Raw genomic sequence first — 140333 nt, 5'->3', positions numbered from 1 at the left:
TTTGGTTCCAAGTTCCAGCGTTTGAGGCCTTATCTGCTGGAAGGACACTTACTGACCTCCCAGGCAACTCCTGGGGGGTACACTGGGGCCCAAAGCAGGGAAGTCACCTGCAGACCATCACTTAGCACCCCAAAGCTGTCAAGTTCACCAGTTGCTCCTCCCACTGCCCAGGGCCCTGCTGCCACAGTCTTGCATTCACAATCACACCGTCATGGAGGCCTGCACACAGGGATTGTGAAACTTCCTGCATAGCTGTGTCCTCACTGTTGCTGATGCAAACCCTGGAGGAAGTGCCCAGCCGCACTGGTCCCTCCCCCACGGGACTCCTGGACAGCCTTCTGGAGCCTCGCCCACCAGGATCCCACGGAGTCTGCCCTGACCAACCAGGAAGAGCAGGCCACTTGCTGCTGATATTAATTAATTATTTTTTTTAAAAAGACTTTACTTATTCATCATAGACATAGAGAGAGGCAGAGACATAGGCAGAGGGAGAAGCAGGCTCCATGCCGGGAGCCCAACATGGGATTCGATCTCAGGTCTCCAGGATCATGCCCTGGGCCAAAGGCAGGTGCGCTAAACCGGGGAGCCACCCAGGGATCCCCTGCTGCTATTAAAACAAAGTAGTGCAGGCAGCCCTGGTGGCTCAGTGGTTTAGCGCCACCCTCAAGCCAGGGCCTCCTGATCCTGGAGACCTGGGATCGAGTCCCACATCAGGCTCCCTGCATGGAGCCTGCTTCTCCCTCTGCCTGTGTCTCTGCCTCTCTCTCTCTCTCCCCCTGTGTCTCTCATAAATAAATAAATTCTTAAAAAAAAAAAAACCCAAAAACTCAGTAGTGGTGCGAGGCACTCAAAGGCGATCTGTTATGTTCCTAACACCTCAAACCAGGTGATGTCTCTCTACTACAAGAATGCAGGAGGATGGGTCACAGAAGTTAGCATGGTATGGGATCCTATACCATCCCCACCCGGCTAGTCTACAACCACCAGGAGCTGACCTGTAGGCTAAGTCAGCTTTGCTCCAGGAGAACTAGGATGAGGTCTGAGCTGGGATCAAGCTCTGGGAGTGGAGCATGGATCCTTCCCACCTCCTCTCCCAGAGTTCCAGAATTCCCAAACAACTCTGGTCTCGGGAACACTCTCTCCGTTCTGGAGTGGACGTGTGTTTACTACATGCCGCAATACTGTCCCTTTCTTTATCTGGACTTCCGCATTCCAGCCTCTGCTCTGGGAATCTTCTTTTAGAGCCGAGTGAGTAGGGAAAAGCTTGCCAAGCTGATGTAACGTAGCATCCCAGAATCCACGACAGGCCTGTCTTCTCCCACAGAAGTATGTGCTGGGTACCAGGCCAGCAGGTGGCCCCATTCCAGACTCCTCCGGGACCAGGCTGGTGGATGCCTCCACACCGCTCAGCAGATTGCTTCCACGCCTCGGCCTAGGGGGGCTGCCACTGCTGTCACCAGACCCCAGGCAGCAGGAGGATGGAAGGAAGAATATGGAGAGCAAACTATCTTCTCAGGGAAACCACAGGCCAGACATTACACAGATCATCCATACCCCTTCTACCCCAATCCTCAGAAGCAGTCACATGACCAAGGGGGGGAGGTGAATGTCTTTAACTGGGCCATCACATGCCCAGATAAAATGCAGAGTGTTCTTTCACTAGGGACTGGGGAAGCAGAGTAGCTAACAGCCTCCAGCATTATGCCAGAAGGTTGTTTTCTGAAGCAAAAAAGCAATTTTTTCCATCTTCCATTCTCCTGGAATGCACAACTATAGCCACAGTCAGCTCTTATACTAGCATTTTTTTTCTTCCTATCCAAATGGGGGCAAAATTGCTTTCGTTGGAAAAAAAACAAAACCAAAACACCAAAAAGCAAACACAAAGCAAGTAACAAGCAGTCATCTGCAAAGCTTATGCCCTGAGCTTCTTAGAAGAAAACCTCCCCTTGATCAGCAAATCCCTGCACCAGCTCTTTGCTAAGGCAGCAGACGAAGGGGTTCACAGGGGTGATAATGGGGTGTTGGAAAAAGCAGCCCCGTTGTTGAGGTCTGCATAGGGTTCAGGTACGTGATGAGGCAGCTCCCGTGGCTGACAGAGACCCCCAGGATGAGGGAGCAGCAGGCCAAGGAGGAGCCCTGAGGAAGGCAGGAACAGCAGGAACGCTCAGGATGCCACTGTTGGACACACTGGCCAAGGCCACAGAGACAACAAGGGTGCGCTCGGCCACCAGGAAGGGCTCCAGCTGCAGGGGCCTGGTTGCCAGCAGGGGGAGCCCACCGACACAGCCCACGGAGCCTGGTGGGCAGGTATGCATCCTGGGAGGAGGACACCTGCATTGTTTTTAAAAGATTTTATTTATTTATGAGAGAAACACACACACACAGAGAAAGAGAGAGAGAGAGACAAAAACAGAGACATAGGCAGAGGGAGAAGCAGGCTTCATGCAGGGAACTCAATGTGGGACTTGATCCTGGATCCTGGGATCATGCCCTGAGCCAAAGGCAGACACTGAGCCACCCAGGCATCCCAGACCACCTGCATTTGATCCTGGCTCTCTGGCCTGGCCCTGCATCTTCATTCATTGTATATTCATTATATATTACATTTATTATATACAGGTTCATTATGTACTTCATTCACTGTATGCAGACCATATCCTGCCTTGACAGAGTGGGCTGTGCAAGGGGGCTGGGGTATCATCTTTTTAAAAAAATATTTTATTTACTTGGCAGAGAGAGAGAGAGAGAGAGAGCACAAGCAGAGGGAGCAGCAGGCAGAGGGAGAGGGAGAAGTAAACTCCCCACTGAGCAGGGAGCCCAATGTGAGGCTGGATCCTAGGACCCTGGGATCATGACCTGAGCTGAAGGCAGATGCTTAACCCATTGAGCACCCCCAGGGCTCCTGAGGTATGATACGACATCTGGGAAGGCAGGTCTTCCTGCCCACGGGTCATGTCCCTATGCTTTAATAAAACCACTTTTTTTTGCACCAAAAATAATAATGATGATAATAAAATAAATAAGAAATATATATGCATATATATGTCATTTAAAAAACACTCAGAACTGATAATATCTTTACTAGTTCCCTCATTAGTTAATTAGTTAAATATAATCTTTTGACACATTACCTTTCTTTTTTAATTTTTTTTTAATTTTTATTTATTTATTTATGATAGTCACAGAGAGAGAGAGAGAGGCAGAGACACAGGCAGAGGGAGAAGCAGGCTCCATGCACCGGGAGCCCGATGCGGGATTCGATCCCGGGTCTCCAGGATCGCGCCCTAGGCCAAAGGCAGGCGCCAAACCGCTGCGCCACCCAGGGATCCCTTTTTTTTTTTTTATTTATTCATGAGAGACACAGAGAGAGAGAGGCAGAGACACAGGCAGAGGGACAAGCAGGCTCCATGCAGGAGCCTGATGCGGGACTCAATCCCAGGTCTCCAGGATCATGCCCTGGACTGGAGTCGGCACTAAACCACTGAGCCACCCGGGCTGCCCAACACATTTCCTTTCTAAATCATATGGACACTAGGATTTCACACTTCAAAAAAGATCATCCTCTAAGCCTTAGAAACATGGATTAGCCTTTGTTAAAATAAACGGATACCCTGGACAGCTCGGGTGGCTCAGTGGTTTAGCGCTGCCTTCAGCCCAGGGCCTGATCCTGGGGACCCGGAATCAAGTCCCATGTCAAGCTTCCTGCATGGACCCTGCTCCTCCCTCTGCCTGTGTCTCTGCCTCTGTGTGTGTGTGTGTGTGTTTCATGAATAAATAAATAAAATTTAGAAAAATAAATAAACGGATACCCTGCGTCACAAGGGGACTTGATGAGAAGCCTTGAAAGGAAAGTTGGTTTGTTGCTGGAGTGCTCAGAGGACATAATTGCTGATATGGCCCTTGGTCTCTGGGTGAGGATGTGCAGGTAAACAAATGTGTATGCCCTAGGGTCTGGGGAAGCAATGAATGAGGATCTGTGATATTGTGATTTATAATAAGAGAGGGCCCATGCTCTAACTCCCTCAGCTGGCTTAGCAACAAAAAAAACAAAAGCCCATATCAGTGGAGCCCAACAGACATTCTATAAATGCCATATTCCAGACCTTTTACAAAGCATCAAGCTGTCTTATCCAAAATGTAGCTCACTCTTGATTCCGGCCTCCAGTAAAAAGTGCCCTGGTTTTACTGTCGAGTGGAGATATGATCTCTGCAGAATTAACTCATCTAGCTAGGGTTTTTTAAAGATTTTATTTATTTATTTGAAAGAGGGAGGATGAGGAGTGGGAGGGATAGAAGGAGATGCAGACTCCCTGCTGGACTTGATGGTGGGGGGGGGGTCTCAATCCTAGGACCCTAGGATCACCTGAGCTGAAGGTAGACGCTTAACCACTGAGCCACTCAGGTGCCCTTCCATCCAGTTACTTTTAAGAGCAATTCTACTGGTCAAAGTTAGTCTGAAAACCTACTAGGACCAGTGTCAGCTGTCCTGATAACAATCCCATGCCCCCACATATCTGAAACCACTCAAGAAAGTTAATGAACACAACCCAGGGCACGTGAGAATCCCCTGCTACAGCTGAGCACAGTGAGGTGCCAGTCACATAGTTAGTGGTCGCTGAAAATCATAAACAACGTTATATACATTTATTTTTTATTTAAGTCATCTCTACACCCAACGTAGGGCTCAACTCAGAACCCCAAGATCAAGAGTCCTAGGCCTTTCTGACTGAGCCTGCCAGGAGCCCCGTACATGATATTATCTGAAGTCGAATTGCCCAGCAGTCAATCAGAGCAAAAAATAATAAAATAAAATAAATAATAAAGTAAGATAAATGTAATTTAATTTAAAAAGAAAGGAAAACAAACCCCCCTGAACTCCCGAGGATAGTGGCCACCAAATTCAGGATTGAAGCCAGGGAGGCACGCCCCTGGCTGGATTTTGCCCGGCTGACCGTGACCTCCGCCGAGGGGCCGCCCGCGGCTGCAGAGGGCCCGTGCCGCCAGCAGAGGGCGCTCCGACACAGCAGGTGCGCGCCCGGCCAGCCTCGCGGTAGAGCGGAAGCCAGGTGAGCTGGGCCGGTCAACTTGCAAATGACTCACCACTGAGTAACCCTGTGTCAGCTCCTGGAAATCATCTGCAAGCAACTAGCTGGCCGTGAGCAAGGTAGCAAAATTCCTGTAAGATGATAAAACCCTAAGAAATGCAAGTGAAAGACTGCCATTGTTCTCTTGGACAAAGCTGAGGGTGGTCATATGTCTTAGGATCCTGGGCGGTGGCCAGGAGACACTTTTAATCAGCAAACCATTTATGGAAGTGATTCTTAACAAGGATTCAACTCTGAGTAAGGTAATTGGTATTTTCAATGCTACTGGATAACGTGGTTATTTAAAGGAAGGGTGAGCAATTAACTTCCTTAAAGAGTAACAGAAGGAGGGAAGTTGGCAGGGAGACCCAAGGAGAGGAAGAGAGCACCAGCTGGGCAGGTGGCCCTTCTGTCCACTAGTCGGTGGCAGCACCAACGGCACACAATGCCATCTTGAGACTCATCACCTAGGAGCTACTAGGGGCAAAGGAGTAGGCTGCGTCCCCCTGGATGGTTTTCCCCACATACACACAATCCCATCTGGAGTCGGGAAGAAGGTAGCAGCTGTCTGTGCTGAGACAACCCCTCAAGGAAGCAAGACATGTGGCCCACTGTCACCATGATCCCTCTGTGCTCACCTGAGCAAAGCGCCCGACACACTGCAGGCGTGCATGGGAATATTTGGCACATGGTCCTGTTGGGTCATTTGCAACTGGATTCCTTTCACCTGGGGGTTCCATGAAGCATGGGGACACATGACCACAGACCAGGGGGATCTCAATAGATTTTCCCAAATGCTGACAGGTGGATATGAAGTCCTCCTCCTCCGCACACACCGGGAAACGTGTTGCCCAATGTTAAGTGGTTGTGAAGACAGTGGGGCATGTTCCTCTTGTTCCTGGCTTCGATTTAGTTTCTGGTGTATTATGTACTGGAATACATATTCGCATAATTACTCCCTGAGATCCTGAATTTTAGGCTAAGATATCTATCTAATATTTTATTTATTATTTTTTAAAGATTTTATTTATTTATTCATGAGAGACAGAGGCAGAGACATAGGCAGAGGGAGAAGCAGGCTCCCTTTGAGGAGCCCCGTGTGGGACTCGATCTCAGGACCCCAGGATCGTGCCCTGAGCCAAAGGCAGACACTCAACCATTGAGCCACCCCAGTGTCCCTATCTATCTAATATTTTAAAGAACCATCACATTCTATTTCATTGTGTGCCAACAAGTATAGATATTAAAATTTACCAAATGCCTCTTGAGCATATCTGGGGATGATAATAGGTTTTTTTTTTTCCTGCTTATCCCTGTTAAGATGATGAATGAATGATTTCCTAATCTGGGTCATCCTTGAATCCCCACTTAGTCAAGACATATTTTCGTTCCTTTGTTTTAACATGCTGCCGGGTATCCTCTATATCCCAAACCACAATCTCCTGGAGCACAGCACTGCGGTCAAAACCTTTGATGCTGATCTAATTTTTTTTTTCCCTTCCAAGTCAACTTGATTTATTTATTGCTCAGATGTCTAAATAATTGTTTTCCTCTTTACTTTTTTTTAAAGATTTTATTTATTTGACAGAAGCAGAGAGAAAGAGCACAAGCAGGGAGAGCGGCAGGCAGAGGCAGAGGGAGAGGGAGACTCCCTGATGAGCAGGGAGCCTGATGTAGGACTCAATCCCAGGACCCCGGAATCGCGACCTGAGCCAAAGGCAGATGTTTAACCACTGAGACCCCCAGGTGCCCCTGTGATACTATGATCTTGAATAAGAAGTCTGCATTCAGTTGAGCCCTTCCTCTTGCATTTTAGGGTTCATCCGGATGCTTGGTTTCTTCATTTTCCTGAGGATGATGTCCATAGATATTTCCCTCTGCCATATTTGTTGTTCTGGCATTTCGTTTGTATGTTGTTGTTGTTTTTTTTTTAAAGATTTTTATTTATTTATTCATGAGAGAGACAGAAATGCAGGCAGAGGGAGGAGCAGGCTCCACGCAGGGACCCCGAAGCGAGACTCGATCCCAGGTCTCCAGGATCCCACCCCGGGCTGAAGGCGGCGCTAAACCGCTGAGCCACCAGGGCTGCCCTCTTTGGTGTTAAGGAAGGAATTATGGAGATTCAAAACCAGATCCTTCTTGCCTCTGTGCATTTGTTGTTCCCTGAACATGTACTCAGGATGCCCAGGCATGCATGCATTCATTCCCTCATTCATTCTTGGAGTACTCATACCCCCTGCCGAAGGCGGAGACTTCACAGGTGCGCGTTGGGTTCCACCCACAAGACGCAAGGCAAACTCAGGAGATCCAAGAAGGAGCTGGCAGTGTGGAGCAGATGCCACTCTGCGCGGGAACACAACACGATTACTCATCTTTCTCATCAAATCAGACTCAGGAATATAAACAGTTGGCACGGATAACTCTCGCCACGTTCCACTCTTTCTAGGGCTTTTGTCAAGAGCCTTCTGGACCTCTGGGTCTGGAGTCAGCCCATGAAGGCAGACCACAGCTCTCCCCACATCAGGACCTGGGTGGTTCTGCCGCTGTGCTCCTGCACAAGGTCCAGAACACAGGAGGTTTCCGGAAAAGTCTACTGAGTTAGTAAATCCACTGTGGAAAATAAGCTCTTTGGTTCTGTTCTTTTTTTAAAGATTTTATTTATTTATTCATGAGAGACACAGAGACACAGGCAGAGGGAGAAGCAGGCTCTCCACAGGGAGCCCGATGCAGGACTTGATCCTGGGACCCCCGGACTACAACCTGAGCTGAAGGTAGATGCTCAACCACTGAGCCACCTAGTTGCCCTGGTTTTGTTCTTCTTCTTTTTTTTTAAATTTTTTTATTTTATTTACTTATTCATGAGAGAGAGAGAGAGAGGCAGAGACACAGGCAGAAGCAGGCTCCATGCAGGAAGACCAATGTGGGACTCGAGCCCTGGTCTCTGGGGTCATGCCCTGGGCTGAAGTCAGCGCTAAACTGCTGAGCCACCCCGGCTGCCCTCCTGGTTTTGTTCTAAAGCAAAGTTTCTCAGCCTCAGCATGACTAGACTTTGGAGCTGAGTCATTCTCAATGGGTCCTGGGGGGCTGTCCTGCATGCAGGGTGCCAAGTAGCACCCTCCCCCTCCCTTAATGAGACAACCAAAACCGTCTCCAGGCATTGAAATCGTTGAGGGGACGGGTGTATTCATCATCTCCTTCTATTCTGTGTTGTTGATGCTTTGACACGTTGAGGTCTGGCTGACACTGGAGGGACCCACCACCCTTTTCAGGTCTAGCTAATTCCTAGAAGGAGCAAACAACTGGCCCTTGAGTGTGCCTTTCCTATGAAGACCACCCCTTTATTTCACGCCAGGTCCCTCTTCTCTGTCCTAATCCAGGGGGGCAGGTACCAGACAACCAGGGACATCCCCTGATGGCCAAGAGCGCATCCTATATCTATCCACCCTACCTTACCCTGCTCCTTCCCACGGTAACCCACTGTCAGGCTCTTGCCCATGGTTTGCCCTCCCTCCATGTCCTGTATGACTCTGGTTTTTCCCCACCTGGCGTGGCGTGCCCTCTCCTCCTGGGATCTGGGGGTGTAACTGTGTCTTTCTTACCACCAGCAGTTCTGACAGATGTCAGAACAGGGGATCCCCATACCAACAACCAGACACCAATGTCCAGGGATCCAGGTAGGTTCTGACCCTCTGTACCTGGAGACAGCATCCGACCCTATGAATTAAGGCTTGTCCCACAAGACCCACCCCGTCCTCACTTCAGATGCCAGCCAAAAGTCCCAATTTGCCATCTGCATTTCTGACCAAGTGGCTATAAGTCAGGGTTTCTCACACCCCCTCCTCAGGTTTGACAATTTGCTGGCACAGCTTGTAGAACTCAGGAAAGTGCTTTGCTGAAAACTAGTTTATTATCAGAAAATACAACTTAGAGCTGAACAGAAGAGACGCACAGGGGCACCTGGCTGGCTCAGCCAGTACAGCGTGTGACAGTTGATCTCAGGGTGGTGAGTTCAAGTGCCACATCAGGTGTAGGGTTTACTTAAAAAAGAAAAATGAATAAAATACAAACTACTAGAAGGACCATTGTGCCCAGATTCTAACATCTCTATAAAAAAAGCGATGCATAGAGCAAGGTATGCAGGCTGCCCCCAGACACAGCTTCATGCCCTCGGCGGGTGTGTCGCCCTCCTGTTGCCTTGATGGGCTTGCTTACCCAGAAATTCACCAAACTCCATCATTCAGGGGTTTTATGGAGATTTCATGATATAGGCACAATTGATTGAATCCCTGGCCACCGTGATTGACTCAGCCTTCAGCACCCCCCCTCTGTGCCTTGCACTGAAGGCTCCCATCCTCCAACCACACCTGGGTCTGGGTGGCAGCCAGCTGCCCTGCTGAAGCCACGTAGGGGCCACCAGTCAGCCCGCTGGCACACAAGACGCCATTCTGCAGAGTCCAAGGCTGTTAGTCCAAGGAGATAAGTGCCAGGAACTGCCCACAAAGACCAAATATTAAAACAAATAATGCCCCTACCCCCCATCACTCAGGAAGTTACAACAGTTTTGGAAGGTGAGTCAGGAACCAAGACAAATACTACTTATAAACTACATTTTCAATGGCAAACAATCATCCCAATCTGCTGGCCTCACCGTACCTGAAGAATAATGAAACCTCTCTCTCTCTCTCTTTTTTAAAGATTTTATTTATGTATTTGAGAGAGAGGGAGGGAGAGAGAGAAAGAGAGCACAAGTGGGGGGAGGGGCTGAGGGAGAAGCAGACTCCCTGCTGAACATGGGGCTCGATCCCAGCACCCTGGGATCACACCCTGAGCTGAAGGCAGAAATTTGACTGAGCCACCCAGGTGCTCCACTAACTGGGATTTATTTTTTTTATTTTATTTTTGTTTTAAAGATTTAAAAAAAAAAAAAAAGATTTATTTATTTATGATAGACATAGAAAGAGAGAGAGGCAGAGACACAGGAGGAGGGAGAAGCAGGCTGTGAGCCGGGAGCCCCACGTGGGACTCCATCCGGGGACTCCAGGATCGCGCCCTGGGCCAAAGGCAGGCGCTAAACCTCTGAGCCACCCAGGGATCCCCCACTAACTGGGATTTAAATAAAAACTTGAAAAGAATAGAGGTTGGGGCATCTGGGTGGCTCACTATGTCAAGTGTCCACCTTGGGCTCAGGTCTTGATTCTAGGGCCTGGGATTGAGCCCCACATGGGGCTCCCTGCTCAGTGGGGGGCCTGCTTCTCCCTCTGCCTCTGCCTCTACCCCTCCCCCTGCTTGTGCTCTCTCACTCTCTCACTTTTGCCCTCTTGCTCTGTCAAATAAGTCTTTTTAAAAATCCCAGTTAACAGTGTTATATTAGTTTCAGATGTACAATATAGAGACACTTCCATACAACACCTGGTGCTCATCAGGACAAGTGCTTCCTTTATCCCCATCACCTGCTTCCCCCCTCCCCTCAGCGTTCTCTACAGTTAAGAGTTTCTTGGTTTGTCTCTTTTTTCCCTTTGCTCATTTGTTTTATGAATGAAGTCATATGTAAAGCCTCTATTTTTTATTTGTTTGTTTTATTATTAGGGAGTTTATTTTGGAGAGAGAGGGAGTGCAGCAGGGAGGGGCAGAAGGAGAGAACTCCAAGAGACTCCCCGCTGAGCACCCTAAGATCACAACCTGAGCCAAAACCGAGAGTTAAACTCTTTTTTTTTAAAGATTTTATTTATTTATTCATGAGAGACACAGAGAGAGAGGCAGAGACACAGGCAGAAGGAGAAGCAGGCTCCACGCAAGAAACTTGTTGTGGGACTCCATCCCGGGACTCCAGGATCATGCCCTGGGCTGAAGGCAGCGCTAAACTGCTGACCCACTCAGGCGTCCCAAGAGTCAGACTCTTAACCAACTGAGTCCCAAAACCTCTTTTATTTTATTTTAAAGACTTATTTATTTATTCATGAGAAAAAGGCAGAGACACAGGCAGAGGGAGAAGCAGACTCCCTGCAGGGAACCCAAAGCAGGACTTGATCCCAGAACTCTGGGATCATGACCTGAGCTGAAGGTAGATGCTCAACTGCTGAGCCATCAGGCATCCCAAAAACCTCTATTTTAAAGTGGGGCAAAACCATACCCAGTTGAGTATCATTGTTCTAAATTCATCTGTTTATTAAATAAAGATCATTTATTTTATGCACAGAATAACTATGCAAGCAGGAATAACATTATTTCAAGTTCTAAAATAAAATAATCTCTGCAATATTTTTTTTTAAGTGTTATTCATTTAAGTAATCTCTATACCCAGCGTGGAGCTTGAACTCAGAACTCTGAGAGATCAAGAGTGATGATGCTCTTCCGACTGAGCCAGCCAGGTACCCCAAGGCTAGTTTAAGCGTGTAAGCTTTTTTTAAAAAAGTCATCTCTATGTTTGATGGAGGCTCAAGCTTGTGACCCTGAGAGCTCCACAGAGCCAGCCAGAAACCCCTGAGATGATTCAAACAGGTTTCCCCAAGATGAGCCACTTTGGCATGTGGTCTATTTGGAGCTGAAGCCAATCCAGACCCTGCAGGCTCAAGAGAAACTTGGCCCTCCCTTAACTCCCTAGAAGACTCTACATTGGGGGTCTTTTCCAGAATTAGAGCTACTCCCTGAGATAAGTTTTATCTGAGCGCCCCGTCTGTACAGCAGGGCAAACATTGACTTACCAAATCCGTGTTCTTGCCCTGCTCCCCTCTGAAGCCCCAGCCCCCATCCCACTGCTTAGCTCAGGCTGGCACCGGTGCCTCGTCTATACCTTTCTGTCTCAGAACCTCTCGTGTCTGTGAGGATCCTGTATGTACAAAATTAAATTTGATTTTCTCCTGTGAATCTGTGTCATGTCAGCCTGATTTTTTTTAACTTTTGTGATACAGAGAGAGAGGGGCAGAGGGAGAAGCAGGCTCCATGCGCCAGGAGCCTGGTGTGGGATTCGATCCTAGGTCCCCAGGATCATGCCCTAGGCCAAAGGCAAGCACTAAACCGCTGCGCCACCCAGGGATCCCTGTCAGTCTGATTCTTAAGCCAGCCATTGAAGGGTAGAGAATTTTTTTCCTCCCCAACATTCTACACAGGTTAAGATACTTAAAACTGCAGGCACCTGGGTGACTCAGCTGGTTAAGTATCTGCCTTCAGGTCAAGTCATGATCTTAGGGTTCTGGGATCAAGTCCCATGTCCGGCTCCCTGCAGGAAGCCTGCTTCTCCCTTTGTCCTTCCTCCTCTGTGCTCTCTCTTTTTAAAAAATATTTATTTATTTATTTATTTATTTATTTATTTATTTATTTATTTATTTATTTATGAGAGACACACACAGAGAGGCAGAGACATAGGCAGAGGGAGAAGCAGGCTCCCTGCAGGGGGCCCGATGTGGGACTCGATCTCAGGACCCTGGGATCATATCCTGAACCAAAGGCAGAAGCTTAACCACTGAGCTACCCAGGTGTCCCAAATTTTTAAAAATCTTAAAAATAAATAAATAAATAAAACTGAAGTATACTTTTTTAAAATTTATTTTTATGATAGTCACAGAGAGAGAGAGAGAGGCAGAGACACAGGCAGAGGGAGAAGCAGGCTCCATGCACCGGGAGCCTGATGTGGGATTCGATCCCGGGTCTCCAGGATCGCGCCCTGGGCCAAAGGCAGGCGCTAAACCGCTGCGCCACCCAGGGATCCCTCTCCTTTTTGTTTTGGCTTTTTTTCTTTTAGAAAGAACCTCAAGCAGGCACCCCACCCCACCCCCACCCCGGCCGCAGAGCTCAGAGACCATACAACCTGGGTTCTCGGGGCTTGGTCTCATGACACTGAGATCATAACCTCAGCTGAAATCAAGAGTCAGACGCTCAACCGCTGAGCCACCCAGGCGCCCCTAAACTGGAGTATATTTGACATTCGTTAGTTTAGTTTCAAGTATATGACACAGTCCACAAGTTTATACATTATGCTGCACTCACCACAAGGGTAGCTACCATCTGTAATTATCACAACTTTGTTTAGCAAACACACTTTTAAAAATTTTTTTTTCCTTTTTAAAGATTTTATTTATTTATTCATGAGAGACAGAGAGAAAGGCAGAGACACAGGCAGAGGGAGAAGCAGGCTCCATGCAGGGAGCCCGAGGCGGGACTCGATCCCGGGTCTCCAGGATCAGGCCCTGGGCTGAAGGCAGCGCTAAACCACGGAGCCACAGGGGGGCTGCCCCACACTTTCCTTTAATAAACTTGGTTCACAGCTTCTGATGGGCAGAATATTTCGCATAGAACATTTCAACAAATATAACTGTCCGCTACTAACAGTCACAGTCTCGAGGTTTCAAGTTTATGATCCTCCGGATTATTCTTTTAAAAATCTGTGAATGTTATTAACGTATTGTTTTTTATGATGGCAAGTTATGGAATAAATGTAATTTTGACTCTAATGTTAAGACATTTGGTATGTCAATGTTTGCTAAGTTTTTTTGGAGCCATTTACAGAAAGGTTAATGACTAATGCAGTTATGGCAGTTCACTCACTCCTGTCAACATTCTTTTTTTTAAAGATTTTATTTATTCATGAGAGACACACAGAGAGAGGCAGTGACACAGGCAGAGGGAGAAGTAGGCTCCCCATGGGGAGCCTGATGTGGACTCGATCCCAGGATCCCAGGATCACGCCCTGAGCTGAAGGCAGATGCTCAACCACTGAGCCACCCAGGCACCCCTAAAAGTAAAATCTTTAACAAAAAAAAAGAGGCACCTGGGTGGCTTAGTCAGTTAAGCATCTACCCTCAGCTCAGGTCATGATCCCGGGGTCCTGGGACTGAGCCCCATGTTGGGCTCCCTGCTCATTGGGGGAATCTGTTTTTCCCTTTCCCACCCCTGCTCGTGTGTGTTGTCTTTCTGAAATACATAAATAAATAAATAAAATCTTTAGAAAAATAAAATTAAATAAAAATGTAAAAAAAAGATTGATGGCTTTTCTCAGTAGCTACATGTTGAAGCTTAGGGCCTCTGGTTTCTGTAATAATTTTGATAAAGGGTAGGGCTTATCATCCTTCTTTATTACTTACACAGAATTAATAAGCCCTGAGGGGACAACCAGAAACATGCTTCTGATAGAGACTATCCTTGCCTGGCATGTGTCCTAGTCATCAAGCCTGAGGAACCATAATAGGTAACATTTATTGAGCACTGACTGTTTTAGGAGTTGATCCAAATCCTTTCCACGCATTAAATAATTTAATCTGAGGTATGTGTTATCACAGAGGGCTGAAGTAATCTGCCAGTCAGCTGTTGCTGTGCAACAAATTTCTCAGAATTGGAATAGCTTAAACAATAATGATTTCTTACTTCCCACGGTTGCCGGGGTTGGCTGGGCTCTCAGCTGGGTGGTTCTCTGGCTCTGAGTGGTGCTGACTAGAGGCCCTCATGAAGCTCCTTCAGGTGCTGGCTAAGTTGAGCTGGAAAAGCCAAGGTGGTATCACTCAAGTGCCTGGAGCCTTAGTCTAGGCTAAGACTAGACTTAGCTCCTGTCCCCAAAGGAGTGACAGGAGCACGGGGTTCTTCCTCTCATATGCTCATCAGAGTCTAGCCCAAGGCTTCTTAACTGGTGGCTGGCTTCCAACACAATTAGAAGCTGCAAAGTCTCTTACTGCCGAGGCTGGGAAGTCACGCAGTGCCACTCCCAGCATGTGCTCTTGGCCCAGGAAGTCATAGGACCACATAGATTCAAGGGGACAAGCAACATGATTCCACATGGATTTGGGAGGAATTGTCTGCAACCATCTTTGCAGAAAGTGTATCACAGGCATTTCACCTTTAAATGGTAGATCCAGGATTTGAAGCTTGGCTGTCTTGCCCAGTGCCCTAGCTCAGAACCATGATGCTATTCAGCCTCTCCTTGCACACTTCCAAAGACACATGCAAGGGAAGCTCAGAAGCAGAGCTACCTCCTCTGAAGTTCTGAATAAAGTCTTGTATGTTATGGTTAATTTTGTGTCAATTTGACTGGACCAAGAAGTACCCAGATAATTTGGTCAGGCAGTATTCCAGGCATATTTCTGGGTGAGATTGACATTTGAATCGGTACACTGAGTTGAGCAGATTGCCCTCCAGAATATGGGTGGGCCTTGTCCAATCAGTTGAAGACTGGATAGAACAAAAAATTCTTTCTGCCTGACTGCCTTTGAGCTGGGAAATTTGCTTTTGTTTCCTGACTTTGGCTCTTTCTGGGTCTTGAGTCTGTCAGCCTTCAGACCAGAACTACACCACTGGCTCTCCTGGGTCTCCAGTTTGCTCAATGCAGATCTTGGGACATGTCAGCTTCCATAATTTTATATATATATATATATATATATATATATATATATATATATATATCACAAATACCCATGCTTGTCATCATCCTATCAGCTATGACCACTGGATGAGCAACTCTTCCAAGTGGAGGAGGCCAAACTTCCAAGTGGATTCATCTGCTTCCCATAAAACTGTAGCTCAAACCCCCTGGATGTATTCATTTGCTTCCCAGAATATCCCCAGATGAGCCCTGCCTCCTCCTAAAGTGTGTGTCTGCTTGCCTCCATAACAACCATTTAATAATTCCAAGAATAGCTCCTTTCTTTTAACCTTTTTACTATGTTCCAGGCATTCTTCCAAATCCTGTGAGAGACTGAGCTCCTAACTCTGAATGGGAAGCATGACCACAGCCCTGTCTGAGGCCGCATCCGCTGGTGAGCCTCAGAGATTGGAGGGATTGGTAGCTCACTCCTCAAGGGCATGTTTGTCAAGGTCTGGGATTTTATAATTCTTACGGACTCATGAGTTATCTTGTCCCTGTTTCGTGGACACTGGTGGAAGACTCGCACTTCTGAGTCACAAAGGATGTATTCTCCTGGTACAGCAGCCAGTAGGGAGAGCATGCCTGTGTGGTTCCTTGGGTCGCTCATGTCCCACCTAGGCAGCGCAGAGGTTTGCAGCGGTGTGCGTTAAAGCTGAAGAATGCTAGCTGCCAGGTCTGCCTCTTGCAGAGCAAGCCTGTGCTCTTTGTCCAGGAAAGGAGGCAGCCCCTCACCCACCGAGGTTGTTTGTGGCAAACTGAGCCCTGAGAAATGGCCAGATGGACAGTGGAGGGCCTCGCCTCTCCCCGTGACATTGCCCCTCCGGGCGACATTGCCACATAGACATTGCCCTAAATATCCTGCTGGATGGCTGTGCGACCTTGTGGTGAATGGTTACCTCTCGGTCATCAAAACACTGAGTCAGCATTACCTGAAGCGAGTGGATCCCTCAGATTACCTCGCCCACAATCTCAGGAAGGAGGTATCCTTACGGAGTGAATCTGTAGTCCTAATCTTCATCCCCTCTAATGAGAGTATCTGCCTTTGAGTGTGTGTCCCTGTCCCTCTACAGACCGCTCCCAACCAACTCCCTGAGCATCTTTCAGATGTTCCTCCCTTAAACTCCACTGGTTCTCAGGCCCCACTCTCCTCTGACCACACCTTTCATTTTACTCATTTTATTTTTTCAAGATTGTATTTATTTGCGGTGCTTGGGTGGCTGAGATAGTTAAGCATCTGCCTTCAGTTCAGGTCATGATCCCGGGGTCCTGGGATTGGGTCCCACATGGGGCTCCCTGATCAACGGGGAGTCTGCTTCTCTCTCTCCCTCTGCCCCTCCCCCTGCTCATGCTGTCTTGCTTTCTCTCAAATAAATAAATAAAATCTTTTTAAAAACAAATAAATATTTTATTTGAGTGAGACATAGACAGAACAAGCAGGCGGAGTAGCAGAGGGAGAGGGAGAAGCAGACTCCCCACTGAGCAGGGAGCCCCATGTGGGATTTGATCCCAGGACCCTGGGATCATGACCTGAGCCGAAGGCAAATGCTCAACTGTCTCAGCCACCTGAGCACCAACAGGAGCCAACAGGTGCTCCTGTTTTATTTATTTTTTTAAGATTTTATTTATTTATTTATTTTAAGATTTTATTTATTTTTTTTTTTAAGATTTTATTTATTCATTCATGACAGCCACAGAGAAGCAGAGACATAGGCAGACAGAGAAGCAGGCTTCATGCAGGAAGCCTGATGAGGGACTTGATCCGGGATCTCCAGGATCACACCCTGGGCTGAAGGCAGAGGCTCAACCGCTGAGCCAGCCAGGCGTCCCAAGATTTTTTTTTAAGTCCTTTCTACACCCAACATGGGGCTTCAACTCAAACCCAGAGGACCAAGTGTCATATGCTCTGCCAACTGAGGCAGCTAGGCGCCCCCATTTTGCTCATTTTAGAACAAGCAAACACACTCCCACCCTCCCACTCCCCACCCCACATTTTAACTTGCTGTTCCCACTCCCAGGAATGTTCTGCTTTAAGGCATTCAAGCCCCAGGCAGAGAGGCCTTCTCTGATCACCTAACCTGGAAGGGACCTACTCGCTCGTATCACGGGCTGTTTTATTTTTCTCCTGACATCGTACAACATGTCTGATTCCCGGCGTGGTCAGAGATCAGTTCCCCCTGAAGAACAGCAGCCCCATGAGGACCTCGTGGCCTCACCTGCAGTGCGTGGAATGGGCACAGGGCACTCACTCTGCTGACACCGCCGGGTGGGCGTCGCCCTGGTCAGTACCCTGACCTCCACGCCCCTGAAGCCACCCAGTGACCACACCGGCATCTTACCCCGGGCCCTTGCCCACTCTGGTCTCCCTCACTTCACTTCTTGTCTTTACTGCAGCCACTTTGCTGGCTGTTCCCCCCAGCAAGACGGTTTTAAGCACAGAAATCAGATTATGTCATTTGCAGTTTTAAAAGCCTCTAATTGCTTCCTTTTTGACTTTGAAGAAGAGCCAGCATCTTTATCATGCCCTAAACTACCTTCCAGAATGGGGCTCCTTCTCATCTCACCACTTCATTTCCTGCCTGCTGGCTGGCCATCTCTGCCCCACACTGCATTAGCCTCAAAGCTCTCTTCCAAACACTGTGATTACACACCTTTTATGCAGAATCCTTAAGCTGATTCCTCCCCATGGTCAAAATATCCAGACTCCTTTTCTACTCTCTACGTGGCTGGCTTCTCCTAATAGCTCTGTTCCAGCTCAGACGTCACCAGCTCGGATGTGGTCTTTCCTACCAGGTAAGACCCAACGGGGTTCCCCAACTTTCACATTGGAAAGGATCTGATCCATGTCTCTGTGTCTGTATTGTCTGCCTCTCCCCAGGGGACATGCCCTGGATGGGGCACGTCTGTCTTATCCACGGCTATATGCCCCGTCCTACGTGGCCAACACATTCTTGCTGAAGGAAAGAATAAAAAAGAACCTTTGTCATCTTCATCAATATCTAAGATAAATGCATTTTCCCATCGCAGTTCCTAGAGCAAGACCTCAGCATGCAGGAGCCCTCATGGGACCCAGATTCACCCAGTGGCTTTCCAGAAAAGCCCCACCCCAGATTCCTGTCAAAGAATATAGCAGGAGACATCAGGAGGGTGAGAGCCCCCGGGCCAGGCCTGGACTCTCACTCTCCAGCTCTCAGTTTATCTGGGAAATGAGACGTGGTTCTGGAAACCTGCTCGGACCTTCATGCCAGGAGAAGAACTAGATGTGGTGCCAGCCCTGGAGCAGCTCCCAGTCTGCTGGGGCGGCCACCGACTGACTCACAGAACACTGGGTCCCAGCCATAGATGCCAGGATAGAAGCCTGAGTCTAGAGATCACAAACCATCAGGGTCAAATTCTGGCCTTCCTTCCAGCTGCCTGTTTGGGGACATATCAACTGCTACTATTTATCAATCTCTTTACCTCTGCTGTGAGCTAAGTATCTTCTCCCCAGGGGCAAACTAACCCATCTCCTTCCAGAAGCATTCATTCTCCATCATAAGGCTCTCTGTTGGCCAAATTAAAATACGTACCCAGCTTTGACTCAGTAATCGTTTACATGATAAACTGCAAAGTATTTTGTACAAAGGGCAAGATGGTCAACATATGAGAACAGAAGGTTGCAACAATGTGCATGGCGCTGGAGGGCATTATGCAAGGTGAGATAAGCCAGAGAAAGACAAATATCATATGATATCACTTATGTGTGGAATCTAAAAAAGCTGAACTCCTAGAAACTCAGAGTAAGAATGGCGGTTACCAGGGGGTGGGAAAAGTGGGGAGATGCTGGTCAAAAGAGTACAAACTTGCAACTAGCCAATAAACAAGTTCTGGAGATGTAACCCACAGCATCCTGATTATAGTTCACAATGCTGTATTATAAACTTCAGAGTTGCTAAGAGACTAGATCTTAATTTTTCTCACTGTAGTGAAATGGTAAGTGTACGACATGATGGAGATGTTAGCTAATGCTAAGATGACAATATTGCAATATATAAATGTATCAAAATGGGTGATAATATTGCAATATATAAATATATCAGGGGCACCTGAGTGACTCAGTCAGTTAAGCACCGGATTCTTTTTCAAGATTTTATTTATTTATGAGAGACACAGAGAGAGAGGCAGAGACACAGGCAGAGGGAGAAGCAGAGGGAGCCTGCTGTGGGACTTGATCCCAGAACCCTGGGATCACGCCCTGAGCCAAAGGCAGATAGTCAACCACTAAGCCACCCAGGTGCCCCTAAGCATTGGAGTCTTGATCTCTGCTTAGGTCTTGATCTCAGGATTGAGTTCAAGCCCATGATGGGCTCCATACCCAGTGTGGAGCCTACTTAAATTAAAAACAAAAATCAGGGATACCTGGGTGGCTCAGTGGTTGAGCATCTGCCTTTGGCTCAGGGTGTAATCCGGGAGTCCCAGGATTGAGTCCCACATCGGACTCCCTGCATGGAGCCTGCTTCTCCCTCTGCCTGTGTCTCTGTATCTCTCATGAATAAATAAATAAAATCTTTTTTAAAAAGTCAATCAAATTAACACAGTGTATATCTTAAACTTACACAATGTTATATGTCAGTTATATCTCAATGAAAGTAAAATTTTTAAAGTGAAGTAAGTCCCCCATGCAGCCCTGCTTTCCGGTTTCTCAATCCCCCTCCCCACTTACCACTTATCACTTCATTATCTTCTCCAGAAATTCACTGCATATATAAGAATATATTTAATGGTTAGCAAGTAACAAGATGTCACAATATGGAGGCACTGTTCTAAATGCTCTCCTTGATTTGAGCTTCATAATTAATACATGGCTGTTAAATGGGAAATACATTTATGGATTTAAGGAATCCCAATAATGCAAAAAGGTACATATCAAAAGGTCTTATCCATGTCTTCATACCTGAACACTTGCCGGGTGTCCTTCCCTTATAGACCACTCTGATGAGTTTCCTATGCAATCCTCCAGTATTTATGCAAAACCCAGGAGATAGGAAAATATATTCCCATTTTTAAACCTTTCCTCACACAAATGATGACGTAATCCTAGTCTGTTCTTGCTTATCTTACTAGAAAATAGATCCTGGAGATTTTCCTGTGCTCCATCCAATTAAATAACATTCAAGTGAGTCGGGACACCTGGCTGGCTCAGTTGGTAGAACATGTCTCTGATCTCAGGGTCATGAGTTCAAGCTCCATGTTACACATAGAGATTACTTTTTTAAAAATTAAAAAAAAAAAAGTAGAAACAAATTCAACTGAGTAAATTTATTTTTTTTAAGAAGAAGAATTTTTTTTTTTTTTTTAAGAGAAGCAGGCTCCATGCAGGGAGCCCGACATGGGACTTGATCCTGGGATTCGATCCGGGACCCCAGGATCATGACTTGAGCCAAAGGCAGACAGACACTCAACCCCTGAGCCACCAAGGAGTCCCTCAATTGAGCAAACTTAAAGACCAAATTGGCTTTATTCAACTATTCATGAATCAGGCAGCATTCCATGTAGCAAAAAGAAAGGAGCTCCCCTGAGCTGCAGAAAAGGTTTTTAATGGCAGAAAAATAAATTATTAGCAAAGAATGCATTGTTTCAGGCAAGGTTGCCCTCCTGAGGGAACCGAGGGCCCAACCACACTGCTGCTTACCAGATAATTCCAAGTTGACTGGTTAAAAGTCATCTTCTTGCGGGGCTGGAATTGCATTTAGCTTTAGGTGTTAAGTCTTGGTTTGCCAATGTGGAGTTCTAGTAAAAATGGCTCCATTTCTGGGCCTGCTGTCTCCTTAACACCCCCACACCTTTGCAAATTGTTAAATTCTCCTCAGTTAGCCATCAGAGTTTTGTGTTTCCAGACTCCAAAGACACTCAGTATACCTGACATAATTGAAAACCACTTGAGGGTGGAAGGGCAAAGTGGGCCACAGATAGTCTGGGGGCCAGACCCACATGGACAGGACATACATTCACTCAAGGAATGAGAAGGCCTAGGAACATCTGTACAGGGGATCTGGATGGGAGAAGTCATTTATTTTTTTTTATTTATTTTATTTTATTTTATTTTTTTTTGGGAGAAGTCATTTATAATTCAAGTTGCCATCCCCACATTCTTGTCGACAGTACCCTCAGTCTCTGCGTGGGCAGAGACTGGTATTTATTTATGAATAAATAAACAAACAAACAAATAAAGATTTATATTTAGTTATGAATAGTTATGAATAAATAAATAAAACCTTTTATTTATGAATAAAATAAAATTCTAATTAATTAATTATTTATTATTATTTTTTTATACTTGAGAGATACAGAGAGAGAGAGAGGCAGAGACACAGGCAGAGGGAGAAGCAGGCTCCATGCAGGGAACCCTACGTGGGACCCAATCCCAGGTCTCCAGGATCAGGTCCTGGGCCGAAGGCAGCACTAAACCACTGAGCCACCTGGGCTGCCCAAAATCTTTAAAAAATAATAATAATAATCACCTCCCCAAACCATCATGCTGGAGATTCCAATATATGGGAGGAGGGGCACTGACATTCAGTCTAAAGCAACAAAAGTTGTGTTTTAAGATAGCTTAACTGACACTTTCTGTTTTTACACGATGTTCTGTGTCCTGTTTAAGAAATCTGTGTGGGGCGCCTGGGTGGCTCAGTGGTTGAGCATCTGCCTTCAGCTCAGGTCGTGATCCCGGGGTTCTAAGATGGAGTACTGCATCAGGGTCCCCAGAGGAGGCCTGTGTCTCCCTCTGCCTATGTCTCTGCCTCTTCTTGTGTCTCTCATGAATAAATAAATAAAACCTTAAAAAAAAAATCTCTGCCAATCCCAATATCCCAAAGATGCTTTCCAATGTCATATTCTTTTTTTTTAAGTTTATTTATTTATTTATTTATTTATTTATTTATTTAGGTAATCTCCACACCCAATGAGAGGCTCGAACTCACAACATAGAGATTATGAATTGCATGCTTTTTTGACTAGGTTGGCCAGGTGCCCCGCCAATGTCCTCTTACAAAAAAAAAAAAAAAAAAGATTTTATTTATTTATTTGACAGAGAGAGAGAACAACTAGGGGGAGCGGCAGGTAGAGGAAGAGGGGGAAGCAGGCTCCATGCTAAGCTGGATGTGAGGTTTGATTCCAGGACCCCAGGATCATGACCTGAGCCATCCCTCTGGAAATTTATTTGAGGGTATGGCATGGGTGGGGATTCTTTGGGAGGATCAATTCTCCTCTACCCTTCAGAGGATTTTTTTGGCTGGTCTAAGAATCCAACTGATACAAGACAGATTCAGAGGAGAAAATCAAATTTAATTTTGTGCATACAGGATCCCCACCGACACAAGAAGTTCCAAGACAGAAAGGTAAGACAAGGCACCGGTGCCAGCCTGAGCTAAGCAGTGGGATGGGGGCTGGGGCTTCAGAGGGGAGCAGGGCAAGGAGAACACGGATTTGGTAAGTCAATGTTTGCCCCGCTGTACAGACGGGGCGCTCAGATAAAACTTATCTCAGGGAATAGCTCTAATTCTGGAAAAGACCCCCAATGTAGAGTCTTCTAGGGAGTTAAGGGAGAGCCAAGTTTCTCTTGAGCCTGCAGGGTCTGGATTGGCTTCAGCTCCAAATAGTCTACATGCCAAAGTGGCATCTTTTTGGGGAGACTTGGTCTGAATCCATTCAAGGGGCATTGGCTCAGCAAAACTCAAAAAAAAAAAAAAAAAAAAAAAAAAAGAAGAAGCCATGCTTTCTCCACTGCAATGCGGTATGTGTTTGTTCGTAAGCCAAGTGACTTTCTGTGTGTGTCTGTGTTTCATCCATCTGTGAGAATACCACGTTATCGGCCTCCCTCCCACCAGCTCCTCTGTCACTCTAGATTCAGCCGCTTCACCCTCCGGCTCTTCCATCTCCCTCAGGGCATCTGCACCTGCTCTGGAATGGGCTGTCTTCCTCCAATCTTTGGGAGGCAGCTGCCCCTCGTCCTTGAGCACTGAACTCAAGTGTCACCCCCGGCTAAGGTCCTCTGTGACCACTCCACCTAAGACAGACCCTCAACATCCTCCACGTGTCTTATTTTGCTAGGCAGAAACCGCAGGTGACGGTGTTTGCATGTTCACCGTGTCTCCCTCCGATGTGTGCACTGAGCAGTGAGGACCTTGTGTCTTGTTCACTAGCCGAGTCCCCTGTGTTCCTTGGAATAAATGAGAAGGAAAAAGCTCCTCTTCCAAATCCAGGATGAATGCATTCCACCCTTGCAGTCCCCTAGAGGGCGGCCTACGACGGATGCGCCCGCAGGGCCCAGCCCCACAGGCCATCTGGAGTTGTTTTTGTGAGTTTGACTGAACTGCGCCTTTTAACCGCAGATTTAGAGACGACAAAGGTGGAAGCCAAGGTTCGGCCCTCGCTGACCCAAAATGAGATATTTTTATTGACTCCGGGGACCCCATGCTAGGCCCCCTAGGGCATGCAGAGGTTAACTGGGCCAGGTGGCCCCAGCCTCACAGAGCTCTGGCACCCCACAGCCGAGCAGGAACAGGTAGGGCATGCGTCCCATGTCTGCAGGTCACCGACACTGGGATCAATCAGCCCTGGCCTCCAAATCTTCCAACAGTGTGTTTGATCCCCACTATTTTAATCTGAGAAAAGGAGCGCAGTAAGAAAAAGGCTTCTGTATTCATTTATCATCATAAGGCTCCTTGCCTGGCAGATTAAAAATAGCCCGTTAAAATGCATGCGTACTGACGTGTTTTGACTTGGTCACGTATTTACCACAGCAGGGGATTCAGAAAGTACAGAAAAGGGGTAGAGAGTGAAAAATAAGTTTCTCACCCCTGCCCGAGTGCCGGTTGCTTGGTTCTCCTGTCCCTCTGGTCTGACCCGATTTCTTCCGTATCTTTCCAGAACTTTCCACAACATATTTTATACAATATTAGTATATGTTATGTGCTGTGCCATAATTAGCATGTATTAATGTGGAACCATCCTTGTGAGCATTTCACATGCATTGAGTCCTATAATCTACTCTTGGATATAATTTCAAATGATCGGCTAATATGTTTAAAATGGAAAATTTAGGGACTCCTGGGTGGCTCAGTGGTTGAGCGGCTGCCTTTGGGTCAGGTTGTGATCCTGGGGTACTGGGATGGAATCCTCCATCGGGCTCCCCGCAGGGAGCCTGCTTCTCCCTCTACCTATATCTTTGCTTCTCTCTCTGTGTTTCTCATGAATAAATAAATAAAAATAAAATTTATCCATACTCAGGAAGGAGCTCCATTTCCACCCCTGTAGCCCACATCTCACTTTCTGCCCGCTCTTCAGGCCATTGCTTTTAGGGATCTCTTCTGTATCCTCTGGTGTTTAAACAAACATCACCAAATAGATGGACCTATTCTCATTTTTACATATTCGCACACGAAAGGTTAAATTCTCTTATACTGTTCCGTTCTGCATCTTGCCTTCCTCATTAAGTCCATACCCCGGAAAATTTTTTCTTTCTTTCTTTTTTTTTTTTTGGAAAATTTTCCATTTAGGTAAACAGAGCTCTTCTAATTCATTTTTTTAAAGATATACACATTGTTGCATTGTCTGGAGGTACCACCAATCCCCTATAGCTGGGGACTTGATTTATTTCCCATTTGATAAGAACTTTTAGCAGAAGAGTTTTACAAATCAAATAGATTTCCTTCCTCACCACCCCCTCCCAACAAATGCAGCCTACGTCTTAAAAACAGAAGACTCCAGTCTGTTTTACTTAAAGAGGATGAAAGTCACCATCTGTTAATCCAATCTGCATTACAGAGGAAAAGGAAAATCGGTCTCGTGGGCATGACATCTTTCAGATCCCATGAAGGGTAATTTCTGAGGGTCTTCTGCAGGCAGGCACTGGGAGGTCCTGCCTACTGAGGTTCTGGTTTGCAAATGACGTTTCTACTGAATCTAAGAAGCAGAGGAGGAATTTATGGGAAGGACCCTGAGTAAATCGTATCATGCATGGGAAGCCTAGACAATCAGGCTTAGGAATTTGGTGGGAAGCCAAGAACAGATAGCAGAGTGTCCCTAAAGTCATGTGTAACCACAGCGGGCTGGGAGGCTGCCACCGACCACCATCCCCACTGGACATTTCCTCCTCTCCACACTTGCCCAATGAATGATGCCTGCTCCCCTTCCCCCTACACTCTGAATTTCCCTGTCCTTGCCTCTTTTCCTGCCTAATCAGAGTCCCAAAATTAATGATAGAATAGAATCTAGGGGGTGAGGAGAACAGGAGGAAGGCAGGTCTGGCTCCCCTAGGCTTCCTAAAAAATCAGGCATCAGCCCCCACCACTGTACCTACAGTGACGATCTGCTTCCAAAAAAAAGTGGAGGTTTAGATACTGGAAAGCCCTCCAAATATCTGGCATTGTCTATAGTGTTTATATAGGCTGACATCCTTCAAAGAGCACTCTGAGAAGTAGGGGCAGTAGACATCCGTCCTGACACCAGACACCAGGGAAATCCCTTCACAGAGCAGCAGCCTTGGAGGGCTACAGGGGTCTAACAGCTTTGACAACTATAACTTCCTATATATTGAGTGTTTCAGGTTTTTTTTAAAGCACTAATAGATATTCAGTTTTGCCAAATATTCTTTTTGCATGCATGAGATCATTATATGATTTTTTTCCTACTTGGCTCTGCTAATGTGATCCCATTAATGGTTTCTGAATTTTAATCATTTCTTTTTTTTTCTTATGATTTTTTATTTTTATTTATTTGAGAGGGAGTGAGAATGAGAGAGATCACAGATGGAGAGAAAGAGGGAGAAGCAGACTTTCCACTGAGCAGGGAGCAGACACAGGGCTTGATCCCGGGACCCTGAGATCGTGACCTGAGCTGAAGGCAGACACTTCACCGACTGAGCCACCCAGGTGCCCCAATATTAGCCATTTCTTTTTTTTTTTTTTAAGAAATGCTGATACTTTTTAAAAAAATATTTTATTTATTTATTCATGATAGACAGAGAGAGAGAGAGAGAGAGAGAGAGAGAGACAGGCAGAGGGAGAAGCAGGCTCCATGCAGGGAGCCCAACGTGGGACTCGATCCCGGGTCCCGGGGATCACGCCCTGGGCCAAAGGCGGCGCCAAACCACTGGGCCACCCGAGCTGCCCTCTTTTTTTTTTTTTTAAGATTTTATTTATGCATTCCTGAGAGACACAGAGAGAAGCAGAGACACAGACAGAGGGAGAAGCAGGCTCCTCGCAGGGAGCCCCATGTGGGACTCCATCCCAGGACTGGGATCACGCCCTGAGCCAAAGGTAGATGCTCAACCACTGAGCCACCCAGGCATCCCCAATATTAGCCATTTCTATATTCAGCCCTTATATATTGCATTTCTAGGGTAAATTCCACCTGGTCACAATATATTATTTTTGAAAATGCTGCTGGAATCTGTTCATTTAAGCTGGCACACTCCAAAAAACTGGGAGTTCCACTCTGAGCATAAGAAACTAAGGATGAGGGATGCCTGGGTGGCTTAGTAGTTGAGCATCTGCCTTGCCTAGGGTTGTGGTCCTGGGGTCCTGAATGGAGTCCCACATCAGGTTCCTGCAGGGAGCTTACTTCTCTCCCTCTGCCTGTGTCTCTGCCTCTCTGTGTGTGTGTCTCTCATGAATAAATAAATAAAATCTTAAAGAAAAAAGAAAGAAAGAAACTAAGGATGAACTATGATATATGATATATGATATATATATATGATAAATGATAACCATACTGAGTGTCTTGAAATGTGGTCAGTGGGGCTAAAGAACTGTATTGAACATTTTATTGATATTTAATTTAGTCTAAAAACTGATATTTGGGACACCTGGGTGGCTCATGGGTTAAGTGTCTGCCTTTGGCTCAGGTCGTGATCCCAGTGACCGGGATGGAGTCCCACATCAGGCTCCCTGCATAGAGCCTGCTTCTCCCTTTGCCTGTGTCTCTGCCTCTCTCTCTGTGTCTGCCTCTCTCTCTGTGTCTCTCATGAATAAAATCTTAAAAAAAAAAAAAAAAAAAAAAAAGCTGATACTTGATCCAGTTAGATACCTTTTAAGTATGTTTGGACAACTTGGGCATATGGATTTACTTTTATAGCTATTTTATGAATTCCACCTAGATATGAAGCATCTATCTCCCTTGAAACCTTAGCATCCAGGGTGAGAGCGACTTGTGATGGCAGCCACCATGGGCTTGGACAATTTATGAAAACCGAATAGACAGCCTTAAAATAGAATGTGGACCTAAATACCCAGAAACATCCCTCACTTTGTAAGATTTGAAACAAAAATGAATATGAATGGAGTTAATAGTTCTAATGAAGTGGTGGACCCAAGAGCCATATCAGTGCTAGCAAAATGGCAGAATTCATATAGCATCAAAGTTGCCCTGCAAGAGGGGCACCTGGGTGGCTCAGTGGTTGAGCGTCTACCTTTGGTTCAAGTCGTGATCCCGGAGTCCTGGCATCAAGTCCCTCATTGGGCTCCCCCCTCTCTCTGTGTCTCTCATGAATAAATACATAAAGGGCCCTCTATCCCTAAAAAAAAAAAAAGTTATCCTGCAAGAGCTCCCATGCCTAATGTCTAAAGAAAACATGAAACTCCCTCAGCTACCCAAAGGACAGTTACAGCAATTAATCAAAAAAAGAAATCACAGGCTCTTCCCCTTCCCCTCATTAGATTTGAGCAGTCATTTTCCACAGTAGTACATTTTCTAGACACATCTGGTAGATGTCAAGGTACTAGAAAGGACGCTCCCATTCAAATGCAATTTATCTTAAGATACTGTAAATGATACTAATTTTTTTGTCCATTTGAAATTTATAAGTTGTGCTATAACAAAAAAAAAAAGAAAGTAAAAAGAAAATTCAGCGTCTAGATTGAGAAGTGCTCTAAATGCAGAATAGCCCCTGGATTTTTTTTAAAATTTTTTTTTATTTATTTATGATAGTCATACAGAGAGAGAGAGAGAGGCAAAGACATAGGCAGAGGGAGAAGCAGGCTCCATGCACTGGGAGCCTGACGTGGGATTCGATCCCGGGTCTCCAGGATCGCACCCTGGGCCAAAGGCAGGCGCCAAACCGCTGCACCACACAGGGATCCCTGGATTTTTTTTTTTTTTAAGATTTATTTATTTATTCATTCAGAGAGAGCGAGAGAGAGGCAGAGACACAGGCAGAGAGAGAAGCAGGCCCCATGCAGGAAGCCCGATGTGGGACTCAATCCTGGGTCTCCAGGATCACACCCCAGGCTGCGGGCGGCACTAAACCACTGCGTCACCGGGGCTACCCTAGCCCCTGGATTTTGAAGGGAGTACAGGCCAGCATCATCACCATGGTCAACAGCTAGGTCGTATTGGGAAATATTTCCCCAAAAATGATGTAGGGGCAGCTGGGTGGCTCAGTCGGTGAAGTGTGGGACTCTTGATCTCGGGGTTGTGAGTTCTAGCTCCACGTTGGGTATAGAGATTACTAAAAAAAAAAAATATATATATATATATATATTAGTAATATAATATATAAATATATATTAATTAATAAATATATTATATATTTATTATATAAATATACATAAATATAATATATAAATAACATCTCATTAATAATTAGTTAAACAAGTTATTAAAGTTAACCTACTTGTCTCTTTTTACTTTTTTTACTTTTTGTTTTTTTTAAGATTTTATTTATTTGTCATGAGAGACACACAGAGAGGCATAGACACAGGCAGAGGGAGTAACAGGATCCTCGCAGGCAGCTTGATGTGGGACTCGATCTGGGACTCCAGGATCACCCCAGGTCTGAAGGCAGCACTAAACCACTGAGCCACCCAGGCTACCGTCTTTTTACTTTTTAAAATGTAGCTACCAGAATTTTTTTTAAAAGATTTTATTTATTTATTCATGAGAGAGAGAGAGAGAGAGACAGAGACAGAGATATAAGCAGAGGGAGAAGCAGGCTCCTCGAAGGGAGCCAGATGAGGGACTCGATCCCGGATTCTGGGATCACTCCCTGAGCAGAAGGCAGACGCTCAATCGCTGAGGCATGCAGGTGTCCCTTTTTCTTTTTTTCTTTTTTAAAGATTTCATTATTCACTTGAGAGAGAGGAAGCACAAGGCGGGTGGAGGGGCTTTGAGAGAAGGAGAAGCAGGCTCCCCGCAGAGCGGGGAGCCTGATGCAGGACTGGATCCCAGGACCCCAGGATCATGATCTGAGCCGAAGGCAGATGCCCAACCACTGAGCTACCCGGGCGCCCTAGAAATGTTTAAATTACATTTGTGGCTCACATTATATTTCTATTGGATGGTATTTCTCTGAGGAAAGCAGAATTTCATTTGTAGGCTTTGGCACTAGATGGTCTGAGAACCAGAGATGCTGAGAACTCCGGAGTGGTATTTCTGAGCGTGGGTTTCCCGTCATCGAGGCCTGGAGAACATTAGGGACAGTCAGCCTTGAGGATTCCTTTAGGCCAATCCAGTCCAACAAGTGCGGACCTGGCAAAAGTCCATCCTAGTGATACTTGGGTAATTCTATTAACCATACTTCTACTGACACCAACTCTTTAAGGGTTCTCGGACCTATTCCAAAGTGGAAGGGGATCCCCCTCCCAACAGCAAGCAATTCCTGGACACCAGCTACTGTCCAAGAATTCAAATCAATTCTGACATTATTTACCCAGAGAGAGTACCAGATCCCCCCAATTGTTTTTTTTTTTTTTTTTTAAGATTTTATTTATTTCTTCACAGGAGACACAGAGAGAGGCAGAGACATAGATAGAGGGAGAAGCAGGCTCCCTGCGGGGGCGGGGGAACCCCCATGTGGGACTTGATCCCAGGACCCCAGATCATGACCTGAGCCAAAGGCAGATGCTCAACCACGGAGCCACCAAGGTGCCCCAGATCCCAAATTAAAGGTTAGATCCACAAAGACTACCGCCACCGTCACATCACATGCCAGCTGCAAAACCCAACCTGTTGTCTGTGCTTCTGACCAATGGCTATGGATTGGAGGTTCCAACAATATTTTCCTGAGGTTCTTTTTTTTTTTTTTTTTTTTAATTTTTTTAATTTTTATTTATTTATGATAGTCACACACAGAGAGAGAGAGAGAGAGGCAGAGACACAGGCAGAGGGAGAAGCAGGCTCCATGCACCAGGAGCCTGATGTGGGATTCGATCCCGGGTCTCCAGGATCGTGCCCTGGGCCAGAGGCAGGCGCCAAACCGCTGTGCCACCCAGGGATCCCATCCTGAGGTTCTTTTAAATTGCTTGAGCAGCTCACAGAAGTCAGGGGAACACGTAGGTTTAAAGGATATGATAAAGGATATTTATCAGTAGCTAGATGGAAGAGATACATAGGACCAGGTGTGAGGAAAGGGCGCGGGGCTTTCAAGCCACCACTTTATCAAGACATCCCCATGTCACCATCTCGGAAGGTCACCGAAATGAAGCTCTCAGAATCCAGCCAGTCCTCTCAGATTTTGCTGAGGCTTCATTAAATAGGCAGGACTGACTAACTCATTGTTAGCTGATTCCATCTGCAGCTTCTCCCCACGCCAGAGATCAGGGGAGTGAAAGTCCCAACCGTCTAATCACTGGGTTGGTCCTCCTGGCCACCAGCCCCTGCCCTTGGGTGGAGTCCAAAATTCACCTCCTTAACACAACAAAAGACACAATTATCAATCCTTCTCACAGGAAATCCCAAGGGTTTCAGGAGCTGTGATCCCGGAAATGTGGATGATATGAGGAATATATATTTGATCATTGGACTAATTATAGATTTCTTACAAATCATACAGCAATACTCAAACATTCCTTAAAAAGAAAAAAAAAAAGGAAGTTCGGAGTGCTTCCTCTTCCATTTTCTTCTGTTCTATTCTGAATGTTCTGGTTTGTTCCATTGTTCTGGTCTGTTCCATTGTTCTATTTATCTAGATTTGTGCCAACACCACACTCACCCAATTATTTGGCTTCATAAGTAAGTCTTGTTTTTTTTTTTTTTTAAGTTTATTTATGTAAGTAATCTCTACACCCAACGTGGGGCTCAAACTCACAACCCCAGAATCAAGAGTTAAGCGCTCTTCGGACTGAGCCAGCCAGGCACCCCTGCATTCTCATTATTGTGCAACCATCATCACTATACATTTCCAGCACTTTCTCAACAACCCACACTAAAACTCTGTATCACTTAAACACTAGCTCCCATTTCTCCCTGCCACTAGCCCCTAGTAATTACTATTCTACTTTCTGTATCCATAGGTTTTAATATGGGAGGTCTTGCATATAAGTGGAGTCATACAGTATCTGTCCTTTTGTGTCTGGCTTGTTTCATGCAGTATAATGTCCTCCAGGTTCATCTGTGTTGTAAGCATGTGTCAGAATTTCCTTCCTTTAAAACACTGAGTTTTGGAGCACCTGCATGGCTCATTTGGTTAGGTGTCTGCCTTTGGCTCAGGTCATGATCCCAGGTCCTGGGATTAAGTGGAGCATCAGGCTCCCTGCTCATCCGGGAGTATGCTTCTCCCTCTGCCCCTTCTTGTGAGCGTGCTCTTACTCTCTCTCTCTCTGTCAAATAAATAAATAAAATGTTTTAAAAAAGGGATGACTGGGTGGCTCTGTGGATGAGCATCTGCCTTTGACTCAGGGCGTGATCCCAGAGTCTCAAAGTCTCATGTCTTGGGATCAAGTCCCACAGTGGGCTCCCTGCAGGGAGCCTGCTTCTCCCTCTGCCCATGTCTCTGCCTCTGTGTGTGTGTGTGTGTGTCTCTCATGAATAAATAAATAGAATCTTTTTTAAAAATCTAAAAAAACAAAACAAAAACAAAAAACACTGAGTTTTGGAACACCTGGAGCTCAGTCAGTTAAGCACCTGACTCTTGACTTGGGGGTCAATTGAGCCCCACATCGGGCTCCACACTGGGCATGCAGTCTGCTTGAGATTATCTCTCTCTCTCTCTCTCTCTCTCTCTCTCCCCCTCTGCCCTTCCCCACCTCTCTCTCTTAAAAAAAAAAAAAAAAAAACTATTAAAAAAAATCCAATCCCCACTGAGTTCTGGGGAAATACATTACCCAGCAATATGTGACTAGTACAGAGATATGTAGATGCTGATGAGTTGGAGAGGGAATACAGGAAGCAAACATGATAGGTGACAGGACTTGATGGTGTCCTGGATGCAGGACTTGAGACTATCAGTGATGACTTAGCATTCTGGCTTGTGCAACTGGATGAGGGCTGGTGATACTCACTGATGGTGTGTGCTGCATTGGGAATGACAAAGTCCTAGAGCAAAGGTCATCAGTTCATTTGGACTTTTGTGTCATCCAAGTGGAGGCACAGCAAGTGCCTGGATACATACATCTGGAGCTTGGAGGAGAGATCTGGGTTATGGTCTATCCCTGTGAGTCATAGCAGAGGTGACCAGGAGTTTCTCCCAGTTTCTTTCCTCTGTAATAGAAGGTTTATCTCGACATAGAGATATCTCAACATATCTCTCTTCAGTTTTCCCCAACCGAAGACTAGATCCCCCAGTCTCCTTTACAGCTTTGCGTGATCATGCAGCTAAGCTCTGGACAATGGGATGTGTATAATTTCAGGATTACACCATCAAAAAGAAGGAATCATGCCAACCTCTCTCTCTTCCCCTCTTCCTCCTGGAGGCGATGCCAACATAGTGGTATGATCTGGATCACATGCTGGATCCCAGGCAGAAGTCCTGTTGAAGATGACAAAGCAACAAGGGAGAATGGTTCCTTGAGACCGTGGAAGTATCATATCAACCTTGGATTGCTAACTCTTGGACTGCTACAAGGGAGAGAACTGTATCATTACCTTGCCTTGGCCTGCCTTGTCTAATACGGTAGCCATTAGCCACATGGGGCTATGGAACACTGGACATGTGTGGCTAGTGTCACACCTTGAAATTTTTGATGTATTAGATTAAATAAAATATGTTGTTAAAATTAACCGTTTCCAGGATGCCTGGGTAGCTCAGTGGTTGAGCATCTACCTTGGGCTCGGGTGGTGATCCCAGGGTGCTGGGATCAAGTCCCGCATCCAGTTCACCATAGGGAGCCTGCTTCTCTCCCTCTGCCTATGTCTCTGCCTCCCTCTGTGTCTTTCATGAATAAGTATATAAAATCTTTTTTTAATTAACCCTTTCCTTCTACATCATTTTATTTTATTTTATTATTTTTTTAAGATTTTATTTATTTATTCATGAGAGACACGGAGAGAGAGAGGCAGAGACACAAGCAGAGGGAGAAGCAGGTTCCATGCAGGGAGCTGGACGTGGGACTCGATCCCAGGTCTCCAGGATCAGGGCCTGGGCAGCAGGCAGCACCAAACCACTAAGCCACCTGGCTGCCCTCTACATCATTTTTTTTTTTTAATTTTTATTTATTTATGATAGTCACACAGAGAGAGAGAGAGAGGGAGAGGCAGAGACATAGGCAGAAGGAGAAGCAGGCTCCATGCACCGGGAGCCCGACGTGGGATTCGATCCCGGGTCTCCAGGATCACGCCCTGGGCCAAAGGCAGGCGCCAAACCGCTGCGCCACCCAGGGATCCCCCTCTACATCATTTTAATGTGGCTACTAGAAAATTTTAAATTGCACACATGGCTCATATTATTATTATTATTATTATTTTATTGGTCAGCCCTGGTTTCCAGTTACTGATATTTTGCCTTTGCTGATCTAGTATCTTCACTAGTACATGGGTCATTTACCCATTGGTGCCACCCAAAGCCAGGCGTATATGGGATCCCCCGGCAAGAGTGGGTCATGAGAAGAGCAGGGGCTCAAGGAAGAATTTTGAGGAACTCTACTATTCAAAGGACCATGAGCTTGTAAGAGAGTCAGAGAAGGGACCCAATGTAGCAGAAGGAAAACCAGGAGAATGATGTGCCATGTGATCCTAGAGGACAGTGTTTCGGGTTGGAAGAAGTTACCAATAGCATCAGTTACTTGAGAGATCAGAAAGTTAAAAACTGAAAACAAAACAAAACAAAACACAACACAAAATTGTTCAACATGGTAGGGAACTGTATTAGTTTGCTCGGGCTGCCTAAGAAAGCACTATGGACTGGGTGATATAGAAATTTACGGAATTTACAGAAATAAACAGAATTTATTTTCTCATAGTTGTGCAAGTTAGAAACCCCAGATCAGGGATGTCTGGGTGGCTCAGTGGTTGAGAATCTGCCTTTGGCTCAGGGCATGATCCCAGACTCCCAGGACTGAGTCCCACATCGGGCTCTTTGCATGGAGGCTGCTTGTCCCTCTGCCTATGTCTCTGCCTCTCTCTGTCCGTCATGAATAAATAAATAAAATCTTTAAAAAAAAAAAAGAAAAAGAAAAAAGAAAGAAACCCCAGATAAAAGTGTCTTCAGTGTTGTTTTTTTCTGAGGTCCCTCTTGCTTGGCTCATAGACCATCATCTCTTCCCTGTGTCTTCACACGGTCACAGTGTGGCCGTATTAATTCCATTGAACTGTACATTTAAAGATGGTCTAAAAAGGGGCTCCTGGGTGGCTCAGTCAGTTAAGCATCTGCTTTCAGCTCAGGTTGTGATCCTGGGGTCCTGGGATCGAGCCCTGCATTGAGCCCTGCATCAGGCTTCCTGCTCGGCTAAGAGTCTGCTTCTCCCACTCCCTCTGCTTCCCCCCACTTTCATGCTTTGTCACACGTGCATTTGTGTGCTCTCTCTCAAATAAAAATCTTTTTTTAAAATATTTTATTTATTTATGACAGATACAGAGAGAGAGAGAGAGAGGCAGAGACACAGGCAGAGGGAGAAGCAGGCTCCATGTACCGGGAGCCCGATGTGGGATTTGATCCCGGGTCTCCAGGATCACGCCCTGGGCCAAAGGCAGGCGCCAAACCGCTGCGCCACCCAGGGATCCCAAATAAAAATCTTTTTAAAAAAGATGGTTAAACAGTAACAGTTAACAGTATGTTATATGTATTTTTAGGACAATTAAAAATAACTATTATTTCTTGAAAGGTCAGAGAAAAATTCTTTGAGTAAGAGATACAGACTATCCAGAAAGAGGAAGAATAGTAATAGGAATAGCAAGGCTATGAGTAAAAGGATGTATTTAAAAATCACACAGCTAAGAAGGATTGACATGAAGTAATTGCTAGAGGAAGGCAGTCCTGGAAATAGAGTCAGGTCTGTGGTTTTAGGAGATTGAGGGGCTTCCCAGAGGCCGGCTTCTATCATCTCTCAAGTAAAGGAGGCAGGTCATAGGCTGAGAATGGGTTGGGCTAGAGGCAGAAAGTGTGTCTGAGGTGGAAGAGGATAAAAATAGGGCACTTGTCACCATGGAAATGACAATGAGTTGACCAGATGATAGCAGCAGGACTGTGGGCAATGTTGAGAGCAGTGGAGTTCAGCCATCATGTATTCACGGTGGAACCACTCCATCTGTAAGGTGATTTTCTTTGGGAATGCCCAGTTGCTTAGAGACAAGCTCAGGGGGAAAAAATACAAAACAACAACCTGCCTTTTTTCTTCTCCCAGACTGGGGCCAGAGGGCCCCTTACCAGAAGGGCAGGGGTGCCTGAGTAGGGGTTAAGTGTCCCAACTCTTGATTTCAGCACAGGTCATGATCTCAGGATTGTGAGATCCAGCCAGATCTGGGTGGGGCTCTGAGCTCAGTGGGGAGTCTGCTTGAGATTCTCTCTCTCTCTCTCCTCACCTGCATCTCCCCCTTCTCTCTCTCTAAAATAAACAAATAGGGATCCCTGGGTGGCGCAGCGGTGCAATCCTGGAGACCCGGGATCGAGTCCCACGTCGGGCTCCCGGTGCATGGAGCCTGCTTCTCCCTCTGCCTATGTCTCTGCCTCTCTCTCTCTCTCTCTTTCTCTCTCTGTGTGTGACTATCATAAATAAATAAATAAATAAATTTTAAAAAATAATAATAAAATAAAATAAACAAATAGATAAATCTTTTAAAAAGAAGGGGGGGCAGAAAGGCAAAGGAGTGTCAGATGCATAACATGGCAAGAGTGTTATTGAAATGATGGACCATGGAGGAACCCCTGGGTGGCTCAGTCAGTGAAGCATCTCCCTTTGGCTGAGGTCATGATCTCAGGGTCCTGGGATGGAGCCCTGCATCGGGCTCCCTGCCCAGCAGAGTGGGCTTCTCCCTCTTCCTCTGCCCCTCCCCCTGCCTGTGTATGCACCTGCGTGTTCTCTCTCTTTCAAATAAATAAAATCTTAAAGAGAAAGAAAAGAAAGAAAGAAAGAAAGAAAGAAAGAAAGAAAGAAAGAAAGAAAGAAAGAAAGAAAGAAAGAAAATAAATGATGGACCATGCAGTCATACCCAAAGGAAAGAGGATGGGCTGAGGCGGGTTCCTATCAAGTTAAGAAGATATGATAAACTTAGGGATCTTGGGGAGAGGACATCATCCTGGGTTATCCAGGTGGGCCCTAAAGCCAATGGTAAATGTCCTAATATCCTAATAAGAGGGGCGGGAAGATCAGAGACAGAAGAGGAGAAGAGTAGGTGACATAACAACAGAGGGGAGACCCTGGAGTGATGAGGCCACAAGACAAGGAACCCACAGTTACAAAAAGCTGGAAGGAGCAAGGAACCCATTCTAAGAAACTTCAGAGTGAGTAAGGCCACACTGATAATTTGATTTCAGACTTCTGGCCTCCAGGACTGTGAAAGAATAAATTTCTGTGTTCTGAGTCACCAAGATTGTGATGGTTGTTACTGCAGCCCTAGGAATCTAATACAGGTGTATAGTAGTACTGTCACACCTTCCCCTGGGGTCACATTAATTCTCTGATTGTTCTTCAAGAACCTTGATCTTCTAATACCCCATAGGTTCCATTCTGGTTAACCACGTTTATGATGTAATGCTGATAAAACCTGAAAAGCAGGAAGGAGCAGACCGATACGCGGTAGGTCTTATTGAGACAGACACATGCCAGGGCATGGGAGATAAACACCATGAAAATTGGGGAACTCGTCACCTCAAGGAAATTACTGAGAATCAGGTAGTCTGAGGACAGTGGGAATATGCCATCCAGATGAAGTTACTACATCTCATTCGCCACAACAAATGAGATAAAATCTCCAAGAGGAGGTATTCCTTAGCCTGCTTGATGCTCACGTAGAAGGCACTCATAAATACTTGATGAATTAATGCAAATTTCAAATGGACCCGGAGTATGGAAAGATCTGTGTGATATTGATAAAACAGAGTTCCCTAAGACCCTTGTGATTCCTGAGTGGCAACGGTTAGAGGAGAATCTTTTTTATTCAACATAAGCCACTTTCAACCATACCTGAGTTTATGCTAATGAGATGAGTCTTGGTGAGCCCCTGGGTGGCTCAGGACGGTGGGTGGTTGCCAGAGAAATCAATCCCGTGGTTGGAAGGTCGGACTTTTCAGCCTTAGTCCCTGACCTCCTGGTAGGAGATTGAGCTTCATCACCAACAGCCAATGATTTAATCAACCATCCACTATGGGAATTTCCGTAAAAGTGCTTTCTTGAGTTCTGTAAGCCACTCTCTAGCAAATTATGGAACCTTAAAAGGGGGTTATGGGAAACCCTGATTTATGATCAGTTGATCACAAGTATGGAACACCTGGGATTTGATCTGGAATCTGAATGGGGGGGGGTGTCTTGTGGGACTGAAGTTATGACTGCATAACTTCAGGTCAAGAGGGTACCCAGATTCAAACAGAATTAAATCTGTTTTGAAGATTTTTGGGGTGCTTGGCTGGCTCAGTCAGTAGAATATACAACTCTTGATCTTGGGGTTGTGAGTTCAAACCCTGTGTTGTATGTAGAGATTACTTAAAAATATAATTAAAAAAAAATCATTGGGCACTCAGTAGTTGGTGTCTAGAGGGTTATAGATTGGTTGTTGGTGTGAAAAAAAGCCCCACACATTCAGTGTCAGACACAGTGGGAGTGAAAAACAGCCCATAATCTGTATCCAGGTGAACTCCTCCCCAAAAGCCTCTATTATAGAGAATGCTGTTAATCCATCTGGTGGATCAGATGACCTCACTGTGGCTCTCCATCAGCCTCCCCAGTGCTGGCTCGATGGGCTCATGAGCAAAGTCTATACATGGATTTGCCTCACCAAAGTTTAGCCAGCTGTGTCACTGATAAAGGCCTGTCTTGGTGAGCCCCCAGTGTGGTAGGTTTCCTAGGGAGATCAGCCAAATATCTGGTCACCTGAGAATTATGCTGGGCTCCCTCTATCATGAATTGAGCAATGACTTTTTCCTCCCTGGAATAATTAAATCTGGGTTGTTATTTGCTTTCCTTGCCTTACCCACTCCTGCCAACAGCAGCATCTGTGTACCCACTGAATGGCCCTATTCACCGTCATGTTGACCCACACAATATTGCTTCTGATCAAGAAACTCCGTTTATTAGGAAGTCGGTGGGCAGGCCCACGAACTCCATTAGCCCAAAGCAGCGAGCTTCACAGAACAGAGGTACAGCCTGTTTGAGATTGCATTATGGTGCCAGGTTGAAGACAACATCCTTGGTTTTGGGTGCTGCGTAGGGTAAACACTGAACCGGGTTCACATGCTAGGTGCCAGATCACACAGACCCAGGAACCCCAAGGTATCACTTCTCAAGATCACACCCGATGACTCATTCTTTACATTTGTTTCCCCTTTTTGTTACCCTGAACTCTGCTGTTTGGGGATTTTGGCGCCTCAAGGAAAACACTTCCCTCAGAGAGCAAATTGTGTGAGTGAAGGCCACCCCTGGACTATTTGGGGTATCTCAGGAGTGCCACGATGCGGTCAGGCAGAGAGGGTAGTCACCTCTTTGATGACTATGGCAGGAAGCAGGAGAGACAAGCCTCTGCACTGGGGGGCCAAGGAAGTGTGTGAATAGAACCTGGGGACCGCGCTGGAGAACCTCCAACTGGCTCCATGTCCTGACTCAGCAGGCAGGGTGGGATGCCAGGCTCATGGAGACCCCTTCCCCTAAGCAGAGCACAGAGTGGCTGAGAGGGTCTGTGCCTATCCCTTTTGCAAGGGCACAAAAGTGGGCATGCACGCTCCTCATCCCTCTTCCACCCCCCCATACTGCCTAGCTTCCGGCTTCCAGGCCCCCCAGCCCCTCCCACCTCCGTAGGGCACGCAGCCTGGTAGACCCGGCTCACGGACCCCATCAGACCACCCTACTCCGTCGCGACGCGCGCGTCTTCCACCGTAGGGCTGAGGCTCAAAGCCTCCTTAGTTGTCTTCCTGGGAGGCACCCAGCGGCAGCAGCGCCCGGTTAGCTCAGCGTCGCGGAGCATCCGCAGCCGCCACCAGGCCCCGCCCAGAGGCAGCCGAGAGCAAGGCCTCGCCAGGAACGACTGCAGAGCGCGGTGAGTGAGCACGGCCGGCAGGGAGGGACCCAGGCGTCCCGGTCCCCGCCCCTACCCCGGGCAGGCTTCCCGACCTTCACTTCTGCTTGCTTCTTGACGCCGTCGATCAGTTTAGGGCTCCAGAGCGGCCCTGAGAAGGGACCCCGCAGCCCCTCCCTGTTCTGGGCCTCGGGCAGACCCGCTCCTTGGGCCCCTCTCTTCTTGCAGAAACCTGGAATCTGACGCCCCCCTGCCCCCCAGCCCTGTCCTCAGGAGCTTCTGAGCCCCTCCCTCTATCCGGGAGCCAGGAATGCAGGCCAAAAATATCTCTCCGTTCCAGACCGAGGCGGCTCGGCTTGCAATCACATCTGAGCGGATGAAAACCCAGGAGTCTGCGCTTTGATCGCTCTTTGCGCCAAGAGCCTGGGCCCGCAGCCTAGGCGTTATTTGGAACTTGGGAGTCCGTGCCTCCGACTCCCACTGCCCTAGATCCAGGCGTCTAACGACAGCCCTGCCCCTGCCCCTGGCCCCACCGACGGTGACATCTGGGACCTGGGAGTCCTGCCCACCGATCCCTAACACCGCAAATCCCAGTGTAAATGAGGATTTGGGGACCCAAGAGTCCGGGACCTCAGCCCACAAACCTCTTAGAGCCTAGGGATCGGCAGCCTCAACTATTACCCCTTTCCGAGACCCAAGAGACAGAGAGACCTTAGCCCACAGACCCCATTAAACTGAGAGGCCTGGTCTCCCACCCTGCTGCCACCCAGAGGTCCAAGCTTGCATCCATCCTGGAAGAGTGGGGCTGGAGCGGACGGGGAGGGGAGGGGGCCGGAAGGGAGAGGAAGAATTGAGTGAGGTGAGACTGGGGTGGAGACCTGGGCTGGGGGCTCTGTCCTAAACAGATGCTAAACAGACGGGTTGCCGTGGCAACGGCCTTCCTGGGCCTCGCCTGGAGACTGCGCTGGGGCCGAGTCGGGGAGGGCAGCCCCCAGGAGCCCCCACACCGCCAGCTGTTGTGTCTTCCTGTTTTGTCACCACGGCAACAGTGACCTCAGCCTTCCACCCCCACCGCCGGCTGGGCAGAAGAGCCTAGGTCCGTTTCTCCCCGGGAGGGGCGTGGTCATTCATCGGCCCCGCCTCGGGGGTGGGGCTGGGATACCCCTGGTCCAGGGAGTCTCAGCCCGAAACCCCGCGCTCCGGCCGGGTCCCCGGCCCCGCCCCCGCCCCCGCCCCCACCCCAGCCCGCCAACCCCACCCAGTAAGCAAACCCAGTCTGCAGCTGCCGCCTCTGCTCTGCAGCAGCCGCCACAGCCGAAGAGGTGAGGCTGCCTGCGGGGACCCCCCGGCGCGGAAGCTGCAGTCAGGATTCCTGGGCGCAGGGGGAGGAGAGGGGTGGGGTCCCGAATGTCTGAATCTCTAGAAAGACTGGGCATGGATCAGGACTCGGGTTCTGGAGAGGAGAGTGCTTGAGACGTGCACTCATACAGGTCATCCATCTGAAAGAGAAAGGAACGGGGGCCCAGACTCCTGGGTCTGAGGGAGGAGGCGGGACGGGGGGGGTGCTGGACTCCTGGGTCTGAGGGATGAGGCTGGGGGCCTGGACTCCTGGGTCTGAGGGAGGAGGGGCTGGGGGCCCTGACTCCTGGGTCCGAGGGAGGAGGGGCTGGGGTCTGGACTCCCAAGTCTCAGGGAAGAGGGGCTGCGGCCTGGGCTCCTAGATCTGAGAGCCAAGAGGGATGGGGACTCCTATGTGCCCTGGTTGAAGGGGGCTGATACCCAGTATGACAAGGTATCCAGGAGGGGAGGAGTTTGGGTTTGGGAAAGAGAGTACCCTTCCCCGGTCCCTACCCCTCCATTCTGGGGACAAAATTCGAACTCTGGGCCTGGCTGAGACCCAGCATCGTGTTCCCTAAAGCGAGGACGGCTCAGGGAAGCTGATATCCTAAGGCCGAGAGAAGCCAAGGCTGAGGCCAGCGTCCTAGGGTTGCCGGTAGCGGAGGTTGGGGTTTAGGGACGCGATTCTCAGTCTGAGTGATGGGGTGTGGTGTTCGGCCTGGAGGTGGCGAGAGACGATGGGGCGTGGCCGGGGGGGAGCCCTTAGCTGCGCAGGGAAGCCGAAGGGGTGTTTCCTCTCCTTGGCAGTCTTCGGCGGTGCATTCCTGAGTTCTGACCTCAGGCGGCGGCTGGAAGCCGGGCGGGTGGAGCCGGGCCCCTCCCCTCCGGGCGGGCGCAGCGCAGCCCACCTCCTTCCTTGGGGCACTTCTGGAATTGTGACTCGCGTTCTTACCCCTTCGGTGCTCGGGACCGGCAGTACCCGCTTTCTACAGTGTGCGAGTGTAGGCTGGTCCTGACTTCCTCCTAACGGGTTTTCGAAGGGCGTTGGGGGGTGGGGGCGGGAGGCGGCCGACTCCCGCCTCCCCCTCCCAGGTGGCCAGCCGCCGCCGAGACACCTGACTTCCGAGGGGTGGTGGGAGGTGTGGCTACTAGCCTTTGCACTGGATTCCGACACCGTAGTTTCCGGCTTGGGGTGGGGGTGGGGGTGTTCCTCTAGGCAAACCGCGGGAGCCGCTCGCTCTCAGAGACCCTCTTGGGGTACAGGCTCCCAGGCCCCGCTCTAGGGACCCAGAAGCCACATTTTTGAAGGACCTAGAAATTCAGGTCCTCCTAGGTTGCCCCCCCCCCCCCCCCCCGTCTCCTAAATCCACGAGGGGGGCGGGCCATCCCGGAGGTCCCAGCACCGCCTTCCGGACCACATTCCAGATGGCTGGGCCGACTCGAAGCCTTATAAGGCACGGAGACGCCGCGCCGGGCCTGGCCGCCGGCCTCCGCAGCCACCGCCCAGGGCCCTCCCGCCCGCGGCTTTCTCGGGCCGGGGCAGGGTTAAGATCACCCACACCCACGCCGGCCTGCGCGCAGGGCGTGCACTTTCACCAGCTGCCCTCCGTTCCCGCCCCCGCAGCTTGGGGACTGGGGAGGAAGAAGGGGCGGGGCTTCCCTGAGGTCACCTCCCGGACCCCTCTCGACGCGCCGCCAAGTCCCCGCCCTGGCTGGCCCGGCGCCCGGGGCTGCAGGGCCAGGCCGAGCGTCCTGGGCGAGCCCCCGCGGCGGGCGGTTGGTCGCCTGGGTCCCGGGGGGCGGGGCCGGGCTTGGACCCGGCGCTGACTCTCTCCCGCCCTCCTGTGTTCCGACTAGCCTTTTCCCGGTCAGCCTTGCACCACCTCCGGAGCCGGATCTTTCTCCGTCGGGGTTCTCCGCAGAGACCGCTGGTGAGTGAGCCTGGACTCCCGTGCCTGAGGGAGGAGAGGCTGGCGTCGGGACTCCTGGGTCTGAGGGAGGAGGGAGCTTCCCACCTAGACTTTTGGGTCTGGGTGGAGCACCTGGGGGCCTGGACTCCTAGATCCTGAGAGAAGGACCTGGGAGTTTGGTTTCCAAGGAAAGAGACCCAGACACCTTTGTACCTGAGAAAGAAGTGTGTCCAGGAACTGGGCTCCTGTGTCCTCAGGGTCTCTGCAGGGACAGCGGGGCGAGGTTAGAGCCTCTTTTACTGCCCTCCTGTGTGTCTGACCCTGGAAGGAGGAAGTTTTTTTCCCCCCTGTGGCTAACAGGTCTTATGAGCTTTTTAGGAGTGGCAGCTGAGATTAGATGTCCTAGGGAGGATCTGGACACCTGGTCCGGAAGAGGCTGGGCCCTCTATCCCTAAGGGTCTTTAGGACAAGGAGGCAGAAGGTGTAGGTTCTAGAGGATACAGAAGAAAGAAGCTGATTTCCCAGACTACAGGTGTCTGGTGTGCCCAAGGCTGAGGGCCCAGAGTCCTGAGGTCTGAAGCTATGTTAACTGGACGTGAGAGGCGTGGAGATTTCAGTGGAAGGGACTGGGGCACTGGACAGTTAAGAATCTGGAGCGCTGAGTTTCTTGAAAGTCAGGGAATTTGGAGATTGGACTCCATGGTGGGGGGGCACAGGCAGGTGGAAGTTCAGTGTCCCTGGGTGAAGTGCACCAGCCCCAAATCCCAAGTGGGATTCAGATTTGAGGGCGTGGGCTCTTGATCTCTGAGGTTGGGGGTGGGCGTGAGAAGATGGGCTCCTGAGACCTCAGACCCAGTTCCTCAGACCCAGGCTGGGAGGTTGGAAGCTCTGATTACATGTGGGTCCCTGAGAATGTTCACATGTGGAGGTTGGACTCTTGAATGTCTGGAGATTGGAAATGCCTGTGAAAGAAGGAAGATAGGTGCAGAGGCCTGGGTGTCCAAAGGGAGGAGGTGGAGCCCTCTGAAGCAGAGCTCTTATTCTGATGCAGCAGGGTTGGGGAGGTTTTAGAGGGGAGTCTTGATTTGCTGGGTGGCTGAGTCCGTGGGGGAGGGAGGGCAGCTTTGAGTGTCTGGCAGGGAAGAAAGATAGATGGTTTTATAGTCACTGGGTTGCAGAGAGAGGAAAGGAGAGAAGCAGCCTAGACTCTGGGGTTCTGACATGGGAGGTGGAAAACCTGAGTCCAGAGGAAGGAGGGGGCTGGGACCTGGGTGACCACCTCATCCCCATAGGCCCACAACTGTCCCACTTTGAAGACTGAAAAGTTGGCCCCCTGGGTACCTCCCAGCTAGAGTCTGGGTTACTTTGTCCAGGAGGCAGGAAGGGCGGAGAGCCTGGATTCCCACATACGGAGCCCTCTAAGGACACTTCCTTTCCCTTCTTCCCAGCCATGCCTGTGACGGTGACCCGCACGACCATCACAACCACCACGTCGTCATCCTCAGGCCTGGGCTCCCCAACCATCGTGGGGTCCCCTCGGGCGCTGACCCAGCCCCTGGGCCTCCTCCGTCTGCTGCAGCTGCTGTCCACCTGTGTGGCCTTCTCCCTGGTGGCCAGTGTGGGTGCTTGGACCGGGGCCATGGGCAACTGGTCCATGTTCACATGGTGCTTCTGCTTCGCTGTGACCCTCATCATCCTAATAGTCGAGTTAGGTGGCCTCCAGTCCCGCTTCCCCCTGTCCTGGAGAAACTTCCCCATCACCTACGCCTGCTACGCTGCCCTCTTCTGCCTGTCGGCCTCCATCATCTACCCCACCACCTACGTTCAGTTCCTGTCTCATGGCCGCTCCCGGGACCATGCCATCGCCGCCACTGCCTTCTCCTGCATCGCTTGTGTGGCTTATGCCACCGAAGTGGCCTGGACCCGGGCCCGTCCCGGAGAGATCACCGGCTACATGGCCACCGTGCCGGGCCTGCTCAAGGTGCTGGAGACCTTTGTGGCCTGCATCATCTTCGCCTTCATCAGCAACCCCTCCCTGTACCAGCACCAGCCGGCCCTGGAGTGGTGTGTGGCCGTCTACTCCATCTGTTTCATCCTGGCGGCTGTGGCCATCCTACTGAACCTGGGGGACTGCACCAACATGCTGCCCATCTCCTTCCCCAGTTTCCTGTCGGGCCTGGCCCTGCTCTCCGTCCTGCTGTATGCCACGGCTCTGGTCCTCTGGCCGCTCTACCAGTTCAACGAGAAGTATGGTGGCCAGCCCCGTCGGTCGAGGGATGTTAGCTGCGCCGACAGGCACACCTACTACGTGTGTACCTGGGACCGCCGCCTGGCTGTGGCCATCCTGACAGCCATCAACCTGCTGGCTTACGTGGCTGACCTGGTGTACTCGGCCCGCCTGGTTTTTGTTAGGGTTTGAGGCTCCCACAAAGGAGGCTCTCGATTCCCTTTTGTTGGCAGAGGTTTCTTTCCTGAGTTCTTATTTCTTCTTCCTGGCTACCTCTCTCCTACCTCTCTCATTTCCTTCCTGATTCGTCTTGACGCCTTCTGTTTCTTTACTCCACTCTCCTGTTTCCTCTTGCTCCGTCTTTACCTATTTCTGTTCCTTGCTTCTTTTTCTGGTCCTCGTTTGTTTTCTCACCTGCCTGTCTCCTGGCCACCTCTGTCCCAATTTCTCTTTTATGATTTCCTTGGGAGCTCTGAGACTTCTTTCTTCTCTGCCCCTACTCCACTGCCTACCCACACCCCCTGCCTCCGAAGGTGCTGAGCTCCACATCCCACACCCCTTTCTGCAGCTGTTCATACCCTGGGCCTCCCGAGGGGTCTCATTGCCAAAGCATGCAAGCCCGCCCTGCTTGTGCCTTAGCTGGTGTGTACGTGTGTGTTGGGGGGAGGGGATGGATAGCTAGGGATGGGCTCCATTTCTCCTGGTGGAGGGGGGTGTACATTACATGTCCCCTTAAGATTAAAAAAAAAAAAAAATCTGGAGGCCAATGATTTCCAGTGGGCATGAGGCTTAAAGCACAGACCCTGGGTCCTTGGGCCCTATCTTGGCACCCAGCCTCGCCAGAGACTGGCTCCAGGATTTTGGCTAAGCTTACTAAAAATCCATTGCCCAGAGACCATCATAAAGGAAGAAAAGGGTGGATGCTTTCCATCCCAGCTGCTCTCTGGGTTATTGAAAAAGTGGCTGGCAAAGAACTGTATGGGCTTAAGGACAACTGTCTGAAGTATTTATGGGGGGCAGGGATGTGGCTCTTCTGCCTCAGTGTTAAAAACAGCATATACTGCCTTTGCTGGGAGAAGAGGATGGCCACTGCCGGCCTTAAAGGCAACGTCAGCCTGGGTTTGTTTATCTTTTCCTTTTCCGTCATGAGGGCAAAACTTACTGGGTGGCCCTTATCTAAAAGGAGAAGTTTCTTTCTCAATGTCTTTTTCTTGGGGGTGGGTGGGTGGGGATTGCTGTTGCCATAGTCAGAGGAACGAACTGCATTGCTCGAACTGCATTGCTCGAGTGTGGTACACACACACACACATACACACACACGTGTGTTTCTGCATGCTAGTTGCTTCCTGTAGCTGCTTCCTGCTTCTCGGGACTCACATGCATAACATCATATATATAAATGTATAAATATATATTTTATTTTTTTTTAAATTCCCTGGAGCTTTTGGTTCCCATCAATCCCTGCTGGGACTTGTCCATTCCCTCACTCCCACATCCATAATTTTTTTTTTTACATCAATATAAAGATGAAAGAAAAGCTGTGTTTGCTTTATTGCTGGGGAGGGCTCCAGGAGAGGGGGCAAGATCTGGATTCTTGGGTCTGGTGGGAGAGGGGGCCTGGGGCCAAGACCAGTTTGGCCTTTGGATCTCCCAATTTACTCTCACACCAGGAGAACAGAGTTAGGATTAAAATGAATAAGATTTATCCCTCCTTGGAGTCCCAAGAGCACTTCAGAAATACAGTGAATACTGTACAGTGTTTCTATAGAAATACTCTACACTTGAGTGCAACATCTCCTCCCAAAATTAACTTCTCAGGTTCCCCATCTCCATAACAGGCTCTCAGGGTTGAGGACCCAGGCAGTGGTTCTTTGCATCTGCTCTGTCAGTTGCTCACTAGACACTGTCTGTCCTTCCTCACTGTCCCCTGGTCCAGGCTCCTGACCCAGCTCAGGTATCCTTTTGTTTGTCCTGAACTAGCTCTCCAGCCCCCTCCTTGACTAGCTCACCTCTTGCTCACCCTGGCCCCAGGGGGAAGCTTCTAGCACCCAGGTCTGACAGTGACCCCTCCCCCCACCTGCTCATATCCATATCCGCCTACAGGTAATACTGCAGCTCCTCACTCTGGGCCTCCAGGATCAGACCCTACCTACACCCCCACCCTCAGCTCCATCTTATCCTCAGTTCTAAGCTCCCTGACACAACTGGTCCATAGAAGACCTCTATAAACAGCAAAGGAATCATTACCTCCTGCAAAGAAGCTCTGTCCCACAGGAGGTTCCGTTGCTTGTTTCTGCAGCTCGAGGAGAACCACAAATACATAGACACAAATCTGCAACCATCCCAGGGTCACGCAACTCATGTTCTGCACTTAGATCCGCAAAAGCAACTGGGAAGAGATATGTCGAAGGAGGGAGGGAACCCCTCCCCTCCCCCGCCGAAGAGAGGGAAGGGCTAGCTGGAACAGATGCACTTCCTATCGGCAAGAAGCCTCCTTTTCATCTCTGCAATGTCCACCCCAGAGTTCAGACTCACACCAATGCCTGCATCCTCCAAGGGCGTCTCGCCCCCTTCCCCTCCCCCACCTCATGTGTGAAGCCTTTCTGGAAGGCACCAGAGAGGAGAGCTCTAGAACCTGCGGGTGATGTGTTGGTGATGCGGGGAAAGCAGTCAAGCAGAGCAAGGTGGGATTCCCAGGTCCGTGTCCAGGGCCCCTCCCACCCCATATTCGCCCTTGGGCAGGGCGGACACCTGGAGGTGGCTGGCAGGCAAGAGCACCCCATATCTGAGGGGTTTGGAGAAGTGTCAGAGTCCCTCACCCCGCCCCCCTCGGCTTCGGGAAGCTGGACCCGGACCCCCAAAATTAACAGAGAAGGCGTGGCGGGCCGGCTCCCCCGGCGGCGCCGCGGCACCCCGGCCAGCCTCGCGGAGCGCGCCGGGAGAGGAAGTTCGCGGCCGCGTCGCCACAACAGGCAGTCCGCAAGCTCAGACTACAAGTCCCAGGATTCATCGCACTCCGCAGCACCGGCTGACCGTGGTTGCCCTTGGCAACAGAGCGGGTCTCCGGGAGCTGGGAACCCTGCGCGCTCGCCAGTCGGGGGAGGGTCGCAGAGCGACCTGACCGAGGGAGGGACGCGGGCGGAGCGACCGAGGGGACAGCGGAGCCCGACAGGGCCGACGTTCAGAGGGACGGAGATGCACGGGGCTTTCCAGAGCCAGAGAGGGACGTGGGGGGAGGGGGAGGAGAGGTTCACAGCCAGAGCGGGTGAGAAGGGGTAGAGATGGGGGGCGAGCTGGGGGGAGAAATAGATGAGTTCAGACAGCCCGAGAGATCCCCAGCGACAGAGGGACACGCTGGCAGAGCCAGACAGTGGGTCTGAGGGAGGGCTGGACACAGAGGAGGAGGAAGAGGCGAAGACAAGGAGGCTCGCAGACTGGGGACCCAGAGGGGTGAAGGGGTGGGGCGACAGACACAGATTCTCACAGAGGGAGGGGGCTCCTGGGACCCCCAGTCACTGCCCTATGGAGAGAGGCAGGGAGAGAGCCACAGAGACAGAGGTAGGAAGAGGGAGAGAGTCAGGGACGATGGAGACATCTGGTGAGAAGCCGAGGGACACCAAGACCCAGAGAGGGTCACAGCATGGCCACAGGCACAGGCAGAGACACACAGAGAAATAGAAGCCAGGACCCCTGGGACAGGGACAGAGCGCGGGCAGACACAGTGACCCAGGCCCAGAGAGAGTCAAGACTTGAAGAGCCGCAGAGTGAGACGCCAGGCCTCTCCGTTCACCACTGGGCCCCCAGCCCTGAATACAAAGTTTGTGCAATGAAGCAGTGACACCGGCAGAAGCCCAGAGATCCGAGCGGAGTCTCAGCGGGCTGCCGGGACCTGCACAGGTACCCCAGTGGGAGCAGGCCCCGGCCGGCGGTGGGGGCAGGGCACCGCGCAGAGGATGCCCCCTCCCTCCAGCCAGCCCCCGGAGTGGGTGTGCGCACGTGTGCCGGGGGAGGGGCATTTGTCCCGAGTCTCAGGGAGGGGGGACGCCTTTAAGCCGAAACCCCGCCCCTCGGTCGTCATGGCAACGCCTCCCCCCAGCTGGGGCTCCCACATTTCAGCAGGTGCCTGAGCTGGAGCTCCCGCCGCCGCCGCCCTTGCCTCCGGCTCCTCGGCGCCCTGCCCTCGGCTCTCCGCCTTGCCCGCCCGCTCCCCCTGGCGGAGCCGGCGCGCCCCGGGGTGCGGCTCCCTGCCCTGCACTCCGCGCCTGGAGGTGCCTCGCCCCTCTCCTTCCCTCCTCGCAATCTCCCCGTGGCTCAGGGCTCTCCCGAGTCTCGAGTCTCCGGCTCCTCGTCCTTCCACCTGTTTCCCCCAGAAAGGCAGGATCCTGGTCCCTGCAACGTTCCTGGGGCCATGGCAGGCCTGGGCCCCGGCGGAGGCGATTCAGAGGGGGGACCCCGGCCCCTGTTTTGCAGAAAGGGGGCTCTGAGGCAGAAGGTGGTCCACGAAGTCAAGAGTCACAAGTTCACCGCCCGCTTCTTCAAGCAGCCAACCTTCTGCAGCCACTGCACCGACTTCATCTGGTGAGGGAAGGGGCTGGGGGCCTGAGGGAGGAGGGAACGATGGGTGGAGACATGTCACCCCAGACCCCTGAGTGATGGAGAAGAGGGCTGCAGCCCTGGCTCCTGGTCCTAGGGTAGGAAGGGGCTGGGGACCCAGACTCCTGAGTCTGAGGGAGGAGGGGGCTGGGGACCCAGACTCCTGAGTCAGAGAGGAGGGGGCTGGGGACCCCGACTCCTGAGTCTGAGGGAGGAGGGGCTGGGGGCCCAGATTCCTGGGTCTGAGAGAGGAGGGGCTTGGGGGACCTGGACCCCTGGGTCTGAGGGGGGGAGGGGCTAGGGGCCCCAGACTCCCTAATCTGAGGGAAGAGGGGTTGGGGGCCTGGACTCCTCCTGGGTCCGAGGGAGGCGGGGCTGGGGGACCCCCGACTCATGGGTCTGAGAGAAGGGCTGAGGGCCAGAATTTCTGGGTTCTAGAACAAGAGACAGCTGGGGCTCCACTCCGGGGTCCTGGTCACAGAGGGAACAAGGCGCAGTGAGGCTCGCAGAGGTGGGAGGCCCAGGCACCCTGTGCTGCACTGACCTCTGATCCTTGATCTTGCAGGGGCATTGGAAAACAGGGCCTGCAATGTCAAGGTAAGAGCTGGGCACCAGGACTCCCAGGACCCTCAGGAGGGTGGAGGCTGGGGCCCCACAGCCCAGGAGGCTTGACACACGTGTTCTTTGGTCCCCAGAGAGGCGCGGGGGAGCCCGGGGTGGGGGGTGTGGCAGAGACACAGCCTGCGGTGGGGAGGGAGCTCTGACGGCGGGGCCACCGCGGAGGTGGTACTGAGGGCCCCTCCCTCGGCCGGCTCCAGGTGGGGACAGATATTTGGAGAATCTGTTGCCATGGGAACAGGGAGATTTGGAAAAGGGGAGCTCAAGGGGGGGCTGGAGATGCGAAGTCAGAGCCCCCCCCCCAAGCTGCTGTCACCATGACAACACCAACAGTCCTAGGCAGGGGCAGGCCGGGTGGGGTCACCGATGGGCGGGTGGGGGCCGGGCGGGGCTGGCAGATATGGGGGGCGGGAGAGGGGGGCGAATCCTAGAGCACCAGCTGCCACTGCTGAGAACAGAGTGAGTCAGGGAGAGGGAGGCCGGCAGCGGCCCCCAGACTCACTTCTGCCCAAGTCACTGCTCCCTCCATTCTGTCGGAGGACATTTCTGTTTCCTCTCCTCCTCAGCCTGCCTCTTTCCTTGCTTTCTCGTCTCTGTGGGTTTGTGTCTGTCCATGGGATCCTGCTTCCTCCTTGGGTCCCTGTCCCTCTGTCTTTCATGGTCTGTCTCTGTGTCTCCCTGTGGCTGTGTGGGCACTGGGGTCCCTCTGCTCTGTGATGCTTTGCGTCTCTGTTTCTGGCTTTGGGTCCATCTCCTGAATTTCTATCTCCTGGTTTCCTTCCCCCACTCCATATTGTGGGCTTTCCTTTGATTTTCTTTTGAACTCTCAATTTGGGGGTCCCCCTCTCTGTTTTTCTTTCTGTTGAGATCTCTCTCTTTCTGATTTTCTGTGTATTGGGCTCTCTCTCTCTCTCTCTCTCTGTGTGTGTCTCTATGATTCTCACCTTCAGTCTGCAGCTTTGTGGTTCATCGACGATGCCACGAATTTGTGACCTTCGAGTGTCCAGGCGCTGGGAAGGGCCCCCAGACGGATGTGAGTGCCCGGACACCTGATTCTTCCTCCTTGGGCCGCGCCCCCGCCCTCACCCCCTCGGCGTCCGTCCCAATTTCTCCTGCTATTTTTAAGGCTGGGAGGGGAGGGGGGCTGGAGAGATAGGGAGAGCTAGTCTGGCCCAGATTCCCTGCCCTTGGCCTGGAAAGGGGGAATGAGAGGGGGCTGAGACAGACTGGTGACACAGGTGGGGGACAGAGGGGAGGCAAGGGTGAATGGACTAAAGAAGAGAGAGCATTGGAGGGGTGGGCTGTCATCCAGGGATCAAGAAATTTAAAAAGAGAAGAGTTGAGGGACAGAGAGAGAGACAACTATTGATGCAGGCACTGACATATGACAGAGAGAGAGAATCTCAGAAATGCAGAAAAAGACAGATTTGAGACAGAGAACAAGGGAGGAATGGAACAGAGCAGCCCAGGAGGGAGGAAAAGGCAAGCCTGAGACAGGGACAAGAAACTCAGAGAAACAGAGCTGCAGATACCCAGAAAGACAAGCTGGAATGGAAAATGGTAGATATTGAGAACGACTTTGAAGATGCAGAGAGGGAGACCCAGGGAGACCCTGTCATGCACACGCACACATGCACATGCATTCACATGTCCTCCAGGATCTGCGTGTACAGATACCCCATGCGTGTGTGTGCCTGCGCGCGCGCACGCACACACACACACACACACACACACACACACACATAAACACAGCCTCCCTCCCTACCTCCACCTCCCATCAGCGGGGATATCAGGTCATCTTACAAGAATGGTGGACCCTGTGGCCCGCTCCTAGTCCCTCCTTCACTTTCTGTCTGGCTTCTCTCTGAGCTCAGTCCCCCCTCTGCAATGATGGAAATATCCTGGATCTACGCTGTTCAGTCTGACAGCCACCAGCCACACCTAGCTAGCTAGAGGAGCACCTCAGAGGGGCTGCTCTGACCCAGGAATGGAAATCTAAGTTCCCTTTATTTTTTTTATTTTTATTTATTTTTTTAAAAAAATATTTATTTATTCATGAGAGACACACAGAGAGAGGCAGAGACACAGGCAGAGGGAGAAGCAGACTCCTTCCAGGGAGCCTGATGCGGGGCTTGATCCCAGGATCCCAGGATCATGCCCTCGCCGAAGGCAGATGCTCAACTACCGAGCCACCCAGATGCCCCTAAGTTCCCTTTCATTGGAACTGATTTAAACTTAAATAGCCACATGTGGTTAGTGGCTACTGGTTGGGACAGCATAAATCTTGACATTGCCAGGCTTGTTTTGATAGTTCAATGCAGCCAAGTGGCTTAAGAGTCTAGCCCAGGTCTTGACATACAGTTAGAGACAGTTTTATGATGAGCAGATGGAGAAAGACAGAATGAGAAATTGAGGCAGAGAGAGAGAGAAAGGGGCAAGGAGATCTACAGAAGTCCAGGGGACATCTTGCCAGTTGGTCAGGTGAAGAAAATTGAAGTTTACAAAGAGGACGTGATTTTACAGAACATATGTTGAGCACCACTGTGTTCTAGCACCCATATATATCATTGATCAGCCGCCTCGCTTGCCCACCTCCACCACCAACACTACTTCTGATTTATCCAATGCTGGTTGCATGCATGCATCAGGTATCTTGCATACAGGAGTGAATCTGCACAACACAGAAGGTGGGGTGTTCTTGTCCCCATCTGAGCACGGGCTCCTGAGCCAGAACGCCTGGACTTGAATCCCAGTTCCACCATTTATCGGTTCTGTGACCTTTCAAAAATTAATTTACTTCTCTGCACCTCTTGAGCTTTTCATCTGTAAAATGGGGATGCTGACCATGCCTACCTTACAGGGTTGTTTTGAGAACTAAATGAGTCAAATACTTGGGATGGTACTTGGAATATGGCGAGAAACTATATCAATTATTATCCTTGGAAAGTTGTTGGTATTACTGATGAAGAAACATGGAAAAAATGAGGAGGAGGTCTTCCTCTCCGTCACTCTTTTTTTCCCCCCCTTGCTTAATGCTTTTGATCTTGTTGTAAGTTACATGGATCAAGGGCTAAAGAAGCAATCAGGGCTTGGCCAGCATGACTTCCATTAGACTCCTTTACAGGGAGGCCTCGTGGCCCCATTTTAGAGGAAGGAAGCCTGAGTCTCTGCAAAGGGTGGCGTGGGGGGAAGCCATGGAGCTGGGTAGTGGGCAGAGTCAAAATGTGGATGCTAATTTATCTAATTAGAGCTTCAGCACTGTCTCTTTTTTAAATAGTGATTTCACCTTGAGAATAAAAGCAGCTTCTCTCCATGGAGTGGTAGAGCTTGCACGTCAGGCATCCTGCTGAGGCCTTTTACATAGGATATCACTTAGTGCATCAGGCACCCTTTGAGTTAGGGTCAGCTGAAGATCTTTAGAGCCCCAGAGTATTGAAAGAGATCATCACACCCACCCCCTCCCTCCATATGTCATTCAAAATAGAATCCCCGCTAAACTGCAAAAATAAATAAAAGCCCAAGAATATCCTGAATTTTCACCCTAGTGATAACTCTTGCAATGCCTCCCTAGAAAAAGGCAAATACCAAATTATTTAACATTCAGACATTGTCAGGAGTGGGGAAGGAATGCTTTACGGGTGTCCTAAATTCATGTTTAATTGGACTCTGGATACTTAGCATCACTTCAAGATATTCACTGTTTATTTCCACTGGGCAGAAGAGGATACTGAAGCTCAAAACTGGGCACTACCTTGCCCCAAATCGCACAGCTGGTCAATGGCGCAGCTCCTATTTAAACCCAGGGCTATAGTGGAGACTGCAATAAAATCATGAATAGTTAAAAAAAAAAAATCATGAATAGTAACCACAGCAGCACGAATAACAGTACCAAACACATTTAACATGCCAGGCCCTGCTATGCAGTTTATACTTTCTTTTTAAGTAATCCCTACACTCAATATGGGACTTGAACTCATGTCCCTGAGATCAAGAGTCACATGCTCCATCCACTGAGCCAGCCAGATGCCCCTACACTTGGTCTTTCATGAGCTGAGAGGTCCCTATAACTGAGAGGTCATATTTTCCATCTCACAAGAGGCTCAGAGAAGGTGGATCATCAGTGGAAAGACATTGCTAGAGGCTGACAGTGAACAATTTGGCGTTCATCGTGGCCCTTAAGTCCTTGGAGAACAGCTTTTGGGAGGTGTGGGGAGCATAGGGACTGTGGAAGGTTAGGAGCCTCCACCTCCTTCAGGTTCTGCCCAAATGCCACCTTGTTAGTGAAACCTTCCCTGATCACTCTCTGCAAATTTCAATCCCCACCCCTGGCAGTCCCTTTTCCTGCTGCATTTGTCTCCAAAGCACCTATTGCCTACCATCCATCATACTATTTTATTTATTCACAGTGTTTATTTTCTGTCTCCCTCCACTAGAAAGTGAACTCCATGGGGACCACAGTGGGTCCTGGCACCAAGAACAGTACCTAGCACACAGCAGGCAGTCAGTAAATGCTGTAGGGTGAATGAGTGGGGGGAGCAAAGCAGAGGAGGAGGAAAAGTTCAAAGGATTCCTCTCCCAAGGTCTAGGGCACCCCTCTCTTCTGACTCCCTCTGATGTCTCCTCTCTGCCTCCAGGACCCCCGCAACAAGCATAAGTTCCGTCTACACAGCTACAGCAGCCCCACCTTTTGCGACCACTGTGGCTCCCTGCTCTACGGGCTGGTGCACCAGGGCATGAAATGCTCCTGTGAGTCTGCTACGCTTGCTGCTCCTGCTTGCTGCTCCTGCCAGAGCTTGAAGCTCTGGGGCCCCTTTCAAAGAGCAGTGTCTGGGTTCCGGTAATGCTAGGGGATGGAGTCTGGTGTTGGGGGCGGCTGGACGCGCTACCTCGCGTTTTGTACTCCCCAGGCTGCGAGATGAACGTGCACCGACGCTGTGTGCGCAGTGTGCCTTCTCTGTGCGGGGTGGACCACACCGAGCGCCGTGGGCGCCTGCAGCTGGAAATCCGAGCACCTACTGCAGATGAAATTCATGTCACAGGTGGAACCCCGCTCCCTAGTCTGGCCCCGCCCTTAAACCCAGGGGGAAGGCCAGTGTTGTTCCCCTGCGCTGCCCACGCCCCCTGCGGGTCCGGCCCACACTCCTGACCCCACCTGCAAGGGCTGACATCACCCCGCCACGCCCCTTCCAGCTCGGAGCGGGGTCTCCAGCCTTGACTCTTAGCAACTTCCAGCGCCTCTTTATGACCTTTCTTAATCGAGGTCCTAGAGAGGGAGGGAGGAGAGAAAACTTGGCGGGGGGCGGGGTGGGGGAGAGGCTCGGGATTGCTATTGGTAATATGGCCAGGGTCCTCACTCCGGGGTCCTGGGGGGAGGGGGTTCTGGGTCTGATTTCTGGGTCCCTGGCTGGGGAAAGGGCTTTCCTGCCCTGTCTTCTGGGTACGTGGGTCGTGAGAAAGGCTGAGACCTTGGACTTTTGACTGCTGACTAAGGGAGACTTAGGGGCCTCTTCCTGGATCTAACCCCGTCTCCCCTCCACTTCCCCTTTCAGTTGGCGAGGCCCGTAACCTCATCCCAATGGATCCCAATGGTCTGTCTGATCCCTATGTGAAGCTGAAGCTCATCCCAGACCCTCGGAACTTGACAAAGCAGAAGACCCGGACGGTGAAAGCCACGCTAAACCCTGTGTGGAACGAGACCTTCGTGTTGTGAGCCTCGGGTGCAGGGGATGCAGTGATGGCTGACGGAGAATGATCTGAGGGTCTTGGTGACCCACAAGACCCCGGAGAGCAGATAGTGGGAGGTGTTAGGACAGAGGGAACCCAAAAACTCGCAGAGAAAGGTGGTGGGAGCCGAGAGACACGTATCTGCACATTTAATCTCCATCAAAGCCCACTACTTTAGAGACAGAGATGGAGGGCGCTCAGAAGAGGAGACGCAAACCCAAAGAGACACAGAGACAGAGTGCAGGGGGTGGAGTGTAAGCAGGGGGGTGGTGGGTGGGTAGCAAGAAGAGAAAGAGAAGCTAATTAACAGAAAGACAGAAGGACAGAAACCCAGAAGAAAGCACGCACGGAGACAGGAGAGAGATCTGGAGAGAAGGATGGGACAGGGATGGGAAGGAGCCCAGGATGTGGGTGGAAGGGAGAGAGACCGAGCCCTCTGCATGTACTCACGATCCCCATATTGGGGGAGGCCCTCTTGGAGAGGATCAGAGATGACAGGACACTTCAGAGAGCAGGAACAGACCCCAGCTCCCCCTGAGAGAGGGAATCCTCCAGCACTGAGGAGAGGGGAGGCAGGGAAGGCGGAGCTGGACCTCACTCTGCCCCACCCTTCCTGCAGCAACCTGAAGCCGGGGGACGTGGAGCGCCGGCTCAGCGTGGAGGTGTGGGACTGGGACCGGACTTCCCGCAACGATTTCATGGGTGCCATGTCCTTCGGGGTCTCGGAGCTGCTCAAGGCACCCGTGGATGGCTGGTGAGGGCGGGGCAGGGGTGGAGGCTGTACCTGGGTCTCTCGGTCTCCTCTGGCTGTTTTCTCTGTCTTCCAGGTCATCATCATTCCACCTCCCTCTCTTGTCCCCTATGCCTCTCCTCCCACCCCATTTGCTCCTGTCCCTTTCCCCTGTCTCCCCATTCCTGTCCCTCTTCCCCATCCCGTCTCCCTGTCTCCATTGTCATCTGTTTCCCCGTCTCCCCTGCCCCGCCTCCGTCCTCCCCACCTGTCTTCCCGTCTCCCCCCACCCGGTCCTTCTCTCCTTATCTCACTCTTTCTCTCCCCATCTCTGTCTTTCTTTCTGCGTCTCTCCCGCCCCACCCACCCCCACTGTGATCCCTCTGCCTCTCCTTCATATACTCCCCTCCTCCCTGCCTCCTGCCCTGCTCTGGTCTCCGTCTGTACTTCAGGTACAAGTTACTGAACCAGGAGGAGGGCGAGTATTACAATGTGCCTGTGGCTGATGCTGACAACTGCAGCCTCCTCCAGAAGTTTGAGGTATTCAGGTCCCGCTTCCCCCAGGGGAAGCCCAGCCCTGCTGCCCACAGCTCAGAGAGGCTGGTTGCCCAGTGGTCCCGGGACTACAATTCCCAGAAGACCCTGGGGTTCCTCCCTGTGCTTTTCTAAGGGACTCCTGCCCCAGGGTATGATGAGAATTAGAGTTCCTAACCATTCCTGGGCTTGGGGGTTTGGAGTCCCCACCCTCTGCTGTAGGGCAGCCTCCTACCTCTCTGGGGGCTCTGACTTTGGCTTTCTTCTCCCTCAGGCCTGTAACTACCCCCTGGAACTGTATGAAGTGAGTAGAGCTCAGGCCTGGAATGGAGACCGTCTCATTCCGGTGGTCTGCCTCTCTCTCCCCACATCTCGCTCCTCTGATACTTGTTTTCATTTCCACACACATGGGCTGGGCACAGACCTGTGCACAGGTCTTGTGATTGCTGAGTAAACCAAGCACTTTGGAGGTGAACCTGACCCTTAAGCAAGTCCCCCAGGTAGGGATACTGTCAGAAATTCCAGTATGATGTTCTATGTTAGAGGTAACCCAGGACTCTGAGAAGCCTAGAGGAGGTGCTAAGCCAGCCTGGGGGGGCAGGGGGAAGTGGTCAGGGAGGGATTTCCCTGAGGAGGTGACACCTGAATGGATCCTTGAGTTTTTCTATTTATCACTGTGGCCTTTTCTCCTCCGTTTGTTTTCTCACTCACTCCACACCTATTTTCTGATGTGTCACATAACCCAAACCCTTTCTGGGAGAAGAATCAGTCCATTCCCTAGGGAGCTCCAATTTCAAAGTAGGAGAAAGTTATAGATGGAGACATCTACCAGGAAGGAATGTGTTTGATAATGGAGGTAGTAGCCTCAGGCACTGGGGAGTACCAGAAGCACCTGGCATAGCCTGGGAGAGCCAGACAAAGCTTGGGGGTGGGGGGTGAGTCCCAGAGGAAGTGCAAGATTCTCCAGGCACAGGAGATGGGGATCAGATTGCTAGGCTGAAGGATGGAAAGCCTTCTAGGCAGAGGGAAGAGCAGGCACAAAGGCCCTGTGGTGGGAGAAGGCTGAGAGTATCTGTAGCACAGCAAGGAGGACAGTGGGGCTGAAGGGGGTAGAGGATGGGAAAAAATAAGTTAAGTCAGAGAGGGAAGGGGTGTGACTTGTCATTCACTAGAAGGATTTTAGCTTTTAAACTGGGTAAGATGTGGTAGGGGTGTGTGGGAGCATCAAAGGTGGCCTGAGGTGGTTTAGATCTGAACAAGACCCTGCTTTGTTTAGAGAAGAGATGATGGAGGCAGAGGGGAAAGGGGAAGGAGGCTCTGTGGAGACTCAGGTGGTAGGAACGGGAGGCAGTGGTGGTAAAGGTGTTCAGATTCTGGGTGTGCTCTGAAGGTTGAGCAATAGGAAGGGTGCTCAGCACTTGCGTCCTGAGAGACCTTCATCCATTCAACACCCTCTGTGCTGGGCGATGCTGAAGACACAGAAAAGAGGGAGACACAGTCTCGGCTTTAATGGATTTTTATTTCTGGCTCTGCTTTTTCATCTGCTGTGTAACTTTGGGCAAGTTATTTAATGTCATTGTGCCGATTTCCTCTTCTCTAAAGTGGGAGTGAGACCACCTGGTGGGCTCAGTTAGTGGAGTGTGAGACTTGATGTTGGGGTTGTGAGTTTGAGCCCCACGTTAGATGGAGAGATTACTTAAAAATAAAAAATAAGATGGGGTGATAACAGAGTTATCTAATGTCATATGGTAATCTGTAATCTGAGTCTTAGTTAAATGATCAGCCCTCCAGGCTCTGGAAAATCAGTACAAGTTCTGAAGCCAAGGGGTGGGGGGCAGAGACAACTTTCTTTTTGTCTCTGTCGCTCCCCGACCCTTTCATTCTTGGATGCTGTGTCTCTCAGGGGCATCTCCTTATCCCTGCCTGGAATCTGACTGCCTCTGGCTTTCTCTCCTTTCTCACAGCGGGTGCGGATGGGTCCTTCTTCCTCTCCCATCCCCTCTCCATCCCCTAGTCCCACCGACTCCAAGCGCTGTTTCTTTGGGACAAGCCCCGGACGTCTGCACATCTCTGACTTCAGCTTCCTCATGGTTCTAGGAAAAGGCAGTTTTGGGAAGGTTGGCCTCCCTGGCTTCTCTCGGGAAGGGGAGGATGTCTGGGGGTAGGGGAGATCAGATTTCTGTCCTTAGGGAAGAGGTACATAGGGAGGGACTCTAGGCTACTGAGTCCCCCAAAGATGACTCTATGGGACCCCTGAGTGCTTTAAGACAGTGCTCAGCAAAACCAGGGCACCTGGTCCTCTGAGAGAGAGAGTCAGGAAGAACCTGGGATTTCCTTTCTGTGTCCCTGAAAGGGAGGGGTTTCCAAAATGGGCCTCTGTCCCTAGGTGATGCTGGCTGAGCGCAGGGGCTCAGATGAGCTCTACGCCATCAAGATCCTGAAGAAGGATGTGATTGTCCAGGATGACGATGTGGACTGCACCCTGGTGGAGAAGCGAGTGCTGGCCCTGGGGGGCCGAGGCCCGGGAGGCCGGCCCCACTTTCTCACCCAACTGCACTCCACTTTCCAGACCCCGGTAAGGGGCGGGGGGCGGAGACTGGCTCAGGTCAGACATCTGCTGGGGAATCCGGAGCGGACAGCGAGGCCAAAGAACTGCCTGCACTCTGACTGGGCCTGGCAGAGGGGTGGGTGTCTGTTGGGCGTGGCCAGAGGTGGGGTGTGGGCGCCTGCTGGGCGTGGCCTGAGCCCGGGCTTGAGTGGAGGTGCCCTGAGCGAAGGAGTCCCAAGTAAAGGGCGCGCGCGGGCAGGAGGGTGGCTGCCGAGTGGCCTGCCAAAAGATGGGCTCCACGTAATGAGGTCGTCACCTTCGGATTCTGAGATAAGGTCTGGATAGACTCGGGGCGTGTCCCCGAAGTCCAGGGACAGAACCAGAAGCGAGAACCATCAGAGGTTTGAGAGGGCATGACTACTTAAGAAAGCTCTGGATAAACAGAGCTGGCTTCCTGGATATAAAGGGAAATTATTGTCACTTGCAGGTGGGGCCCGAAACACTTCTGGTTCCTAACAGGTGGCCAGGGTTGTGTTTGTGTGAGGACGTGGGGGGAAGAGGTGGTGGTGCCCCATGGGGTGTCCAGGGAATGGTGGGCTTCAGTCTTCCGTTCCAAGAGGGTGGGAGCCGTTCGGAGCCGCCGCGGGAGGGTGCCTGGCTTAGGGTCCTCGGGACCTCCCCGCTGCTCCGGATTTCTGACTGGGTGGGTCCCGACACTTTCCAGTTAGTCTGCAGTGGGCGGTGATGGATATGTCCTGCCCTCTGCCCAGGGTGTCCCCGCCTCTAAGCCCTGCCCTCCCCTCTCCGCCCCAGGATCGCCTGTATTTTGTGATGGAGTATGTCACCGGAGGCGACTTGATGTACCACATTCAGCAGTTGGGCAAATTTAAGGAGCCTCATGCAGCGTGAGTCTGGGCCAAGAGAGGGGGGGCGGGGGAGGAGGAGCCCAGCATTTGACCTCAGGCTCCTGCCTCCTTCTCCAGGTTCTACGCTGCCGAAATCGCCATCGGGCTCTTCTTCCTGCACAATCAGGGCATCATCTACCGGTGAGGAGTTGTCCGGGCCTTTCAGTGGAGGACGTCAGGCCCCAGAGGGAAAGGGATCAGATTCGGGCTCTAGGGGGCACCTGGCTGGCCCCCACTTGGGACATTGAGCTTACTTAACAACAAAACAAACAAAACCTTGATGGTCCAGCCAGTTGAACTCTACCCTTCCCTCAATCCTATCCTTTCTACCTCCCACCCCCAGGGACTTGAAGCTAGACAACGTGATGCTTGATGCCGAAGGACACATCAAAATCACTGACTTTGGCATGTGTAAGGAAAACGTCTTTCCCGGAACCACAACCCGCACTTTCTGCGGGACCCCAGACTACATAGCCCCTGAGGTAACCCTTCCTCTGCTGCTCTCCGCGAGGTCCAAATTTGCCTGGTGGGTGTGGCTGGTTATCTGACATCCAAAATATGGGGGTCCTAACCCTGGGGTCTTGACGTGAGTTGTGGGCAGTCTAGCAGCAAGCGGGGTGGAGAGGCCAGTGCACCCTGTATTCTGAGTGGGTGAAGCAGGGTCTCTAAGCTGGCAACATGGGCATGGGCAGAGAGGTGGGTGAGTGTCCCCCAGAAGGACTGGCCCAGCCCATGAGGGTTCTCAGAGAACAGGACCTGTTACAGGACTATTCTGGAAGGTGGAGGCTACATCTGGTATCCTCTCAGCATGTGGGGCCAGTCCCTCCAGAGTACTGAGTGTGTGCAACGCTGTCTCCTGAATATTTCAAGTGGGGGGAGTATGCTCTGACTGTTAAGGAGTTGGAGCTAATGATCTGACTGTATGTAAGTAGATAGAGGGTCCTGACTTCTTTTAATTGAAGGAGGTCCTGGCGTTGGTGGTGCCATTATTAATCATTCAGGGTGATACAATGCTAGTGCCCAGGTAATCAATGTCGATGATTTCAAAACATGGCTGGGTATCAGAATCATCTGCGGAGATTTTGAAAAACACACACATATTGCTGACTTTGACGCTGACCTAATGAGGCTAGAATTCTTAGGGTTAGGAACAGCCCCCTAGATGAATCTTAAATACATCCAGATTTAAGACTCTCTGGTCTCTGAAATGTAGCACTTATGCATCTTATGCACTCTCTTCTTATTGTAAGGAGAGTGTCCAGTTACCTAATTGTTCTAGCTGGGCGGAACTTTTGACTTGGTCCTTAGATAGTCTTTATTTTGGGGACCAAAGGAATGTTCTAAGTAGGTAAATTTTGTTTCTGAATTTTCCAAAAAATGGAGCTCTGACCTGAGAGTTCTGAATGGGAAGAGTTTGTGTTGAAAACACTTAAAGTGGGTACAGTTCCCAGGCATGAGGCCAGAAGGGATCTTAGGCCTCTTAAAGCACAAACCATGATTCCTACCTTCCATCCTTCCTCCTCAGATCATCGCCTACCAGCCCTATGGGAAGTCTGTTGATTGGTGGTCCTTTGGGGTTCTGCTGTATGAGATGCTGGCGGGACAGGTAAGGGAAGCTGGGGACAGGCTGGATTGGCTAAAGGCAACATGGCATGGGGTGCCACCCATTACATGGCCTTTATCTCAAAGGAGCAGATTAGGAAGGGATATCTGGCCTCTCAGGAGGGGTGCTAAGCAGTTGGGAATGTCCTGCTGGATAATGCTGTCCTTGGTCCTGAACCATTATTTTCCCACAGGCCAGAGGTTCTTAAACTTTTTTGGTGCCAAGGACCTCACCTCAGAACAATATGCTTAAATGCATGAAATAAAATAATAGGATGACAAGGGAAATCAATCACACTGTAATGATTATCAAACCTTTAAAATTTTAATTTAACTTAGTTAAGCCAACTAAATAAATTTAACTTAAAAGTATACAGTTTTGTAAATATTAAACACTGGGATGTGGACCTATATGTGATTTCCTATTAATGAATTAAATAGTAATATCTCACAGGGATGGGAAGTAAACAGGAAGGGCTACCAGCAATCTTCAAGTTGAGATGACTAATATTTTGAGATAGCTGTAAATCCAATGTGCTAGGAAAATATCTGTGATTTCTGTTGGTGATGAAGTCACAAGTACTACTATTGTGGTTTTTGCATACATTCATAATTGAATGGGAATGGTAAATTTCAATTAGAGATTTTACAAAATAAAGATGTACTTTCCCCCCTCAATTGTATAAACGGACCTCCTAGACCCCACATTAAGAATCCTTGCCTTGGGGGGTGGGGGGAGCACCTAGGTGGCTCAGTAAGATAAACATTGGATTCTTGATTTCAGCTCAGGTCATGATCTCAGGGTTGTGAGATCAAGCCCTATGTTGGGCTCCATGCTGGGTATGGAGCCTGCTTGGGATTCTCTCTCTCTCCCCCTCTATTCCTTACTCTCCTCTCCCCTACTCCTGCACTCATGCACTCTTTTTCACTCTCTCACTCGTTCTCTCTTAAAAAAAAAAAAAAAAGAAAAGAAAAGAAAAAAAAAAGAAAAAAAAAAAAGAATCCTTGCCCTGGTATTGCTTTTCCTAATCCCAGAAGACTGGAAGCCACTCATCCAACCAAGAGAATGCTTTTACAGTTTTTCCTGTATTTTTTTGTCTCTCTTCTATTTAAATGACATATTGTCTAATTAACACCCTGCTGATTTGCATAGCAGAGCAAGACAGAACAGCAAAGAGGTGCAGAGAGCTGGTGCATCTGAGTTAGGAAACCAGAGAGTCTGAGAGAGAGAGAGAGAGATAAAGCTTTGATGGCTTGTTTAAATTTTTCCCTAGGATGTCAGGGGGGGGGGTGTTCATGTTCATGGTTGGTGATGAGGGTGTGGAAGGTGGGGAGAGGCAGTTTGTCAAGCTCTGACTCTATCCCTCTATTTCCTCAGCCCCCTTTTGATGGGGAGGATGAGGAAGAGCTCTTTCAGGCCATCATGGAACAAACAGTCACTTACCCCAAGTCGCTTTCCCGGGAAGCTGTGGCGATCTGCAAGGGGGTGAGAGCCCCCTGACCCCTAGGTTCTCCACACAAACTCCTGTGCCCACCCTCAACCATCCAGATACCATGCAGTATCTCTGTGCACATGAGGACCAGGCTCCCACCCCTCACATTACTTCACTTCCATCTGCTGGGAAAGTTTGTAGGATACAGAGAAGTCATCAGAACACTAAATGACTGCCCTGTTGCTACCTCTGGTCTAAGGATGACCTCTCATTCCTCTCTGCGGCACCCACTTCCCAGCTCCCTGCAGGGAGTACTAAAAGGCCAGGGTGGGTTTCCAGAACCGGGTGGGTCAGGTGAACCTAATTCCTGCCACTTTTCTTCCTGTGGGATCTTGGGCAAGCCACCTAAACTCTGGGAGCCTCCCTCCCCTACTGGGGTGATGGAGTTAATGCAGGAGTAAGAGCCTAGCCTGGGGCAGCTTCTCAGGCTTTAGCACACTTCTGCTTCTGGCTCCTGTCTCTATTCTCTCTGACTGTTCCTCTCTGGGTTCTGTCTCCCACCTCTGCCTCCATCTCCATTTGATGGGGCTTCCTGTGTCTCTACCTTTTCTCTGGGGATCTCTGTCCACCTGTCGCTGGGTGTGTGTTCTCCTCCTACCCCCAACTCCCATACACCCATACTCTGGGTCTCTGTCCTCTTTTTGGAACTCCTCTCCTCTCTCTCTGAGTTTCCGCCTTCTCTACCCTTCTCTCTGGGGGCTTGCCTCTGGGGTCTCCATCCTCCTCTCTTTCTGCATCTCTGCTTCCCCCCCAACATCTGCCTATTTCCCACTTTCCCTGGGTCTCTATCTCCCCCTGTCTTGGGATCTCTATGCCCCTTTGCTCTGGGTCTCCAATCACTGTCTCTCCCTTGGGCTCCCTTCATCCCTCTCTTTTCTCTCTCCTCTCCTCCTTCTCCTCTGTCCCTTTTGGGGATTCTTCCCATGTCCGCTTCCTCCTTCTGGGGTTCTTGCCCCCCATACACGGATGCCCTGATCCTTCTCTCTTTCTCTCTCTGTCCCTGGGTCTCTGGGTTTGGAGCTCACCTATCTCATTCTCACTGTTTCTCCCCCATTCTTCTTTCTGCCCGCCTCCCCACCCCTGTTCCCCCTTTGCTGTTCTTCTCTCTCTGGGTCTCTGCCGTGTCTCTGTTCCTGTCTTTCTCTCCTGCTCCTTCTGTGTGCCTCCCTGTCGGGGACTCTGTCTGTCTGTCTGTCTCTGTGTTTTCCACAGTTCCTAACCAAGCACCCAGCGAAGCGCCTGGGCTCGGGGCCAGACGGGGAGCCTGCCATCCGTGCTCACGGCTTTTTCCGCTGGATGGACTGGGAGCGCTTGGAGCGACTGGAGATCGCGCCTCCGTTCAGACCCCGCCCGGTCAGCCACCTTGCGGAGACAGCCTTGGTCCCCAGGGGTGGGGGTGCCCAGGAGCTCCAGTTCCCGTTTGTGCGGGGGAGGGGGGGCTTCCTCTGCCAGGAAGATTGCGCAGAGATTCCAAAGGAAACAAGTGATGGATGGAGGGGCCACAGAGGGACACCCAGGGAGGGAGGAGAACTTCATCCTTCTCTCCCCATGTCTCCCAGTGTGGACGCAGCGGCGAGAACTTCGACAAATTCTTCACGCGGGCTGCGCCAGCGCTGACCCCGCCAGACCGCCTAGTTTTGGCCAGCATCGACCAGGCGGATTTCCAAGGCTTCACCTACGTGAACCCGGATTTCGTGCACCCGGACGCCCGCAGCCCCATCAGCCCACCGGCTGTGCCCGTCATGTAATCTCTCCTGTCGCCACGAGGTGTCCCCAGCACTCCCTTCCCGCGCCGGCCTTAGCACCCACCCCCACCCCCCCTTTCCAATTTAGATCTTGCTCCCCAACATTCTAGCCTCTGCCCTGTGGATGCTAGATGCCCCTCCCAAGCGTTCCTGGCATTCTAAACTCCATGCAGTCTCTAGGGCCTTACCGTGTTCTAGACTCTGCTGTGCTGAGCCCTGGATTCTCACCCACCTCGGTATTCTGGACTCTGCTCTACCAGGTTCCAGAACCAGTACCACTATCTCAATTCCATGGGGTTCTAGACTCCATTTTGGTAGAATCTGTGCGTCTTGTTTTTCTTTTCTTTTCTTTTCTTTTCTTTTCTTTTCTTTTCTTTCTTTCTTTTTTCTTTCTTTCTGGGAAATAGTCTCATGGGGTGGGCTGTTCCAGACTTGGATTCCAGAACAAACCCCTACCTCTGACTTACCCCCCCTCCACCTCCACTCCATTCTGGACTAAATGGGAGGCTGTGCCCCCATGCTCCAGCACTCCTTTTCTACACTCTAGGAATTCCTGGGATGTATGAAGGATTCTTACCCCAGCTGTTCTCAATCAGCTTTTGTTCTAGACCCCCCACCCTAAACCCATCACTGCTCGCCTGCCAGGTGCATGGCTCCAGTCCTGCTCGGAACCCCCTCCCCACCAGCCCGTGCCTGCCACTCTCTGGGACTCTCCTCCTCCCCCCCCCCCCCCCCTGCGCCCACTCTTCTCTTTGGCTCTCCCACCCGGCCACAGCTGCTGGAGAATAAATTTGGGATGCTGATGCTGAAGTGTTTGGATGTTTTCTTCTAAGCTTGCAGAATGAAGGGGGTGTGGAGGTGGGACACTGTACACGGAAACACACACACAGGCTGGGGAGGGGGCAGAGAGAGGGAAAGCACCGAGATGCATAAAGTGGGGAGAAGGTACCCACAGAGCAAGAGGGAAGGAGCAGAGACGAGACGTGGGGGGAGGCATAAGTGCCCCAGAGAGGACCAGAGGGCACCTGCACGAGGAGGTAGGCATGAACGCACAGACCACGGGGGGTATCAGGTAGAGACGCCCCAGCACAGGGACAGTAGCATGCACCTACTCACCCAGAGCAAGACAGAAGCTCACAGACTCACACTGAGCCCCCCAGACTGGGACGGGGTTGGGGGCAATCCTGAGAGATGAAAGCCAACCAACCCTCCTGTTGAGAGACCTGGGAGACCCCACCACAGAGAAAACAAACAGAGCCTGTGAGCTTGAGAGCCAGCCACCGAGGCCGGAGAGGGGCTGACGAGCCCTCCCGGCCTCTTTGCCTTGGCCCACTTGCGAGGGGGTGGAGTGGAAAGCACAGTCCCAACGGACTACAGTTCCCAGCAGACACCGCGGCGGACCCTTCCCCCAGGTGCGGCCTTTCACCGCCAAGGCTGCTGGAAAATGTAGTCCCGGGTCTGGGGCAGGCCAGTTGAATTGGTGTGCCTACGTCTGTGTGTTTGGAGGGGACTGAGCCCCAAAGCTTCGTAGGCTCCCTCGGGGAGCCCTGGCGTCTCTTCGTCTCTGCAGGCTCTTGGGTTTCCGGTACTCGGTCCAGTTGGATGTCGGGGCTCCCCGTGGCTCCCCCAGCACCGCGGCAGTACCCCCATGCTCTGCCCGCGGCCCCCAGCCCCCGCTCCGACCCTCGGCGGGCGGCCTGCCCCTTTAAGAGTGGCCCCGCTGACATCACGGCGGTGGGGGGTGGCTGGCCCGGCTCCCGGCTCCGCGGCGGCTGCAGGACCCGGCTCCGCTCTGCGCCCGCCTGCTGCTCCGGGGACCCCGGCCCGGGACGCCCCCTCCCGCCTCCTCCAGCCGCCCAGACCCCAGGCTCCGCCCCAGGCCTGCCCAGAGCCCCAGTCCGCATCAGGGGAGCCCCAGGATTGCCCCTGCTCTCTCTCCTTCACAGGGTCTCTTTCTCTCTCGTCTCTTTCCCTGGCTCAAGGTCTCTGGGTCTCAGCATCTCTCAGCCCGGGGCCTCTGAGCGTCTCCCTGTCTCTCTCTGTCTCTCGGACCTGTCCACTTCCAGAGCCCCAGAAGCTCTGAGCCCGAGGGCAGCGGGGGTCTTAGACTTGATCTCTGCCTCTCCTCTCTCTGTCTCTCTTAGGCCAGCTCTGTGGGTCCCCCAGTCTCCAGACCTGCGAGTCTCAGAATTTCTCAGCCTCGAGGTCTCGGTGGGACTTGAGCTCCTCCGCTCGGGCTCTCGGCCTCTCGGTGTGCCCCTGCCCCTCTCGGGCTCTCTGCCTCTGTTTCTATTCTCCTTCCCTCCCTGCCTCCCCCATTCTCAAGGCCCGTCTCCCTCCCTCCCTGCAGCCTCCCCCTCCCCTCCCGCCCCTCCCCTCCTCCGCAGTAGCCAATGAGCGGCCGCCGGTCCCAGCTCCCGGCGCCGTCCGCCGAGTGAGGCCGCGGGCGCGGGGGGTGGGGGGTGGGAGGCCGGGAGGGGGCCGGGACGCCGGGCTCCGGGGCGGGGGCGGGGGGCGCGGGCACCGGCGACCCCGGTGGCGGCGGTGGCGGCCGGGGGAAGCCGCGGAGCCGGTCATGCGGCTGCGGGGCCCGCGGCCCGGAGCGTGCGCCCAGCCCTGAGCGAGGTGAGCGAGAGGGGAGGGTCTTGGAAGGAGTGGGGGCTCCCCCGGAGGTGGCGGGGAGCCGGGGGTGGGGGCTAAGAGGAGCCCGAGTGGCCCCGGAATGTGGGATTCTGGCGGTCAGGACGCCTGAGTTCGGGAGGCAATGGAGGGGTGGGGGGCATTGGGCCTAGGGAATCCAGGAGCACCGGGTCTTAGGGTCCTGGAGTGGGGCAACTCTACTCTGAATGTCCGAGTCTTAGGGACCGTGGGCTCTGAGGAGGGTGCAGGCCAGGTCCTTGGGGGAGGCGATCCCGGATGAAGCGGGGAAGGCCCAGGCCCGGGGAGGGCAGGATGTGTCTGAGAAGGGGTCCCCAGAAATGAGGAATACGTTCCCCAGGAGATCGGAGGGAGACGGAGTTTGGACTTGGGGCTTGGCGAATGGGACCCCCGGGATCCGAATGCCTGAATCCAGCAGAGGCTGCGATATATAAAGAGGGAGAAGAAGGTGGCTCCAGGCCTGGGGGAGGGTCCCAAAGGAGGAAGGGCTGGAGGAGAAAGAGGAGATCCGGGCGGGCCATTTGGAGTGGGGCGGAATCGGAGCCAAGAAACGGGGTGGGGGTGGGGGGCAAAGGGGGCGGGGGGGTTGGTCTTCAAAGGGCAAGTGAGAAGGGTGTCCATGGACAAGGTCCCAGCTGGGAGTCCAAGGAGCCATGGTGGGGCGGTGGGGGGAGCTGAGGTCAGCTACCTGGGACTCAGGCAGTCAGGGTGACTGGGGTTTTGATGCTTGTTTCCGAGCTGAGCGGGCTGGAAAAGGAGCCGGCAGCTGGCGGTCAAGCCCTGGAGCCTTGGGACGGGGGATGGGAGGAAAAGCTGGTCAGAGCTCTGCCAGACTCGGATTCCTGACTCCTCCAGGAGGCTGGGGGTGGGGCCTGGCGGGATGGGGGCTCTGGACGCTGAGGTGTGTGTGCGTGTGCATCTGGGGTCTGGGATGATGAAAGTTGTCTGACTCCAAGATCCTGGCCTGGGGTAGTTTTAAAGGCTCCAAGAATTCTGATTAGAGAAAGGCGAGTCTCAAGTCCTGGCTGCATTGTTGGGCAATGTTTAGGGTCTTAACCTTTATGGTGAAAAAAGATGATGGGATTGCTGGTATTCCGGGATGTAGAGAGGTCTTTGGCTGAGATAGGATGGGGGATCCCAAGTTGAGTCCCCCAAATCATGGGATTTTGTGGTTTATGGAAAAGTTATGGGGTTGGGGAGCCAGGGTGGTAGATAAGACATTAGTAGCTCCCTAGTTCGAATCTCTAGATCCCTGCTTGGAATTTGGAAGGCCAGAGCTATGAACTGGGGATCTCTTGTTTTGAGGGCTCAGGGTTAGAGAGGTCAGAGTTCCAGGCTAGGTGTTAAAGACGGTCTGTAATTGGAAGTCCTAGCATGGAAATTGGAGTCCAGAATCTCTGGTAGGGAATTTAGGGATATTGTGATGGCACATAAAAGAGATGGAAATCCTGGACTTCCCGATTTGGGATTTTAAGGTTCAGAGCACTGATCCCTAGTTTCAAGGATGGTCTCGAGTACTCTGGTTAGGGTGCTGGGTTGGAGGGGAGGGGGTCCCAGATCTTGGTTTTGACATTCTGGAGTCTCTCGCAAAATATAGGCTCTAGGTCTCGGGGTCCCAGGGTTCTGGGATCCAGTAGTCTGAGATGGAGTTCCAACATCCCAGGGTCTTGGGCCTGCCTGGATCTCAGATGGTGGGGGGATTAGAATTCTGGAATCTTAGAGCTGAGTCGTGGGCCATGATCTCAGATTGGAGTACCAAATCAAGGTCAAGTCACAGGATCTAAGTTAGAAGGTCATGGGTCATGGTCCTGGTATTAGAATTGGGTGTTAAAGGTCAAGATAAGAGTCCAAGGGTTTAAACTTAGATGGGGACCTCTACTCAGGTCTTGGTTAGTGGGTCCTTGGTTAGTAGGACCCTTAGTTAGGGTTCTGGTTAGTGACCCACTTGGGAGATTTCTGGTAATTATTTAGCAAAGTCCAAAAGAAAGGGGTCAGGGTGCCAGAAGACAGGATTGGGGGGATAGCCTGGTTCTAGTGTTGAAATGCCTGATCTGTGTAATAGTTTCTGAGCTTAGGCTCAAGGTTAAGGATTCTGGTGAGGGCTGGTCCAGGGTGAAGGTCTCGTCTCTGGTCAGGGCATAATGGGAGGGTTGGAGGGCCTGGTTCTGACTTTGAGAATATGGAAGTTGAGTTTCTAGGCAGTCAGGATATTTGGGACGTAGGTCCAGACACATGGTTGGAACTAAGGTTTCATCTCTAGCTCTGGGCTGTAGGTGTTAGTTGGAAATCTTATCCTGGGGTCAGGGATCTAGTGTGGAATCTGTCATCAGGACCCAGAGCAGAACACAAGTGTCAGGCTTGGGAAGACCAGTCCTGGGGCTGGAGGTCAACTGTTGATGTCACCTGTCCAAATCCAGAAATGGGGTCATGGGCTAGGGCACAAATGTCAGTTGAGAAGTTTCAGTTTGAGAAATGGTGTCTCTGGCTTGGATTCAGTGTCCCTGGTGGCTGCATGGGGTTGGGGGGGACTCTCGTTAGTCCTATCATGGCTCTCCAAGGCAGGGGCTTCCTGTGTCTCAGGCCCCGCAGGGCGCCCCCCGCCGCTGAGAATGAGTCACTGCAGCAGCCGCGCCCTGACCCTGCTAAGCAGCGTGTTTGGTGCGTGTGGCCTGCTGCTCGTGGGCATCGCAGTCAGCACTGATTACTGGCTGTACATGGAGGAGGGAACGGTGTTGCCACAGAACCAGACCACGGAGGTCAAGATGGCACTGCACGCTGGCCTCTGGCGAGTCTGCTTCTTCGCAGGTACAGACCCCACCTGTCCTCCATTCAACTGTCCCTGCTTTGCCCGGGACCCAAGAGTCCTTATCCATAGTCCCAACTCTTGGGTTCCAGAAACCCAGAAACTGATCCTGTTTCTCTCCTGGAGACGCAAATTTCTACCTGGAGACCTGATTCCTAGCCCTTTATTTCCAGATCCAAAAGTCGCGATGCTCACACGATCCCCAAATTCCTAATCCCTTGCGAGTCCCCATCTAGAAGCAATAGTCTAGCATCAGAGCTTGTCCCCTGCACAGTTCTGGTGTTGAATGGGCAGGATAAAAAATTCATGCCCCCCAGTGACCGCGGAGACCCTTCTAGGAATCCCCCCCTCCCCATCCTCTTTAGGGATTCAGGAGTCCTAGCCCATTGCCCCTCCTCATGGGGACCCGGGTTCCAGCCGCGTCCTCCAACCACGGGTCTTCAGGGGAGTTCGAGAAGGGAGCTCCCAGACCTCCTGTGCAGCCCCTTCTGTGACCCCCTGTATAGACGGGAACCCCTGGATGAAGCCTCATGTACCCATCCCGAGGTCTCCCTACTGTACCACCTGCCCCTCACTGCCTCTCCAGAGCTCAGGAACCTCTCATGCAGCTTTGCCTTCTTGCCTTACCCCCAGGCCGGGAGAAGGGTCGCTGTGTGGCCTCGGAATATTTCCTTGAACCAGAGATCAACTTGGTGACGGAAAACACGGAGAATATTCTGAGTGAGGGGGAGCTGGGGGCCTAGACAAAAGGGGGCAGGAACTAGGGGCGAGTCCTGGGTCGAAGGGCAGCCCCAGAAAGGGAGGGGGGTGGGAGGGAAGAGGTGGAGGCCAGAAGGAAGGCGGAGGTGGGGTAAAGAGGACGAGCCAGGTTGATGAAGCGGGCGGGGCAATGAATGGGTGGAGCCCACAGGAATGGGGCGGGGTCAAACCAAAAGGATGTGGCCTGGGTGAAGGGGTGGGGTCAGCAATGGAAGTATCAGAAAGGGGAGGAGCTGCATAAAGGGACGAGTCCAGGGGAATGGGGAGGTGTCATCTTCCCCAGGGTCCCCCCTCACCCCTTGTTTCACCCTTTACCCCTCCCTCAGAGACGGTGCGCACGGCCACTCCGTTCCCCATGGTCAGTCTCTTCCTAGTGTTCACCGCCTTCGTCATCAGTAACATCGGCCACATCCGCCCTCAGAGGACCATTCTGGCCTTCGTTTCTGGCATCTTCTTCATCCTATCTGGTGAGCCCGAGGAAAGGACTTAAAGCCCTTTTTTTTTTTTTTTTTTGGTTTTTGGTTTTTGGTTCCAGGAACCTGTGGTTCCCTCCTCCATTAAGAAAGTTACTTCCTTGCTGTGTGATCCTAGCAGGGTTGCAGAGCCTCTCTGAGCCCCACTTTCCTTCTCTGTGAAATGGAGATAGCAGCACCCATTTCACAGCTTGTTGGGAAGACCCAGTCGTGGGTGCTGATTAGGTACCAGGCTCTGTCCTAATACTCAGGACAACCCCGTGAGGGAAATGCTATTAATAGCCTCATTGTACAAATAGAGAAACACTCTCAGAGACCTGAAGTCATTAGCTCAGGTTGGTGCAACGAGGGAGAGTTGGGACTCACGCTCGCTGTTCACCCCAGAGGCTGTTTTTTAACTGCTCCTGATATTTTAGCAGTTAACATATTCCAAGGCTCTTTCTTTTCTTTTTATGATTTTATTGATTTATTTGAGAGAGAGAGGGAGAGGGAGCAGGAGCAGGAAGAGGGGCAGAGGGAGAAGCAGACTCCCCACTGAGCCGGGAGCCAGAAGCCAGGCTCCATCCCAGGACTCTGGGATCATGACCTGAGCCGAAGGCAGAGGCTTAATTGACTGAGCCACCCAGGCACCCTCTTTATTTTCTGTGCAACATTTTATTTGAAAATTTTCAAACAGAAAAGTGGAAAGAATTTTGGAGTGAGCACCCAGGTACTCACCACTTAGTGTCAACCATTACCTTATGACTAGACTATCTGTCAATCTGTCTATATTTCTGCGTAGCCATCAATCCGCCTTATCATTATTTCTTTATGCAGTTCAATGTGAGTTGCAGGTGTATACTTCGCCCTCAATACATCACCATGCCTGTCATTAGCTACTTCTCAGTATTTGTTTTTGTTTCTTATTTTTTTCTTTTGAGATACGAGGCTCTTTTGTATGTGTGATCTCACACCTTTCCCTTAACATCTCTGTCACGGAGTTATTATTAGCACTCGATAAAATGGGGGCACCCAGGCCCATAGTGGTGCAGGGAGTTGCCCAAGACAGCAGCATGAACCGGTGCTGTGGGACCGAGTGTCATGAGCTCCAGAGCAGAGTTCTTTCTCAGATGTTACCCACCTCCAATGTCAGCACTGTCTGGTCCAGTTCATTCCCTCTCCAGTCAGGTCAGGCCAGGTCAACCCAGCCCTGACACATTTCACTCAGCAATCCAGTCCGACTAACACTGGTCCCTTCTGACTCCATTCTGCAACCCAGTTCAAATTAATTCAACATCATTTCGTTAAACTCTATTCTAATTCTTATCATTCAGTGGATAATTTTATGAACAAACCCCGCTGATGTCTCATTTCCATTCTGTCCCCTGGGGCCTGCACTCGGATTCGTCTTCAGAGTTGGCTACGCAAAGAGTTGAAGATGGATCTTTGACAATCTCCAGTCTCATCCCTGTTCCTCACTCAGCTAAACCTCCCCCATGCCTCCAACCTAACCTGATGAGACCTTTTCCAGAGAAACCAGGGTGCAACCTCCCTGTAAACTTGAATCACGGCATGCAGAGCCAGACACTGAGCTAAAATAAGACGTGTAGAATATCACCATCCCGGAGCGTCAGAGCAGAAAGGTCTCATCATTTTTCATACAGAAAAATAGTGGCCTAGAGAGAGAGAAAGTGGGACAAGGGTAGGAAGCATGGAGATCTTATTCAATCCACTCAGACCACTAGAAAGAAAATCCCATTGTTTGCTGCTTACACAAGGAGCTGCACAGCTGAGTGGTAGAGGGGTGGTGCACACAGACGGTGTTCTCCTCACAACACCCGCACTCATGCTCCTGCAGTGCCCCAGAACCTGACTTCCCAAGGTCAGGCTGAGGATCAATGGTGCTGTCAGGGCTGGAGGTCAGGCTTGTGATGTAACAATACAGTAATTTGTGGGGGATTGAACTCCACTTCCCTTTGTCGAGTTCACGTTACAGACATGGCAGACATGGCCTGTGTGCCCCACCTCAAGGAGTCCAATCGTGTGCTTTCAAGGTTGTGGGGTGTGGTGGCTGACAATTCATGTTGCTGTGAACCTAGGAAGACCTGGGTTCAAGTTCTTCCCCTTCACTGCATGGGCTACAGCCTTTGTGAAGTTGTCAAGAGGACAAATCTTGGTCAAAGAGTGGCAAACCTGTCTAGGGCCAACTAGTACATATTTCAGGTTTTGTGAGCCATAGGGTTGTAGTGCCAAAGCAACCAGAGGTGAAGCAGTGAGTGTGGCTGTGTCCCAGTGATACTCTATGGACCCTGAAATTTGAATTGTATGTAATTTTTGTGAGCAATGAAATACTCTTCTTTTGTGCCTTCCTCCCCCTCTCCCACTCCTCGCACCATTTAAAAATGTAAAAACCATGCTTTGTTGGAAAACCAGATAGAAACAGGTGCTGGGGCAAATGGTAGTTTGCTGACCCCTGATCTCCATCATAGATGTGGAGGGCTGACCCAGTGCCTGCTAAATACAAATATATGTACATACATAGTAGTAGGGACAGCAACAGCCAGAATAATAAGCACTTGATGGAGTGCCACAGTTTGGGGACGTTCTAAGTGCTTTATGCAAATTAAGTTATTTTTTTTTTCTTTACCTCATAAGTTAGATGTCATTGTTACTGTCATTCCCCAGCTGAGGAAACAGAAGGACCCAGGGGTGAAGTTTTTCCAAAGGGGAAGCAGAATTCCTACTGAGGCTTTCACCGTGGCACTATACTGCCCCACCACAATTGAAAATCACACAAAAATGGGATGCCTGGTTGGCTCAGGTGGTAGAGCATGTGACTCTTGATCTCAGAGTTGTGAGTTTGAGCCCCACATTAGGCATAGAGATTACTTTAAAAAATAGGACTATAAGTAAAAAATGAAAAACTTTTAAAAATCATAAAAATGGTGGTGCCTGGGTAGCTTAGTAGGTTGAGCATCCAACTGTTGATCTCAGCTCAGGTCTTTTTTTTTTTTTTTAAGATTTTATTTACTTACTTGAGAGAGAGAATGAGTGAGTGAGTGAGTGAGTGAGAGAGCATGAGCAGGAAGAGAGGAAGAGGGAGAAGCAGACACCTCCCGCCCCCCACTTAGCCTGGAGCTCGATGTGGGGCTGGATCCCAGGAGCCTGGGATCATGACCTGAGCCCAAGGCAGACATTCAACTGACTGAACCACCCAGGTGCCCTCAGATCAGGTCTTGATCTCAGGGTTGTGAGTTCAAGTCTTGAGCTGGGCTCCATGCTGGGTGGGGCCTACTTAAAAAAAAATCATAGGGCAGCCCTGGTGGCCCAGCGGTTTAGTGCCACTTTCAGCCTGGGATCGAGTCCCATGTCAGGCCCCCTGCATGGAGCCTGCTTCTCCCTCTGCCTGTGTCTCTGCCTCTCTCTCTCTCTCTCTCTCTGTCATGAATAAATAAATAAAATCTTAAAAAAAAATCATAAACATGAGGAGATTTAAAAGGAGAGGGAAGGGTGATAGTACCAGCATCTTAGATCTGGGAACAGAATAATCTGGTCCAATTGCTTCATGTCCCAAGACTTGGAGAGAGAGACAGGAGTTGCCTAAGGGCTGGTGAATAGTGACATTGGCATTCAATTCTGGAGAAAGCAGGGGGAGGGTTGGGGCAGAGGAGGGAAAGGGTCATAAGCATCCTTCACAGATGGACTAGCAGGAAACATGGGAAATGGGCAAACCAAGGCAGAAGCTTATGCAGTGGTCTGTCTGGGCAAGAGCAGCTGGTGCTTGAGCTGGGGCTGGTGATGGAAAGATAAAGTCAAGTGGATGGCTTTGACAGAGAAGGATATCGACAGAACAATCAATGGAACCAGATGACTGACTGGATATGGTTGGTGAGAGAAGCAGGGAGGAGGCTGGAATGATAATTGATTTTCATTCCTGGAAGAATCCAGGCCATAAGAAGCATGCTTCCCATACAAAGCCCATGCTAACCCTTGACCCTCAACATGTTCTATACATATGCTCATCCATTTGTTCATCAAGCATTTACACAGACATCCTACATGCCAGGCCCTGCACTGAGCACTAAAGATGTAGCTGAATCCTAAGTGGGAGCTCACATCCAGTCAATTACAAAACAGCCTCAATTTCCTGTCAATCAAAAATACACACCTGCTTCATTCCCTTCCATGCTCAGTGGATTCCCATTTGCACATAGAGTACATCCAAAGTCTCCATGCTAGTCTACAAGGTTTTCTGTGATTTGGCTACTGCTCAGATCTCTGACCTCATTTCCTAACCCACTAACACTGTCTCCATGGCTTACAACCTCAGCCACAGTGGCCTCCTGCTATTCCTTGAAAATGCTCATCTCAGCCCCACATGAGGACATTATACTCAATAGCCTTCCCTGCTTGAAGTCTCTTCCTCCTGATACTCAAAGGGCTTCAACTTTCTGTCTTCAGAGTTTTCTTCTCTGACAACAGTATGTAATGTTGCCTTGTCCCCACTATACTATTACATTGCACACTTTATATTTGTTTCATAGCTATCGTCATCTTATGCGTTTTCTGTCTCTTACTAGAATGTAAACTACAAAATACATGGGCCTTTACAAGCATGCTCTCATTTGTTTCTGCAGAGCCTAGATGAGTTGCTGGTACAAAGTACACATTGAAATATTTGTATAAGAGAGGAATAATAAAGACAACTTAGGGCATTTTGGGAAAGGGAAGATGCATTAGCTTGGCACAGTAGGGTGGTGGCAAGGGGGGGAATGACCCGGGAGGGCTTCCAAGAGGAGGTGACATCTGAGTAGATGAAGTTGAAAGGGTGAGCGAGGGAGGCTTTTTAGAGTGAAGAAAGAATAGTGCCTTGTATGGAGGTGGAATTCACAGCATGTGTTAATGCCCTAGAAAGCTGCTGAGACAGGTAGAGGCACGTGCAGCTCTCCATGGTCCTGAAACCCTATTGTTCTAAGGCCCAGTTCTTTCTTTCTTTTTTTTTTTTTTAAGATTTTATTTATTTATTCATAGACACACACACACACAGAGGCAGAGACACAGGCAGAGGGAGAAGCAGGCTCCATGCAGGGAGCCCGATGTGGGACTCGATCCCCCGTCTCCAGGATCACACCCCAGGCTGCAGGCGGGGCCAAACCGCTGCGCCACCGGGCTGCCCGGCCCAGTTATTTCTATCCAGCTTGGAATGTAGGTGATTCTTGCCTACTGAGCAATCTTGAAACAGATGTGGGGTGAGGAGGGAGAGGGAGTGGGAGTTGGACTACAGAGAAAGGAAAGGGGAAAGGAAGGAGAGAAAGAGGAAGGGAGATAAAGGGGAAAAGACTATTGTTTTTGGATAACCAGAGTGCCATTATTAAATGTCTAGGAAGTAGACAGATGACAAGAATAACTTACCTTTTGCTACTTTTTAAAGATTTTGTTTATTTATTTATGAGAGACACACACAGAGAGGCAGAAACACAGGCAGAGGGAGAAGCAGGCTTCCTACAAGGAGCCCGATATGAGACTTGATCTTGGATCCCGGGATCACACCCTGAGCAGAAGACAACCTTTTGCTATCTTTAAAATTTTTATTTATTTATTTATTTATTTATTTATTTATTTATTTATTCTTTAACTATTTATTTATTTATTCATGAGAGACACAGACTCAGAGAGAGAGGCAGAGACATAGGCAGAGGCAGAAGCAGGCTCCTTATAGGAAGCCTGATGTGGGACTCAATCCCAGGACCCCAGAATCATGCCCTGGGCCGAAGGCAAGTGTCCAACCTCTGAGTCACCCAGGCGTCCCTCATTTATTTATTTGAGAGAGAGAGAGAGCACAAGCAGAGGGAAGGGTAGAGGGAGAGGGAGAAGCCAGCTGCCTGCTGAGCAGGGAGCCTGACTCAGGGCTTGGATCTAGGACCCCAGGATCATGACCTGATCTGAAGGCAGATGCTTAACCAACTGAGCCACCCAGGTGCCCCTTGCTATCATTTTTACATGATTTCCAATTACTGAAAACAAAAAACAAAAGCAAAAAGGAACAGCAAAAGATTCTTTGTCTTTGGAAATATTTGTTTCCTTATCCATCCTTGCTCCTGACTTGCCTTAGCACTGTAATGTGAAACATGGAACCTAAAGGTGAGGTTGGGTGGTTAGCAGGAATCAGATCACAGTCTGGAATGTCAGGCTGAAGAACGGAAAACCTCGTCTGGACAGTAGGGAACTAAGGGAGAGTTTTGACAACAGAAGGATGGAGTTTGTGTGGGTTTTAGAAAGAACCAGGATCTAAAGCAGGGAGATGAGGATTTAAGAGCAATGGTACAAACATAGACAATAAGCCTTAACAGGGTCAGAGGACTTTGATTGCAAGAAGGGGATTTGATTTATGAGAGATACAAGAAGTAAAATAGACATGACTTGATGATTGAGCATCTTTGCTGGATGAGAGAGAATAAAATCAGGATGACTCCCCTGCATTTGACTAGGGTACCTGAGTGAGTGTGGATTTTGAGATTCCTTTGCCCTTTGCTATCTCTTTTCTTTAAGCCTATTCATCTTTCTACACCTATCTCAGATGATTTCAACTGTGTAACACTTTGTGGGCCCTCTTTTGAATATCCAAATTATGGAATACTAGAAATTCAAAGTGCCACAGAAGTTCAGAGCAATGAAAGGTTGATTCTTTGAGGAAATGGAGGAATGGTGGGATTTAGAAGGGGGTTCAAGGGCAGCCTGGGTGGCTCAGAGGTTTAGCACCACCTTTGGCCCAGGGTGTGATCCTGGAGACCCGGGATCTAGTCCCACGTTGGGTTCCCAGCGTGGAGCCTGCTTCTCCCTCTGCCTGTGTCTCTGCCTCTCTCTCTCTCTCTCTGTGCCTCTCATGAATAAATAAAATAAAATATTTTTTTTTAAAAAAAAGAGGGGTGTTCGAAAAGGAGAAGCAACTAATGAGCTTTTCAAGAAGCTCCAGTTGCTTGGTGAGTATACTTATCTATTCAACTGGTGTTTATTATGTGCTGGATCTTGTGCTAGATGGTAGGGGTTCAAGAGGGAACAAGGTAGACTAGTTCTTTTATCCTGGTGGGGGAAATGTATGATGGGAAGAGTCACAGATACAGATTACATGTTAAGGAATGATAAGAGTTACAGAAAAAAGTAAAGCAGGTTGAGGGGAAGGAGAGTGATGGGGGGCCACTATTTTATCTCAATCACTCCAGTTTCTAATGAAAATCTTGAAACTGATAGCAGAGTGCAATGAGCACTGGTATACATTCCTCCACCTAAATCCTGCATTTTGGTGATTTTTTTTTTTTTTGCCATAGTCTCCCCGCAACCTCCCCCCCAACTTTTTTGGGATTTTATGATTTCACAGTACATCACAGGCATCATGATAGATTGTCTGTAAACACTGTAGTATGCATCTCTTAAGAGGAAGGATGTTCCTCTACCACAACACCATTACCACACCAAGAAATTTTACAGGAATTCCATAGTATAACCTATTCCATTTGCCAACTGTCCCATTGTTTCAAGAATGCCTTTTATAGCTCCCCCCCCAAAAAAATTGGGATTCATTCTTGTTTCACAGCATTTAGTTCATGTTTCTTTTACTCTAGTTCCCCACTATTTTTTTTTACAACACTGACTTCTAAAATGTATTTCATTATAAAAATATAGAAAGAATAGTATAAATAAATGAAATCCCATGTATCCTTCCCTCAGTTTCAGTAGTTATCAACATATGGCGAATCTTTTTTTAGTTGTGCTGCCGTATCTCCCTTCTGCACTTCAGTACATTATTTTAAGACAGACTCAGCCATTAAATCATTTTATGCACAAATATTTCAGTATATCTCTGAGAAATAAGTTCTTTGTTATTTAACATTCATCATCATGCCCACACAATTAAGAATGGCTACTTAATATCATTTAATATCTAGTCAGTGTTCAATTTCCCCCTTTGTGTCATAAATAAATGCTTTTTTATAGTTAGTTTATTGCAAATCAGGATTCAGATTCCACTTGTGCACTTAGCTGATAGATCTCTGAAGCCTCTTTTAATCTCTCATAGTGTCTTTCTTATTTTTTCCTTGGCATTTATTTGTTGAAGAAACCTGGTCATTTGTCTTATAGAATTCCCACACTACTGACTTTTCCCACCATGCTCTCGTGTTGTGGTTTCATTCATTCATTCCTGTGTTTTCCTGTAAAACTGTCATTAATCCCATCCAGGTGTGTGGGATTTTGTTTCTGGTTTCTGCTTTTTTGGCAAAAAATACTTCATAGATAGGGGGTGTTGTTGACATCCTACCACATTGCATCCAGAGACATAAGAACGCCTGGTTGTCTCTCTTCTTGAGATGTTAAGGATGACCACTGGTTCAGGTGTTACCAGCTTGACCCACATCACTGTCCTTTTGAAGACTGGAGGCCAGGGTATCATGTGGAATGCCTACATCCTAGATTTGTTCCTCCTTCCTTGAATTCTCTATAACCCAGAAGTTGTCTAGACTAGAGGCTTTATTAAATTCAGGTCAAATGGGTTTGGTAAGCAGATGCAGAGGGCAGTGTTGGTACCATAGCAAATACTGTCAGGTTGTTCTCCGGGAGGGGGACAAAGTTTGAACCCTTGATAAAAGTGGTGGGCTTCAGGGCTGTTCATTGAAAAGGTACATTTTCTTCTTTCCAATTAATAAGTAATTTTCAGGGTAATACTTAGGTACCTTAGGGAGGTAAAATCCTGTTTTGGGGATACCTATTTTATTGACATTTTTTATTTTGGAAAAAAATGTAAACTTGCAGAAAATTTGCAAAAATAGCACAGTGAACTCTCACGTGTGCTTCATCTGGACCAAATTTTCATATTTTGCCACATTTGCTTTCTTTCTCTCTATATGTATCTCTTTATTGTATCTGAGATATTTATAAACATAAATACATGAACTACTTGAACATCAGTTGCAAACACCTCACCCTGCTTCAGCAAGTGTCTCCTAAAAACAAGTGCATTCCCTTTTCTAACCACAGTACAATAATCAAATTCAGGACGTTTGACATTGATACAATATTACAGCTAAAGCACAGTCCACACTCAGATTTCACCAATTGTCCCAATACTGTCTTTTATAGTCATCTTTCCCCCCATTCAGTGTCCAATCTAGGATCATGCTTTGTATGTCCTTGTCCTGTCTCTTTCATTGCCTTTTATCTTTTATGTAGTTCTTGTGCCTTTTTAAAAAAGAAATACCTTTCATGTTGACTTTTTTTGAAGAGTGCAGCCAGTCATCTAGTAAAATGCCCACAGTTACCTTAGGAGTAGATTCAGGTTACACATTTTCAGCAGGAACCCTGCATAAATGGAGTAGTGGCATGCTTGCATGAGGAGGTAATGGTGTCAATCCGCACTGCTATTGGTGATGTTAGTTCTGAGCACTTGCTTGAGATAGTATGTTAGGTTCCTTTACAAAAAAGGAAGCTTTTTAAAAAAATCTCTTTGTAATTAATAAATATTCCAGGAGGAGTTTCTATCGTGCAGTGATTTAGCAGCCACTGATGGTACTGACCGGTATCCTAATACTACTCCTAGTGTTCCAAAATGGGGTTTTCTAAATCTGCTGTTCTATCTACATGTATACCACCAAAAAGAAGAATTTTCTCTTTTCTTTGATTATTTGTTTATTTATTAAAGAATATGTATGTCAGTATGGATTTGCGTTTTTAAAAATTCAGCGTATTATATGCCATTTCTCTTTTTTTTTTTTTTTTTTTTTTTTAATTTTTATTTATTTATGATAGTCACACAGAGAGAGAGAGAGAGAGAGGCAGAGACATAGGCAGAAGGAGAAGCAGGCTCCATGCACCGGGAGCCCGACGTGGGATTCGATCCCGGGTCTCCAGGATCGCGCCCTGGGCCAAAGGCAGGCGCCAAACCGCTGCGCCACCCAGGGATCCCCCATTTCTCTTTTTTAAAAAAGATTTATTTATTTATTTATTTTAGAGACAGTGCAGCATGCAGATGGGCATCTGCGCTGGCCGGGGGACGGGCAGAGGGAGAGGGAGAAAAGCAGACTTTCTGCTAAGCATGGAGCCTACCCTGGGGCTCGACCCCATGACCCTGAGAGCATGACCGGAGCCAGAATCAAGAATCAGCCACCCACCTGAGCCACCCAGGCATCCCAATACATGCTATTACTTATATTATTCATTTCAATGTTCAAATTGTCCTTAGCTGGACTATCAGGAACCCCCTTCAAACTAGTCCCTGTATCCTTTTTTGATGTGTCTCCATCATTTTTTTGAGTTTTTCCTCCCTTTGTGGCACAGGTACACTTTTACTGCCTCTCCCCCAGGCTTCAAATTATCTACTTCTTTTGGAAGCCCTAGCTTCTAATTTAGTGGGAGATAGTATCAGAGACCAAAAGCTGGTTGCTAGGTTGGCTCATTGCTGCTGGGGTGTTATACATACTGTCTCTGGGATGTTTCAAGACACAAACTGGGGAATTATGTGCTTGTAAAACAGGAGTTTTTGCTGATGTCCTGTGTCTTCTTCATCTTACCCAATTCTGATCCATTTCTTGCTCTTTTCAGAACCAGAATCCAGCTCCCTAAATATCAGTATATTTGCAAATTTGCTCAACCCCACACTGAGTAAGAACTACCTCCAAACACTCCCCCCGCCCAAAAAAATTTACTAAGTAAAGTTCAAGATTTCTTTGCAGATCTTTTGTCTTTAGGGTAAAATATATAATCAAAATACTGTATTTGTAAGTTACTTGGAATTCTACTTTTACCCCCTCCTGTGGTTGTATTATTCATCTGATATAAAGTTACTTCATTAATTTTTGTTGGTATTCAATTTTAGTTTTTCCCCCATCCTTGTTGATTTTAGCTTTTGAATATATAAAATATTGTCTAAATCATGCAAAAGTATATGTATTCAGAGGAGTGCCGGTTCCTTCCTGTCCTCACTTACCTCCTGTAGGTGATCAGCCTCATTTGTGGTTTTCCTTACTATGTCTCTTTTTGCAAAAATAAGCAGATGCACATATGTATTTTATTTATTTATTTATTTTTGGTTAAAAGCTAACATCCTGCATACTCTTCTATGCATTTTTTTTTAAGATTTTATTTATTTATTCATGAGAGACACACAGAGAGAGGCAGAGACACAGGCAGAGGGAGAAGCAGGCAGAGGGAGAAGCAGGCTCCATGCAGGGAGCCCGATGCGGGATTCGATCCTCGGTCTCCAGGATCACGCCCTGGGCTGAAGGCAGGCGCCAAACCGCTGAGCCACCCGGGATCCCCTATGCATTTTTTTTTTTTTTAAACTTAGTGATATAGTCTGGAACTATCATTGAACTCCACACCAGTTCACAGAGAACATCCTCATTCTTATTTCACAGTGGCACAGGACTCTGTTCCGTGATGTTTTACAGTTTATCCCACTAATCCTCTATGTAAGTTCATGTAGGTCATTTCCAATATTTTGCAGTTACCGGTAATGCGGTGAATTAACACGCGCCTGTGTCTTTTGTGTGGTTGGACAGACAGCTTCAGGGTTTTAAATTCTAATGAATGAGATTGTGTAGCTAAAGGACAGATACATGTGTGGTTTTGTTAGATTCAGCCAGATTCCCCTCCACAGGGGCTGGGCCATTTTTATCCTCATCAGCAACGCATAGGAGCTGCTGTTTCCCCAGCCTCACCAAAAGAATATGATGTGAAGCTTTTTAACTTGATGACCCGATCAATGAGAAATCATATCTCTTCACAATTTCCATCAGCAGTTTTCTTCTTTTTTTAAGAGTTATTTATTTAGGGCAGCCCCAGTGGCGCAGCGGTTTGGCGCCGCCTGCAGCCCAGGGCGCGATCCTGGAGACCCTGGATCGAGTCCCACGTCGGGCTCCCTGCATGGAGCCTGCTTCTCCCTCCGCCTGTGTCTCTGCCCCCCTCTCTCTCTAGGTCTATCACAAATAAATAAATAAATCTCTTTTTAAAAAAGATTTTATTTATTCATAGAGATGCAGAGAGAGAGAGAGAGAGAGAGGCAGAGACACAGGCGGAGGGAGAAGCAGGCTCCATGCAGGGAGCCCGACGTGGGACTCGATCCAGGGTCTCCAGGATCGCGCCCTGGGCTGCAGGCGGCGCCAAACCGCTGCGCCACCCAGGGATCCCCCAGTTTTCTTATTCTAAAGATTTATTTATTTGTTTAAGAGAGAGAGAGAGACTTGGGGGAGGGGAGCATGAAGAAAAAGGGGCAGAGGGAGAGGGAGAGAAAGAAAATCCTCAAGTAGACTTTCTGCTGAATGCGGAGACTGAGGCAAGGCTTGATCCCGGGACCCTGAGCCAAAATTAAGAGTTGACCCCTTCACTAACTGCGCCACCCAGACTCCCTCACATTTTTCTTTTTGAACAAGGAGCTCAGGGGCACCTGGGTGGCTCGGGTGGCTCAGTGGTTGAGTGTCTGCCTTAGGCTCAGGTCGTGACCCCAGGGTTCTGGGATCGAGTCCCACATCACGGTCCCCACAGGAAGCCTGCTTCTCTTTCTTCGTATGCCTCTGCCTCTCTCTCTGTGTCTCTGATGAATAAATAAATAAATCTTTAAAAAAATAATAAGATAAACAAGGAGTCCTTTCTAAAGGAGAGACAAAGGAGGAGAGATATAAATGAAGTTAGAGACATGGAGAAATCTGGAGGAAAAGCATTGTAGTTGGAGGGAACAGCAGGAGCAAAGGCCCTGGGGCAGAAATAAGCTTGAGGTGCTCAGGGAAGGTGAGGAAGGGTGATCTAAGTAGAGAGAGTAAGGAGAAACTGACCAGGGATGAGTCTGGTGGGGCTCAGACTGCATAGGCATTGCAGTCCAGAGGTAGGCAAAGTTTTTCTATAAAAGGCCAGATAAATAACATTTTCAGCTTTACCAGCTATACAGTTTCTGCCACAACTCTCGAACCTTGCTACTGCAGGTGTCGGCTACACAGTAGCAAAGGGGTGTGGCTAGATGCCCATAACATTTTATTTATAGACCCTGACATCAGGAATCCATGTGCTTTTTAAACTGAGATATTATAAATTACAAAACATAAAGTTCATATAATTCAGTGGTTTTAGTATATTTGCAAGGCTGTGCAGTCAACCCCATTACCTGATTCTGCAACATTTTCATCACCCCCGAAAGAAACCTCATACCCTTTAACGACAGCCAGTGGGAATCTCCCTTCCACCCCACTCCTTGGCAACCACTAATCTACTTTTCTCTCTCTATGGATTTGCCTATTTTCGACATGGCATATAAATGGAATCGTACAGTATGTATCTGCCTTCTTTCTGTTAGCTTATTTTCCAAGTTCATCCATGTGGCAGTATAAATCAGTATTTCATTCCTTTTTTTGGCTGAATAATATTCCTTTATACGGCTATACCACATTTTGTTTATCCATTTAGTTGATAGACACTTGGGTTGTTTCCACTTTTCGGCTATTATGAAAAATGCTGCTACAAACATTCATGCAAAGTTTTTGTGTGAACATATGTTTCCTATTCTCTTGGGTAGAGATACCTAGCAGTGGAATCGCTGGGTCATGTGGTAATTCTATCTTTAACACTTGGAGGAGCTGCCAAATGAAATTCATATACTTTTTACATGCCACAAAATATCATTCTTCTTTTAATTTTTTTCAACAATTTAATTGTGTAAACGCCTTTCTTAGCTAGTAGGCCATTACAAACACAGGAGGTGGGCTGGATGGAGCCCATGGGCCATAGTTTGCTGACCCCTGTGGTAGGCAGTGGAAGGAATTTAGATTTATTCTGGGTGTGATGGGCACACATATGTGTATTTCTAGGATTCTGGGGGAAGATGCTGATAAGGATGACTTAGATTGATGTAGGGTAGGGGACCTCATAACCTCCTTAAGCCACACTTGACATGGCTGCTGTTTAAAAGAAGTTCACCTTGAGGAAGTGATATTTGCCTCTTAAAGTTTCTCAAACCAGACGTCTCCTATCCCCCTTCTCCAATGGCTCTGCTCCCTCAACTGTCAGTTTATAAAAATGGTACCTATGTGGAAGGATCATTGGGGGGTTTGAATAAGTTGATGCATATACAACCCTGAGAACAGTGCCTGGCACAGGACTAGACCTGTATAAGCAGTTGCTATTATTATTTTTAATATTATTATTGATGTTGTTGCTGTTATTATTAGTCTCAACTCAGGCCTCATCCTTTTCCCCCTGGAGGATCACAACTAGTCTCTCACTCCAATCTCTTTCCAGAATCCACCATTCCCCAAGTGTTCTTCTAACACTCCAATCTGACCCTGTCCTTCCTCTGCTCCAGACCTTCAATGGCTCCTTAGTGCCCTTGGCATTTGAGGCCCATCATGGCTGTGTCTCTGCCCCTTTCTCTGGGCACCTGTTTTGTGGCTGTGGCCCATATTTTGGCTATATAGATGGATCAGTTCAGTGCTCCCTGTCCAACCCTTTGGCCATGCTGTTCTCTCTGCCTGTGGTGGTATAACTGTGTACTCTTCTCCTCAGGTCTCATCCTATAGGACCCGGGTGAAGGCCATTCTTCCAGGGAGCTTTCCTTGACTTCCCCTGCCCCTCCCCCTGTCCCTGTCCCTGCCTCTCCCCTAGGTGGGTTGGTCCCTTTTCTGGAACTGAGCTACTACTTTCCTTACTGCACATATCACCATGTATGTGACTAATGACCAATGTCCATATTTACCTTCCCCAATTACACTCTGAACTCCCCAACTGGAGATTAGGGAAGGGGGGCAAACAGGAAGTGGATTCATCTCTGGGGTCTCTACACCCAGCCAAGGCCCAGCATGCAAGGGGCTTCAAAAAATGGAATTTAGTTCAGGACTTAGCAGAGAGGAGAGGGCAGGGGATGGCTGTGAAATGGGGGAGACTGGGACTGGCAAGAGGGACCCAGTGCTAACGGATCAAGGGCACCCTCTGCTCTCCAGGCCTCTCCTTGGTGGTGGGCTTGGTTCTCTACATTTCCAGCATCAATGATGAGGTCATGAACAGGCCCAGCAGTTCTGAGCAGTATTTCCACTATCGCTACGGGTGGTCTTTTGCCTTCGCTGCTTCATCCTTCCTACTCAAAGAGGTGATGTCTGTGGGGCCCAGACATGAATGGGGAGGGGTCTCATTCCTGGATCCAGGAGTTAGAGGAAATTGGGGGGTGTATACTCTGGGTTTTAGAGATAGGTGGTAGTCGAGGGCCTCACCTCTGGGTCCTGGAGGAGCGGTCTGGGAGTTCCCAACTTCTGGGTCCTGGGTGTGGGGAGGAGCTGATAGCCTGGACTCCCGGGTCTGAGAGAGGAGGGGCTGGGGGTCTGGAGCCTTGGGCGTCCTTGGGAGCTCGAGCCAGCCTCTGGGACTCTGATCCTGCGTTGCCACAGGGGGCTGGCGTCATGTCGGTGTACTTGTTCACCAAGCGCTACGCAGAGGAGGAGATGTACCGCCCGCACCCGGCCTTCTACCGCCCGCGTCTCAGCGACTGCTCCGACTACTCGGGCCAGTTTCTGCAGCCCGAGGCGTGGCGCCGGGGCCGCAGCCCCTCCGACATCTCCAGCGACGTCTCCATCCAGATGACGCAGAACTACCCTCCCGCCATCAAGTACCCGGACCACCTGCACATCTCCACCTCGCCCTGCTGAGGCCAGCCCCTCCTCGGAGCGCCTCCACCTCCTCCTCCTCCTCCTCTCCTCCTCCTCCTCCTCCTCCTCCTCCTCCTCCTCCTCCTCCTCCTCCTCCTCCTCAGGGGCATCCGGGCCCCCAGCCGGGCTCCCTCCCTCGGGGCTTCTCCATCCCGACTGGAGGATGCCTCGCAAGCTTTAGCCCCGCCCCGCCCTGTGGCCCCGCCCCTCGCCCTGGCCCCTCCTACTTTCCAAGGGCTCCTCCCCCCTCCGGGCCTTTCGACCTCCGCGGTCCGGTCCCTCGCAGACAGCCCCTCCCCCTCCCCCCCGGCTCCGCCCCTCCCCTGCGGATCCGGGGCGGCGGACCTCCCCACGGTGCGCACCCCGCGCCCGGGGGCCCCCACGCTGCGCCCCACGGCCTCCCCTCTCGCCGCCGGAGCTCCGGGCTGGAGAGTAGGTTCGGCAGCCGCCTGGAATGCCAACCGTTCTCTTCTCCCCTCGGCCCCGACTTCTCTCCTTCCCCGCCCAGTCTCCTCTCCGGAGCTTGGGGGCCCTCGGGTGCAGCGTCCGCAGCTGCAGAGTGGGGTGAGGGGCTGGAGGCCCGGGCATGGTTTAACCTGGTGTCCCCACCACACACACACACACACACACACACACACACACACACACACACAGAGTTCTCTGCTTCTCCGGGAGGCCCCATTCTTCCTCGCCGGCTGGGCTCTTGGCCTTCTGAAGGTCACCTGCCTTTGAGGGGGCGCCGTCGGAAGGATGTCCTTCCTCTCTCAGCTGCCCTGGGCTTCTCTTTTTCCTCTTCCTCCTTTCTACCCGCTCATCCAAAGCCCCTAGGTGCATCTAGCCCCGCACACCCGCGACAGGGATGGAGACCCTAGGGTGGAGGAAAGTCCTCCGTGCCATTTCCACACCTGTGCCGGCCTCTTCCCCCTCGAGGCCCCGTCGGGGGAGGGAGAGGTAGTAGCGGGGGTCGAAACCCCCCAAACCTCGAAGTCTTCCATTTTCTGGCACTCCCCCTCATTGAGGTCCCTCTTCCCATCTCAGACCCCCAACTCTGGCCTCTTTCAAAGGTCCGTCCGCCCCCTGGGACAGATTTGGGGGGAAGATCACCGGAAACTCGCCCTCCCCCTGATTAGGGCAGAGGGGGTGAGGTAGCACAGTGCTGTACACGGAACCGGAAAGGCCCCCGGGGTGGGGGGAGGGGGGCAGGGCAGGGACGGGGGCTTTTAGTTTGCATCTTAGGTGGGAGGGGGGAGGGGGGACCGCAGCAGTTAACTTGTCCTTACGCAGCGATTTTTAACGAGGCTGGGGGGAGGGGGGCTTGAGGGTGGGGAAGGGATGGGGTGGGGTGGGGGGCCCTGGCTCTGTTATTTGCCGTGTATCATATGTAAATACCGACAGAAACTTCAATAAACTTTATTTCAAACACGTCTCCGCCTGCCCAGGGAGAGGGGATTGGATACGGTCCGTCCAGGTCTCTGCCCCTGGGGTGGGGGCCTTGAGTCCTGCAGAATAAGGTCAGATTGGTCTTTGTTAAGTTGCTTAATCATCATAATTATTAACAGCAGCACTTTATAATTCAGTCCGTGTAAAGCATGTAGGACAGCAAATGACACCCGTCAGGATCAATAAAAATTAACTGTTGCTGTTACCATGACCACTTAGAGTACTCTTACTATTGCTTGCCTTCCTTCTACATTTATTGCCTCATTTGATTTTCTCCCCAAGCTTACTTGTTGAATTTACTGAAGTCATTTTGCAGATAGGGCCATGGAAGCGAAATGACTCACCCAGGGTCACATAGGTAGAAACTGGCAGAGGCAGAGCTGAAAGTAGGTTTCTCTGGTGCCAAAACTTGAGCTTTCTTCCCCCCTTCCGCCCCTTTGCACTGGAGAGCAGTGGTTCTCCTAATGTTTGAATCCATCCCTCTGTTGAGAAATCACTGCTCCATTTATTGCACACCTACTATGAGCTGCACACTTTCATCCCAAACGTGATCTCAGGAGATGTTCCCAGCAGCCTGGTATCAGAAGCTCCCAAGCGGGCCCTAAGATCTGAGATCTCACCTACTCCACTGAGGGGTTGAAAACAGCCTGAGTGTTTAATAAGCTTCTTGAAGTGTCTGGAAAAGGAAACAATGCTAGCCCTTTGGCTCTTTGCCTTTTTGGGATTTAGGCTCTTGGGGGGCAATCAGAACGGCTCCCACAATCATGACCACATTCACCAAGCTATTATTAGGTGTCAGACACTGTGCTAAGCGCTTTCCATGTTGTTAGTTCATTGGATTCTCCCAAACCTGTGAGCTAGGCATTGCAAACAGTCCCGTCTTGTAGATGAAGAAACTGGCACTCTCAGGGAGATAAGATCCCCCAGCTGGTGAGATGCAAAGGAGAATTTCCACCCAGGCCTGTCCAATTCCAGAACCTCCTCTCTCAGCCACCATATTTCAGCCACCATGACTTTGATGCAAACTCATCCTGTGACCTTGAGAAGTCTTTTAATCTCTGGGGTTTTAGTTTCTTTTTCTATAAAAAGGAGGGAGGATGGGCTAGAAGGACTCCAAATCCCTCTGGAACCAGAAGAGTGGTGGAGGCAGGTTAGCAGGAAAGAATAAGATTCAGCAGGAACTGACTCCCTGAGGGAAATATTCTGAGTCATTTCCAATGGTTTCAGGAATTTCTGGAGGTCATGCTTGAGATCTGGGATGGCAAAGATGTTTCAGCTTCTTTGTCAAGACGAATCGATTCCTAGTGGCTGCCTGGAGCATGATATTGAGAAGGATTTTGAATATCTATCTGCTCAGTGGAAGAGGATGTCCCCATTGTTTGGGTTGATTGGTGCTGTCTGCCAGCCTGATTAATTGGTGCTGTCTGTCTTGCCTGCAGAAATGGCACTTTTGGTACAAGTGCTGGACATCTGCTTATTTCTCCAGAATTTAGCAATCTAATGTCCTAAAGTCTATGTTCTTTTAAAAAAGAATCAACCTAGGTTTTTTGTTTTTTTGGGGTGTTGTTGTTGTTGTTACTGTTTGGTTGTGTTTTGCTTTTTTACATTTTGAAAATGGAATGGGAATATGCCAGAGTGGCTCAGTCAGTTAAGTGTCTGCCTTTACCTCAGGTCATGATCCCGGGGTCCTGGGATCACCCCACATCAGGCTCTCTGCTCAGCGGGGAGTATGCTTCTCCCTTTCCCTCTCCCTCTGCCTCTGTGCTCTCACTCTCTCTCTCTCTCTCTCAAATAAATAAAGTCTTAAAAAACAAAAATGGAATGCGATCTTAAAAATTTGTTTATCTTTAAAAAAAAAATGCTGTGAAGGGCAGCCCCGGTGGCTCAGCGGCTTAGTGCCATCTTCAGCCCAGGGCATGATCCTGGAGACCGGGGATCGAGTCCCGCGTCAGGCTCCCTGCATGGAGCCTGCTTCCCTCTGCTTGTGTCTCTGCCTCTCTCTCTCTCTCTCTGTGTGTGTCTCTCATGAATAAATAAACAAAATCTTAAAAAAAAATGCTGTGAAGAGTCAGTCCTACTTCTGACCTCTTGACATCCAGAAGTCCCCATCACCCTCACATATTATCATCTTACCATACACAATTTCAAGAATCTATTTGCATATTGAAGTATATACATGTGTGTTTAAATCCACACACAGGTGAGTATGTAGCACATATATGTTTATTTGACACAGCACTTATCATTGTATACACACAGTTCTGCACCTCCCAATTTCACATGGCAATGTATTATGGAGAGTATTTAGTATCAGTTATATAATTCTACCTTATTGTTTTTCAAGGATGCTTAATAATGAGTTTGCATAAATTAAATTGCATAATTTATTGACTGTTTCCTATGTGTCAGCCACTTTTCATTCAATAACCCAAGGAAGTTGGTGCTTTTCTTTTCATCCCTATTTTATAAATGAGATCCTAGAGGCACAGAGAGGTGAATTAATCATTTCCTGGTCACACAGCTAGTAAGTGTGGTCAAGCTAAGATTTGAATCCTGGGCGTCTTCCGAACCTACCATGCTTAACCACCAAGCTAAATACCTCCAAGTATGCTGAAGCCACATAGTTCCATCTATTTACGTATCATCAGTTTTTGTTTAAGAAGCCTCCAGGTTGAACTGAAGACCTTGAGATGGAGAGTTGCATGCTCTACCGATTGAGCCAGCAAGGTGCCCCATCTATCATCATTCTATACCATGTTACTCAGTTAGTTAATTTATAGAATAATACTACACACGTTAGTGGTCTCAAAGTGTGGCCTAGGGACCCTGGGGCATGCCTGAGACCTGTTTAAGGGGTTCATGAGGCCTAAACCACTTTTACAAGAATACTAAGATATCATTTACCTTTTTCACTTGTAGTCTCTCATGAACTGAATGTATAGGGTCCAGAGTCTTTTTGGGGCTTCACAACAGGGGGTACCACAATAGATTGAATGTAGAAGCAGATATGAGAAACCTACTTTCTTCTAGTAGCACAAACATTGAATAGATTCTCAAAACTATAAGTCAGCACCACTCTATTTTTGCATGTGTTTGGGAAAATACAATTATTTTTCACTAAATAAGTTGTCTATGTAAACATGCAATGAGTTTGTTATCATTTTACCGAAATTAATACAGATTTTTAAGTCTCCTTTATTTGAATTTTGAATATGTTACATATCAATAGATGTAACACACATAAACAAACACCATTGGGATCCCTTGCAAATTTTTAAGCATATAGAGGGGTCCTGAGACCAGACATGTCCTTTTGTTTTTGTTTTGTTTTTTTGAGACCAGACATGTTAAGCATTGCTGCTGTTTGTCACGGAGGCAGCAGCACATCAGATAGAGACTCAACTCATTTTTTCATTAGCTGTGTGTATGCCTTGAATGGAGCAATAAACCCATTTTTATTACAAATTTAATACCTGGGGATCCCTGGGTGGCTCAGCGGTTTGGTGCCTGCCTTTGGCCTGGGGCGCGATACTGGAGTTCCGGGATAGAGTCCTGCATCGGGCTCCCGGCATGGAACCTGCTTCTTTCTCTGCCTGTGTCTCTGCCTCTCTCTCTCTCTGTGTCTATCATGAATAAATAAGTAAAAAGTAAAATCTTAAAAAAAAAAACAACAACAAATTTAATACCTAACCTTAAATTTCAAAATAAGCAGCAGAGAAGGATGGAAAGGAAAAAAATGCCTTTCATCTTCTCAAGGATCCCAACCCCAGCCTCATTTTCCAGAGTGATTGTTCTCAGTTTCTTCTAGATCAGTGGTTCTTCATGGGGGTGATTATGCCCCCAGGGGGGCGAGGGAGGAACATCAGGCAATGTCTCTCTGTGGGGGACACTTTTGGGCATCACAGTTGGGGAGGGGGTGCTGTTGGCCTCTGGTGGGTAGAGGACAGGGATGCTGCTCTGTCCTCCTCTGAGGCACAGGATGACGCCCACCACAAATAGTGATCTGGTCCAAGATGTAACTAACTGGTGCTCAGGTTGAGGAAATCTGCCTTAGACAATATCTATGCAATCACACACTCTCTCTGGCTTTTTGTTTTGTTTTGTTTTATTTTTTATTGACATGGATGAGATTTTGTTAAATCTGTCAATAGGCAGTGACTCTTAACTGGTAGGGGATTACAAGCCCCTTTAAGAACCAGATAAGGGACACACCTGGGTGGCTCAGTGGTTTGGTGCCTGCCTTCAACCCAGTGTGTGATCCTGGAGACCCGGAATCGAGGCCCACATTGGGCTCCCTGCATGGAGCCTGCTTCTCTCTCTCTGCCTCTCTCTCTGCCTGTGTCTCTGCCTCTCTCTCTGTATCTCTCATTAATTAAAAATAAATAAAATCTTTAAAAAGGAAAAAAGAACCAGATAAAAGCTATGGGCCTCCAGAAAAGAGTACCCACATTCACTAAATGTCAAAGGCAATTTTCAGAGCTTCACAGACACCCTCCGAAAACCCTGCCAGAATTCCTGGAATGTATGATTTTGTTTGTTTTTGTTTTTTAAAGATTTTATTTATTTATTCATGAGACACACACACACACACAGAGAGAGAGAGAGAGAGAGAGAGAGAGAGGCAGAGACACAGGCAGAGGGAGAAGCAGGTTCCATGCAGGGAGCCCGATGTGGGACTCGATCCCAGGTCTCCAGGATCAAGCCCCAGGCTGAAGGCAGCCCTAAGCCGCTGAGCCACCTAGGCTGCCCCAGATGTATGATTCTGAATCATAGTCCCAGGACATCCCATCTTGAGTGAGATCACTACCCATACCCCATCCCCATCCCCATCCCCTTTACAGACAACAGGACAAGGTGCCCAGAGCACAGGGGTTTTTTGGTTCTGGAACCCTTAGCGAGGCAAGGAAAAACAAGGATTGGAACTCAGACCACCTGATTTCTCAGCACTGGAATATTTCCACTTCACCCTGAATGAGGACATTTTAGAAACGCTGATCTTCTCTTCCTGGTACAGCGGGAAAACACGCCACCACCACTCTGTTCCTCTTGAGAAAACACAAAGGCCCCAGCTGTTGTTGATGAGATACACTCAAGCACCTGGGAGAACGCACACTCAGGATATGAGGCGGGAGAGGATGGACAGGGATGGGAGGTTGTCATTGGCTGCCAAAGGACTCTAGAATATGTATCCACTTGCTCCCTGAATCTTTCAATGTTTTCTCCATCCATCTCCATCCATCCATTCAGCACCTGCAGACCGAGGCTTCTTATCTACCAAAACTGGGCACTAGAGGATATGGAAGTGAACTAGCCCTGTGCCTGTCTCAAACAGCCCCCACTCTGCTGGAGGAGACAGACTGACATGCAATCGCTATGCAGGCTATTTACCCTGCTCTGACAGGGGCATGACAATTACAGCTCTAGCCCCTGATGCAGCCTTGGGAGGTCAGGGAAGGCTTCCCAGAGGAAGGAGCATTCTAGTTGAGTCTTTATGTGAAAGATAGAAGAAGATCCCAAGAGACAGAAGAGGTGGAAGGTGATTCCAGGTGAGGGAGCCACACCCAGGAGCCTCAGAAGTGCAAAGGAGCTGAGCAGAGTGGGGAAAACCACTCCAGTCTGCAGGAGGCAGCAGTGGGGATGGCATAGGACAAGACTGGTACTATTGGCAAAGAACAGGGGTGAAGAGCTTATATTTTCCCCTGAAGGCAATAGGGAGCCATAGGAGAATTTTGAGGACAGGGAAAGGTCAGTTCTGAATGTTAGAGTGTCTTTAGAGGCTGAGAGAAAATCAGGCTGGAGGGAGACCAGTGACATTGTCTGGTGGCATAGTCCCGGCAAGAGGAGGACAGAAGGAAGGGGATGGATATGAAAGGGATCCAAGAGGGAGAAGAGAGGAACCCGCACATAAGAACGCTAGTGGTGGGAGTGAGAGAGGGGGCGACACGGAGAGGGGGCATTAATGCAACACTGGCTGAGCAGCACCTGTGTGACCTTCACAGTGCAATGTGATGTACAGAGTCTATCAGTTATCTGCTGCTGTGTAACAAAGTACCACAGATGCCATGGCTTAAAGCAGCATGTACTTATTATCTCACATTTTCCATGACTCAGGAACCTAATAAAGTGCCCTGGGATCCAGGGTTTCCCAAGGCTGCAGTCAAGATGCTGGCTGGCCGCATTCTCATCTGGAAGTTTGATTAGGGAGAGATCCACTGTCAGGAGACAGAGATTATTTCCCTATGATTGCACAACTGACATTCCCATGTTCTTGCTAGCAGATGCCATCCTCCGGTCTTCACCACATGGCCTTCTCTGTAACAGGGCAGTTTGCTTCTGTGGGACAGCAGGAGAATCACTTGCTCTGAATCTCTGCCACTTCTTGATGCTTTTCAAAGATATTGTCTGATTAGGTTAGGCTCATCCAGGATAACCTTCCTTTTGATTAGCTACAAGTCAGTTGATTAGGGATCTTAGTTACTTATGCAAAATCTCTTCATCTTGCCATATAATATAATCTACTCAGGGGGATGACACCTTACCCTATTCACAAGTTTGCCCATACTCAAGAGGAGGGGATTCAACGGGTGTGTACAAGGTGGGGGGAAGATTTGGGGAGTCATTTTAGAGTTCTGCTAACCACATGGGACCAGGAGAAGCAAGGGTGGAGGGCCTCCTCAAGCATAGGAGCTTAGCAGACTTATCTGAGTCTGCAGCCTCTAGGTCTCTAGGTCAACTCCATGGGAGACTTTGGATAATGTGACATGAATTCATGAGCAAATCTAGGAATGAGATCTGAAAAGGGGTCATCACCTATACCTTCTGTGACATCCCTTCTGAAGGTACTTCTATGAACTGAAGGGTTGATCAGTGGGTCTAACATTTCTGTCTTACAACACAAAGTCCAGAGGTGCTATCTCATTTCGCAAAAGGATAAATATAGGATCCAGAAATTCCACTCCTAGGTATATCCCCAAGAGATGTGAAAACATATGTCCGAGGTGCCTGGCTGACTCAGTTGGTGGAACGAACATGTGACATCTTGATCCCAAGGTTGTGAGTTTGAGCCCCACGCTGGGTATAGAGATTGCTTAACAATGTATAACCTTTAGGGGCACCTGGGTGGCTCAGTCAGTTAAGCACCTGCCTTCAGTTCAAGTCATGATCTTGGGGTCTTGGGATCAAGCCCCATGTCAGTCTTCCTGCTCAGTGGGGAATCTGCTTCTTCCTCTCCCTCTGCATGCCCCCACCCAGTTCATGTTCTTTCTCTCTCTCAAATAAATAAATAGGATCTTTTTAAAAAATACAAATAAATCCTTTAAAAAAATAAAATATTAAGAAAACCCAAACATATGCCCATGTAAAAACTTAAACACAGATGTTCATGGCAGCATTATGTACAATAGCCCAAATGGGGAAAAGATCCAAATATACAACAGATAAGTAAAATGTAATATTTTCATACAATGGGATGATATTCGTCAATAAAAGGAAATGAAGTACTGATACATATTATTACATGGATGAACCTTGAAGATTTTATGCTTAGTAAAAGAAGCTAGATACAAATAAACTATGATTCCATTTGTATGAAATGTCCAGAATAGTCAAATCTATAGATTTGTGACTGGCCTAGGGCTTAGTTCAGTGGTGGGGGATGATGGCCAGCTAAGGGGTGTGTGGTATCCCCTTCAGGCTAACAAGAATGCTCTGAAATGGATCTAAACTCGATGGGTCCCCCATTCTGTGATTATAGCTAAAAGCCACTGAGTGGTACACTTTACATGGGTGAATTGTATGGTATGTGGATCCTATTGCAATAAAGCTACTAAAAAGAAACCAGATATATGCCCTCTGAAACAGGCAATCATGATGTAAAGTCTATCACTTACTGCCACAAAATTAACTGATAGAAGAACTAAAAATATTTATATGGGGAGACAGGGAGGGAAAAGTGAGGTCTACATGAGCTAAATCCTTATCTCGCTGAGAAAAAGAATCTATAATGTGTAATGCTGACACATCCAGAAAATAATTATTATTTAGGGATGGAAAGGCAAGTAAGAGAATAAACAGCTAAACACAAACGTTAAGAGGCTTTTCCAAAAAGGAAAAAGATTTGAGGGGTGCCTGGATGGATCAGTTGATTAAGCATCTGTCTTTGGCTTAGATCATGATCCCAGGGTCCTAGGATCCAGTCCCTACTCAGCAGGGAGCCTGCTTCTCCCTCTCCCTCTGCCCCCCACTTGTGCTTGCTCTGTCCAGTGCTCTCTATCAAATAAATAAATAAAATCTTTAAAAAAGAAAAGGAACAGGATTTGAGATAGGACAGACTGAATTCTTATTATAACCCCCTCCTACTATCATCTGGCGGGTAGAGTCCAGTGATGCTGCTGGACACCCCAAAGTGCGCGCCAGATGACCCCCACCACAGAGAATTACCCAGAGAGTGTCACTAGTTCCCAAGTGTAGAAACCCTGGCTTGTTTTATTATCTTCAGAGTTTTGTTTTCACCCTTTGAAAGTTTCCGGTTTTGTTGTTTATTTTTAGCAGAGGAAACAGCACAGGCTCTGAGATCCGAAGCCTGGGCTCTGCTTGCCAATGTAATCACCTCCTACCTTGGTGATGTGCTTACCTCTCTCTGCCTCAGTCTACACACAAATGACTTGGAGTCTGTACTGTTCAGCGCTCAATGTATATCGGTTACCGCGCCTGTTCGCAGCTGTGTCCCTCTCCCTGGCAAAAGAGCAGAGGCGGAACAAATAGTTCTCAAGTGAATGAATTCCAGGCCCCTTCCCTTGTGGCTGGTGCTTCTTTGCTTCCAAACAAGGGGTGTCAGAATGCTTCTCTAAACGTCCCCCCCGCCCCCTGCTGGGGGCCATGGTGAGAATTAAGTAAACTGATCTCTAGAAACTCCAGTGGAAATGTGAGATGCTGGCCCCAGAAGGAAGTGGCCCCTCCAGAAGGAGGGGATTGGGTGCGTGGGGAAAATAGGTCTTCTCTGTCTCTGCCAGTCCCCCAAAGGAAGGAGCTGGCCCCAAAATGGCATGTTAAGTGGCTCTGAAGTTCATTATTGCTGACCGTCCCATCAAGCCCCACCAAGAGGCTGCTTCATCTCCAATTCTGCCTTTTATTCCCTGAGCAATTTGAGCAAATCGCGATACTGCTCCAAACCTCAGTTTGCTCATCTGTAATATGGGAACTTCAGTGCCCACATTACAAGGATTCTGCAAGAATTTGACCAGTCGTTGAAACATGTAAACTACCTAGCCCAAGTCTATGGTCATGGCTAGCTTTTAGTTTCGGATGGCATTTGCAGGAGGACAGGGTCCTGAAATAACTGCCTGCCTAGAGCAGTGTTCTAGGCCTTTTCTCATCAGTGTTCTTGATTCATTGGAGGCAGTTTATTTCCTGTGATAAATGACTGACTCTAGAAAAGAGGAAAGGTTTTGCCCAAGGTCACACACTGGCTACAGGCATCTCTAAGATTTGAATCCAAGACCAAACTTCTGACTCTCATCTCAGATTTTCCACTTCAAGTTGTTCCACCCCCTGCCCATTGGCGAGTTCTGGAACTCCAACAGTCATTAGTCTTAAAACTTTCAGAGCTGTCCTGCCCAGCCCTAGACAGATTTCTTTAAAACTTATTGCTACCCAAGCCTCTCACCTCCGGTTTATGTGCCCCCCCCACCATCCCCATCTCGGGGTGGAATCTAACTCCTGGAGTGAGGGGGGAGAGGAAATGTTGGTGAAACTAAGAGCTTGTATCCTCCGAACTTGAATAGAAGAGAATTTCATTTTCAGGGGCTCTTTGCCCTTGGCAGTGGTGGAGGGGGTGGGGGGGAAGGCCCGGGGAGGTGGGGCTGTCCCTTGGATTTGGGGAAAGGGGACAGCTCCTGGGGTCCTTTTGGAAAGGCCCTCCCCTCATTTCCGGCGCTGCTGCCAGCCTTGGCTGGGCGCCTGGATCCTGTTGCTATGACGACAGGAAGAGGCGGTGGCGGCGGCAGGCGATGCTGTGGAGAGATGGAGGCTAGTGGGGGTGGGGTGGTGGCTTTGAAATGAGGATGGGGGCAGGGAGCAGGGGCGCGGGCTGTGGTGGGGGAGAGGGTGCGGGTGTCCTAGATCTCTGACCTTCTTCGTCCATCGCAGCCTGGCCCCTCTTTCTTCTGATGCCTCCTCAGTGTGTCTCTGTGTCTCGTTCTCAGGGTCTCTCCCAGTCAGGCGCTCTCCACCTATCTCTCTCTCTGGGTCTCTGCCTCTCTCTCCTTCTGCACCTGCTTTTCCATGTCCAGCCACCTTCTACCCATCAGAGCCCTCTCCCCTAAATCCTCTTGTTATTTACTCTCGTCCATTCTCTCTCTCTCCATCTTTTTCTCTCTCTAGAGCATCCTTCTCTTTATTAAGACCTTGCCCCCACCCCCCATTTCTATCTTCCTTTCTCTCCCCCCTCCCCAGTCTCTGTCTCTTCCCATCTGTCTCTCCTCCTCCTCTCTGGATGACTCTGTCCCTGTCTCTTCTTTCCTTCTGTTATCCCATTCTGACCCCCCATCCGCTCCCGTACCCCATCCCCCATCAGTCCCCCAGCCTCTGGGTTTCTCTCTTTGTGACTCTGTCTCTGTCCCCTTCCCTCTCTGGATATTTCTCTGTGTGTGTGTCTCTCTCCAACTTCCTTCTGCCACCAGCCGCTGCCTCCCCCAAATTTCTCCCTCCCCCATTTCTGTTTCACAGTCTCTGGGCTTCTCTTTTTCCACTTCTCCTTGTCTCTCCCTGTCTCTCTCCCTCCCTCTCTGGGTCTCTCTCTCTCTCTTTTTCCTCAGCTTCCTTCTGCCACCCAGACCCTGCCCCCCAATCCTTTCCCTCCCCCCACCTCCTCTCCGTGGCTCCCCCATCCTCAGCGGCTCCCCTCCCCCTCCTTCCCTCCTCCCTCCCTCTCCCGTCCTCCAGCTCCGCACTTTACCCAGCGACACGAGAACCAAATTGTCTCCTCACCTTTTTTTTCCCATCCCGACCCCCACTCCCTTGGGGCGCGAGCTCAGAGCTGCCCCTCAGCCCCCCTCCCACCTCAGCACCCTCATTCCCCATACGCCTCCTCATCTCCACCCCCCAACCAGGTCGGACGCCTGGGTCCCTCGCTGCTGGGGGAGGGGGAGCAGTGAGAACTGGGAGCCACAAGGGTTTTCCTGGGGGGGTGCAGACAGGGGGGCTCATCGTCCCCTCCCCAGTGCATCGGAGAGTTGACCTATCGTTAACAGAGGTGAGACAGATCTTTTTATTAATCGGAGGTGGGTGGATGTAGAAGGAAGGTTCTGTGACCCCCCCTAATTCTGGAGGAAGGAGCCAGTCCCTTCAGAGAGAGAAGGGCTGGTGACCCCTCTCAAATCCGGAAGCTTTAGAATTGGGGGTCCCCTGCTCCCTCCTCCTTTGCTGCCGCTGACAGATGGACTAAAAGAAGAGTCCCTAAAACCAAACAGATTGCCCCTCAAATCGACAAAATGAAAAGATCTCCAAATCTTTTTTTGATGGAGAATTTCCCTCACTCATCCGTTTCTCTCCCCTGCTTATCCTGGGTCGTGGGGGGCCCATCAGGGGGAGGGGTACACCTCGGGGTCATGGGCTCAGTCCCTGGGTGGAAGCAGAGGTTTGCTAGGACAGTGGAGGCGGTTGTGCCGGTGGCAAGGGGCACAGATGGGGGAGAAGAAGCCAGCAGAGGAGGAGAGGAGAGTCTGGAGAGGAAGGGGCCAGACCCAGGGATGGGGTTGGGGGATGTCAGGGTCCAGCGGGCTGATGAATGGGGCCGGGTTGGGGCGCATGTGGGCAGGCTAGTGGAGGTGGGGGAGGGAACACTTGTGTGGGGCACTAGGCCCAGTTGCCATGGAGACACCCCCCATAGACAACCTTTCTCAGCCACCCCTCATAGGAGCAGACCCAGGCTGGGCCAGCTGATGAGGGTGGAGAAGGCCAAGGTCACCCTGGTACTAGGACCCAGTTGGGGGGTGGTTTCCTGTTGGCTTCCAGGCTCTGAACTGTAACAGGGGGCTTGGGGCAGAAGTCTAGGAAACAGTGAGTGGTGGAAGCTGTTAAGGGTCGGGTGCCTGGAAGGAGGAGGGTTGGGGTGGAGACGGCAAGGCTGGGGGTGTGGTGGTGGGGATTCTGGGGAGGGAATGAACAGATATGGGGGTTGCAGAGGGGGAATTATTCCTAACTAATAAGAGAGTTTGTAGCCTCATGGATGAAAATTTTCTGAGGAGCACTGTCTATGATGGGGGGCTTCATTCACATTGGGAAGAAAGTAGGGCTGCAGAGCATGCTCCTGCACAGGTGAAAGAGTAAGGGGAGTTGGGTGGGTTCCCAAGAAGAGTAGCTGGAGGGGAGGCTCCTGAAGGGAATCTTCATGAGTAGAGGTTGGTGGAGGAAGGGGATTCTTGCTGACAAAAGGGAAGCCAGGAAAGGGGGTAGGGGGAAGTTCTTTAAGTCAAAGAGAGTAGGAGGTCCAAGTGAGTTGGGGAGATCTAGTGTTGGGGGGGGTTTCATCGGTGTGATGGAGATAACAGAACCGGGGCTACGATTGCGATTGCGGGGTTTGTAGGCATTGGGAGAAAGTGGAAGGGCAGAGGAATGGGATGCAGGAGATGCTGGGCAGAGTGGGGGGTTTCCCTGGTCACACATCAGATTTCTCAATGGGGAAGAACTAAGGGTCTGGGGAAAGGAATTCCTGGGAGTAGCTCCTCTGTGGAGCTCATGGGGGAAATTTTTCTTAATGGAGGAGGAGAAAGTGATGGCTATGACGAGTTTGCCTAAGTTGTAGAGACAGTGGGGGCCAGATTTCGGAAGACTTCTTTAAGCAAAGCAGAGGGTGGGGATTTTGCTTGAGTCCAAGATGTAGTAGGGGATGGGGGTTGGTCCAAGGGAGACAGTTGGAAGCTGTAGAGTGGGTACGAGGGAGATGGGGGCATTCTTTTGAAACCAGACGTGGTGGTTGCCCATTAGAACCACCCCCAGGGAACTTTCAAAAACCTAAATGCTGGGGGTCACACCCCAGACCATTGAGATCAGAATTTCTCAGGTAGGGCTCAGTGGGGGTGTTCTGAAGATCAGGTATCCTGATCTTTAAGATCTTTTGGTGATTTCAAGATGTGTTTTAGGTTGAGACAGAGGTGTCTGAGTGGGGAAGGGGGTTCCTTTCTAGAAGAGATGGGGGGGCGGTGGGGCGGTGGGGATGGTAGTGGTGGTAACCATGTGGTTCTTAGTTCTGCAAACAGTAAGGATTCTATGGGAAGACTTTTTTTTTTTTTTTCTTAGCTGAGGAGAGGTTGAGAAATTTTTCTTGAGTAGAGGACACAGTAGGTGAGGAGGGGAAACTTGCAGGGGACACGGGAGCCAGCAGAACTGTAAGAGATGAGAATGGTGATGGGGGTCTTACAGGTTAGAGGTCTTGTAGGACCGAGGAGGAGGACGAAGCTCCAGAAGGAGGAAGCCCTGGGGCTGGAAGTGTGTGGGGGGGTGGCCTTCCCTGTGGGGAAGACGTGAGGACCAGGGGGAGGAGCGGGAGGGCACAGGAGGAGTGTCTACAGTGTCAGGCACGGTGGTGGGAGGGGGGCGGTGGATCTCTCCCAGTGGGATTTAGTGGGAAGACTGCCCTGGGCAGAGGGAGACTTTTTCAGAGCGAGGGAGGCCGGGAGAGCCGGAGTGGAAGGAGTTCCTTCAGCCCAGGAGATAGTGGGGATCTTCGTGAGTTGGGGGCGGTGGGGGAGGCACCGTCTTTCTTGACTTCCTTTATCTGCTCCCCGCCCCCACCAGCCGGCGACCATGGCCGCCCTCTGACCCCCGCCCGGGCCGCGCCTCCTCCTCCTCCTCCTCCTCGCCGCCCCCCGCCCAGCCCGGCAGGCCCCGGGCCCCACTTCTGCCTGCGCTGTGCCCCCCCCAGCCGCCGGCACGGCCCCGCCCCCGCTGCCCCGGTGGTGGCCCGCGGCCCCCCGGCTGCCCGTGGTCAAGCTGGAGTCGCTGAAACGCTGGAACGAAGAGCGAGGCCTCTGGTGCGAGAAGGGGGTGCAGGTGCTGCTGACCACGGTGGGCGCCTTCGCGGCCTTCGGCCTCATGACCATCGCCATCAGCACCGACTACTGGCTGTACACGCGCGCCTTCATCTGCAACACCACCAACCTCACCGCCAGCGACGACGCGCCGCCCCACCGCGGGGGCAGCGGCTCCTCGGAGAAGAAGGACCCGGGCGGCCTCACGCACTCGGGGCTCTGGAGGATCTGCTGCCTGGAAGGTAGGGTGCGGGGGGCCCCTGCCTCGCGCCCCTCCTCCCCTGCGGACCCCGCGGCCCGGAGGCCCCCTCTGCTCGCTGCTCGCCCTCCCCTCCCCTCCCCTCCCCTCCCGTCGGATCCCGCCCCGCTGAGTCCCCCCTCGCCCCGCACATCTGCCCTCTGCCCTCTGCCCTTGCCTCCGCAGCCCAGTCCGGCCTCCCGGGGGCACCCCCCTCTGCCCCTTCCCACCCCTCCCTCTACCTCCTCCTCCTCCCCCTCCTACCTGCTTCCCTCCCCTTCCCTGTCCCCTCTTATCTGACCCCCCCAACCCCCTCGCCCCGCCCCATACACTCCGCGGCCCAGTCCGCCTCCTGGGCGCCTCCTGGGCGCCTCCTGCCCCTTAGACCTCTCCCTCTAACTCCTCCCCCTCCCGTTCCCCTCTCGTCGGATCCCGATCCCGCTGCATCCCCCTTGCCCCTGCACACTGCCCTGGCCTCTGCACACCCTGACCCTCCGGCCTCCGCCGCCTCGTTGGTCCGGCCTCCTGGGAGCCCCCTGCCCTTCCACCCCTCCCTCCGCCTCCTCCTCCCTCCACGGAGCCCTCTGCATTCGTCTTCCTTCCCTCTCACCGTTTCTGGGGACCCCCCCCCTCCTCTCCTGGGCAGTCTCTCCTCCTTCAGGCCCCCTCTCACCTTCTCTCCACGGACACCCTACCCTAGTCCCCTAGTCCCCTAGTCCCCTCTCTCCCCTGCCCCTTCTTCCTCCTCTTTGGGGCTTTATCCCCCAGACGTCATGATGGTGCCCTGTCTGGTCAGAGCTCCTGACGCTGTCCTGTCTTCCCTCCTTCAGACTCCAGTCATGTTTGCTTCTCCCCCTCTCTCGGTTAGGATGTTAGGATGTCCTCCAGCCTCCACTGCCGGCCCTAGGCCTCCTCTGTTCTTTGGACGGCTTTACTTCATCTTCCCTCACTCACACCTCCTTCCGCCTCTCCCTCCTCCTCCAATACCTCCCTCCGGGACCCTAAGGCCACTGCCTCTTGCAGCCTCCATCCCTGCACTGTCCTTGGGTCCTGCTGTCCATCTTGCAGCCCCCCTTCTGGCTCCAGTTCTCTGCCCCCGCCCTGTGCTCACCTGCCCACTGCTGCCCTCTCCCTCCCCAGCTCCTCCTCCCTCCCACTCATCTTTGCTGCGTCTTTGCACAGCCCTGGGCAGCTGAGCTGGAGGCAGGAAACCTGGGTCCCAGGCCCACCTGGGGTCTGTCCCCTGTGTGATGGCTATCTGTTACTTCCCACACAGAGCCTCACAGCTCTCATCTGCAACAACGCAATCCCAGATATTTCCTCCAGCATCAAAAAGATCGAGATCCCTCCACTTCCTCTCCATCCAGTCTCTCCCATCCTTTCCTCCTCTTTTGCTGAGCACTCCTGGTGAGTGAGGAGTGCAATTGTCTCCTTTAATCCTGTGAGGCCAGGCATGCCCTCCTGGCGGGGATGAGGAAACCAAGGCTCAGAGAGGTTAAGCCACTTGCCCAAGGTCACCCAGCTGTGACTGGGGCAGAGCCAAAAACTCAGGTCTGAAGGATGGGATGTGCAGATATGCTTTGTCTGGTGTTCCAAGTGTTTAAAACTGAAACCAAAATCTGAATCCGTTGCCAACATTTAAAAATAGGGAGACTTCACATTGAAAATCTGATTTCCGGCTTCTTTTGAACTAGTGGAAGATCTGACAACGCAGGTCTTCATTCTACAGGGTCTACGATTGGCCAGTCCAAGCAGCAGCTGCTCCTTCAGATCAGGCATGCAGTCTCCATGTCCACCACAGTCACCTCTGCTCCCTATCGCCTCCTATCTGTCCACTCTTTCATTATGGTACTTCCTTCCTCCTGCGGGCATTCAAGTCCATGTCCATTCACTGATCTGACCAACACCAGGCACCAGCCGCATGTGGGGGCTTGCATCCTGAGACCCCTAGGACAGCGTATGGCATATAATAAGAATGCCATTCATTCATTCATTCATTCATCCATCCATCCATCCTTCCATATGCCCAACATTTATTGGCTTTATACTATGCGCCAGGACTGTTTTTGATTGCAGGGCTACGGCAGTGAAAAACAAAAGATCCCTGTTTTTGTGTGTGTTATATTTAAGAGGGAGAGACAAATAATAGGAAAGATAAGTAAATAAAACCTTCAGGGTGTTAGCTGGCACTAGGTGCTAAGAAGGACAGGGGAGAAGATGGAATGCGTTGGGACACATGTGTGAAGTTGCAGGTGAGGAGACTAGGTTGGGTTTCACTGGGCCGGTGATCTCAGAGTGGAGGTCTGAAGGAAGTGAGAGAGGGAGCCATGTGGCTCCCTGGAGGAAAGTCACAGCTACCATGAAGGCCCTGAGGTGGGAGCCTGTGTGTCTGGCCACTGGCAGAATGAACGAGGGGGACGTGGTGGGAAGTGTAATCCGAGAGAGAACAGGCCCTGATTTCACACATTCTAGGTGCTGGAGCTGGAATGCAACTCTCCTGTCCAGAGTTCCTGAGCTGAGCCGAGGTGTAGAAAGAGCTGACTTGCATTGCGGACAGGAGTGCTCTCATTCTGTGGATAGGACTAAAGGGACAGGCAAGAGGGACAATAGGCCGTGGCCAGTCTGCGGTTGGGAGCAGGAGAGCTGGAGAAGTGACTTGAATTCAGGGTGTGTCCCAAAGCTACAGTGGCAGTGGGGATTGCTGGTATTGCTGGCAGGGTGGCTACGGGATGTGAGAGAGATTGGAGTCAGGGTGTCTCTAAAACAGCATCTTTCAACCTCAGTACTGTTGACATGGCACAGATAGTTCTGTGCCGTGGGGGCCAGCCTGAGCGTCGTACGGTGCCTGGCAGCATCCTGGCCTCCATGCCAGGAGCAGTCCCCAAGTCGTGACAACCAAAATTGTCAAGTGTCTCTAGTCTGGGAATAAATTCGCCCCCCCCGGTTGAGAGTCACTTCTCCCAAGGCTGTGGCCTGAGTGCCTGAGAATGGCAGGGGTGGGGATGCAGGGGGCATCTGGAGGATGGCACGGTGGACTTTTTATTTTATTTTCCTTGGTCTAATTTATTGTGAGGAGAGATATCATGAGCTCAGTTTTGGACACGTTAAATTCAGGATGCCTATTAGGGATATCACCTAGGACATAGAAAAGTGCCATGCAGTCAATATTTTAGGCTTTGTGGACCTGTCCCTGTCACAGTCACTCCTGAAAACAACCAAAGACAACACATGAGTGAATGAGCGTGGCTGTGTTCCAGTTAAACTCGTGTTCAGACACCGATATTTGAATTCTGTATCTTTCTCATGTGCCATGAAATACTCTCATTTGATATTTTTTTCAATCACTTAGGAAATGTAAAACCCATTCTTCACTGGATTTGGCAGGCTGGGTCTGGCCCACGGGTTGTAGTTTGCTGGCCCCTGATCTAGGCTGTGAGCAATATGATGTATGAGGCCAGAGTTCAGGGGACAGTCTGGGCTGCAGATACAAATTGGGGGGGTGTCATTGCATATGGATGAATGAGGTCACCTAGAGAATGCAAAGAGAGAAACATACCAAACAATTAGTTGAACAACCTTAGCTAGTCCATTATTAAAAGAGAGATGAGAGAACCCACCAAAAAGAGCTCAGAAAGCAGGAGCCATGAGAGTTAGGGAAAATGAGGTAAGTGGGTATCCGGGAAGCCAAAGGAAATGTTGTCAGGAGGGTGGAAATGAAGGCCGGCTTCCTGATTATTGTAATTGTCCTGTATGTGCTGCAGAATGTGCACAGTGGCCTTGTGTAATATGCACCACTATTATCTCCTCCTTCTAGAGATGGAAGCAAAGGCTCAGACAAAGTGAAGTGACTTTCTCAAGGTCACACAACTGATAGGTAGTAGAGTCTGGATTTGAATCCAGGTCTGTTTTATTTCCTAGGAGAATGAAGCAATGTATCCACCTGCCTGCAGCTCATAAGGGACGCAGGAATGTAGAAACCGAGACCCCTGAGCCATTGCCTCCTGAAGGGCACTGTGTCCCTGGGGTTTTCAGGTTCCATCCTCATGTCCCTGTGAGTTGCCACAACAGATGCAGTAGATGGAGTGACTGAGACACAGACTTTGGGACAAGACCCATTGGAATTGGGTTTACTTCCTGCACAGCCGGGTGACCTCGGGCCACACATTTAAGCTTTCTGTGCCTTGTTTCCATTATCTGAGGATTGGGGATGGCAATAGCCCCTAACCTGCAGGGATTGTGTGTGGATTCAATGAGCTGAAACTGTAAGGCATTTAAAAGACTAACAGGCACAGAGCGAGAGCTAGATTATGTCATTTCTATTTTGTTGTTGTTGTTCTAATTATTCAGAATTCAGGTGACTGCCCTGAGCTCCCCCTTCCTCGAGAGCCCAGAAATCCCAGCCTCCTACCCAGCACTGCCCAAAAGAAACATCACACAAACCACGTGTATGATTTAAATTTTTCCAGTAGCTACATTCAAACAAGGAAAAAGGAGAAGGTTCATTGAATATAGTTTAATACATAGAATTTATACAATATAAAAAATCAATATAAAGGCTAATAATATCTTTTATTTAACCAAGCATAGCCAGAATATTATCATTTTAATATGTAATCAATATAAAAATTATTGATGGAATAGTATGCATTTTTTCGTACTATGTCTGAAATTCAGTGAGTTTCTTACGCTTATACCTCATCTCAATTGTCACGTTTCAAGTGCCCAAAAGCCACCTGAGGCTGGTGGCATCCATGTGGGTGTAGCCCCCTCCTCAGGAATCAAGACCCTGGACTCACAGCTCCATTTAGTCAAGCCGGTTATCTAAAGCCTCTGTGCTCAGGACTTTTGCATTCTTTTTTTCTTAAAGATTTTATTCATTTATTCATGAGAGACAACACAGAGAGAGGCAGACACATAGGCAGAGGGAGAAGCAGGCTCCCTGCAGAGACCCCAATGCGGGACCACGTCCCAGGACCCTGGAATCATGACCTGAGCCGAAGGCAGAAGGCAGATGCTCAACCACTGAGCCACCCAGGTGCCCCAGGACTTTGCATGTCTCATCTCACCAAATCCTCCCAATTGTCCTCCCAGTTGTGCTGGGTGAAGGAGCGGTTTGAGAGGGAAGCTGATGGCCAGAAAAGGAAGGGAGTCAGCCACATGGCCAGCCAGCATGTGAGGAGCAGGATGGGCTGGAATTCACTTCCACGTGCATCCTCACTGCTGCACACACTTCCCTCCACTCCCACCTACTCAGGTCTGTGCTAGGCAGGCTCTGGGGAGACCCAGGGACACATCGCTGCTATCCCTGGACATAATAAGCTCCTGGCTCAGCCTGGTCAGGTCAGATAATACACAGAAGCATGTTGCATAGTCCCCTCGTATTCTGCACTGGTCTCTGTTTCATTGAACTCTTATCAGACCCTATGAGGTCATATTATCCTCAGTTGCCAAATGAAGAAGCTGAGGCTGGGGAGCATTCAAGTCCCCAAAGCCACACAGCTGGAAAGTGGCAGTCCTGGCATGAGTCCAGAGAATTTGATTCCAGGGACCATGCTCATGGCTACCATAGCCACCTTACTCCACTGCCTTAAATATGCTCACCTCCGAAGCCCAGCTACACTGAATCTACTCCCTATGACTTGTCATCTACATGGGCCTGAGTGTCTTCCAACTCTACTCAACTCTACTCAGTTTTCTGTATCCCTAAGTTTGCCATAGTTACCCAGTGCATTAACACCTGTCAAATGCTCGGAGAGGTGCCTGGTGTGTGGTTAGTGCTCAGGAGGTGTTAGTTATCATGACTGCTATCAACACTAATCTCTTGAGGGGGGGTCTATGTGCCTTGCACTTTATATGCTCAATCTCATTTAATTATGGTTAATGTTTTGAGAGAAGTACTGTGATCCCATTCAATAAAGGAGAGAACTTGAACCCACAGGTTTACCGACCACACCATAAAGGATGTGCTGATGGATAAGAGTTTGCCCTTGAGAGGTGTATAATCAGTCATTCATTCATTTAAAAAAAATGCCAGAATTCCCTTACTTTTTTAAGGCTGAACAATATTCCATTGTATGTATAGACCACATTCTGTTTATCTGTTCATTCACTAACAGACACTTGGGTTGTTTTCAGCTGTTGTGAAAAATACTGCTATGAAAATGAGTGTGCATGTGTTTCATAGAGAACTTGCTTTGGATTCTCTTGAGTGTATACCCAGAAGTGGAATTGCTGGGTCATCTAGTAACATTTTTTATTTTAAAACTTTTTAAAAAATTAATTAATTTTTAGAATGGTAACAGCTGCACCATTTTACAACCCCACCAACAGCGCACAAGGGTTCCAGTTTCTCCACATCCTTGTCAAATGCTTGTTATTTTCTGTTTTGCTTTCTTTTTATGGTAGCCATCCTACTGGGTGTGAGGTGTTATCTCATTGTGGTTTTCATTTGGATTTCCCTAATGGCTAGTGATGTCTTGCATCTTTTCATGTGCTTGACTCATTCAATCATGCTCTCATAAAAATATTTATTAAGCACTTACTAAGTGCTAGACATTGTTCTACATGTTTGGAATACAGTGGTGAACAGCCCATAATCTTATATTCCAATAGGGCAAACTGCTGTGTATTTTATTTCTGCTTCCACCACACATTAGCTGTGCATTGATTAATCCCTTCTGTGCCTCTGCTTTCTCATCTGGACAATGGGTAGCTCCACTGATATCAGTTGAGCACTTCATTATGTTCTAGGCAAAGTGCTAAATCTCTTTACCTGGAATCAATCCTCACAACAACCCCATGACGTAGGCCCTACTATCCACTTTCTATAGGTTAAAGGACTGAAGCAAATTCGCCTAAGTAACACCAACAAGGTCACAGAATCAGGACATGATGGAGTTGGGTTTTATTATCAAGCAGTGTGAGTCTTATTCCCAACGCTTGGCCACTGCACAACACCAATAACATTATCTATTTCATGGGACTCTTGGGAGCTCTGGATGAGTTAATCCACCTAGGAAGCACTTAGCAAGTGTTAGCTGTTAGTGGAATCACTCACTGCCTTATATTCCTTCTTCCCAATCCTTTCCTTTATCCCCGTTACTTTCCCTGTCATCTTCTGTCTCCAATCTCCCCTTCTGCTATCCCTCTATTCATTCCTAATTTCATTCATTTATTCAACATCCATTTCTGAAGGCCTCCTTTGTGCCAGGCAATGCTAGGGACATACAGAGGAATCAGACTCCATGCCTTCCCGCAGCAGGAACTCCCAGCTTGCTGAGGAAGAAGAAACTCCTAAAGCAACCCTATGCACTCCCCCCGCCCCCAACACACAAAGGGTAGGGGTTACCACAGGTTGCTGCTCCACTCTGGAGGGCGAAACTGACCCAACTTTGGTGGGAGGTGTGTGCACGTGGGTGCACAGGGAAAGCTTCCTCAAGCAGGTACCCTGTGAGCTGCCCACTTGCAGGGTAAGTTTTTCATCAGTGAAGAATGTGAACGGAATCCACAGCATGGGCAAAACCCTGCAGGTTGGAAGGAGCCTGGAGAATCGAGGAAACTAAATGTATTTATATTTATATTTATTTACATCTCAATCTCCAGTTATATGGTAGAGATAGTAGAATAGGAACTGTCCCCAAAAGTGAGAAGATGGGTTCCCCAAAGGGTGTGAGAATGTGAGGATTCTGGGATGGAAGAAGGGGGTAAGACTGCATGACGCCTAGAGGTATACCTCCTCGCATGCCTCTACTTGCTCCAGCCACTCCATCTCCTTCCAGAGAATTCCAGGTAAGAGACTGGGAATCCCTCTTCCTATAGGCAGAACTGAAGAGACTACAACTCCCATGGTCCACTCGGGCTGCACTCACAATTGAACTCTACAAGTCATGGGCCTCATGGGAAATGTAGTCCTCGCCTTCTGTGTGCGCCTTCGTTTCCCACGCATTTTCAGACCGGTTGACGAGTTCAGAGTTGCAGAGCGCCCTGACATTGCTGAAACCAGCGCCTTTTTTTTTTTTTTTTTTTTTTTTCCTTAAAGCGGGGGAAACAAAGCCAGAGATGTGGAGTGTCCTAGCCCGGGTTACAGGGCAAAGGCCTTTGTGGCCTTTTAGTGACTATTGCATGGGTTTTTCTTTTTGTTTTCTTTTCCTTTTTCCTTTCTTTTTTTTAACTGTTGGGAAAACCGAGGCCAGAGAAGCTTAAAGTTTGTCCCAGATGTTGACAGGCTCAGGAGTCAGGATTTCCCACCTCCCAATAGGCCCAAAAAGAGGAGAGGTTTGGGTAAGGGGGGGGTCTTCTCTCATTGGGGGTTCCCCCAACTCTTAAGTCCCCCCCACCATCACCCCCATCCCCCTCCAGGGTTGAAAAGAGGCGTCTGCGTGAAGATCAACCATTTCCCGGAGGACACGGACTATGACCATGACAGCGCGGAGTATCTGCTCCGTACGTGGGGGTCTGAGTCAGAGTGGGGTGGGGGAGACTGCTGGGCCCAGGGCGGGGGGCCGGGGCGCGGACAGTGGAGAGAGGCACCTAGATGGACGCTCAGGGATGCACTTGCCAGCAAATCCACATCCAGATGCTGAGATCCTCTGGACCCCAATTGGTTCGGTGATCCCTCACCCGCCTCCTCCTCTCACCTTGGGGCGGGTTGAGGTTGGGGGGGTATCCGGGAGGTGGTTGGGCGCCTTGCTGCCCGGGCTCGCAGAGTCACCGCTCCGTGACTGGTTGTCGGTTTCTGGGCTGTGATTGGCCACTGCGCCCGGGGCTGTGAGGCAACCTGCAGCGCGGACTGGGCACTCTCAGGAGCTGGCTGGGGAAGCCGGCGGTGCGATTGGTAGCCATCCCGAGAACGCGGCAAATCCTGGATGCTGATTGGCTGCGGCCTCAGCGGGGCTCAGAAATCGCAAAATCCGTTTGCTGGGGTCTGGACGGTGGGTGGCAAGGATTGCAGAGGGAAAGACGGACAGACAGACAGCCGCACTCACATTAGCTAAGCCCAGAGCAATAGATGGAGCCAGGCAGAAGGATAGGGGGTGGGGCGCAGACAGCTAGATGAGCGAGGCAGAAAGGGGGTGAATGAGATATTGGGAGACTTGATAGATGTAGAGGAAGGAACAAAATACGGAGAGGAGAAGGAAAAAGAGAAAAAGAGGGAAGGTCCACTGAAGTTCAGGGGAAAAGTGATTTTAAGAAATAAAAAGGAAAAGTGTGCCAGGAGAGAGAAAAAAATAAGCCGAGGAAGAAGAAAGAGGAAGAAGAAAAAGGCGGGAGAGGAGAGGAGATCAGACAGAAAAATAGAGACATTTTAAAGAGGAGAGAGAAGGAAACAAAAAATGAAATGGGCAGAACACAGGCAGAGCGGGGGAACCGGAGGATTCTAGGGAGAGGAGCGGAGACGAAAGCGGGCAGAGGCGCAGCGCGCGAGGGGCGGAAAGGGCCGCACCTGACGCCCTGGCTCCCACCCTTCCTTCCCTCCTCCTCCTCTCCCTCGCAGGAGTGGTCCGGGCCTCCAGCATCTTCCCCATCCTCAGCGCCATCCTGCTGCTGCTCGGGGGTGTGTGCGTGGCCGCCTCCCGGGTCTATAAGTCCAAAAGGAACATCATTCTGGGAGCAGGGATCCTGTTCGTGGCAGCAGGTGAGAGGCAGAGGGAGGGGGCGGCCTTCTGGGGCGGCCCACCTAAGCCGGCGCACGTGTGTGTGTGTGTGTGTGTGTGTGTGTGTGTGTGTGGTGTGTGTGCGCGCGCGCTCGTGCCTGCGCGTTTGCAGAGCCATCCTGCCCCAGGCGCCTGCTGGGGTCTGGAGCCTTCCCGGGTTCTTCCTAAGCTCCATCGCCACCCTCTGGGCAAGGTAGGTGACGCCTTGGCGCGGTCTTCGGGGGGATCTAAACCCCTGACAGGTGTGTAGCGCGCTATCCGGGATGCGGGAGCTTAGGTTCCAAAGCCCGCGGTTCCGCAGACTGGAAGAGCGGGGCTTGGGAGGGGTGGGGCCTCGAGACAATTGAGGTCTTGAAGATAGAAGAGGGAGAAAGTGATTTGGCCGCAGAAGGAGGGAGGAACTTGTTTTAGGGGGCGGGGCCTCGTGAACCCCTGCCGTTCCAAGAGGAGGCTGGTGCTGGGAAACCATCCAGACCAACTTCAAGTGAGGTTTCCCCACAGTGCCCTCCCCCGCACCCCTCTTCCCTGCTTTTCTACAAGAAATGAGTAGTGCTGGGAAATTCCAGGGGGCGGAGTCCGGAGAAGGAGGAGGATTTAGCATAAAGAGCAAGGGGTGCTCTGGAGATGGGTTTGAGCCATCCCCAGACTCAAAGACGGGGGAACAAGCAGGGAAGCCGCGTCTGGACCGGCAGGGAGGTGGGGTTAGGGTACAAGGGGGACCCCATCTAGTGAGGGCAAATTTTAGACCAGCAGGGGTGGGCCTAGACTAGATGACCAGTCTGGATTGATGTCATGAAAGAAGAGGTGTTTTTTTTTTTTTTTTAATTTTTGGGTTTTTAAAAAGATTTTATTTATTTATTCATGAGAGACACAGAGAGACAGAGACATAGGCAGAGGGAGAAGCAGGCTCCCTGAGGTGAGCCTGATGCTGGACTCCATCCCAGGACCCGGGATCATGACCTGCACCAAAGGCAGATGCTCAACCACTGAGCCACCCAGGTGCCGGAAGGAACAGTTTAGATCAGCAAGGGACCCAGCCTGGAGAATCAGAGCGACATTTCCACATTAATAGGGTTGAAACGAGTGTGGGACCCGGGAGAAAGCCCAGGTTTATAACGTCAAGGATTGAGTTGGACTAGTCAGGGTAGGGCTTGGAAACCCAGGCTGGGATCACTCATCACGGTCAGGGTTTAGACCATACCGAACAGGATTTGGACCAGCGGGGAGCTGGGAGTGGGACTTCGGCCATTTAGGAGGGGGCCTAGATCAAGTGGGAAGGGCTTTAGGCTGTCCATGACAAGGTCTGGGCCAGCTAGGGCCTGGACCATGAGGGGGGCGGGTAGTCCGACTATGCTATCTTGGGGCAGGGCTGGATTAGCCACGGAGGAGTTTAGAACACCTGGTACGAGACCAGGACCACCCAGGCCAGGACAAGGAGCATAAGGAGGGGGCTAGACCACACGTGGGTGGAGCTTAGACCAACATGGGGCGGGGCCTGAGCCAGCTGGGGAGGAGTTTAGATCAGCTGAGGTGGGATGGGGAGCATTTGGAGCGGGGCTTACACCACCCAGGGGTGGAGCTTAGACCAAGTGTGAGGTGGGGTCTAGGCCAGCTGGTGAGGAGTTTGGAGCACCTAGGACGTATGGGGGGGGCAAGGATCACTTGGGGGCGGGGCTTTCACCACCCTGGGTTGAAGCTCAGACCCGAGTGGGGCGGGACTGGGCCAGCTGTAGAGGAGTTGAGACCGTCTCGGGTGGGACGTGGACCATTCAGGGCGGGACAGGGAGCATTTGGGGCGTGGCCTGTGCCACCTGGAGCTGGAGCTTAGGCCCGCCTGGGGCTCCGACTGGATCGGCTAGGGAGGAGTTTGGAGTACCTGGGACGTGGCAGGAGGCATTGGTGGGGCTTCCACCACCCGGGGGTGGAGCCTAGACTACCCTTTCGGGCACGGCCTGGGCCGGCTGTGGAGGTGTTTGGAGCCCCCGGGCCCCAGCTCTGACCCGCGGGGCGGGACCGCGGGGCGGGCCGGGGCCGGGCGGGGGCGGGGCCGGGGTGGCCTCCAGGCTCGCGTCTGACCGTCCCCCGCCCAGGCCTGAGCAACATCATCGGCGTGATCGTGTACATCTCGGCCAACGCGGGCGAGCCGGGCCCGAAGCGGGACGAGGAGAAGAAGAACCACTACTCGTACGGCTGGTCCTTCTACTTCGGCGGGCTGTCGTTCATCCTGGCCGAGGTGATCGGCGTGCTGGCCGTCAACATCTACATCGAGCGCAGCCGCGAGGCGCACTGCCAGTCTCGCTCGGACCTGCTCAAGGCCGGCGGGGGCGCGGGCGGCAGTGGCGGGAGCGGCCCCTCGGCCATCCTCCGTCTGCCCAGTTACCGCTTCCGCTACCGCCGCCGCTCCCGCTCTAGCTCCCGCTCCAGCGAGCCGTCGCCGTCGCGGGACGCATCTCCCGGCGGCGCCGGGGGCCCGGGCTTCGCCTCCACGGACATCTCCATGTACACGCTCAGCCGCGACCCGTCCAAGGGCAGCGTGGCTGCGGGGCTGGCGGGGGCCGGCGGCGGCGGCGGCGGCGGCGGCGGCGGCGGCGGCGGCGGCGGCGGCGGGGCGGCGGCGTACGGGGGCGCGGGCGCGGGCGCGGGCGCGGGCGCGGGCGGCGGCGGGGCGGGCGCCGAGCGGGACCGCGGGGGGGCGCCCGGCTTCCTCACGCTGCACAACGCCTTCCCCAAGGAGGCGGGCGGCGGCGTCACGGTCACGGTCACCGGGCCGCCCGCCGCGCCCGCGCCCGCCCCGCCCGCGCCCGCCGCGCCGGCCCCCGGGACCCTGGCCAAGGAGGCCGCCGCCTCCAACACCAACACGCTCAACAGGAAAACCACGCCGGTGTAGGGGCGCGTCGTGGGGCGCCGAGGGGGCGTGTCCGGGGCGCGTGCGCGGGCGCGCGTGCAACGAGGCTGCCGGGAGGGGGGGCGGGGGCGCCCCTCCCTCCCCGCGAGCGCGCTGGAGACTGCTTAGCCTTCCCCCGCGCCCCGCGCTCGGCTCGGGGACCCCCCAGGGAGGGGGCCGTTGGGAGGGGGCGTCGTGTTTTATTTTTTTTGTGGGATGGGGGGAGGGGGAGGGCTGTGGAGTTTTTTTGCAGTTTTGAGATGTTTTCTTTTTAATGTTTTGCTGTGTGCATGTGGGGGCGGGGCGGGGGGAGGGAGGGACTCCCAGCCCAGCCCAACTCCTGGAGAGGGGCGCTTAACACACGAATATATAGTTCTACCTACAAACTATATATATGCCCTATGTAAAGAGGCGGAAAGGTAAAGAGGAGGCTTGCGGAAAGGCAAAGTAACAAGGAATGGACGTGGGCATTCATTCATTTTCATTCATTATTCCACAAAGGTTTATTAAGTGCCTGTTGTGTACCAGGAAGGCCCCAGGGAGGGAACATCACGGGCATTGAGTGTGACTCGTTCATTCATTATTTGAAATGTATTTGTGTACATAAGCACTAGGCATTGTGCTGGATCCCGAGCCTACAGAAGGGAGCCTGCAGACGGGGTCCTCAATGTCCTCATAGAGTTTGCATCTTGTGCAGGAGACAGACATTAGTCAAACAGCAACTAGTATATACAAACAGCAAGTAACAGTTCAGACACAAGAGAAATCCGAAATGCTCTGTCAGGGAGGTGTAACCCAGTTTAAAAGGAAGGAATATTTTAGCTGACATTGAAAGGATGATGACCAGACATCAGCCAAGTGAAGCTGGGGGAAGTGTCTCAGCCAGAGAACAGCATATGCAAAGGCCCTGGGGCAGGAAGAGCTTCCAGGGAGGGCTAAAGTGTAGTGAGGCAGGTGCAGATGGGACAATACAAAGCTGGAGATGTAGACAGAGCCAGACTGCCCAGGGACTTGTAGGTTAGGTCAGGAGTTTGGATTTCATTCCGAGGGCAGCAGGGAGCCACAGAATGGCTTTACACAGAAGCATAATGTGAATAGGGTACAAAAGGGAGGCAGGAAATCAAAGATGAGAGAGGCTGAAAGGCAGAGACAGGCTGAAATTCAGCATCAAATACAGGCACTGGCCCTTGAAACCCACATTCCCCGGGAGGAAGCAGATAATCACATAAAACACTGAAGCACAGGCCCGGTGTCTGGTGTGCAAGAGAAGCTCTGTGGGACTTAGGCATTTGTGTTCATTCATTCATTCATTCAGCCGTTCACTCATTGACGTTTTTGTGCCTCTGGCACCATATCAGGCAGTGTGTTGGAATCAGGATCCCCTAGGGATGAAACAGACCTTAACCCTGCTCTCGAGGAAGAGGAGTCAAAAACTGCAATCCAGGCAGGGCTACTGGTGCTTGACAGGGACCATGGTGGACTCCCTGACCAGAGAACAGAGTAACCGAGCTCCAGGAGTGGGCTATACTCAGGGAAACTTTCTGGAGAACAATGCCCAGCCAAGGTTTAAAAAGAATGCATAGGAATCTGCTGAGTGATGAAGGGGGTGACTCAGGCAAAGGCCAGGGGGAGTGGCATAGCGTGCTGTATTTGGGACAGGCTTCACAGTTCTGGGACCCCAGAGGACAGGGTGAGGGTGGGAGGTTTGGGCAGAACCTAACCTAGTTGAAAGGTGCTGGAGTTCTGGGCTCAGGAGTTTGGACTTTGTTCTGAGGCTAGTGAGGAGAGACAGGAGAGTTTTGAGCAGCAGAAGTGCAGGACCCGATGTGGGTGTTAGAAGGAGCCACTTGGGAAAGTGGTCAACGGGGCTGATGCTGTGGGATAGGGCAGAAGAAGGTTGTAGGTGAGCAAAGCAAGGGCTGTGGGGGTGGTGGGGGATGGTTTTGAAGGCCAGTGAAGATTCAGAAGGGGCGGTGCATAGTGGCCGTCCCTTCATTTGCTCAGTAAATATTCCCCAAGGTCTCCTGTGTGCCAGGCCCTGTGCCTGGTGATGCTGGGGGTTGGAGATGCCTCAGACCCTGCCCTGCCCTCTAGGGCCCCCAGTCTGGTGGGGAGACAGCTGCAGACACAGATGGGAAGGAAGGTGGTACAGGGGCTTTGGTAGCCTCTGCCCTAGTGACGTGAGGCAGCAGAAAGGGGCAGAGCAGAGGGGGGATGGGCTTTGACTGGGTGTTGGGAGGTCCCCTCAGGGGCCCTGTGGGTGGACAAGAAATGGGGAGAGCCTGGAGGGCAAGGGACCAGGGAGGAATCCCCTGGGGGCAGTTTCAGGGAGCGTGGGTAGAAAATGTGGGGGAAGGAATACAAGACAGGAGCACTGAGTGATGCTAAATGGAGAGACAGGGCGAAGAGAGGCAGAGCCAGAAGAGACAAGTTGGGTAGGAGGGGAGATTCTTTGGTGGAGGAGGGGGTAGAACTGGTGGGGGGAGTGGATTCTAGAGTCCAAAGGCCAGAGAGCTAGAAAGAGGTGGAGGATGGGTACAAGGCAGGGGGAGTTGGGGAGGAGGGGCAATGGGAAGAAGGAGCTGGGGGAGGAAAGGGAGGGGAAGAAGGATGAGGACATAAGAGAACCAAAACTGGGAGACTTACAAAAATAGGAAAAGTTGAAGACACTGTGGGTGACCCCAGAGAGGACAAGAAGAGGGGCAGAGAGGGAGCAGAGGTGCACAAATCAGAGGAGAGATGTCTCAGAGACACACAAGACCGCATAGTGTCGGAGAGGCAGAGATGGAGAAAGATTCAGAGATCTGCCCAGAGGGAACCCTGGAGACTTGGAAGCAAGCACAACGGACAGGATAAGAACGACCCACTTCTTTTGTTTGTTTTCAGTATTAGTATTCGAGAAGTATTTATTGAGTGCCAACCTGGTCTGGACCCAGGCCGGGCCTCGAACATGGCAGTGGGCAGATGGTCAAGGTCCTGCTCTTCTCGAAGCCCAGGACAGACAAATAAGAAACATTTCAGTTACTGAGAAGTGCTTTAACACTAGGCAGGATGTGGTGACGGTGAACAGTTATGGGGCAGAGATGGCTTTAGATGAGGTGTCCCAAGAAGACCTCCCCACAGTGGCAACGTTTGAACAGATATGGGACTTGTGACAAGGAAAGAAGGGACAGGACAAGCACTCAGGCCACCAAAGGCAGTATAAAAGCTCTGTGGGAGTCACGGGTTTGGGAGGAGCCCCCGTTGCAGGCACAATAATGGGGTGAGCAAACCTGGGTGAGGACAGAGTGTAGGCTGAGCGCCCATTGGGTGGTCCTGGTAAGAAATTTACATTTTTCTAGATCTCATGTGAAGCCTTCGGAGGGTTTTGAGCACAGGCATGATATCATATTTTTATTTTTAACAACAACAACAAAATAACAGCACTGTATAGTTGTGCTGAGACTACATTATGAGTAAAAAGTGGAAACAAAGAGTTAGGGGCTGGTGTCCTTGTCCTCTCCGGGCTGATGGTGGCCTGGACCAAAGTGGAGTTGGTGAGGATGGAGAGAAGTGGAGGAACAGGTCTGGGGGTTTGGGGGCTGAACCCTGTGGGTTCAGGGGTAAGTGGAGCGCAGGCAGCAGGACACGAAGTGAGAAGCTAGAGTGACGGAAAGAGGAACTCTTAGGCTTGCGCAGCACCAAGCTGCAGTGTGTTGCCTGGAAGGGCACCCGGAGCAAGGGATCAGGATTTGGGGATCAGGATTTGGGCGGGAGGGACCAAGTCCTCCTTTGGACACGTCAAGTTGTAGATGCCTGCCAGAAAGCAAGGCGGGGTATCCGGTAACTAGCGGATATGTGAGCTTCGGGGAGAAGCCATGGCTGGAAATGTAAGTTTTGGAAACATCAGCATATAGGAGAATTGAAAGCCATGGGACTGGATGAGGTGACCTGGGAGGAGAATGCTGGCAGGGAAGTGACCCTGGCAGGAGCCTCACCCACATCCGTGGCGGAGGAGAAGAGGATGTATCAGAGGGAGTCACAGGGGATGACCACGAGGTAGGCAGAGGCCAGGAGGAAGTAGCCAGAGGTGCTGAGAACGGGACAGAGAGCCCAAGAGCCAGAGGACAGCAAGGTTTGACCTGGTGAGAGGCCATTTCAGTGCAATGGTAGGGACCAGAGCCCTGCTTGTGTGGATGGAGAAAGAAAAAGGTGCGAGCCATGTTTTTGGCATGAAAATAACGAGAGCTTTCATTCCAAAGAAAGTTCATACCCTTTCTGGGAAAAGAGAGCAACAGGATGGAAGATAATCCTGCATCTCAGTGCAGGTGGGCAAGCCGGGTGAGAAGGGGAAGAAGGATTCAGGAGACAGGCAGTGTACTGCATGGAGCCTTGTCTGCTCAGAACACTCTGGTGCCCCTTTAGGTCCCGTTAAGGTTGGGGAAGTCCCAGTGGGGGAAGGAAGGAACAGGTGTCACTCTTTCCAGGAGCTTGGCCACATAATCTCACAGCTGCTGGTCAGGAGACAGGTAGTGAGGCCAGGTAGGATGTACAGGGAGGCGCGCTCTGAAGGGAGCACCTTCCCCAGCGTGGGGGGACGTGTCTGTGTGTCACATCCCATTTCATCCATCTGTCCACCCTTTTAAGTCACCTGATGCACATCTCCCAAGGCTCTTGTGTACCCAGTCCTGGGCTGGGCAATGTTGAGGACACAGATGAGTTCCTCTGGTACCCCGGCCCTGCCCCAGGCTGGTGGGAGAGCTGCACACACAGTCACATTCCAGGGTAACTCATGCTCCAATGCAAGCCACACAGGGCGCCGTGCGCGTCCAGAGCAGGGTGGACAGGGCCGGGTGCAGCAGAACAGCTGACCACAGACGAAGGTGGTGGAAGGTGGGTCCCACCTGGCCCGTCTGCACAAGGGCTGAGGGAGGGGGTGAAGGGGGGGAAGATCAGGCCCTGCTGCCATTCCACATGGCTGTCCCCGTCCCTGCCCCCGGGGGGGCTGAAACTGCATGGAAGGTCCCCCGGGGGTGCCCTGTCTAATAAACTCGATGACGAGGACTGTGACTCTGGTTCCAGTACCCCTGACACCCAGCTTCTCCCTGACGCCTGCCCTTTTCACCTCTGGGGTGCTGAAGACACCAAACCAGAATCAGTTCTGCCATTCATCAATACCCAGGGATCTGGGCCCCAGTCTTCTGCCCCAGGGATTGGGCTTCTAGCCCCTCCTCCCTCAGACCAAGGGTTCAGGCCCCCAGCCTCCTCCCTCAGACCAGGAGTCTGTGGGACCCCAGCTCCTCCTCCCTCAGACTCAGGGACTTGGGCCCCCAGCACCAAATCCCTCAGACCAGGAGTCCTGAACCCCAGCCCCTCCTCCTTCAGACTCAGGAGTCCAGGCCCCAGCCCCTCCTCCCTCAGACGCAGCAATTCAGGCGTCCAGCCAGGCCTGCTCCGGACCGAAACTCCAGGTGCCCTGCCCTGCCCCGTCTCCTGCCACCCTGGAGATGGGACCCTCGGCTCCCGCTTGCCCCTTAAGGAAATAAGAGCGCGCTCAGGCTCTAGTCGGGTCAGGATCCCGCCCTCAGGCCCTCCTCCCGGGACAGCCTCCCTCCTCCGCCCGCGTCCCCTTAAAATACCCGAGGTCCCTATGGCAACAGGCGCTGGGCGACAGGTGCGGGTGTTATTTACGGGTCAAGCCTGAAATAGCCGGGGAGGGCAGGGGGTGGGCGGGAGAGGCGAGCAGACGGGCCGAGCAGAGGGGCCGAGCGGCCGTCCCGGCGGAGCAGGCGGCTCGGAGGCGGCGCGGAGCTGGAGCCGGGGCGGCGCGGAGGCAGGGGAGCCAGAGGGGGCCCTGCCCGGGAGCCCGAGGTGGGCGGCCTGCGGGAGGCGGCGGGCCTGGGGCTGAGCCTGGAGCGGTCCCGGCCCCGCAGGCCCTGGGAGCCCGGGGGAGGGGAGCCGCAGAGCCCCCGAGGGACGGACGCAGAGTCCCTTCCGGGGTCCTGGTAGTCCTGTGAATCCTGGGGGGGCCTCGCCCCTGTTTCCTGAACCTCAGTGGGGACCACAGCCCCTCCCCACCCCGCAGGGACTCCAGGTCCCCCTCCTGAGCCGGGGGCATCCCCCCAGCGCCCTTCTCTGGACCCCACTCTCTCTGAGCCACTAGTCCCTTCTCTGGGACCCAGGAGACTTTCTCTGGTCTCCTCTGAATGGCCAGGGAGACACCCACCCCCTTTTCCTGAAGCCAAGCCAGGACTGTGCTGTCCCCTTCCGTGATTGTGGGGGGGTCCACTGCCTTTTTGAGGCTCCAAAGGAGTTCTGATCTCCTCTTCTGTACCCCAGAGGGGCCCCACCTTCTCCCTCCCGACACTCTGAGCCCAAAAGGAAGCTGGAGGCATCTCCTCTCAAACACTCAGAGGACTTCAGCAACCTTCCCTGGGTACCCCAAACTCTAAGCCTTTGTGGGGTCCTCAGATCCCTTTCCCCAGGACACCCAGCTTCCCTCTGGTGATTCCTCCCAGTGGGGGCCCAAGTAGGGGGTGACTCAGCTAGTGCCCAGGCCTCCTTCCTCTGGAGCCCTCATGTCCCCCTCCTAGATACCCAGCTTCTAGCTCTGGGCCTTTGGGGTACCTTGCTTTTCCTCTGGGTCCCACCTTCCTTGCTGAGTTTCTGTGGCCTCCCAGGCCCTCCACTGATTTAGAGGCTTTACTGGCCAGAGGCTCTGTTTTTTCCTCTTCTAAGCTGCAGAGGCACCTAGACTCCCCTGCTGGAGGTTCCAGGGAAGATTCAGATCTTCCTTTCTTGGAATCCATTGGAAACTGAGCCCTTCATCTCCTTCAGGACCCCAGCCTGTCCCCACTCCCCACCTTAGGGCCCCTCCTCAGCTCTGCCTCCTTTGCACCTGTTCTGAGCCCCACCGGGGCCACGGCCTCTGGGATGATGATGTGGTCCAACTTTTTCATGCAAGAGGAGGACCGGCGGCGGCGGGAGGCTGCGGGCCGGCGGAGGGCTCAAGGGCAGCATCAGCTGACCCCCGAGCGGGAGGGGAAGATCAAGCTGGGGCTCCTGCTGAGCGCCGTGGGCGCCACGCTGGCTGTGCTGGCCGTGGGCACCGAGTTCTGGGTGGAGCTCAACACGTACAAGACCAATGGCAGCGCCGTCTGCGAGGCTGCCCACCTGGGGCTGTGGAAGATGTGCACCAAGCGGCTGTGGCAGGCCGACCTGCCGGAGGGCAGAGATACCTGCGGCCCCGCAGAGCTGCCTGGAGGTGAGAGGCCACGCCCCCAGCCCGGGAGTTGTGCCCCAAGATAGCGAGAGTGGTGGGGGTAGGAGAAGCCCATACCCCAGAGAGAGCCTGAGCCCCAGGAAGAGAGCTTGGACCCTTAGAACCCCCCCCCCCCCCGCCCCATACCCACATCAACCCTTGCTCCCTGTAATATCCTTTGCCCCAGGCACAAGCTGTGTGTGTTGGCTGGAGGGGGGGGTGGTGGTGGTGGTAGAAGGTAGGAAGGAGAGAGAGGAGAGTCTGTACTTCCAGACTAGTCTGTACTGACCATCCTGTACCCCACCACAAGTGGCCTGTTCCAGCTACATCCTGTGCCTCAACCTGCCTGTACCCCCAGACTAGTCAGTATCCTAAAGCTAGTCCACCCTTAAATCAGCCTGCATCCCCAGACCAGCCTCTGCCTCCAGTCAGTAACCCTCAGACCAGCCTGTATCCTCAGACCAGCTTGTACCCCAAGAATAGCCTGTAGCCCCAGACCTGCCTGTACCCCTACACCAGCCTGTATACCTAGATCTGCCTGTATCCCTAGACCTGCCTGTACCCTAGACTGGCTTGTAGCTGGAGGCCAGCCTGTGCTCTAGACCTGCCTGTGCCCCTAGACCAGCCTGTACCCTTAGGCCAGCCTGTGCCCCACACCAGCCTGTATCCCTAGACCTGCCTGTACCCTAGACTCGCTTGTAGCTGGAAGCCAGCCTGTGCCCTAGACCTGCCTGTGTCCCTAGACCAGCCTTACCCCTAGGCCAGCCTGTGCTTCAAACCATGCTCTGACCTCCAAAGCTCCTGTACCTCTAGCACAGCATGTGACCCCAGTCATTTCTGCGTCTCCAGACCAGCCTGTATCCCGAGAGAGCCCGTGTTCCCTAGAGAAATCTTGTACCTCTGCATGCAGCCTGTGTCCTGAGACCCAGCCTGTCCTCCACACTCCGCTGGTGCCCTCAGTCTGCATTCCCTAAAAGCACCCGCACTTATTGAGACAGCCTGTGCCCCGAGAGAGAGCGTTTGGATTCCTGGGGTCAGCTTGCTTCTCCCACACTGGAGGCAGGCCACACTCCCATCCTGTGGGCCCTGGGGAGACAGACCATTTTGATGCCTTCCCCAAAATGGAATCCGTGCCTGTTCCCCACTATTGATTCCACCAAGCAGACCTCTTGCCAACCACCCCTCAACATCCCACCAGAGACCTTGTGCTTCTAAGAAATGTGCTGCTTCATTTCCTGCCCCGTCACCTCTGAATGCCCAGACTGAACCCTTCAGTCTTCCTTATTTTCTCCTCCAGATACCCCACACCGGTCACTGTTGTGCAGAATGGACTTTCACCCCTGGCTATGCCAGAGAGCTATCCCATACCTCTCACTCTCCCTGACAGGACATGCCATGCTCTCTATGTATACCAGTGGGACATCCTATACCCCTTGGGAATGGGAATGGGCTCTTGCTCCACATCTACTGACCCAAGGAAACTAACACCCCTCATGGTCCATCCAGGATGTCACAGGCTTGGTCACGCAGATGAGATCTCCAACACTCTGCTCTCCAAACAACATCCCATAACCTCAGTGTCCCTCAAAGAAGATCTTCTATTCCTGGGCTGTGGATGGGATTTCCCTCCTCAATTATCCAGATGTGACATCTTACATCCATAGGATCCCCAATAGGATGTCCCAAATCCTTGATAGCAAAGTGGGATGTCCCTGTAGTGTGAGGCACCCACCCACTCAGCATCCAGATTAAATACCACTTCTACAGATGGGCTAATTTTTTGTTCCTCAGAGCCTCAAGCAGGAAGTTCCCAAACTTTTGCAAAATGGGATGCCCTGGTCATCATATGCTTGTGTAATTTGCTGAGATGCTTCTGTAATGCCTAGGTTCTGTTCAAAGTATTTCATATGCATTAACTCATTAATCCTCATAGCAACCTTATCAATAGTCACTAATTATAATCCCCATTTTAACAGAAGTGAGAAATGAGGAGTGAGGAATGTTTAGTGGCGTAATCTATGTTCCCAGGCCAGTCAGCTGGGATTTGAACCCTGATTGTCTCTGTTTTTAACAACTATACTGCTTTGCATCTCACAAGTCCATAAAGATGTCCCAAAGGTCCTTGCTGCCCTGGAGAGGCTGCCCCCATCCCAACCTCACCGCATAAGGCAGGACTCCTCACATTCCTTGTTATCCTCCTATGGGTCTTCAGAGGACCATCTCCATCATCCCACACTCCTGACCCTGCTGCCAAGGGACCCCAAAGGACCCTCCAGAAGCTCATCACCACTTCCATTATCTCAGAAATATCCCACACTTTGCTCTGCCTCAAAGGACATCCCATACCACCCTGGGCTGCAAGGACAGGGGAAGGGAGGGTGTGTGTGACCCATTCTACTCTTTTCCGAATGGGATATGCCATCTGGAGTCAGAGACGAGATTTCCTAAATCATTAGTAGCCAAAATGGGAGGCCAGACAGCCCACACTCTCTCAGAAAGATGTACCACACCTTCTTACTCTCTAGATGGGACTTCACATTTCCCTCATGGATGAAGACCATGTGTCCCCCACTGACTGCTACCAATAGCATCCTCACCCTTTGCTCTTCTGCATGAAGCATCCTTTACTTCTTGCTGCTGCAGGATTGCTGTTGCAGGGTAAGGATTCCCGTCCCACTGCTTTTGATGGGACCCCTCACGTCCTTTGCCTTCCCTTGGGCCATGGCTGCAGCATCCCACCACCTCCCCTGACTCAGCATTTTATTTCTCACCCCTCCACATCCTCCTTCAATGTGGAAAGTTCCTTTCTCCTTCTCCAGACACACCACCTGGTCCCTCTTCTGCTTCTTGTACCCATCTTATTGTTGACCTCTCTCCTCCACCCCTCTAATGCCTCAGTTTCCCCATCTGTAGAAGGAGAGAGAGTATTGGGCTAGGTGAATTTTTTGGAAGTTCCGGTTGCAGGGATCCCTGGGTGGCTCAGCGGTTTAGCACCTGCCTTTGGCCCAGGGCGCGATCCTGGAGTCCCGGGATCGAGTCCCACGTCAGGCTCCCGGTGCATGGAGCCTGCTTCTCCCTCCTCCTGTGTCTCTGCCTCTTTCTCTCTCTCTCTGTGTGTCTATCATAAATAAAAATAAATAAATAAATCTTAAAAAAAAAAAGGAAGTTCTGGTTGCAAAATGAGGTTTAGGAAGTGCCCTCGTCTTTATAAGGTTTAGATACCCTTAGACTTCACGTTCACAAAATTGGACAACTCTTACTCTTCTTTGGTTTCCATCATAGTTGTCACCGGCCTTTCCAAGAGCCTTCTCGTCAGTTATTTTACATGATATTCTCCCCCCCGCCCCACACCTTCCTTTCTAACTCGGCTCTTTACTTGTGTCTGATATGCATCCACGAATATATATTTTAACTTGGAAATTATGTAGCGTTATTTTATATCTGTCTGTGTTTTAATTTACATAAATGATATCATGCTGTGGATTTTTCCCCGTTTTACGATTTTTCCCCCTCAACACTTTCTCAGATCTCCGCATACTGCTTTCTGTTATTCTAGTTCATGGCTACCACATGCTGCAGAGATTTGCACAAGAGGGCATCCATCCCCTCGACTTGATTTCCCTAGAGATGGATCCTTGGGTTGATTGACTTCCTGTTATTTACAAACAGTGTTGCAGCAAATATCCACATATATGTTCCTGCGTGTAGTTTTTGCCTGGATGCATACCCAGAGATGAAATTGTTGGGTTATGGGGTATATACATACTTTATTTCATAAAGTACATCAGAGCACTTTCCAAAAAGACTAGTACCAGTTTATGCTTCCAGCTGTTTCTTATGCTTCCCATGCTTGATATTTTATCCTTTTAATATTTGTCAATCTAATTGATCTAAAGTGGGTCTTCCCTGCTGATTTAAGTTGCTTTTCTGTGATCCCTGGTGAGGTGGAGCATCTCTTCATATACTTGTAAGTCATTCAGGCTACTTCTTCTGTGAATTGACTATTGTCGTCCTTTGCCCTTTTTTTTTTTTTTTCCAATTGGTTTCCTTCTCTTTTCTTGCTGACCTGCAGAAGCTCTTTGTGTGTTCTAGTTTGGAATTCTCTCTGAGATGACAATCTCTTCTGAGTTTGGTAGCCTTCTGTTCCCTGTATTTTGGTGTCCTTTGTTGAATAAAGAGGATCATCGTTTCTAATCCCACTTGACCCTTTGCAAACCCATATGATGGAGCCAGGAAAGAGACTCTTATCTCATTTTATAGAGAGAGAGTCAGAGGCACCAGAGAGGTCAATAGCCCTCACAAGGCTGCAGATCTGGACCTCAAAGCTCCAGACTGGAATCCTAACTCCTGTATAACTGGGTGACGGCAGATGGTTTTTGCTTCTCTGAGCATCATTTTTCTGCTGTGTTTGTCAGGGATGTGGATGTCCTATTTTTAGGCTGTTAAATGTTAGTGACTGTTAAATGAGTATGAGTATGTTAAATGTCCAGTCCCAAGCTTACACTAGCAACTTCCATGTCATAACCTCTTTCTCTCTACTACTCCCATAGAAGCAAACTGTACCTATTTTAAATTCTTTACCACGGGGGAGAATGCACGCATCTTCCAGAGAACCACAAAGAAAGGTGAGAACTCTACACTGCAGTGGGGTGGCAGGGGGGGTATGCTGACTGTACCAGTGGAGTTCTTAATGGCTTTGGTTTCTCTGTTTTGCCCTGGGGAGGTCCCATCTTTGGGGGCAGGTGGTTCCCCAGAGCTCCATGCCTGATGCTCTTGCCCCAGCTCTACCTTTGCCACATGCTATGTGGCTTTGGACAAGTCACAGCCGCTTTCTGTAGATAGCACTTTAACATCCTAAGCATGTGCATCTGCCACAGACTAGGCATAGGGCTGCCTGTTTCATTTATAAGAACTCCAGTCCTTTGCATGACCCTACAGGGCAGGGGCTTTATTTTCATCTCCCATGTGAGAAAATGGAAGCCCAGAAATGGGTACATTTACTTTTCCCAGGAAGTGGCAGAGGCAGAATTCAAACCCAAATAATCCTGCCTCTAAAGCAATGCTCTCCTATAGAATCTTCTGTGAAATGGAAATGCTCCATTTCTGTGCTGACCAATATGGTAGCCACTGGCCTAGTGTGGCTGCTGAGTGCTTGGAATGTGGTTGGTGTGATGGAAAAACTGTTTTTTAAATTTGGGGTTTTTGTTTGTTCTGTCCAGCATGGAGCCCAACATAGGGCTTGAACTCAAGACCCTGAGATCAAGACCTGAGCTGAGATCAAGAGTCAGATGCTCAATTCACTGAGCCATACAGTGAATTCATGCCATACAATTTCTCCTAAATTTTGTGTTTTTTAAAAATATATTTTATTTATTCATGAGAGAGAGAACGAGTCAGAGACATAGGCAGCGGGAGAAGCAGGCTCCTCTGTGGGGAGCCCAATGTGGGACTCAATCTCAGGACCCCAGGATCACTCCCTAAGCCAAAGGTAGATGCTCAACCACTGAACCACCCAGCCATCCCGCCCCTAAATTTTGTTTTAATTTAAATCCATTTATTTATTATATATTTTTAAATTGTAGTTCGATTTGCCAACATATAGTATAACACCCAGTGCTCATCCTGTCAAGTGCCACCCTCATTGCCTGTCACCCAGTCACCCCATCCCCCCACCCACCTCCCCTTCCACTACCCCTTGTTCATTTCCCAGAGTTAGGAGTCTTTCATGTTCTGTCATCCTTTCTGATTTTTCCCACTCATTTTCTCTCCTTTCCTCTTTAATCCCTTTCCCTATTTTTTATATTCTCCATGAGTGAACCCACATAAAGTTAGTGTTTCTCAGATTGACTTACTTCACTCAGCATAATAACCTCCAGTTCCATCCACGTTGAAGCAAATGGTGGGTATTTGTCGTTTCTAATGGCTGAGTAATATTCCATTGTATACATGGACCACAGCCTCTTTATCCATTCATCTTTTGATGGACACTGAGGCTCCTTCCACAGTTTGGCTATTGTGGACATTGCTGCTATAAACATCGGGGTGCAGGTGTCCTGGCATTACACTGCATCTGTATCTTTGGGGTAAATCCCCAACAGTGCAATTGCTGGGTCGTAGGGCAGATCTATTTTTAACTCTTTGAGGAACCTCCACGCAGTTTTCCAGAGTGGCTGCACCAGTTCACATTCCCACCAACAGTGCAAGAGGGTTCCCCTTTCTCCACATCTTCTCCAACACTTGTTGTTTCCTGTTTTGTTAATTTTCACCATTCTTACTGGTGTGAGGTGGTAATCCATTTAAAATTAAAAGACCACATGTGGCTAGTGGCAACCAGTATGGTTCCCACATATAGTGCAACTCTTAAGACCCTTTCTGCTATAACCACAGCCTCTCCATCACCCCAGGACCCAGAACCTTAGCATCCCTCCCCACCAGTAAAGGTATTGTGATCATGTCATGACTTTTATCTGGTCTTTGTAAGGAATTGATGAGATGATGTAGCTAAAACAGACTGTGGGGTGCCTAGCACATAGTAGGCCCTTAATAAACAGTGGTTCCCACCCTTTCCACTCCTTTCTCTCTTTCTTTGTGCTCAGTGAGCTTGGTCAAGTCACCGTGCCTTTATGGGAGAGTAAATAATCATAATGCACCTGTTCAGCACATCTGCTTTGTGCTAAATGCTGCACTGGGCACTTCATATAAGTGATTTCTAACATACCTCCTTTTCTGTTGTCACCCACACACTTGCTGCCTCATCTGCTTCACCTGTAAGCAAACAGGGACCGGATCATAAGTAATGATGGGCAGTTTCCATTACCTTCTAATCCTGGCTGTGTCTCCTCTTTGCTCTGTGGCCTCAGGCAAAGCACTGGCCCTCTCGGAGTCTTAGTTCTTTCATCAGTGTAAGCAAAATTGGACTGGATGATCTACCTGAAAATTCTTGTCCAGTTCTGTATCTTCCATCTTCCTGGCTCTAGGTCCCTACAGGAGAGTTCTCCCCACTCTCTACATCCCATGTTCTCTGTTTCTTCCTTCCAGAGGTGAATCTGGCAGCTGCGGTGATAGCAGTGCTAGGCTTGGCAGTCATGGCCCTGGGGTGCCTTTGTATCATCATGGTGCTCAGCAAAGGCGCAGAGTTCCTACTCCGAGTTGGAGCTGTCTGCTTTGGCCTCTCAGGTGAGGGTTGGGAGCCTGGAGACTGAGGGAATAACATGCTGGGAGGTAAGGTGTCCAGGTACTTCTGCATGCTGGGAGGTTAGATCTCCAGGCACTGCTGCATGCTGGGAGATTGAATCTCCAGGTACTGTTGCATGCTGGGAGGTAAGATGTCCAGGCACTGTTGCATGCTGAGAGCTGAGGGAAACCCATGGGCTATATAGTAGGCTCAAAAATGGGAGAATTCCAAGCTTTCTTGTTGCCTAGGGATTAAAGTATCTCCAAACACTATTTTAAATTTGGACCAAGGGTCTCCAAGGATTGTTGCATACTGGGATGTATGCTGGTGGTTGGAGGAAGCTCAAGGGTTATACAGGTCTCAAATATAGGAGAATTCTGAGCCCTGTTGTTGGTTGGGAATTGGGGGGTTTCCAGTTTGAACCTGGGATTTTGAAGCACTGTTGCATGCTGGGAAGTTGAAGGACATCACCAACCACTGTTGCATACTGGAAAGCACAAGGGCTGTCGTAGGTTCAATGTGGGAGTTCTAAGGCCTGTTATTAGCTGGGAATTGGAAGGTCTCCAAATGCTCTTAGATTTGGAACTGAGGTCTTCTTTTTCTTTTCTTTTTTTCTTTCTTTCTTTTTTTTTTTTTTTTTTTTTTGGAACTGAGGTCTTCAAGGACTGTTGCATTCTTGGAGTTAGTGGTCCACAGATATAGGACATCTTGTTAATGTAGTCCTCATTGGATCAATGTTTTCTAAGGTGGATAGAAAGGTCATTAACTATATAAGCTTTCTTTATTTATCCTTTGTGTATTTATTGAGCACCTACTATGTTCCATGCCCTGTGCTAAGGGTTGGAGATATAAGACTAACAACAAGACAATAGTGTCTGCCCTTACAGAGCCTAGATTCTGGCAGAATTAGACAGTAACCAGTAATTACACGTACAATAATTCAACTGTAATTGTGAGAGTTATGATAAAGCATATTAAGGGTATGCATTGCAGTGAAGGTGTGTCAGAGAAACTCAGGGAAGGTGATATTTAAGCTGGTAATTGAAGAATGAATAGGAATCATCCAATCAAAGTGTGGTGGTGACAGTGGAGGTGGCAGTATTGGTGATGTTTGTTGTGGTGGCAGCGATTGGTGGTGGTGATGGTGACAATGATGGTAGTGATAGTAGTGATGATGTTGGTGGTGATGGTAGTGATGATGGTGATGATGATGGAATAGGATGTATAGAGGCTGTAAAAGACTTGACACATTTGAGGAACAGAATGAAAATCACAGCATAAAGCAGGCCAAATCTTGTACAAATGTAGATCATAGTCTTAACTAACAAGTGAGATAGAGCCTGATGCAAGATAAGAGAGACATAATGAGTCTTCAAGAGCATGAACATATGAATGGAAAACAATAATGGCCAAGTCTTATTATTTTGTTGCTTTAGAGATCTTCCTTTTTTTTTTTTAAGATTTATTTATTTATGATAGACATGGAGAGAGAAGAAGCAGGCTCCACGCACTGGGAGCCCGACGTGGGATTCGATCCCGGGTCTCCAGGATCGCGCCCTGGGCCAAAGGCAGGCGCCAAACCGCTGCGCCACCCAGGGATTCCCCCTAGAGATCTTCCTAAATAAAGGAAAAAATTCAGTCATTTCCTTCCCTTTCTCTCATTAATTCAGATGGTCATTTTATTCATTGATACACAGACACATTATACACAACATATTTGTACATATATGTATATGTAATATCACCTGAGTGTATAAGATAGAAAAGTGCTTTCCCTTATGGAGATTATCATCTGTTTAAGGACACAGAAATATCGCAGATCATCCAACAATTACAAACTTCTAGGTAATATAAAGGAAAAAGAAAAGTAGATTTCTGTGAGAGTGCATAATGAAAGCACTTGATTTAGAGCAGAGTTAGAGAAGGTGTCCATGAGTTACCAAGTTAGACAGAGTTTGGTGAATTTAAGGTCTTGAAAGAAAGCCGGAGTGGCTGGAGCATGGAGAGTAAGGAGGATACTGGTATAAAACATGGATCAGAGGGGTGCCTGGGTGGCTCAGTTGGTTAAGCGTCTGCCTTTGGCTCAGATCACAATCTCCAGGTCCTGGGATCAAGCCCCACGTCAGTCTCCTTGCTCAGTGGGAAGTCTGATTCTCTCTCTCTCTCTCTGACCCTCTTCCCTGATTATTCTCTCTCTCTCTCAAATAAATAAATAAAATCTTTTTAAAAAGATGGATCAGGGAATCAACAGGGAATCAAAACATCTATGTTGAAATCCCAACTTCTGAAGAGTTATGTGATCTTAGGCAAAAAAATTTTTAATCTTTGAACTCAAGTATTCTTATGTCCATGAACTCACTCATCCAAGTATCCATTTGTCAGGTATCCATCCCATCCATCCATCCACTGATTCATTAATTCCCTCCCACTGCCTTCTCTTCTTCCTTTTCCATTCTCCTTCCTTTTCTCCCTCTCTCCCTCCATCTGTTTTCTATCTGTTCATCCATCTAATCATTCAACAAGTATATTTTTATATCTAGTAAATGCTAGATGCTGTGCTAGGTACCACTGGGGATAAAATGATGAATAATAAGAGTAAGATGGTCTCTCTTCTTGTGGAATTTATAGTTGGTAGGAATTTGATGCTGCTGTTATTATTGAACTCATACTTGGGTTATTCCAGGGGGTACCATGAAGGTGTGGATATAAAAGTGTATTATAGAAGTCTCAGGCATGAAGTTTTTCTGCAAATTGTGCAACCAAATGAAAGTGAGGGAGTGGATTTGATGCTGTAAGTACCTTGGTTATATTGGGTATCAAGGACTGGGCAGATTGTGTTTTTAAGTTATCCTTAGATAAAGGGACAAGTTTGGGTTATATTGTTTCTCTCCATAAAATAAATACATCAGGCATTGTTCATGTTTTAGAGATATGAGATAGACAAGCTTCCTGCCCTTGTGGATTTGTAGTTTAGTGAGGGAGACAGAAATTGGACAAACAGGCAATACTAATATATAAATTAATATATATTAATAATTATCAACTGTGATAAAAGCTATAAATGAAAAGAGTATGAGGGAAATGTATAATTGGGAGATCTGATATTGACTTCAGTGGCAGCACTCAGGGAAGGCTTCTCAGACTAAGTGTAACATAAATAGGGATGCATAAAGGTCTCTAGGCTTGAAAGAATTTGGTGCATTTAAAGACTGAAGGAAGTTCCACTCCCTACTATTATAGGGTGGGAAGAGCAGCCAAGAGGAGGATAAAGAAGTAGTCAGGGGCCAGATCACGTGGGCCCTTCTAGGTCATACAAATGATGTCAGGCTTGATCAAGGAGGAGGTATAGTGACATACCTAATGGAATAGTCTATGGAGTAGACCAGGCTGTGCTCAAACACAAGCTCCACTTCTCCAGTCTTTAATGTTCCCATCTATAAAGTGGGAATGATGATAATACATACCTCACAAGTTCTGGTGGGAAGAGATGAGAAGTGAGAGCATCTAGTTAGATTCTTGGCGCAAAGCTAGTGTGTCAAGGCCAGGGGTCCTCAGACTACAGCTCATGGCCAAATCCTACCTTTCTATGCTTTGGGGTTAGTCATCTTTTTAAACCATAAATCATATTGTGGTTCCTACTTGATTCAAAGGCCAAGGGCAGCCTGGGTGGCTCAGCGGTTTAGCACTGCCTTCAGCCCACGGCCTGATCCTGGAGACCCTGAATCGAGTCTCATGTTGGGCTCCCTGCATGGAGCCTGCTTCTCCCTCTGCCTGTGTCTCTGCCTCTCTCTCTCTCTCTCTCTGTGTCTCCCATGAGTAAATAAATAAAATCTTTTAAAAAAAGGCCAATAAATTAACAATAAATTACTACCACTAGAATAACATGACTCCAAGGTCTTATGTGGCCTGGTTCCTGGCTACATGGGACTTCATCTCTTACTACTTGTTCCCTCTGTTCTGGCCACATTGGTTTCTCTGCTATTCCTTAGACACTCCAAACTCATTTCCTCCTCAGAGCATTTTGCACTGCTTCCCATGTTTTATTTCTTCATATCATTTAAGTCTCTGATCAAATATTACCTCCTCAGAGAGACCACTGTTGACCACCTGTCTAGAGTAGGTCCAGTACCTGCTGTGTCCCTACCTTGCCTCTTTTTTTTCCTATAGAATCAATCACTACCCCAAATTACATATTTGTATGTGTATTCATTTGCTCAGGCTGCCACAGACTGGGGGCTTAAAGATGAGAAATGTATTTTTTCACAGTTCTGAAGGCTGGAAGTCTGAGATCCAGGTTAGGGCAGGACCGTTTTTCCCCCCAAGGCCTCTCTCCTTGGCTTGTAGATGGCCATCGTCTCCCCATGTCCTCAAGTGGTCATCACTCTGGCTCTGGGTGTCTGTGTCATGATCACCTCTTCTTGTAAGGACACCAGCCATTTTGCCCTATATATTGGGATAGAGCCCTATTGACTTCATTTACATTTAATTCTTGCTTTAAAGACTCTATCTTCAAATATGGTCGTATTCTGAGAAACTACAGGGTCAGGATGCCAATGTATGAACCTTTGGGGGCACAATTCAGCCCACAGCAATACATTTACCTGATTATTGTCCAATTCTCCTTCTGGGATGAAGCTCCAGGAGGACAGGCCTTTGTTAGTCTTATTTATGTATTTTATAATGAGAGCTCAATTGAGATCTGTTGAATGAATCAAAGATGCATGAATTAGCAAAGGAATAAAGGGGACTGGAGAGTATCTCCCCTTGTCAGGATGCTCTTCACCTCCAGTGTCCTAAGCTGAGCTGCATGGGGCCAAGGAGGCCTCAGAGGGAGCCACTGACTCACAGGACACAACTCCTGGCTGCATTCTCCAGGCCCCTGATTAAAAACATAGGGAAGTGGACTGCTGGGACGAAGGAGAGTCTAGAACTTAGATTGGGGCCGGACTCCAGGGTCTGAGAGACGAGGCATATAGGACTCATGACTCATGGATGACCATCAGATGGTCCTATGTGATCTGTCCCCAAACTGTCTTTGTATTTCTGTTATCCACTACTCTCCCCTTCCCATCCTCTGCTCTAGGCACACTGACCTTCTTTTTTTTCCCCCAAACACACTATACTTATTCTACCATAGGGCCTTTGCACCAGGCATTCCCTCTGCTTGAAACAGCCATCACTTAGTTTTGTGCATGGCTGGCTTCTTTTCATCATCTAGGTCGTAGCTTAAATGGTGTTTCCTGATGACATCATCTTAAAGTCCCTGCCCCCCCTTGGGTGTCATTCCCCTTCCCATCACCCTGTTTTTATCTCCTTTCCTGGCACACATCACTCTCTGAAATTATCTTGTCCTCTCATGTGTTTATTTGGAAGTTACAACCTGGCAGCCCATAACCAGCAGTGACCCACAAATGCACTGTGGTGGACAGTGCAAAAAGAGTTCTCTGAGCAAATATTTAAAGGTTGGGTAAATTTCTATAAAATAATAATCATTAAAAAAAATTCCAGCTATCCTTGAAAAATCAGAAGGTTTGGCAATTGAAGCCCCCATTTCTGAAAGCTGTCAGCCAAAGCTGAGTTTTGGCTACTCCTTGTCATGTTTTCCACCATGCTCACCTGCCTCGTTGATTTATGCTTTCTCATAGTCTCCTGCATGGAATTTGAGTTTTACAAGCCTTGGTTTATTTGCTTCCCACCTGTCTCTTCCAAGTAGAATATAAGCTCTGTGAGGTTAGGGTCTTTGTCTGTCTTGTTCTTTCCTCTTTTCTTGCTGTTGTTGTTATTAATCAAACTGCATGACAACTTGACTGCTTTTCTTTTTGTTTTGTGATCCCTCATCTTTATTGGGGTATGACTAATAGGCTTTACTGGGGTGTGATTGATGAGTGGAAATTGTAGATCTTTGAGTGGACAATCTGAAGTGTTGATATACATGCATGTTGTGAAATGATCACCACAGTCAGCTTAGCTAACACCATCTATCCATCACCCCACATGGCTGTCTTTGTGTGTGTGATGGGAACTCTGGGATCCAGTCTGTAACAGATTTTGAGTGTGCAATACAGTGTTGCTAACTATAGTCACCTTGTTGTACATCAGATCCTCTCAACTCATTCACCTTGCATAGTTGAATTCTGTGCCCTTTGCCCTACATCTCCCTGTTTCTTCTCCCTCCAGACCTTGGCAATCACTCCCTCTGTGCTTCCATGAATTTGACTATTTCAGATTCCACTATCACTCTTTCCAAAGCCTTGCTGGAATTTTTTATTTTTGTTTTTGTTTGTTTGTTGTTTGTTTAAGTAGGCTCTACTCCCAATGTGGAGCTTGAAATCATGACCCTGAGATTGAGTCACATGCTCTACTGACTGAGTCAGCTGGGCACCCCTTTTATTTATTTATTTTTTTTAACATTTTTTAAATGGAGTCTTTAATTGATTCTTGATTCCAGGGTATGTATGTATGTATGTATGTATGTATGTATGTATGTATGTATTTGAGGTGGGGAGGGACAGAGGAAGAGAGAATCTTAAGCAGATTCCATGCCTTATGGAGCCCAACACAGGGGTCCATCCCCACAACCCTGAGATCAAGACCTGAGCTTAAATCAAGCTGGACACTTGACCAACTGAGCCACCCAGGTGCCCCTGCTTGTTTTTTTTTTTTTTTTAAGCGATAGATACATAACATGAAATTTACCATTATAGCCATTTTTGTGCTTGGTTCTGTGGCATTTGGCACGTACACACTGTAGGGCAGCCATCCCCACCACCCATCTCCACGACTCTTTGACTTCTCTGTTTCCCCAGCTGAAACTCAGCCTCTGTTCCCCTGGCCCGTCCACCCCTGGTGGCCACCATCCTCCTTCTGTCTCTAACATTTGTGCTGGGTTCCCTTATTTACCTCCTGCTTCCCAAACCGTGCGTGTTATACAGTAGGTGTTTCATAAGAAGCTGTTAAATGAATGAGGTGGGGGCAGTCCTGGGGTGATCCCCAGGCTCCTGTTCGAGCAAGCACAAGATGGGGTGTGTCAGGGATCCTGGGGGCCCCTGAGCACCGTGTCCATCCTCTCCCCACAGGCCTGCTGCTCCTGGTCAGCCTGGAGGTATTTCGGCATGCCGTGCAAGCCCTGCTGCAGAGAGTCAGCGACGAGAACCCCCCAGCCCCTGCCCTGACCTATGAGTACTCCTGGTCTCTGGGCTGTGGCGTGGGGGCCAGCCTCGTTCTGCTGCTGGGAGCTGGCTGCTTTTTCCTGCTCACTTTGCCGACCTGGCCCTGGGGTTCACTCTGTCCTAAGCAGGGGCCCCGGGACACCTAGAGCAACCACTGTGCCTTCTCAAAGCTCCTTCTAAACTCTTCCTTTTCTCCATTTTATCCCTCAACCCCCACCCCCTGGAAAAACTGTGTTCTCCTTGTTGTGGGGCTCACATGGTTTGCACAAACCTGCCTCTTCTGCCTCATTGTTTCCCTTTGTGAATATGTTCTTTACTATAGCTGAATTGGGATGCTCGGGGGTAGGATGGGGAGAGGCTTTTTGCAAATGAGGGTCCCCAGGGAAGGCTGGGAGGGAACTGATGGGGTACCTAGGGGGTGGGGTGGAGGGATGAGGTTGGGGGTCTTGGGAGGGAGTTGGACCGATTCATTTCCCAGATCTGGATGTATTCACTTGTGGGAGAGACTTCTTCCAACTGATTTGAATCTTGGGGATATGGGGGAGGGGGAGGGGGAGAGACCTTTGGGTCTGACCTTGCTACAGTCGGTGTGGGATTAAAGATTTGGAAATTTAACAGCTTTGATCTGGAGTCTGTTTGGATGTGATTGTGCGCCCTGAGGTAGAGAGAAAAGTGACTGCCTCATGCTCTCTAAAAACCTGTGGCAGGCTACTTAAGCAGCCCCAAAGTCACATATCAACAAACCCACAGAAGGTGACAGGAAAACATAGCAGTTTTGAACACAAACATTGTGGGTCGAACCACATCCCTCCCAAATGTCTGTGTCGGAATCCTAACCCCCAGGACCTCAGTGCGAGACCTGATTGGGAGAGTCTGTATGGAGGTGGTGAAGTGGAAATGAGGTCATCAGGGTGGGCCCTCATTCAGTGACTGGTGTCCTTAGAGGATGGGGGATCAGGACACAGGCAAGCATGAAGGAGGAGACAGGGAGACAGTGGCCAGTCACCTGTTAGCCCAGGAGAGAGCCTGGTGCAGATTTTCCCTCTCAGTCCTTGGAAGGAAACAGCTCTGAGACACCTGACCCTGCACTTCCCGCCTCCAGAACCCTCAGAGTGCGGTGTGTGGTGCTTTGTTAGGGCAGCCAGCAGACTGGCACAGAGTGCAGGACCTGGGAACAGGTGCTGTTGGAGCATGCTCCTAAAGAAGCGCATGTGGCTCTGGGGCAGGGGGTCAGGGAGAGGCTAAGGACTTCCCAGGTTCATGCCTCCAGGAGACCGTGGGAGGGGATGTGCACCCTGAGGGTTCCAGAAGGAGGCCAGAGACCAGTTGGAAAGCCCCTGTCCTCTCACTGTAAACAGAATGCTGGTAGGAGCTGGAGAACAGCAGCAGATGACACCTGGGGAGTGAAGACCTGGGTGGAGGGCTCTCATCCCCTGGGCCAAAGGGCTGGCCTTGTGCCTCCCGAAGACCCAAGTACTTACTTCAACCCCCAAGTCACGACTTGAGTGCATTCTTCAGGTATGTAGGAAAAGCTGAACCCTATCCGTTACTTCTCAAAGGCCAGTCTCTTAAACATTTAAAAATGCTCAAATTTTTAATTAAAAAATGCAGGACTCCATCCCAATTTAATTATAAATTATAAATGTAATTACAAATATAATATTATAGATTATACCAGCATTATATATAGTATATGGTTCTTTTATAATCAATTGGTTATTATATTAAAAACTTATAATTTAAAGATTTTATTTATTCATGAGAGACACAAAGAGAGGCAGAGACATAGGCAGAGGGAGAAGCAGGCTTCCTGTGGGGAGCCTGATGTGGAACTCAATCCCAGGATCCCAGGATCATGACCTAAGCCAAAGGCAGATGCTCATCAACTGAGCCACCCAGACACCCCTATATTAATAATATTATTTCAGTAATTATTATTTATTATTTTAATAAATTATTTCAATTTAATGTTATTAAAATAAATATATTTAACACTTTAATATATTCTCCTAAACATTTCTATATTTTATTATACATTTCTGTATTTCATCATACATTACAAATGATTATATATTATGGGCAGCCCCGGTGGCGCAGCGGTTTAGCGCCGCCTGCAGCCTGGGGTGTGATCCTGGAGACCCGGGATCGAGTCCCCACATCGGGCTCCCTGCATGGAGTCTGCTTCTCCCTCTGCCTGTGTCTCTGCCTCTCTCTCGCTCTCTCTGAATGAATAAATAAATAAATCATTAAAAAAAACCACAAAAAACCCCACAAATGATTATATATTATATAACTATCTAATAAGAAAAAACTATATAAGATAACATTATACATTATAGTAATCTTTATATAAAAATAGCCTATCATGTTATATAAATATAGCATTCATAATATTATATATAGAACATAATATATAAT

At 50.1% G+C, this 140333-nt stretch overlaps 5 protein-coding genes and 1 long non-coding RNA gene across 10 annotated transcripts; 5 read left to right on the top strand and 1 right to left on the bottom strand.

Annotated features, from left to right (window-relative positions):
• Window positions 1-39578: 39578 nt before the first annotated feature.
• On the top strand, window positions 39579-46792 carry MYADM (myeloid associated differentiation marker). Of its 3 annotated transcripts, none has more exons than XM_072768228.1 (3): window positions 39579-39801; window positions 42976-43049; window positions 44477-46792. In XM_072768228.1, the coding sequence occupies exon 3, from the start codon at window positions 44479-44481 to the stop codon at window positions 45445-45447; it is 969 nt and encodes a 322-aa protein (XP_072624329.1). In that variant the 5' UTR covers window positions 39579-39801; window positions 42976-43049; window positions 44477-44478; the 3' UTR covers window positions 45448-46792. The 3 variants fall into 3 exon arrangements, with proteins under 3 accessions (XP_072624329.1, XP_072624326.1, XP_072624333.1); XM_072768225.1 differs by lacking the exon at window positions 39579-39801 and adding an exon at window positions 41017-41102; XM_072768232.1 differs by lacking the exon at window positions 39579-39801 and adding an exon at window positions 42042-42119.
• A 1103-nt stretch (window positions 46793-47895) lies between these two features.
• On the top strand, window positions 47896-66503 carry PRKCG (protein kinase C gamma). 2 transcript variants are annotated; one of them, XM_072768205.1, is made up of 19 exons: window positions 47896-47939; window positions 49726-49833; window positions 50414-50445; window positions 51417-51499; window positions 55101-55212; window positions 55374-55505; window positions 56016-56172; window positions 56810-56944; window positions 57373-57460; window positions 57729-57758; window positions 59419-59571; window positions 59841-60029; window positions 60816-60907; window positions 60986-61048; window positions 61251-61389; window positions 62433-62513; window positions 63888-63995; window positions 65215-65355; window positions 65562-66503. In XM_072768205.1, exons 1-19 carry the CDS (start codon window positions 47911-47913, stop codon window positions 65748-65750), a joined length of 2061 nt encoding a protein of 686 aa, XP_072624306.1. In that variant the 5' UTR covers window positions 47896-47910; the 3' UTR covers window positions 65751-66503. The 2 variants fall into 2 exon arrangements, with proteins under 2 accessions (XP_072624306.1, XP_072624315.1); XM_072768214.1 differs by lacking the exon at window positions 47896-47939 and having other exon boundaries at window positions 49377-49833.
• A 1754-nt stretch (window positions 66504-68257) lies between these two features.
• Window positions 68258-89741, top strand: CACNG7 (calcium voltage-gated channel auxiliary subunit gamma 7). Its single transcript, XM_072768183.1, has 6 exons — window positions 68258-68372; window positions 70986-71210; window positions 71842-71928; window positions 72294-72434; window positions 87392-87537; window positions 87833-89741. Exons 2-6 carry the CDS (start codon window positions 71015-71017, stop codon window positions 88088-88090), a joined length of 828 nt encoding a protein of 275 aa, XP_072624284.1. The 5' UTR covers window positions 68258-68372; window positions 70986-71014; the 3' UTR covers window positions 88091-89741.
• Window positions 89485-100344, bottom strand: LOC140600142 (uncharacterized). Of its 2 annotated transcripts, none has more exons than XR_012003325.1 (3): window positions 99659-100344; window positions 98163-98263; window positions 89485-89589 (listed from the first exon to the last, which is right to left on the bottom strand). It is a non-coding gene; the product is annotated as an uncharacterized lncRNA (long non-coding RNA). The 2 variants fall into 2 exon arrangements; XR_012003327.1 differs by lacking the exon at window positions 89485-89589 and adding an exon at window positions 93228-95915.
• Window positions 100345-103397: 3053 nt separating this feature from the next.
• On the top strand, window positions 103398-121375 carry CACNG8 (calcium voltage-gated channel auxiliary subunit gamma 8). Its single transcript, XM_072768174.1, has 4 exons — window positions 103398-103799; window positions 112154-112237; window positions 113289-113429; window positions 115539-121375. Exons 1-4 carry the CDS (start codon window positions 103622-103624, stop codon window positions 116333-116335), a joined length of 1200 nt encoding a protein of 399 aa, XP_072624275.1. The 5' UTR covers window positions 103398-103621; the 3' UTR covers window positions 116336-121375.
• Window positions 121376-122154: 779 nt separating this feature from the next.
• Window positions 122155-138332, top strand: CACNG6 (calcium voltage-gated channel auxiliary subunit gamma 6). The gene is made up of 4 exons (XM_072768163.1): window positions 122155-123575; window positions 128123-128197; window positions 130611-130748; window positions 137823-138332. Exons 1-4 carry the CDS (start codon window positions 123245-123247, stop codon window positions 138059-138061), a joined length of 783 nt encoding a protein of 260 aa, XP_072624264.1. The 5' UTR covers window positions 122155-123244; the 3' UTR covers window positions 138062-138332.
• The last annotated feature ends 2001 nt before the right edge of the window (window positions 138333-140333 follow it).

The sequence above is a fragment of the Canis lupus genome, chromosome 1 (genome assembly GCF_048164855.1).
Source record: "Canis lupus baileyi chromosome 1, mCanLup2.hap1, whole genome shotgun sequence".
NCBI lineage: Eukaryota > Metazoa > Chordata > Mammalia > Carnivora > Canidae > Canis > Canis lupus.
Note: the sequence above shows the minus strand (reverse complement) of the source record. Positions and strands in the feature narration are given on the sequence as shown.

Coding starts and splice junctions, on each gene's coding strand:
- MYADM (XM_072768228.1), top strand. CDS start 44,479: ATGCCTGTGACGGTGACCCGCACGACCATCACAACCACCACGTCGTCA.
- PRKCG (XM_072768214.1), top strand. CDS start 49,664: ATGGCAGGCCTGGGCCCCGGCGGAGGCGATTCAGAGGGGGGACCCCGG. Junction 62,514..63,887: donor ATGAGATGCTGGCGGGACAG/GTAAGGGAAGCT, acceptor CTATTTCCTCAG/CCCCCTTTTGATGGGGAGGA. Junction 63,996..65,214: donor CTGTGGCGATCTGCAAGGGG/GTGAGAGCCCCC, acceptor TGTTTTCCACAG/TTCCTAACCAAGCACCCAGC.
- CACNG7 (XM_072768183.1), top strand. CDS start 71,015: ATGAGTCACTGCAGCAGCCGCGCCCTGACCCTGCTAAGCAGCGTGTTT. Junction 72,435..87,391: donor CATCTTCTTCATCCTATCTG/GTGAGCCCGAGG, acceptor TCTGCTCTCCAG/GCCTCTCCTTGGTGGTGGGC. Junction 87,538..87,832: donor CATCCTTCCTACTCAAAGAG/GTGATGTCTGTG, acceptor GCGTTGCCACAG/GGGGCTGGCGTCATGTCGGT.
- CACNG8 (XM_072768174.1), top strand. CDS start 103,622: ATGACCATCGCCATCAGCACCGACTACTGGCTGTACACGCGCGCCTTC. Junction 103,800..112,153: donor GAGGATCTGCTGCCTGGAAG/GTAGGGTGCGGG, acceptor ATCCCCCTCCAG/GGTTGAAAAGAGGCGTCTGC. Junction 112,238..113,288: donor CAGCGCGGAGTATCTGCTCC/GTACGTGGGGGT, acceptor TCTCCCTCGCAG/GAGTGGTCCGGGCCTCCAGC.
- CACNG6 (XM_072768163.1), top strand. CDS start 123,245: ATGATGATGTGGTCCAACTTTTTCATGCAAGAGGAGGACCGGCGGCGG. Junction 123,576..128,122: donor CCCCGCAGAGCTGCCTGGAG/GTGAGAGGCCAC, acceptor CTACTCCCATAG/AAGCAAACTGTACCTATTTT. Junction 130,749..137,822: donor TGTCTGCTTTGGCCTCTCAG/GTGAGGGTTGGG, acceptor CTCTCCCCACAG/GCCTGCTGCTCCTGGTCAGC.